General features: G+C 41.4%; 2 protein-coding genes and 1 long non-coding RNA gene across 6 annotated transcripts; 2 read left to right on the top strand and 1 right to left on the bottom strand.

The window, feature by feature from the left end:
- Positions 1–3756: 3756 nt before the first annotated feature.
- LOC136108958 (uncharacterized) lies at positions 3757–8356 on the bottom strand. Its single transcript, XR_010652440.2, has 2 exons — positions 8165–8356; positions 3757–6315 (listed from the first exon to the last, which is right to left on the bottom strand). It is a non-coding gene; the product is annotated as an uncharacterized lncRNA (long non-coding RNA).
- A 249-nt stretch (positions 8357–8605) lies between these two features.
- Positions 8606–74512, top strand: SPECC1L (sperm antigen with calponin homology and coiled-coil domains 1 like). 3 transcript variants are annotated; one of them, XM_065851893.2, is made up of 16 exons: positions 8606–8757; positions 22402–22591; positions 28039–28198; positions 28495–30128; positions 31946–32153; positions 39056–39129; positions 39630–39805; positions 41584–41747; positions 43426–43517; positions 47435–47525; positions 49357–49440; positions 51034–51190; positions 54680–54782; positions 65051–65167; positions 65478–65537; positions 67538–74512. In XM_065851893.2, exons 2-16 carry the CDS (start codon positions 22439–22441, stop codon positions 67625–67627), a joined length of 3363 nt encoding a protein of 1120 aa, XP_065707965.1. In that variant the 5' UTR covers positions 8606–8757; positions 22402–22438; the 3' UTR covers positions 67628–74512. The 3 variants fall into 3 exon arrangements, with proteins under 3 accessions (XP_065707965.1, XP_071672262.1, XP_065707964.1); XM_071816161.1 differs by lacking the exon at positions 8606–8757 and adding an exon at positions 14945–14961; XM_065851892.2 differs by lacking the exon at positions 8606–8757 and adding an exon at positions 18623–18703.
- Positions 74513–82530: 8018 nt separating this feature from the next.
- On the top strand, positions 82531–112417 carry ADORA2A (adenosine A2a receptor). Of its 2 annotated transcripts, none has more exons than XM_065851439.2 (3): positions 82531–82679; positions 98301–99160; positions 106391–112417. In XM_065851439.2, the coding sequence occupies exons 2-3, from the start codon at positions 98811–98813 to the stop codon at positions 107349–107351; spliced, it is 1311 nt and encodes a 436-aa protein (XP_065707511.1). In that variant the 5' UTR covers positions 82531–82679; positions 98301–98810; the 3' UTR covers positions 107352–112417. The 2 variants fall into 2 exon arrangements, with proteins under 2 accessions (XP_065707511.1, XP_071671967.1); XM_071815866.1 differs by lacking the exon at positions 82531–82679 and adding an exon at positions 85205–86439.
- Positions 112418–113646: the final 1229 nt, after the last annotated feature.

The raw sequence follows: 113646 nt of genomic DNA, 5'->3' as shown, positions 1-113646 counted from the left end.
AGGAGGTGCTTTTTGAGGGGAGGGAGGGAATGAAGGCAAAGAAACTTGAAGGCTTAAGATTTTTTCAATTAGTTTTATTTTTTTGCCTTTTTGAAGGTAAAAATTAGTCACAATCCTGAAAAACACTGACTTAAGGAAAGTCATGCAGACCAGTAAACCACATTCTATGGTTTTGTTTTGATGTATTTGTTCTCATTTTCCGTAGCGGTTCTATAGCAATCCTTTGACTGCAAGCTGCACGCCTCCCCTTGCCAAGCGGTGGTTGGTGTATCTGAGGCAGTAGCGCTGCTGATGGCGTCATTTAAAAGGTCACAAACCCCAGCCAAACCTCCCCAGGTGGTTGGGTGACAGCCTTTTCCTTTTGGTGTTTGGAATCTGTGGCTGCTCTTTGCAGTGTTGAAACTGGAAAGCAATACCATAATGACTGTGCCAATTTACTTTTGCCCGACTTTTTTATTTTTATTTATAGAGGAAGTTAATTTTAATATTAAATTACTGATCTATAGTATGTAACCATGAGACAATTGCTTTTGCTTTGGTTACTGTTACAGGTTGTTGCTTTTAGTCTCTCATTACAATGCTCAGTTCTAATGTAACGTTATCTAACATGCAGGCATGTGGATCAGGGAAAGAAGTTAATTTAACTTAACCCGTTAATTATTTCTGTTAAGTATGAATATGTTTTCCCCAAAGCTGGTAATTTTGGGCTGGAAAAGATACCGCATCTTATTGCTGATGATGAAATCATGGACTGATTTGAAATACAAGAATTGATTTCTTGAATTTCCTTTAATTCTGCAATTAAGTTTTTTTCAAATAGTCTTATGTTTTCAGAAATTAAGTATTTCTAAAAGGCTTTTATGGTTTTGCCTTTTTTTTATTAACCTTGATATTTTTTAATAAGCCTTATCATACTTAAACAAAAAGGGACTTGCAAAACTTGGCTTTAAGAGAAGGCCTTCTGATCTCTACTCTCACATATTCCTTTGCAAGTTGTGTCAGAAAACTGAACTCTTCCATTTTCTGTATTAAAAAGTACAATATAAACAACATAAGAGCAAACTAGCAACAAGTTACTCTTTACATGTGTGCTGGAAGTTTAAGCCCTTTCATTTTGAGTCACCTTTCTAAAAATGTAGCTTTCAGTAAACAGGAATCTGAAATGTTAAAACTTCCAACTAAAGATTTCAGGTTAGGATAGTCTGTATCTGCAGTTTAAGGAAAGGAATAAGCATCAGTTTCCTGGCATTTAGAAATTATTTTAAATTTTTCATGAATTTTTTTTAATACTGAAAAGGTTTCTAACTAAAATTTTAAAACGTTAGGTAATGCAAACTATGGGAAAAGTTTTCAAAGATGGACAAGAAATAACAGTTACGAGATCAGTTTCAGCTTTGTGTTTGTGTGTGCTTCGTACTCTGAAACCAAATTGAAACACATCCGTTAAAATGCTGCTGGTGTTCTTTAGTCTTGCACAAGTTTAACAAGTTGAGGTAGTAGCTGAGCTATTTCAGGCTGTATTTTAGTGCTGCTGGTGTTCAGTGTTATCAGCTAAGGGCAAAATCCAGCCGCGGGGTGACTGTTTGCTGATGCCTCACACGAGACAAGCGGCACGCACTGTCTGAAGCAGATCTGCAACTTTCCTTGTTAGCCACAAGGTGGTGGAACCACAGAGTATGTTTATGGGACATGCAGTATTTTTACAGTTTACTCATTTTATCTGTTTAAAAAACCCTGTTGTTCTGGTTGTTATGGTTGTTTATGTTAGTTTTCTACGAGTTTATTTAAACAAATGTACTGTTCTTTAAGGGATACTTGGATCTCCCAATCTGTTTGTCACCCTTGTAACACTGGAAGGTATCACAATGTGTTCATTTATCTTAACATGCCGTTACTTCAAGGATGTATAAAATGTAAATTGACCAACATGGCTTTTAATAATGTTTAAAATCTGTTGGCAAAAAACAACCCTCTCTGATTCCTTACTGGTTAATCCTTTTGTTTCAGTGCTTAGTCAGCTACTGGGATAACAGTATCAGACCTGGAATTCTTATTATGGAAATTTTAGTAAGAAATGGGAAATATTTTAAGAGAAACTCCCACCCTTTCTCTCTTTACTTTAATTCAAGAAGACGGCGATGTGTAACAACAGCAGACCAGTACACCCACACTAGATTTAAGGGCTTCTGTTCCTTGAAGAATAAACATCTGAAAGGGCAATTCCTAAGTAGATATGATCAAATTAATCAAATTCCTGGTATAGTTAGTAAGTCACTTGTTTATTTCCTCTTCCATTTGTAGTCCAGGTATATTTTCTTTATAAACTTTGCTAACCTTGTCATAGTACTGTTATTGGAAAAATAAGTCTGATGCCATTCGATTCCTTTAATATATGGCACGTGCAACTGAGATACTGGAGCCTTAGATGAATGATAGCTGTTCTCCGTTCTCAACTAGAATGAAATGAAATGAATGTTGATAGGTACTCTATGAAATTTCTCATTGGATGGAATTAGATACATGGATGCCCTTACAACCCAGAGAAGATCTAAAGAAAGCACTTACAGTTAATGATTATTCATTAACAAGGTTTTAGGGAGGAAAAGTAACACAAATGGAAAAGGGAAGCATAATGAGGAATCACTTGGATCATATGGTTTGGAACTAGAAAGTAGTTCTCATTTCAAACTACAGCAAAAGGCTCATGCCCTTGATAACTGTGAGCAAAGACTGTATTGCTGGTGAAAAAACCCCAAACATTATTATAGGGACACCAGGGATTCAGCTACTGTGGCCTCCCAGTTCTGATGTGCTGCAACTCCTCTTCCTCGCTACTGAAAATTCACAGTTCAGTGCGTATCACTTGCTCTTTATTTCCGCTCCCCCCTCCGCCATGTGGCATCATTACATAGGGGCAAGAGTCTATATATAACTGTAGTTGAAACCCCACTGCAAAGAAGGAAAATGCTCACAGAACTAGGAAGTTAGACTGTGATCTAAGCTCAAAGAGTCTGTTTCTGGGCTGCAAGGATAAAATGCCACAACGTGCTATAAGGATTAAATGGTTGAAAGAGTAGGACCGCAGCAAGCTTGAGTATACGTGTTACCTTGATTTTCCTCCTTCCATGACCATATAGCTAGAGTTAAGCCTTCCAGGTCAAGTGAATACATAAATTGTGTTGCCAAGAATTAGAAAATTATTAACTGACTTAGTTTGCCTCCACTTCTGATTCTCTTTGTGTTACCTTGTCATAGTGGATTTGTGGGAGACGATTGTAAAACATGCAGGTGGACCATGCAAATATTTCCCATGTCATTTATTTCCTAGTCATGTTTGACCTTGCAGTAAGACAGACCCCTTCTTTTCCAACAGAAACCACTTAATGTCACTCTGTACTGTAGAAACCACCCCACTGGGAGGTTCAGATTGTAGCAGAGCTATGCCTGGAGAGAACGACAGTATTTCCAGTCTTCTGGTGCAGAATGGACCAGGTACTGGTAAAGTTCTGGGCTCATGTAGGCCTGTTTTGTGAGTTAAGTAAGAGTCTATTTACATCTGTTCAAGCATATTTGGGAGTTAATATGCTTATGGAGTCCCCAAGCCTAGCAGAAGTGTTTGCTCCACTGCTTTGGCTTAATTGCAGTCATGTTCAAATTCTCTTGACAAAAGTGGTTCATCAGAATGGAAGAAACTTTCGGTTTATTTTCCAGTAGGGCTTTTGTTTGTGTAACTGTTGCAGACTTTTTCCCCGGTGGTGCGATGTTCTGAGAACCCAAGACATTCCACAGAGGAACCATATCTCTGATCTGCAGAATTGTTTTTATGACCAGGCCACGTTAGATCCCTGGGGATGTTTGGAAGGGCAGCCTTGTGTACAAAACTGCTTCCTGGCTGGAAGGAGAACACAGCAGCTTTCTGCAGGTCACCCCAAAGAGGGATCACAACGAGCAGAGCTCACTAGTGAGCAGATGGCCTGGTGCTTGGATGCTCACATCTCCCCTGGGGCAGCGTGAGCGAGGCCCATGGGGCAGTTACAGGAAGAGACTCATCCAGTTCCTTCTCATTGTGCCTAACTGAAAAGTGTGCCAGTCTGCACAGAATAGCTCAAATTTCCTCCATTTTAGTCCCATTTTGGGAGAAATTTGGACTATGCTAACCCTAGGTATTACACAAATAGTCAGCTGAAAACTGATCCATATCTGAAAACCATTTCAGCTATAGTAGGTGTTAATGTAAAACCTGCCATAGCAAAAGTACACATCTTCTCAACAGCCTCTTCTAATCTCTTCCTTACTGCTGCTCGCAGCCTAAGAGAAATCTTGGTTTGGGCTTCACAGTTACCTATGAAAACTTGCAGAAGCCACTCAAGAATGGTAAAGGGGTTCCTTTGGGTTCCTGGATAAAACGTACCGACACAGGGAGAGATGTTTCCAGAGTTGAGGTATCAGTACTAACCAAGGCAGCAGAAAGAGGGTAAAGAATTGTGTTGGGTGACTGAGAAGCACCACAATGAAACGGTGAATTTAAATATGATCTCACAGCAGGACACTGTGGAATCTTCTTCCTTCTGTGTCTGTCCAGCAAAAAAATAAAAGTAAGCCTTCTCTTGCCTATGTAAGTTGTGTAGTTTGTTCTTATCTCTAGTATTTCAAGTGTTTATAATCCACGAAGAATTCCAAGGAAGGGAGTTAAGACTATTTATTTAAATATAAATACAATTAAATTATATAATTAGTGCTAAATTATCAAACAACTTGTTACTGTTTGGATAATTTTGGGTTTCATCAGAGTTAATATTGTTGGAATTGTTTTAACACTACCGTGTTAGGGAGTCAGTTTCTGACATTTTATACTGCTGTTGCTAGTGCTTCAGTATCTCATAGTGCTCTGTTTTTGGAAAAGAAAATCTAATCCTAATAGTTCAATACTGAAGGGTGTTGAAACTGGACTGCTAAACACCTCTCAGTTCAGCCCCAAAGAGAGGGGAAAAGGAAAGGGAAAAAACATGGGAAAAATTGTTATTCTGGATTTTTTTTTTAAATTTTCTGAGAAAAGCGGTATGAAAAAGGGATCCAAAAACTGTATTGGGGGTGGGGGGAGGAGTCTAAGGCATTTGTAGCCTTTCTTTGTACACAATGTTAAATAAAATCTCCTGTATCTATGTTTGTCAGGTTCCTTTGGTCTTATTTAACTAAAAACTAGGCTTATATTAACTGAACGTGTGAATTGCATTAAACTGAGTTTGCTAGAGGTATAGAATTGAACACTAGTGTTTGGAAATAAAAGCTATTTCCTGTTTTACAAGGCAAAAGCAATATCACTTAAAAGCTAGAGGTTAGTACAGCATTATTGCTGAACTGTTTATTGTTTTAGTTTAAACAACTGTAACGTGTGGCAATAGTTTAGATGGAAGGCAGAGAGGCAGCTGGGAAAAATGGTCCATTTTCAGATCTGTGTTACTCCTTTTGTAGGAGCGCTGCCTCCAAATGCAGCCAGCCTCAGACCTCGGAACCTCTACGCCGCTCTGCAGAGCACTTGAGCTGTAGTTACATATTTGATAAGAAATAAGCTCTGGCCTCTAGTCCTTCAAACATTGCATGAAATTAGTGCCTTCTAGCAGGAACCAATGTAGAATCTGAACCAGTTATTTAAATTAAGTTCTCTTGGTGCTTTAAATCAAATATTAAATTATTAATGTAATTAATGTGGTTTTGTTTTAATATAGTCCAAATTTAAAATAAAATATAAACCTCTCTATAATAAAAAGATACTGGCTTGAAAGCTCTCTAACCGATTTTCATTCAGTGTGGATCACAAAGATGATGCTTAACGGCAATATCCAAAGTAGAGAAAAAAATAACCTCCATCGCCTGGCTGGCGATGCTGTGCTTGGTGCAGCCCAGGACACAGTTAGCCCTTTGGGCTGCTAGGGCACACTAGTGACTCCTTTTCAACTTGCCACCAACACAAACCCCTAGATCTTTCTGTGGGGCTGCTCTCTAGCCTCTCATTCCCCGGTTTGTGCCTATAACTTGGATTACGCTGTCCCAGGTGGAGAATCCTGCACTTGCTCTTGTTAAATTTCATAGGGTTGGTCACGTCATACCCCAGGTAAGAGTTCTACCCGGAGCTCTGCTCACACAGCCACGCTCCTACCGTGTCAAGTTCTTCACCGGACTGGCACTTCTCAGGTGCTTCTCCCAGACACTTCCCCCACTTGAAGACCCTGGGTGAGCAACTGTGCCACTGCGGTGACAAGAATCGCAGAGGACAAGCTTGTGCAAATCCAGCCAGTATGTGCTTACACTACTTCCCTGTAACGAGAGAGAACAAACAAAACTTAAGGCTGGAGCAGGATGAGAAAGAACATGTGAGTGCATAATAACCATGATGTTCTGTGCAAACTGCTGCACAGTCCCCTACTGAGCAGATGTTTCTTCATTTTCCAGACAACCCTCGCGCTGCTTCCTGGGGCTGGGAGCAGACTGCCCTGGGGGAGCTGCTCCCCGGAACCCGCAGGATCCACCCGCCAGGCTGGGGCAGGATTAGCTGTACCTGCCCTGCTCCCTAGGACACTGTTTTGCTCTTTGTTAGAAGTGTCCAATTACGGAGACTCTGTAATCCTTCTGGGCAATCTAATCCAGAATATAACCACAATGAGACAGTTGTCCTAGTGGACAGATGAACCACTCTTGCACACATTACAGGATATAATGCTGAAATATTATGCAGTTTTTTTCAGTGACCTTTTAAGTTCCTGAGCTAGGATACCAGCCATATGCACTGTCAGCTGGTTCATTAATTCACTGAGCTGAACGAACCCTGTTCTGTTTCCTGCTAGAAAACAGAAAGTAGAGACCCTTGGTGAGCTATCAAGAGAAATATATTGTATAAAACACAGAAAATTTTCACATCCCTAATACGGAAGTCATGCTGCTGATTGTCACTGAAATGCCATTTTTTTTACTGATAAATAACTCTTAAACCAGTCCAAAGGTAGAAACACAGAACATTACTTTGTTGAACATACAATGGATCACACAGTGGAGTGACATTGGTGAGATCGTTGCAAAACAAATATAAAAAATATTACTTAATTATTAAGGAGCCTTTCAATGTCAAACAAGTACAACCATGTCTGTGCGTCAGCCTTCCAGGGGAATCCCTGCCAGCTCAGAACAGGCAGACGGACAGAGAAATGGATGGGGAAGGACATCTAAACAAAATTACTGACTTCATGGGACATGTAAACAGGAAATTTTTCCCACGATGTAAATCAAACTATGTTGTAACATCTGGAAGCATACGTCCTCTCACTTTTAAAGGGAATTCTGATGAAATATAGGTGTCACTTACTGTGATTTACAATTTTAAAAATTAAATTTTACCCCAGATAAGGAGGGGACTGTAAATCATAGTTTCTCTCACCAGTCAGCAGTCCTGTGAATTCTAGGAAGGAACGTACCTCAAGGGAGAGGCTGCAATGCAATCTTTTACTGAAGCATTTCTTTTGATAAAACAGCTGAATTGCTGTTGGGAGAGAGGCTTTAACCCGGGGTCTGAACTAAACAGAAACTCTGATGGGGAAACTTTCACAGGGATCAGCACATTTTCTTAGCTACTGCATTCATAGCACTTTCCAGCCAATGCCTGTAAATACAGACTCTGCTATACCTCCCACTAAAGCACCAACACTGTAATTTGGGTTTATTAACTGCAGTTGCTTGATATTCATGACAACAGTCATATATCCTGCATAACAACGAGCTACAAAACTCAGTGCAGTCTTTCAGGAGCCAGAAGTCTCAAGGCTCGTGTTCACACAGAGTTCTTGTAACCTGAGAAGTCAAAGCTACTCTCCACAACCTTTTAAACTGTATTTACTCCTCGCTCAAATGAAAAGCTATAATTAATCTAATAGTGTACTATGAGGCACAGGGCCAGGTGCAGGAGTCTCGCAGGCCCTCACCGCCCGGGCTGGGCTGCGGTCCGTGCCGCTCGGGCTGCGGCCACAGCGGCTCCGCGGCCCCCGCCACACGGTCACACTCGAGCCTCGCCTCACACCCCCGGCTCCCCTCCTCCAGGTTTCTCTGAAGATCAAAATTGGTTTATTTCAAAAAATAAATAAACAAATAAATAAATAAATAGAACTTTTTTTTTTACCAGAGCAAGACCCAGGCTTTGGGCCGGGGCCGTGGCCAACGCCCCGCCTCACAGTCCTGCCTCAGCCGAGGGGCAGCGCAGCCCCCTCAACCCCGGGCCACCAGGGCGGGCCGCGCACCCGCGCCACCTCGGCGGAGGCTTCCCGGGCCTCGCCCCCGCAGGCAGCGCCCGGCGCCGGGGAAGCCCCGACCGCCTGCCGCTGCCGCTGCCGCCCCCTCCCCTCGGGCAAAACCCCGGGCCCCACCGCCCTCTGGCCCTCAGGTGAGCTTCGGCGCGAGGCGCGTCGCCCGGCCACGCCCCCTCCGCGAGGCGGGACGCTCGAGAGCGCATGCGCCGCCCGTGGCCGCGCGCACACCCCCGCCCGTTCGGCGCGGGGTGGACTCGGCTGGGGGTTGGCGCCTGCGCAGTGCGGTGGCACCGCCCGCGAGGGGCGGGGCGGAGGCGGGCGGAGGGGTCCCTGCCATCCCCGCGCGCCCCTCCGCGCCCCCTCCCCCTCCCGCCGGCGGCGCTTGTGGCCCGGCCCGACCCGGCCCGGCGCGGCTCCCCGGGACTCGGGCCGCGCCGCGAAGAAGTGGGAAGGAGGCGGCTGCCCGGTAAGCGCCGAGCGCCGGCGAGCTTAGCCTAGCCCCGACCCCCGCCCGCCCGCTGGGGGGTCGCCCGCGGCCGCGTAGGCCCCAGCAGGGCCTGTGTCCCGGGCTCCTGCCGCTCGCCTCTATCCTGCCGGCCGCAGTGCTTCACCGCCGCCGGGAGCCGCTTCCCGCGCCGCCCGCCCCTGGGCTCGGTCTCCTGTGCCCCCCGGGGCTGCCCGCCGCGCTGTCACCCGCGCCGCTCGCCCTCTCAGCCGGCCGCGGCGGTGACAGCCGCCCCGCTGCCGCCCCAGCCCCGCTCCCGCCTCAGCGGCCCCGCGCGCCCGGCGGCGGCATCTTCCTCCCTTCCCGCGCGGGCTGAGCGCGCGGCGTCGTCCCTGTCACCCATTTTGTGACTGACCCTTCGCGGCGCTGCCGGTACGAGCCGCCCCGAGGTGCCCGGGGGAGGCCGGCCCGCCCGCCCGGCGCTGCGGTACCGGAGGGCTTCGCGGTTCCCGGCTGGCGGGGCGAGCTCGGGTTTGCACCCCGCGGGGAAATCGTTTGTTTCACGCTACTGGCTCGAGTCTGTGGAGAAGGATGGTGGCGGTTCGTGTGGGAGCTTTCTAAGGAGAAAGGTGCAGTGCCTGCACTTGGGCACCTTTGTAGCTGGGTTTTGGTGTGGTGAGGAGGACCTTTGTGTAGGTTCGGGTCTCATGCTTGTCTGGAGTGCCAGTTTTCTGCATTTTTATAGCTGAAAGATCCCACAAGTTCCAGTTTTGTGGTTCCTGTCTCTCTTCCTGCGCTCACAGTATTTGTTCTTGCAAAAACCTTACATGACCTGGTAGCGCCAGGGATGGAGGAAAGGAAGGTCCCGTAGCTGGGCCAAAATCAGAGAGTCAGCAGCCTGTTCAGAGAATCCTCTATAGTCTGTGTCCTCAGGGAGAAAAACAATGCAGTGCTGATGCTCAGCAAACTGCACGGTTCTCCACAACAGCATCTCACGCCTGCGGTTGCATGAGGTGTCTGTCTGTGCGAGGATCTGGCAAACAGCTTTTTTGTAGCAGAAAATTGGTCTTGTCAATGTTTCTGCTGGGTGAAAGGTGTTCTGAAGAGCTGTAGGTTCTCTCGAAGGACATATTGTGTGCAGGCTCTGCTCACCCCAAAAGCAAACACAAACCTTCTGTTGCTGCTTCCTGCTTAATTAATGGCATGGACTTTGGCTGCTGAAATGTAGGCAAAGTAAAGCCAGTGGCTGCTTTTAACACTCTGTGGATCATAATATAGTTCTGTAGTAGCTCAGAAGTACAATTTCTCTTCCCCATCTCCAGTCTAATTGATTGTTGTTAGGTAGTAGCTAACAAAAATGAGAAGAGCAGTTCATTGTGAAGGGTCTGAGACTAAAATTGAGAAACTGTGACAGTAGTAGTCTCTTGTTTCTTGTAACACTGCCACTTTATTTTCAGTTAATAGAAAAATCAGATTCTAGGCTGGTAGATGGTGCAAAATAAGGGAAAAGAATACGGAATTGTGAGGAGCAAAACATCTCAGATATTTTTAACTTACTGTACCATTTCTGTCAAATACAGTGCCATCTAGATAAACACTGCAGTCCACATCTTCCAGTTCTTTTATCTGCTCAAGTCAAAGAGCCTTTTGTTCACATACATTTTGGTGTGATTATTAATAAAGATCTATGTTCTCTCTTTAGTAGGATAAAGGACTGTTTTATTAACATTTGATAATGGTGGAACATCACAGGGGGCAAACCTCTAAGCAGGGCTTTCCAGTTATCATGGACTGTACTTTTTATTGTGTTTTGCAGTTTACCAGCTCTGCGTTATTTCCCCTTTCCCTCCATGTTCTAAGGCAGTGTGATATCTGTGCCCTTCCAGGCATCCTAACAAACGTGTCTTCTGCATCATGCTTGAGCAGAGGCTCGAGTAAAGGTTTCACTTAAGGGAGAGTGTGTCCATAGTAGCAAAAAACCCCCAAAAAACTTGGATGTTAGGCTGAGGTTTGGCGTGGTCACTCGCATGGCTTAGCTGGGGCCACCTGGCATCTTCCTTAGCCACACCTGGGCATCCTTCAGAGGTAGAAGATGCCAGGACTTCTCTATGACCACCCTTTTCTGGATGGGGGAGACAGGGGGAAGTGATTTTGTCTCTACAGTCACAAATCAAGCAGAGCAAATTTGCCTCTGGACTGGAGAAAAGTCTCTGGCCTGCGTTAGCTGCTGGTGTGAGGAGTTGCCAGTGAGTTTTAGAAGTTTCTAAGTGTGTGTTGAAACAGTTATTTTTGTGGTGCAAAGGTTTCATTTTACAGAGTAGATGAGGTGATGCACTGCTAACGTTTTTGGTGTGAATAAGTAGATACTTACAAGTAACATGGTGAAGGGAAATAAGTTTGTGCCATTTTTGCTTTACTGTTGGTATGAAAGAGGAAAATATATTCTCAGAAAGTGCAGGCATGCGATGGAAACTCCTGAAGAGATCTTTTACTAGCATACTTCAGAAGTTCTTTTTCTTTTTTGTCTTTTTGCCTTGATCTTGCAACACTGGAGCCTGTCTTGCCAACTAGGATCCAGTTCTAGAAGTGTATAATGCTATTAATGTGACTGAATCTGTGTTGCTCAGTTGGAAAAACAGCATAAGAAATGTTATGCTTGTACTTCCTGGCTTCAAAAATCACCCCATTTGGTCTTATTTTTAGTCTTCATACTGAAAAAGGGAGAGAAAACGGGTGTTAGAAGCTGAGTTGTATACTTAATCCTTAAGTGACTAGTCACAAGGAACATATTAGTTGTTTCTTTTGAGCTTATTCCAACTGAAATGATCAGAGGAGCCACCATTTGGAGCATTTAACAGTTCAATGTAGCCTGCACGTAATCATAGGATACTATCTTTTAGCATATAAATAATTAATCATTAGAGTTTTCACACACACATGCATGATTTTCTTTGGAAAAGAGGATTTTACGGTAGAGGCCCTGCTACTTTTGATCTTTGTGAGTAAAGGTCACAGGATACTTTAATTTTCGAAAGAACTGACACTGGTGCAAATAAGTAGCAGAACTACTAGCTTCCCAAATTAAAAAAAAGTAATACAACAATAAATTATGAAGTTAGGTAAAAGGAGACTTTTCAAAAGGGATCAATCTGCAACGTTTCAGTACAAAAAAAACCCCTCATAATTTATATCCAACCATTTGTTACATATTAAAGGGTTATAAAGACACTTATGCAAAATTTCAAGAGAGAAAATGACTCATTTTTACTTACTTCAGGACTTGGTTTGACATTTATGGAAGGTAAGACTTGCCTGATCCTCAGTTAATATTATTTTCCAAGACTATTTGCCTGAATGAAGCTAATGATTGCCTGCATCTAGTTAGTACATATGCAGTTTTATTCAGGAAAATAAACCGAGTATCTAACATCTAGTATTTAAATAGTATTAAAAAAAGAATAAAAGTAATCAAGTACTTGGGTGATGTATTTGATGACATCAGCCTGAAGGTATTGGTATTTTTCTGGTGCTAAAAACATTTCCTTGGCTTTGGTCATTTAGCCAGTGTAGGGTAAGTGTTCTGCACAGGTACATGCAGTGAATAATGATTTCCTGTGGGATATGCAGTTGGAGGAGTGGGTGGAAAGCTTGACCAAGAGGCTGGCATTCTTAAGACTCTTTGAAACTTTGTGTTCTTAATACATTTCTATAAATGTTCTTAATTAAAAGCACAGAATGATTTTAGCAGATGGAGCCTTTTTAAAACAGTTCTGTTTTTCTGTGAGGGTTGGTGCTGGAGAGGCTCATTCAACATATTTCACTGTTCATTGCTAAGATGTTGGCAGTCTTCATATTGACAAATCTTAACTGACGTCAACAAGTTTATCTGGTAGAGTTATCTATTAGAGCTTGACTTTCTCTGCTTAGCCATACAATTTTGTTTGTTTATTTGTGGTTTTTTTTTTTACTTTTTACTGATTTGCTGAGTTGTACTGTGCTTAAAGTTTCTTTTATTCAGCAAGTTAAGTGATGCTGAGACTTGCCAATAGGTATGCATTTAAAGTAGCATCTGTTGTGGAGTTAAACATCTTTCCTTCTTTGCAAAAAAAAGTCTTCTCTGTTTTGATTTGCTTTTCCTTAAGAAGCAGCCAGCATTGTAAATAGTTAAGGGCAAATACTTCCTTATCCAAATATGTATTGTGAGAACGCCTTGACATTTTTCTGAAAGTGTTTCTGATATATACCTGTAAAAAATAAATAGTATCCATCAAAGAAGAAAATTCCATTAAGTCTATAACTTATGGATGTTAATGTTGTAAGTAAAGGATACCTGGAGGCAGAAATAACTATGAAGACTTTAGTATAGCTTTTTTTTTAGTAGCAAGTCTACATTTTTCTGGAGGGAATGGGAAAGCTAGTCTGAGGCCTTCAGCCAAACATCAAAGGCTTACCATGAAACCTGGAGGTATAGGAGCTTATCAAAGAAATACCATAGGAGCGTTTCACAAAGGAAAGTGCCGAAGCATTGGGCACTTGGCACCCCAGGGTGATACCAGCACATCAGCAGGCTCGCTGGGCAGGGATGCTGTGCTGGTCCTGGGCTTTCAGTGCTTTCCCAGGCTCTGGCCCCAGGTAAAGTCCTGCATTGCTCCAGCAACCAAACTGTCCAAGGAGACAGGGACTCTGTAAACTGGTCAGTGATTCACCCTTTTCCAGAAAGCTTGGAATAAAAATGTGGAAAAGAAACAGTATCTTATCCTTTTCCCTGGGGAGAAAAAAACAAATAGTGGCTGCAGACAGGAGCCTCTCCATCCTGTCCCAAAGACTCTTCTTTATGACTCAAATGAATGTCTTTGGGCTTCCACACTGGGGTGGGTAAATGCTCCTCCCCTAGTGATGCCAGGGTATTTAGGAAAGATCTGCATATGGTTCTGTCTGACAAGCCTGAAGGATTTTAAACTGAGTAATGAGTGTGCTGTTGACAGCTCTCAGAGGTGAAGGAAGATGTGGGTTGGAGCACAGGATTCAAACCAACAGACAGCCAATCTTCAGACTCTGCAGTGGCCTGAGTGCCCTGTTTTGTCCTGTGTTGATTGCATAACTGTGTTATTTTTAAGCTATTCCTCATCTAGCTTACCACATGGCTCCACAAAGTAGTGTGGCTTGGAAAGTGGTGGTGTCTGGGCAGCAATAAGAGGTTCATTTAAATCAGGGCTGTTGTTGAGCGTCCAATAGCCTGAGACTGAATTAAAACAAGTTTGGGGCTATACTGGCCCTGAGAGGACGAGCCTTCCTTCTTGTTCCCAGTTCCCAGTCCTACTGCTTCCTTTGCATAGTATCTAGCAATTATAAGGTGAGTCAGATCAGTCCTGATCTGACTGAAAGACCAGCTCATAAAAAATGAGCTATGATCTCTAGAATTGGAAGGAGAGGACTGACGAAGGAGTGGAACAGCCTCTTTTGGTGGCAGGGTACAATTAGATTATTTTCATGACTATCTTAAGCAATCTCCAGCAGGCAGTTTCCTCCTCCAGCCTTAGCAAGGCTGGCATGTGGATGGGCCATTCCCATCCAGGCCATTCCACTGGTCCAGCTGAGACCAGCTGGGGCTGGGAGTCCCAGAGCTGTAAGCACCCGGGGGCTGGGAGGGTCCTCAGGGTCCTCTGTGTGCTTCTGTTCTGTTTTTTTGGTGCAGTGCCTTCAGGAATGTTGCCAGGTCAGTGGTGAAGTGGACATGGTGAGCACCCAGTTACCTCCCAGTTCCAGAAATCCAGGCAATTGAAAGTCCTCAGGTTGAGAATACATTAGTCAACAGCTGGTGAGAGCAGATTTGTTATCTTAACCATGCTGGAAACATGATTTGGACTTCTTGGGTTTTGTACCAACTGACAATCTGATGGAGTGTTTTGGATGAACATAGGACCTGGTTGAAGTTATTCACTTCTCTTACAGGTTTTACCTGTAGCCTACTTGTGCTGGGAGCTGCTGGTCCAGCTCCTGCAATAAATAACACGTTGCATATCCTTTCTCTGTCCCACTTTTTCTGACAGGAGCTAGGCTGCTGCCGCCTTTCTTCTCCCTGTGAACCTCAGCCTGCAGAAGCCTTTGCTGCAATTGTTGATACAAGAATTCAGCTGACAACATTTTGAATGGACAAAAGGGAAAGGGCACAACCGGTCACCTATTATCCCTGGCACTTTTGGGAACAGCTGTGCTAGAGACAGAGTATGTTTCAATGAATGTTATCTACTGACCTAGACAGCTGGAAACCAAAGGAAGATGTTGTGTTAATCATGTACCTTTCATTGTAGTGTTCTGCCAAATTCAGTGCTCTTAAAAGAATATATTACTGTTTTTTAAAGTACTTCCCTGGCAGTGCAGGGAAAATTTCCGTGTGTGCAGGGGAATCTGATTTTTGATTAAAGAGTACAGTATATACTTAGGGTTATATGACACTAAATACACCTTTGTAACTGGAAGGTTATTGATTTCCATAAAAACAGTTACTTTAGAACATGGCTTGTAATTATGATAGGTTACAATGCTTTTAGTTAATGTTGTTAGCTTTTTAAGACTAACTGCTTTTATCGTTAAAGCTGGCCAGTCCTTTGGCTAGGAAATTCATTGTGTTAATTTTTTTTTTGTCCAGAAACACTACAGTGCCAAAATAAGAGCTGGTTTTACCCAGAAGGTTGATATTTCTGCTAAGTTGGTTTAAGCCTTAAAAATACGACATAGAGGTGTAGTTACTGTCCAGGAAATAAGTATACATGTATATATAGATGCCTATATTGCATCACCTGTTAGTGCATGGCTTAAATTTCACAGTTGCATCCAAATTTTATCAAAAGGAATGAAAAATGACAAGGTAGCCAAAACCAGGTTTTACTCTCACTCCATGTTTATTGTACTAATATTTTACATAGTATGTTTCCTCTTCTGTTTCCTTTATCATGTTCTGCTGGTTGGCGTTTATTTCAGCCTGCACTGTAAGCGACACACAGACTGCCTTCAGATATAAGGATATTTTTCATTATGTGTATTAACAACACCAATGAAACAAAACCTGTGTAATTGTAATCTGGGTGGTATTCTCATCTATAGTGTGAACAGCCCTAATTAATGGGCATGCTACAAGGTACTAAGTACACTTAGAATATTTTTTAATCAACTCGAGTATGAATACCAAAAAAGTATAGATTTAGCTGGTCTTCTGTTCTGATTTCCAAAACTGTGATTCAAAAATAAAAGCTTCTGAAGGTGCAGTTAATGTTGGTGTTTGTGCTGAAATAGAGTTACGGACAGTGCTCCCCTTCCTTGTGGAACAGAATCCCCACAGTAGGAAGAATCAGTTTGATTTAGTTGATGAACAGTTGTTTTTTCTTTCCTTAGCAGTGGTTTGAAATAGCGGTTGTTTAAAGTAGAAACTTGAAAACAAGACTACATTATTTAAATTTGTTATGAAAAGGCTTTTAGAGCACAGTTTGTAAGTTTAGGAGTTCTTCTGTAAATGTTCCTGTCACTTGTCTGGAATGTTAAGTATTGCAACGGTTCCACATTGCTCACAGCAGTTACAGCTCTGAAGTTTTCTCCAAAGAAGGAGTAGAGAAATTTAGGTGTATAACAGCCGATTCTTAGCCAAAGCTCTGGTCTTTGTTCTGTTTAAAAGAGAAGCGGCAATAGCAAATGTGGCCTGAAAACAGTGGATAGATAACATAGCTTAAAGGTAGAATTCCTGTTTTTGTAATTCTGCAACTTGTAATGGAAAACTGAAAAGGCCCTTCTGAATTTTTAAGATAGAAAGTAGCAGGAAAGTCTTTCCTCTCTAGATAACTACCTGCAACAGTTGTTCCAAGATTGCAGCACCCGTAAATCATTGACATCTGCATATTTTCCTCTCGGTATAAGAAGGTAGCAGACATTGCCCTGGCTATGGCAGGGATCCGTCCCACCTGGTGCTCTGGGTCCAGCTGTGACTGTGAGCAGATGCCTCAGGAAAAAAAACGAAACCACACACACAAAAAAACAAAACACACAAACAAACAAAAACCTGAAGTCTTTCCTCATACCCCAATTGCTTTCCCACCCTGCAATTATTTTTGGCTCAGAGGGATTTCTGAACCCTTTGTGCTCAGCCATTTAGCATCCATTAGGGAATTTCTCTACCTTGTGCATGTCCGGTCTCCCCCTCCACTTGCTCTTCGCACAGCCACAGTGTTCTTTCAATCTGCATTAAAAATATAGCTCATTTTTCTTGTTTTGAACCTGGCTCTAGCTTCATTTGTTGGTCCTTAGTTTTAATACTGAAGGGATGATTAACAACTAGTCCCAGTCTGCCTTCTCCTTGCCATTCAAGATTTAGTAGGCTTTTGTCGTATTCCCTGTGAGATGTCTCATGGGAGCTATTACATACCTTTGATTTCATTTTTGCATGTTGCTGAACCTTTTTCAGGTGCATAAGAAATCCTCTTTTTGAGGTTGAGAAACCACAACTGCACGTACTAATTAAGTGTGGGTAGGTGTCCAAACTATTGATTTGTTGAGTGCCATATTTGTGTTTTGTGGTTTGTTCTCTGTTTCTTTATTTCATAATTCCTGGAATTGCATTGGGTTTTTTACCTTATTCCAAACACTGTACCGGTAGTCTAATGAAGTTGTGAATCGAAACACTGAAAATCTTGAGAGCACATTTATATATGAAGCTGAGGTTGCTTTTCCCCAGGAGACAGATTTACGTTGTGTTTACCTACATTTAATTTTATTTGCTGTTCTTGTTGCCCGGTCAGTCTTCTGTGATTTTGTGCTGTTTCCTGTTATCCTTGATATCTTAAATAACCCTCTAGCATCAGCAGCCTTTCAAGTCACTAAAACTGTTGTCTTAAGCAATAACACAAATGCACTGCTCACTCTTGGCTTCTGGAATCCAGTGGTTAATGGATTATGTTTTTGGAATTATTGAGCAAGAGATGTCGTTTGGGAGTGCTTGTGCAGCTTGCAGGCTGAAAGTTTGAGCTGTGGAGGTTATAAATGCAGAGAACTCTGTCTCTTCATATGTAGCTTATTTCATACCCCAGACATTAAGTTGTTGGCAACTACACTGTCTTGTCTGCAGAGACTTGGGGAAGTTCTGAGTCTGTTTTTATTTCATAATCTTTTCTTTACAGTTCTGCCTTTTGGGACTGTGTAAGTGACCTAAAAATGTCATTCCCTAATTATTTGGGCGAAAGTTGTCAGCCTAAATATATCAAAACCAAGTAACTTGTACAAATAGAGAGTGAAAGTGTACTGACTCCATTGCTCCTAGATGTGAATATTTCTATTTTCCTCTGTAATTTGAGTATTTGATTTTTCAGAAATGGTCAGTATCTTCAGATCAGTTGTTTCTGTTTTTCTGGAACCCTTAAAAGATAATTCTAAGATAATTTATGATTTTCTTAATAATTCACTTTTTTTTTTCCTATATAAAACTACTTAATACCTCTTGATACCTTCAGCCGAAGGCAAAAGTTTAATACCTTCTTTGGGTCTTAACCCTTTTTCACCTTACAGGCACAGGAAACCTTTTTTTTACTCTTGTGCTTGAGTCTTACTTTTGTGACAGCAATATTAGCATAAATGAGCAATTAGGTAATGGATGAGATTAAAATAATCACAGCAAGAAATCAAATCCTCCCCGTCTGCTTCAGTTTTCAGGTTTCTACAGAGTACATAAGAGTAACCCTGAAAGCATTTTGTGTTGCTTGCTTGGATGTATCATATCAGTTTGCAGTAAAAAGCAGAGCAATGCTATTGGGCAAAACACTTTTAAATTATTATTTATGGAGTTGTCTTTGCAGTTGGTATAAAATGCAGGACTGGTTTCACATGCCTGCACCAGAGCAAGGAGAGCACGCTCCCGAACAAGATCCCCTTTTGTTTCCAGGGCTATGTGTGCTGTGGAAAGAGAGGTGTCTGCGAAGGGATACAGGTTGGAGTGAATAGTTACATTCGAGTTTAGGAATGCAGTCTTTCTATCTGATATTTTGGGCTTGTTTTGGCTTTTTTCCATACTGATTAATTTTATAATTGATACTGTAGTGCTAGCATTAATCAAATGTTTTCCAGTGATGTCTTCTGTCTGCTGATAGATGAGTGTTTTGTTTAGTAATGTGAGGGACCTCCCAAAGTCTCTCTTGACTGCCTCATGGAGTTACAGCTTTTAATTCCACTGCAGCTTTTTAGTGTTAAGCTTCTACTTTACCCTTCTCTTTTTTCCTTCTTCTTTTTTTTTTTTTAGGTGGGAGGAAGTGTGTGTAAAGGGAAAGGAAGTCTTCAGTGATTCTTTCTTTCTCCCTAGGGCAAAATATAAGCTACAGTTTTACATGCAGTGTTTGCTTTTTAAAACAGTAGTGAAATAGTATTTTAGGTGTCATTTGAATTATTAGAGTTTTTCAGAAAGCTTATTTGGCTAGTGAGCATTTTGTTTCTTGCTTTAAAATTCAATGTTGGGCACAAACAAGTTTATTGCTACTTATTGTTATTACTGTGGGTTCCTAAGGAACGTGGTGTTCTTTAGAAACATAAAGGTAGCCTTTATCTGTGGTATCTGCCTTTTGAGAAACTGGGTGAAGTAGGGCTTTTTCTGCTTACAGTCCAAGAATATTGATGCTGAAACCCCATCCTCTTTTTCCTTCCCAAAGAAGGTGGGAGGGGCGAAACTGGCACTGAGAGGTCATAAATTCACTTTAGAAGCTTGAGTGAGCGGCTTCTTTTAGAACCTGTAATGCTAATTCATGTCTTGTCCTTACTTTAAGTTGGACTCATTTGTATCTTTTTCTCCGTTTTTAAAATATAACTACATTATCTTATTTCAGTAAGAAAGTAACTACTAAAGCTTAGTGTCTCTGAAATTAAAACAGGAACAGCGGTACCTTACCTCCCTGTCCTCTAAATATCTTTGAAGTTTCTACCTTTGAGTTTCAGTAAATCACAAATAGTCTTTTTTCAGTGTCATATTTATGGATATTTTAAAGTAGTGCTGTGATGAAACACGAGGATTGTACTTTGTTACTTTGTTTAGTTTCATTTATTTACATCACTTTGCTCTGCAGTTGTTATTCTTGAAGCAAATACTGTTGCATGTTTTCAGGAACACTTCTAAACCATGCGCTGTAAAAACGTCCATTATGGATGAGGAGCATTTGACTTCACACAGTCTCCTGTCACTGACCTCTGCGATATATTCTTAAGTGTATAAATGATTTGTACTGTAAAAGCTAATGTTAGCCTCTATTTCTTTTTGAGATTATACATCCAGTGGGTTATGTTACCATATTACTTGCTATAATACGCGGATCCCAAATGTATTCATCTTTTACAGTGCATGCAAAGATGATGTGTGTGATGTGTATCTGGCATGTTGGAGCCTGTGTCAGATGTGATCAATGTGCTCTGTAGCCTTGACAAATGTGTGCTGCAAGTGGCCACTGCTGGATGTCCGCACACCAGCTGCAGCTATGGCTCTGTCCAGGTTGCCAGATGAGGTTGTCAAGCTCTGCCCAAATGTATGATAGTCCTATTGTTGCCAGTGCCCTAACCTTCATTACAGCACTGATTTACTAGCTCTATGCACTGTCAAAAAGGTCTGGTTCTGATTTACTGGATTTGTTGTGAGAGTATAGTTTTTCTTCTTTGAATTATTTTTTTTTAAATGCAGTCAGCTTCACAACAAGCTGTGCGCTGAAAATTCATTCAATGATTTCTCAAGCATGCTATGGGCAACGTTTTTCTTGTATTCTGTAGAAGAGAAAAAGTATAATTCAGTAGTAATGATGCCAGTTTTACTAAACAACTCTATCCTCTCTGGTCTTTTCAGTTTTAGTTTTCAGTTGAATAAGATCAAAAGATCACAAGTAAGTGTTCATAGACATGAAAAAGGCAAGAAATATAAGTGTGGCAACTTGGTCCTACCTGTAAATATTAGCATCTACTTCTGGAATCTAGTAGGCAGTTGTACCACTTAAAATTATATGTGTATAGCAAACATACTACCTTTGTGGGGCTTTTCTGGTTTGCGTTTTGGTTTTCTTAGGAGTGTCTCATTTCAAATTATCTCTGTTATTTAACCATCTGTGAAGGCGTTCTGATTACTAGTAGCCGTGTGGCAGGACTGGTGCATTTTTGACATTCTGATGATGAAACTGCAACAGCAAACAAAGTTTTCTGTGTCTATTCATGCCAGCTTTCAGAGCTAAAGGGAGTCTGGAAGCCATAAACAAATATTTTCACTGTCTTAAAATGGAACTTCCTGTTGCTTCTGTTAACAGGACTTAAGGGTCTGAGGAGGCAAAACTTCTGGAGTTTTACTGACTTTTGTCAAAGTCAGACTTGAAAAATATGTGTGTGCAGCTGAGGTGGTGATGGGGAGGAAGGAATGTGTGTGTAGGGTATTAATTTTGTTAGCTGAAATGAATTAGTACTGCTGATCACTGTGTTTTTGTCATGTCTGCCACACTCAATCATCAATCTGCTTTTCGTGCCTTTGAAATGCTTCATTTCTTAATCAATAGAAACAACTCGATGAGTTTTGTGTTTCTAATCAGCCACAGGATATTGGGCTCAGATAAACCTCATCACTTCCACCCAGGATCTGTGAGCCTGAGAGGGGAGTGGACCATTTCCTCTTCTTAATCTTGCATCCTATGCCTTCTGACTCAGGGGAGATGAAGAAAACAGCTGCCAGCTATTCCACTCTTGCAAAAGGGAAGAAGATCCCAATTGTGTTCAGTCTTTCTTGCAGTTCATGCTTCAAATCATGGCTGTTGGCTAGTCTGCCCTTTCTTAGGTTGTCTTCCAGAATGAGCAGTTCTTATGATAACTGCAGTGTTCGGGTCTGCTGCAGCTGCTCCTGCTTTGAGCAAAGTCAGCTTTGTTTTCTGGGGTTTTGGTTATTTGCTTATGGTTGGAAAGACAGTATTGACAGCTGTCTGTTGTTTGAGAAAATGTGAAGGCAAGGGAAAGATGCTGAAGTGTCCTGACTGCAGACTGTGCAACGTGCTGGGTTACTTCTGGTTTCTTCTTGGAGATAATGCTCATAGTCTGACTAGTATTACATTTTGTAAAATCCTATGTGTTTCTTTTACTAGTAAATAGTTTCAAGGAATCTGATTTTTTTTTTTCCTACTTATTTTAATTTTTATAAAATACTTCTTTTCTCTGCAGCTGCTGTTGCCCTCTCAGTACGTTGGTTACCAAGCTGGCAGTGATCTTTTCTCAGATCCAGTGTTGTTGGTAGTCAGGCTGTTGCCTGAATACTCCCACGGTATTTTACTTCCCACAGTCAGAAATAAAGAGCATTGCTGCCCTAATAAGCCTTTCTTTTGCTAGCTAACGAGTGAACCTGGCGACATGGGTCATTTATAAAATATCCTCGGTTCAGTGCCATTTGTGGAAAGAGAACTGAAAAAAAATAATAATTTGGAGTGGAGCTGTAGGAAGTGCTTAGTTCTTGGTAAAAATGCCTTTTTAAAAGCAAAAACCATTGGTCAGTCACATGCATTCTGGTTGCCTCTAATTTGTGGTCTTTACTTCGCTTCCAGACTTCTGGTCTTAAATAGAGCATGACAGAAAAAGACATTGCTTTTCATTTGTATTTTATGTTTAAAATTTCTTTCTTTCTGCTTGTAGATTTGTTTGTAAATGCATCATAAACAGACAGCCCAGAATGAAGAAAGCAAGCCGGAGTGTTGGCTCAGTGCCCAAAGTGCCTGGAGTAAATAAAACTCAAACAACTGAAAAAGCCAAACCAGAAAACGGCTCCTCAGTGTCTGCAGTAACAAAACTCTCCAAAACTGGGACATCAGCATCTCTTTTGAAGGTAATAACCAATAGAACATTCTGATTATTTGTATTTTTTATAATAAAGCTTTGAAAATAGTAGAATTTCTAAGCATGTCTTTAATGCAACTTATACTAAAGGTGTGTTTTAGGGGTAACTGAAGGGCATTTGGATAGTTACACAGCACTGGCCAGAATAATAGGACCTTGTGTGGCATTCCTCTGTTATTTTTCATATTACAATGTGTGATGTGATGGAAAGCAATATGCGTTGCAGAACTTGGCTATTCTGTGAAAGGAATGAAGTGGAAGTTGCATCCTCATGAATGTTATTAGTAGTGTCGTGTGTTATGGTTGAATGGTGTGTCAGTGACTAATGGGATTTGATAAGACCTATTTACAAATTCTGAAAAAAGAACTAATGACAAGCGAACATGAGGAGCTTTTTTTATATCAGTGATCTGTGTCTGGTCAGCACAGCTGCGTTCTTCTTGCTTTTTTGGCCTTTGCTTTGTGTGAAGTATTGCTTGTGCTGTATTTTCACAAGTTGATTCTTGCTCCTAGAACAAGTTCAAAGGTAGAGGTTTTCTCTTATATTAGCAAAACAGGGCAGTAGGTTTAGGAGCATGTGGTTTTCAACAGCCAAGAAAAATAAGACATGCCGAGTTGTGCTGGCGTGGAGTTTTCACCTGGGAGCGAACGCATCTGTGTTGGATGGATGGTATGAACCTGCCTGGTCTGCTTCCCTCTCCTGGCATGGACCCATGGCCGGACCCACCTCTGTTTGTCCTTCTCCAGCCCAGTGTGCAGAGCTGTGGTCCTGCTGCTGCCCTGCAGCGAGTGCACAGAGCAAGGAAAGGGGCTGGTGTGTGCAGCTGGACCTGAACCACCCTCACCTGCAGGAGACCAGACAGGCCATTTAAATTACTGACAAATAAAGCACTAAAATGGAAGAAGTAGTAAGGGCTGAGCTCTCTGTAATAGCTATGCGGGATTACTGAAATCTTTCTCTTTTCTTCTTGCTTTGCTTTTATGGAAGAATGGTTGACACTTTTGCTGATGAACTTGCGAGCTAGGTTTCAGCTAGATTTTTCTCCTTGCACCCCCTGCTCTGCCACACAACATATCTTGCAGTTTTCTTAACTTTATAATCTTTTGATGCTTGTTGACACTACTTATTTTGTGTTTATGAAACCTCTCAAAGAATACAGAAATAAAAAGTCCTTTGTAGTTTACTTGTCGAGCTTATTATGTCATACCTCTCAGTGAAAAGGAGGAGGGTGATCTAACACTAAAGAAAGCTGACCCAGTATGCTTTCACAATTTGACTTATATTAGTAACACTTCTGGCTATGTTTGGGTGTAGGATTAGAATTTCTGACAATTGTATGTTTGAGACACAATGAAAATTTTTCTCTTAATTACTAAGACTGATCTCGGCTTTATGTTACAGCCAGGTTACTCATACAGTTGGATGTCTTTTACTTCTTACGTAGTTGCTATTGTGCCAACTATGTGACTTAAATAATGACTTTTATCTTCTTTGAGTGTTCCATGCTTATTCAACAGAGTTAGTTTGTATTTTTTTGATTACTGACACTGGTGAATCGCATTTAGATTTCCTAGCTTGAAAGAAGTATCAGTAACTAGTTGTGTTATTTTTAAAATATTTTTTTTCGTACAGTTTTACATTTGAACTTGTCGATGAGGCATTTGTGACATTGTTTTCCTCATAGTGGTTGTGGGATCTCTTAGACTTGATGAATTGGTGGGTGTATTATGAATTTAGCTTAATATTCCTTGACCAAAAAAAAAAACCCTGGCATTAAATAACTTTAATTGCAACAGCTCACTAATTTATTCATTGCTCAAGGTAAGTATACATATGGATAGGGAAAAATTTGAGTTTAATATTGAATGAAAGGCCTCTATTAAGCAGTAGAAATACATACAGTACTCTACCCATCTCAATCCTGTTATTAATAATGTTGCAAAACTGAAAATTACTTTGTAATTATAGTCTGGCTTTTTTCCCCTGTCCCCTTCATTACATAACCAGAGGCCGGTGTTCAGCTTTGAGTGAGCTTCTTTCACTATGCATTGTTGTATAGATTTGTCCTTTTTTGTGGGGTTTTCAAAGTGTGTGGACAATGAGCACAGGAAGAAACTGAGAGACCCACCCATCTGTACAGCTGAGCGCTGTTCCAGAGCTCGATCTGTCTGTCTGTCTGCCTCTCAATGCCTTTTTGCTGGTTGCTTTTTTGTAGGTTTTTGTGTCCCACTTTGCCCAGAACTTTTGTAAATGTTCAGCACCCCCTCACACACACACACATTATTACAGCAGGAGTTTACCTGCCAGCCACTTCTAGCTTGTAATCTGTCAAAATACTCTGCAAATAACAGTGTATTCTTATTTTTAAGATAGTGGTGTGGTTTTTTTTTTTTTTCTTTTTACTTTTTTGGCTAATGAGCTTGTGATCATGCTAACACAACTGTGGTTAGGCTATGGCTATACTTCATACAAATGAACTGCAAAATCCAGGGTTCCTGAAAAGCCAGAACTTGGACACCAGCATTTGAATATTAAAAATTAGAAAGTGTTTTCAGTATTTATGTGTCTAGTCTTCAGTATTCTGCTTGCAAAATGCAATAACTTAATTACAGATTGTTGTGAAGTTTGATGTCTGAAGCACTCAAATGCAGCAACAGCAAGCATCAAAGAAAATCCGGGGCAGGAATAATTAGATATATATGTAAAGGGATTTGAATCATGTGCAGTAAATAGTATATACGTGTTGAGAAACTAAGATGAAATTAATTGTAGAGGTGATCATTCAAGTTTCATTGCACTGAAAGAAAGATGTGAAGGAAAACAGAATGTGAATTGTATAATTATAAAATGGTTTTTTATCTTGAAAATCAAAATCACAATATTATAATATTTTCTAATTTTTTATATTTCAATGTAGGCTTTTTAATGCTAAGCAGGATTGCACTTCTTCAGTAAATGGGAGAAACTGTTCTTCCTTGAGGAAAAAGCTGTTTAGTAAACATTCAATGTTGATTTTGCTTCCATTAAAAATATATGCCACAAAAATACTTTGATTCTCAAAGTAGAGAATGATTGCCATTATGGAGCCTTAAGAAAAGGGAGCTGCTGGTTTGTCATTTTTCCAAAGCTTTGCTAAATAGTTTTGTTTGCCAAGGGTATAGTGTTACAGTTTTGAGAAACTGTTTACTAATTGGCTGCAGAGGAGGCAATGCCTTCCAACCCAGCCTAGAAATAGCTCCTGGGTCAGTCAGAGAAGAATGGCTGTCTTAAATTCCTTTGTTCAGCAAGGACTGGAGATGACTAATGTCAGAAACCGTGTCTTTTTTTTTCTTTTTCTTCAAGCTGAATCACATCTTGACCTATTTGGCTTGATAACATGTACTATAAGTGTCTAAAAGCTTGATCTAATTTCCCCACTCTTTTGATAGGGTAAAAATGCTGACAGCTCAGAGTCCGTTTGAACTGTCACATTTGCCAACTGATTGGCAGATGCAGTAGCAGAATAGAAAAGCCCTGTTCTATGCATTTTGTAATGCCTTGGTTTAGGTGACAGTTGTATCACAAGGTTGTTTCCCTCCTCCTCTGCCCCCATGCCCACAAAATTAGTTTAGATTAGCTATGAATTCTGGGGAGCTTACAGGTTCACAGAGGATTGTCAGATGGTAGTAGTTTGTGCTCAGCTCTTCCCTCCTGCACAAGTAGTGTGGGCTTTTTCAATTTTGTAGCCTTCCAACCTTTTTATTTCCCCGTTGGTACTTAGATGGTGTCTGCTGTTTTGCATGACTGCCCGAGGAACTGATGGGGCTCCGGGGAGCAAGGAGCCCTTTGAAAAGGCTTCAGTTTACACAGCACAGTCTGTAAGCACGAGGAGAAGAGCAAGATAGAACAACAGTGGCTTTTTTATAGCAGAAAAGCCAGCTTAGGTGCACATCAAACTAGAGCATCAGAGTAATGTGTTTTCTTTCAGCCTTTTATAAACCTTTTTAGAAAGCTATACTATTTCCTACGATTCGGTAAAAATGTTCTTGCCCTAGAGGATTTTACCCTTTCAAATACCTGTTTGTATCTGTAAATTATTTGTATTTCTAGCAACTGCATGCAGAACAAATATATTCTCTTCCCAAGCTCCCTTTTGATTTGCAGCTGCTCGTCTTTGTAAATGGCACAAATCTCATCCATGCCCTTTCCACAATATTGTGATCGTTGTTCATAACTGCAATGATCACAACTGCGTTGTTTGCACTTGGAAAAGAAACTGTGTAGAATGAAGTGAGATACAACTTTTTTTTTCAATTAAGCAAGTGTACCTTCATTCTTAATGTATGCAATTGTAGCGTCTGGCGTACAGTTTTTAACATGAATATGTATGGGAGCTAAAAGTTCTAAACCTGCAGAATTTGAAAGTCAGGATGTAAAGCAAGTGGTTGAGTCCCAAGCACTACCTTGTAGCTGGGATGCTGGTTGAGACTTCAAATGTGTTATCCAGCTGAATAACGCAGTTACTCAAGGAATGCTGCTAACACAGCTGTTTTCTTTTAATTTTTCTTGGCCTTATGGGAAGAATGCTTAGCATATTTTGTTTGTTTCACCCTTTGAAAAATTGCATTTTAAAGAGTTGTGAAGCTTGCCAATTAATGCTTAAGAACTTAGTATTTTTAGAGTTCGCTTTGTTCTGAAAGTTGTATTCTCCATTTGGGAATCCAGTTATTGAGACTCCTGTGCTTACTGCCTTGTCACATTCCAGGCAGCTTTTGTGGCTAAGGGTAGTTTCAGGAATGATTGTATGAGTCCATCAAAGGAATATCCCGTCTCTGAGAGTGCCTGGTAAAGAGCATGGAAACCAGGCAAGGATATATGGTGAGGGTGGCTGTCCCAGCCCTAAATGCTGTCCTAGTCTCTAGTGATTTGTGGCTTAGTATTTTGAGCTGGTGGGGGTATTTTATTAATTTTGGATTGATTGTTGTTGTTTGGTTTGATCTTCTTGTTGTGAACTTGTCCATCAGAAACTACTTGATCGTGTTCTGCTGAAGAACAGTATAATAACTTCCTAGTGTTTGATGGTTTAATTATCTAAGAATTGTCTTCGTTTTTATGCTTAAGCAAGCTTTCAGTCTAAATTGAGAAGTGTTATTCTGTGTTGTGTTGCTGTGCTCTTTTTTTTTTTTCCTCAGTATTGGTATTGAAACATGCATCATTTTGTCTGGGAGAGAGAAGACTTAGTTCCTCTGGTCAATCATACGTAAGGAATTGAAGTTCAGTTTCAACTTACCAACTCTGCACAGTGAAGTGCAATTTTACTTTTCAGCATTCCTGAATAGATATATGGCTAGTCAAATATGTACTTTTAAAACTGATGAAATCTTTAACAGAAGAAATATTGGCTATGGAAACTTCTCAGCCAGCTGTCTTAAAGCTGCTTCTTCCCTTTCTTTCAGACAAAGAGTAACGATGACCTCTTAGCGGGGATGGCCGGTGGCGGAGCAGTGACAATGACCAATGGTGTCAAGGCGAAGAAGAACACTTGTGTATCAACAGCATCTTCAGCTTCAGGGCCGGCCATGAACAGTCTGGAAAATAAACCCAAAACTATTGCAGGTAAATTGATATATTGATCATTAAAGACAGTAGTTGGGTGGCTTTTTATTTTCCTGCTATGTATTGAGGATCCAGGCTGCATAATGAAGTGGTCAATAAGGCCATGGTCAGATCAACTCCTGTGCTGCTCTTTTCCTGTTTTTCAGTAATAGAATTGCATTTTTGGAGGGTGTTCCTTCTAATTTTTTCAGTGCTGATTATGCAAGTACCATATAAAACTAGATCATGTAATTAATCTAGAGAATCATAGATGTGTCTAAAATAATTAATTTTCCTGACTTTCAAAAAACATATAGGTACAAGTTCCACAACTAAGCGTAGCACTTCATCTGGAAATAAAGAGTCAAGCTCTTCTAGAGAAAGAATACGCGATCGTTCTCGTTTAAGCCAGAGCAAAAAGCTCCCTTTGACTGGACAGGGGACCAGTGATACGGTACTGGCAAAACGCTCCCGTAGTCGCACCAATCCAGAATCGGACATTCGAATGAGCAAGTCCAAATCGGACAATCAAATCAGTGACAAAGCTGCGTTGGAAGCAAAGGTGAACGATCTTTTGACATTAGCAAAAACTAAAGATGTGGAAATCTTGCATCTGCGGAATGAACTAAGGGATATGCGTGCTCAGCTGGGACTTAACGAAGATCAGCTTGAAGGTGATGAAAAATCTGAAGAAAAAGAGGCCACTGTTGTCCATCAGCCAACTGATGTAGAGTCTACGTTGCTACAGCTACAGGAGCAAAACACCGCCATCCGAGAAGAGCTCAACCAGCTGAAGAATGAGAATCGAATGTTAAAAGACAGACTAAATGCATTAGGGTTTTCTTTGGAGCAAAGGCTGGACAACTCTGAAAAACTCTTTGGCTATCAGTCTTTGAGTCCAGAGATTACAGCTGGCAACCACAGTGATGGTGGTGGTACTCTGACATCTTCGGTGGAAGGTTCTGCTCCTGGATCAATGGAAGACTTGTTAAGTCAGGATGAAAACACTTTGATGGACAATCAACATAGTAATTCCATGGATAATTTAGACAGTGAGTGCAGTGAAGTTTATCAGCCACTGACATCAAGCGATGATGCCTTAGATGCTCCGTCATCTTCGGAATCTGAAGGTGTACCGAGTATAGAGAGATCTAGGAAGGGAAGCAGTGGCAATGCGAGTGAAGTGTCCGTAGCTTGTCTGACAGAACGGATACATCAGATGGAAGAGAATCAACACAGCACAGCTGAGGAACTCCAAGCCACGCTTCAAGAGCTTGCGGATTTGCAACAAATAACACAAGAGCTAAACAGTGAGAATGAAAGACTTGGAGAAGAAAAGGTAATCCTTATGGAATCTTTGTGCCAGCAAAGTGACAAGTTAGAACACTTCAGCCGTCAGATTGAGTATTTTCGGTCCCTTTTAGATGAACACCATATTTCATATGTCATTGATGAAGATATGAAAAGTGGTCGCTACATGGAGTTAGAGCAACGTTACATGGACCTTGCAGAGAACGCTCGGTTTGAGCGAGAGCAGCTGTTAGGTGTTCAGCAGCACTTGAGTAACACTTTGAAGATGGCAGAACAAGACAACAAGGAGGCCCAAGAAATGATAGGGGCATTAAAAGAAAGAAATCACCACATGGAACGGATTATTGAGTCAGAGCAGAAGAGCAAAACGGCGATAGCATCTACTTTAGAGGAGTACAAAGCCACGGTGGCCAGTGACCAGATTGAGATGAACAGGCTGAAAGCTCAGTTAGAGCATGAAAAGCAGAAAGTGGCTGAGTTGTATTCTATACACAACTCTGGAGACAAGTCAGATATACAAGATTTGCTGGAGAACGTCAGGCTGGATAAAGAAAAAGCAGAGACTTTGTGCAGTAGTCTGCAAGAAGAGCTGGCACACGCCCGCAATGATGTCAATCGATTGCAAGATGCCATTGCTAAGGTAGTATTTAAACCAAACTGTTCTATTTTAACATCCCATATGCACTATGACTCACTGTTGGTCACTGTGGCTCTTTTAGAAGTAAAGGATTAATAATGAGGTTAATCGGATTGCAGTAGTGTTAGGACTGATTACTTTCTCTTAACCTTTGTTATGAAAATGACAGAAGCCTTTTTAAAAATTATATAAATACATTCAGCCACAGGGTAACTGTTGGGTTACTTTTTTACAATACTGGTATTTAAATTCTGCAACTTATTTCAAAGGCTAAAACTTAAACAATATTTAAGATATTATATGAATTTTGTACCTAAATTGCATGCCTTCAAGGAGCTGGTGCCAGACTGGTGGGAGAGGGATGTCCCTGAGAAAGTACTAGGAGTCCAAGTTTGAGATACAAGCCAGCTGTCGATGACTTGTAGGACTTTTCCCAGGTGTCGAAATAGTATTTTTCAAGTTTCAGCTTATTCAGGTTGGTTGAGTTAACTTGCAATAAACTAATGCTAAAGAAAGCAGAAAAGTGTCTTCTTTCTCCAGTCAAGAAATGAGTAATTTTTAGGTATAAAAAGACTTTACTCAGTTTAATTTAATTTACTGAACGCATATTTTAGTTTTAAGGGGGAAAAAAAAAAGTGCTTTTAAACAGTTAGTATTAAATATGGCAAATTCACAGTTTTTTTTTTACTAATGATCCATCAAGGAGCAGTGTGCTGATTGGGTTTTGGATCAACATGTGTGTTTCGAATTCTGGAACAGCTCTTTTGACTCAAATAGAACTAATTTATCTAGTAAATATGTCTAGTAAAAGCATTTACCATAATTTAATATAAAAATAAGGATCATAAAATTTATTGAATAACTTTATGCATTTAAAGGTGTATCTTCCTGCTAAGACAATTTATGCTAAATCTAATGTCTGAACTTTGTATTAGTTACAAATCAATGTTAGTCATGCTCACTAGCCAGTGAGAATCAACCTTCATTTGGAAGGAAAAAAAAATATAATTTTAATAATTAAAGATGGGTAGTGCTATTAAAATAAAAAATACTGAAACAGATGATTTAGAGCAGGGCATTTTGTGGATTAAAATTGGTACCTGAGTGTTTTGACCCACCATGAAGCCATGACCTAATTTCTCTTGTTTTTCTGACACCCTGTTTTTGCTTTTGGGTACAGGGGTTAATGTTACTGTGCCTCTGATCCCAGCTTGTTGCTTACATTGCAGTTTCATGAGGCAGGATAAAATAGTCTCACTGCTCCTGAAAGGGAGAGCTCTACCTCTTCCTTTCCCTGTTCCTTTTAATTCAGTTCAATAGCTTGTAAGACTCCTCTGGGAACTGTAATACTTCAACTCACCAACACATTTCACACACAAATGTGAATCCTGCTACTTGGTTAAGGAAATGAATCATCTCACAGGCCCAGCAAGCAGTACAATCAATGTACAAAAGAGAGTAGGCTTTTTTTTTGGGCAAGAGAAAGAAAGAGTAACAAGTTTCCCCTACCACTCTTTTGCAGGTAGATGTTAAGTCAGATCAGCTGCTCATGAAACCACAGCCTTGGTGCTCTAGTTTTGTAGTTTCACCTGAATACAGGATACTGCTGTTAGAGGAGCTGGAGAATGCTCATATATTCAACTTGGGAATAAAAGAGCTCTGGAAAATACTTGCACCCAAACAGTACTTTTTTTAAAGGCTTACACTTCTTGTCCCATACATTTTTATGGTTGGAGAAATATATTGTAAATATGGGAATTAAAAAACTAAAAGTGTGTTTTAAAATGCAGCCTATTTGGTTATGATATGTTCTTTTTCAGGTTGAAGATGAATACAGAGCATTCCAAGAAGAAGCCAAGAAACAAATTGAAGATCTCAATGTGACTCTAGAAAAACTTCGAACAGAACTAGATGAAAAAGAGACTGAGAGAAGTGACATGAAAGAAACTATCTTTGAGCTGGAGGATGAAGTAGAGCAGCACCGTGCTGTGAAGCTTCATGACAATCTCATCATATCTGATTTGGAGAGTAAGTGTTACGAGTTCCTCTTGTGAGAGAAATGGTAAATCAAGAACAGCTGAAGTAGAATGCTGTAATAGTGAAGATCTTTTCACTTGGCTTTCATATGTCTGAATTCAAGTCAGACCAGGCTTTGCAGAGCCCTTACACACTGGGGAAAAAAATCAAGTTAGCTTTGCTTTTCCTGTACTGGGAGTAGTTGGTGTTGGAATGAAAACCTGTAAATTGAGCATAAATATGAAATCTGATAATGCTGTTTTCAAGTTGTTTTTCAAAGCAGAACGACGTGTAATTACAGACTTAATAATAGTGTGCTCCTTGGGCATTGTGGAGACTGGGTGATTGATTTAGTGTTTTGTTGCCTTTTGTTTTTTTTTTCCAGAATGCTCTCTGAGTGCCCAGATATTAGGAGTTACCAGGTAGCTTGAGAATGTGTATAACTAGTGATTTCTTCCACCTGAAGAAAGGTGTTTTTAGTGGAGAAATGGGTGATGGAGGCCCTGAAAGATACAAATGTCAGAGCTGACTTGGCAATGCCAATATATCATATATCTCTTTCTGTGTGGTTTTGCTCAAGTCATGAAACTGATCCGTGAACCTAAATACGAATCTCACAACCTTATCTGTTGACTCTTGCCGCTGCACAAGAAGCGGTCGGGGCTTATAATGAAATTCATGTTTATTGTATGGGTGTCTAGCTGTCTGTGCATTAGTTTTCTCTCTGATCTTCAAGACCTGCTCAGACATTCCTACCACAGGCTGGTATTCTGCAATTAGTCTCAGTCTAAATAAGAACTTGGGCAGCTGTATCCTGGGGGCTGTATTTGCACAGTGCTACTTACTGAATTCAAGCATCTGCTATTCTTCCATGGTATATAAAGACTAAACAAGATTGCAAAAAAACCCAAAGCATAACCCCTTTTGACAGCAAGGGAAATATTAATAGAAAGGGTTTTAAATTAGTCTGCTTTCCAGGTAGTGTCTTAAGCAAAAAAATTTGGTCATTCAACTGAAGCTCACTGTCTTCAGACATGCAGCTGTCAGCTTGGTTTCCCTAAGTAACCCGTCTGTATCTTGAAATGCAATCCCTGTTTCTTTTTACAAATTGCTTTAGGTTTTTATTCCATGTTTGGTTTTGTGGTGGATTGGTTTTGTTTGGTTTTTCTCTTTCTGTTCCAAATCCCAAGACAGACCTTTACTTGGGAGCAGGAGCTCAGGCACCTGGTTAGTGGCTCTGACTTTGTTCCTGAAGTCATTTTGTAGTAAAGTCTTAAAAAGGTTGAACGCTTTTCTACTTGCGTTGTTTTGTCTATTAACAGAAATACACCGCACCACGGTCAAGTAAACATTTATGTATCTGCTTAGTAATACCTCATTACAAGGTACGTCTGATTTTTAGATGCTTTCGGAGTACAAAGTAGCTGCCAGATATTTCACTTAAAAACACTGCAGCAGTCTTTGTTACTTATCACTTGGAATAGTTAGGAAAATGCAGCTGCACTAGCTGATGGCCTTGTGTGAACTTCAGCGAAGAAATCTGTGCTTTAGTTACAGGCAGGAAGGAGAGTGGCATCTAGTGGCAGTAAGAAAGGATGGCACCCGAAGAATAGTATAAACTTAAAATCAGTCTTTCTCTGACCACTTTAAAACACTGTTCATTATTAAACCTTGTGCAGGAGTTTCTCGGTGGTAGCCTCTAAGCAGTGACGGCAGAGAACAGCATCTCAGAAAGTCTGGGACTTGGAGGTAGCACATACAACATGTAAAAGACAGAATTTTCATCATTTGTGTTGAAGTGACAGAAAAGCATATCCTAGTAGTAGTAAGTTATCTTATGCTGATCAGACTTTTGGTCTGTTCCGTACTCTCACAGCCAAATGTACAATACCTGTGCTTTTAAATGTGGAGAATTTGGTGTAGGTTTAGGTGTTATAAAGCATTAGTTAGTAGAACAGTGTTTTTGCAACCTGAATAACAAAGTGTAATAAAGAACCATAAGGATTTTCTTTAGGAAACTTTTATTTTAGATTTTAAAGTATGAGGGAGTCTAGCCTACCCTTTAAGGAGCGAATTTGCCTAATAACAAAGTTACTGAGTGAATGAAGGCGATGGGAAGACAACTGGCAGATGAAAAGTGATAGAAAATTATCACTTAAAGAATTCACAAAAGACAGACTTTACATTTAGGAGAAAGGTGTTTCATAAATGAGGTGGTGAGTATTTATTCCATTTAATGGTTAATCAACACTGATAGTAATGTAGGAATGTGAAATGTTCTAGTGCTAGTACTTAGAGCAGACTTTACTATGGGGTTTCCTAACACCAAAAAGAATCATAACAAACATACAACCAAACATTTTTCACAGTAATCTAAATATTGAACTGTCACATTTTAGCTGTTAATGTGTCTACCTGCAGGATCTGGGATCTCTTTGATGTGAGCAGTAGGATGTAAATTGCATTGATTAAAAACATAGTGTGATCCTGGTGTCCGTCCAGATGCGGCAGGAACTGGTGGAAACAGGAGTTTTAAGTGTAGTGCTTCTGTATTGTATCTAAAAAGTCTAAGAAATATTAAAATAACCTGTAGGGTTTATATCCTCACTGGCAGGATGGGCTGGCAATTGATGGTTGTTGCACTAGATGGCGTGTTTCCTCTGCTTTTCATTTCTGGCTTCAATAAAACATTCAGCAGTCAGCCAAGCTGTCGCATCAGTCATCCTTGATGACTAAGAAAAACAGGTTTCTTTTTTCCTCTTCGAAGCAGTTAATAAGAGTTTGTGAAGAAATTTTTCAGAGAACTTCACCTCCTGATTTTGCAGAACATTGTTATTTGTAGGTTATGTTAGCTCATCAGTTGTCTGATGTTTCTTCTGAAGCCTGAAAATACTCCTTGTGTGCTCACTTAACACAAGGTGCATGTGCTAGACATAGCAGTTCTCTTGACCTTTAACGATTTAAGTCAGTAAACTTTTTGGGCAAGGGTTGGTGAGCAAGGAGGTTGATAAATTCAATGTTCAGTGAATAACTAGTTCTTATAGAGCTGACGGTATTAGTTTGTAATTTAGGTATATCTCAAGCTTTGGTATATTTGTAGTCAGTGTCTCTTACTTATATAAGGAAGCTGTAATTCTTAAAATATCTGTAATGCTGACACTACCCTGTGTAGATGTGATTATACTGGGATAGCCATTTCTATGCTAAAAAATCAAAGCGCTATCTTAGTATAAGGCAAACCAATGTAACTAGTATAGAAAGTGCAAGAATGTCCATTGTGGATTTACCTGTTTCCGGATTACTTGATTTAGCATTGCTTAGCAGGGATTGTAATGTAATTTCTTGAAACTACAATGCATATTGTAAGGTTTTAGTCTTTCTCCCCACCCCCCAGCCCGAGACTATTGAAGTTAAACAACTGAATGTTGATACTAATTTTTATTTCATAGTGATAAATTCTAACTGCTAATTAATAGAGTTACAGATATAGAATATAGTGATAGTTTTTTCTCTGGCAGCCTCACAAAGTTCAGATGATATCATAGTTTCTTCGTCAAACCTCCAGTCGTAGTTGTAATGTTTTTCTTTACCGTTTGTAGTCTGCATTTCTCATAATTCAGTTTACTACCTTTTAAAAAGTAAAGACTTGTCAAACTGTCGTTTAAATCAATACAATTTTGTAAAATGTAGACATGATTTAATCCTGCAGTAAAACTCGAGCAGCTTACTGATGTGCTATCTTTCGTTCTCCTGTTCATTCATCAGAATGGTCTCCTTGTTCTTCATTTATCCTCAACAAGAGTTACTTTTCCTTTTATCTTAATCCTCTTTCTTGTCTGTGCTCCTTAAAAGGAGGAGTCTGGATAATGGTAGAAGTACCTGTCCTACTGTGCTGAAAATTGCAGTGCGTGCAGGAGGAAGGGGGTTGTGCAGGTTGTGAGGGTGCAGAAGGGAAGGATCCCACAAGGCGGGTGTCCACAGAATTGCTGCCTTTGTGCCTATTTTGGCTACTTGAATTTTCAGGTTGTAACTGGTGGCACAGTGTGAAGAATGGAGTCCAGGCTGTAGATGTGAAATCACTTACCTAAGTCTGAATTTCTCACCAGGCTTTAAATTCAGTTGCCATTTGTTAGTACTTTTCACATCTCTTTGTTTTTTTAAATCTCTTCAATTGATTGGGAGAAGAGGATATTTCCAACAACTTCTGTCAAACGCTCTTTATTGTTTATAGTAACTGCAGAATATTCAGACCATTGTGTTTTACTTCAAAGTATAAATATACTAAAACTTAATGGTGCGTTTCGTATCTCACAAAAGCTCAAAACAATGGCATTACACAAGCTTTAACGCTGAGTGCATTTATAGTTTCTGGTTTGTGGTTATTTTGAGATGGACTATAGCTTGCTTTTAGTAGTAGAAGAAATTTTATTTTCAAAACCACATTTTCTTGGCACTGTCTTTGAAAGAGAAAACGGTCATGCACTAGATTTGGTTTCAAAATGCTACTGGAAGCTTTTTAGGGCATATTGACTTGCTGTCACTCTTGAAAGTGATCTAATCTGCGGTGCCTTTTTTAGCATGTATTTAAAGGAAAAAAGCATGGGGAGGGGGAGCGACTTCTGTAACTTTGACCTAAACCTGGCATCTTGGTGCTGACTTTAGCTCAAACAAGTTACCTATACAGAGACAAGCTAAAAATTGGAGGGCTTTGCTTAAATATCATGGTAGCATGAGATTTGATTGGCATGCTGTGTTAAGCTTATCTTCAAAGCTTGAAAATCAGTTGGATGCATCTTGAAAGGCAAAGTCTTGCAAGGAGGAGATAAATACAGAAATATCTGTCAAATATCAGTGTTTCAACTTTTCCAAGCCTAAAGAGTTATCATGTTTTCAAGCTAACTGAGGTTTATATCATTCTTGCAAAGAAATCAGCTGTGACATTAAGAGCTCTGTACTAGGGATTGTTGAGGCAAAATGCAAGGATTTCTTCTGATGAAGAAATAAAAAGTAATTCCATGGCTGAAAAATTGAAATGTTCTTATGAGCACAGCTGGGGCTCCTGAATGTACACAACAGCATCAGTCAGCTTAATTCTGTCCTTAGTCTTTGTTGCATCTGATTTAAATATTTTGAAATGGTTACTGTTTTCCATGTAGTCTGCTCTAGCCTCATTTTTATTGTTAATAAAAACTCATTGACAAAAGGAGTACTGAAGGTACAGGCTTACTTGGGAAGACATTGGTAGGTCTTGGCAGAACAAGTAACTGTGAATAAACCCTGGTTTACTGGGTTTCCTGAGACCTGATACCCAAATAAAAGCACTGGAGAGTTTTTCATGTCAGAAAATGAGAGCCACAAAACTCACTGTATCAATCTGCTTGTACGAACATGTATACCTATATCTTTTGACTGTTCAAACATTTATTATGCATTTCCATAGATTTTTGCCAAGGTTGTTTGTTTGTATGTTTGTTCATTCTCTTTTTTTGTAGCAAGAGCATTGCTAATAATCAGGAAAAATATTTGTTTCCAGCAAGTCTTGCCCCTCAGTTCCAGAAGGACAGGGAACTGCTGGAGAGAGTCCAGCACAGGGCAACAAAGATGCTGAAGGGAGTGGAGCATCTCCCGTGTGAGGAAAGGCTGAGGGAGCTGGGGCTCTTTAGCTTGGAGGAGACTGAGGGGCGACCTCATTAATGTTTACAGATATATAAAGGGTGAGTGTCAGGAGGACGGAGCCAGGCTCTTCTTGGTGACAACCAATGATAGGACAAGGGGTAATGGGTTCAAACTGGAACACAAGAGGTTCCACTTAAATTTGAGAAGGAACTCCTTCTCAGTGAGGATGACAGAGCCTGGCCCAAGCTGCCCAGGGGGGTTGTGGAATCTCCTACTCTGGAGACATTCAAACCTGCCTGGACACCTTCCTGTGTAACCTCATCTAGGTGTTCTTGCTCCAGCAGGGGGATTGGACTGGATGATCTTTTGAGGTCCTTTCTAATCCCTGACATTCTGTGATTCTGTGAATGAACCTGCACAAAAAAATGCGTTCAGTCAGTTGGCCCATCATTTTTATAGTTTGGAAATAACTACATGATGCTATAGAAATAAAATCATCCTAGAACTCAAAGATCAGTGAAGTGACACATTAATTAGAAATTTATGCTGTGTACTTATTCATTAGTTGCTTAATTATAAGAATGGTCAATCACATTGTCCTTGTGTATTGAATAAAGTAGCAAATGAATAATAATTGCAACAGCCAGTCTGTCAGACGCCACATGAGCTGGTGGTGACCACGTTGCGTTCCCTTTTGTGTAGCTGCTGACAGATTTAAGGAACCATCTCCTTTATAACTTGATCTCATAGACTGTTTGTCCCTTTGCTGTAAATATAGCTTATTTCAACTTCAAACGGTAGCTTGATAGACAAGAATGTAAGATTCTTGAGGACATGAGTAGAGTTTTCTCTCTGTTGAAGGCATGGCTGTGAGTGTTATGTCAGCTGCTTTGTGACAGGGAGTAAATTGTGAATCAAAGGGTTCATGTAGCTGCAGTTTATGTTTGAAGAGGGAAAACCCCCAGACATCCATGTTTTTAGGTTCCTTCCATGTTAAATTCCCTACTTTGTTTATTGCTTTGTTATTTTAATATTGTGAAGGGTAGAGAAGAGACTTGGATTTGCATAAGAGCCAAGTTTGCTTATGCTGTTCCCCTCACCAGTCACAGAGTATGTGCCTATTGTCATTTTCTGTCAAAGTATTTCTGCTCATACTATTTTTCTGCAGCTGGTTTTGGTTATAAACATGGATACTCTGAGTAAATTTGTAAAAACATTTGCACATTGTTGCAGTTGGTCTTTTTTAAGTGAATAGATCCGGGATTAAGATTTTACAGCTAATTTTACTTTATTTCCAGATACAGTTAAAAAACTTCAGGACCAAAAGCATGACATGGAAAGAGAGATAAAGAATCTTCACCGGAGACTCCGGGTAGGTTAAAACCTAAAAACTCAATAAATTGTAAACTGAGACTGTCGTAAGACCTGCATGTGAAATTGTGAAAAGGTAATATGATGAGATCTAATACCATTAAAATAATTATGTCTGAGAGACAGGCATGATAGGGATATATGTTTACTAACCTACATAAGCTAAAGAATTAACTTCTGAAAAATTCTCAGTGTCTCAAAGATATGGCATTGGGCTTGGGAGAAAATGTTTCTGTGCCTTCTGATGCATAGCTTAATGTTATTTTTTCCCCTCTACTTTAAACATTTTGATTCTAGAAGAAAATTTGTGACCCTGAAAGTCTAGTTGCTTCCAGCAAAATTTCTTTAATTTAGCTTCTAACTTAGGTTGTGCCTAATGCCAGAGATGAGGGCCTTTATCATTCCTGTAAATTGTTTCCTGTAATATCATAGGGAAATATTAATAATAAGGCTAACTTTTATTTTTATGCCCTATATATTTACAATGCTATTTACTTACAGGAGGAGTCAGCAGAATGGCGTCAGTTCCAAGCAGATCTACAGACTGCGGTGGTTATAGCAAATGATATAAAGTCTGAGGCCCAGGAGGAGATAGGAGACCTGAAGCGTAGGTTACATGAAGCTCAGGAGAAAAATGAGAAGCTCACTAAAGAGTTGGAGGAAATAAAGTCACGCAAGTATGCAAAAAACAACAGTGATATTGTCTCTTTTGTACGGTGTAGTACAATTTTGGAAACCCAGTATCCTGACTGTTATTGAAACTCTAGAAGTTCATAAATGCTCTCACTATGCGGATCTAAATTTCAACAAGCTGCTTTACGGAGGCTTTCAGGGGTCAAAGCAGGGAAACTTCTAAGAACAATATTTGGTTTTGTATATGGTGTACTTAATCCATTCAAGAATATTCAGTCTGGCGCTTTTGCAAAACCAGGTTGAAGTGAAGGATTTTTGCTGTTTTAACAGCTGAATATGAGTTAGCTTACCTCCGTGTGAAAAACAAGCAGTGTTGGCTTTTCTGTACCATCATTGACACTTTGTATTAGCAGCCAAGGCTTTTGGTATGGTTGGAAATACAGCTGGATTTTTTTACCTCAGAAGAAACCTTTCTCTAATTCTGCATATACCTTGTACTCTTTTCCTTCCACTGATAATTGTTTCTGGAAATAATTAGAGATGCTCTGCGTATGTTTTTAAGAAAAACAATTCCAATTGTGATGCATTGGGGTTTGAATTAGGTGCTACAGTTATTTAGAAATAGAGTTATAGTTCTTTCAAAAGTATGAAAGTCCTCAAATCCACAGAAAAGGAACATTTTGGACAGCACCATTTGAATCCTGATTACATTGCCTCTAGGGATTGAATACATGTATAGCTTACAATTACAGTAATAATGTTTGCAATTTGTATATATTTTCCACATTGATGGGCATTTTATAGGATACATGGCACTCAACCCAGTATCCGGTAGGATATGAGATAGGGCAGACTGTGGAACTTGCTGAAAAGGTGATGGTAGGAAGAGCAGACTGGTTACACTGAAAAAGGAAAATTACCTGGATGAATGAGTCATGAGTTTAAGGCATCTTGTCTCAAGTAAGGTCACCAAGCTAAGTAATATGACCAATTCGTACTAATACATTTCAGCCAGAATTGTAATTGTTCAATTACCGCTTGCAAGTGAACTTTTGAGGTCACAGCTGCACTTTTGAAAGCAGAATAGTCTTGCTTATTCTGGTCAGTGTACTCATTATTATCTATAAACAAGCATCTTTTGACATTTATTTCACTGCAGACAAAGAGGCAACTGAATCAGATTCCTTGGAGGTGGTATAGCTCCTATATTGGAGGGAAGGTGGTAGGAAAGTCTATTATAGTGTCTGGAGCAAAAATCAGCCAATGTTGAATTATTGCAGACTGTAGAAAATAGATTTCTTTAAATCATTCTTGTCTTGTGACACTGAATACAATAACCACCATAAATATTCTGCACTAAAAATATAATTTTTTTCCAAAATTGTTTCATATGCTGCCTAAAGGTGTATACCAGAAATGGGTTCTTACCTCCTTAGTGTTCGTTTAAATCGCTTTCTGTTTATGCAGTAGAAAAAAATTCTCCCCTCTGATCTGATATTTTCATGTGAAATACTCATGGCTCATTTTTTTTCCATCCATGTGTACATGTGTTTGTGTTTGAGAAAGGAGCCGCAATTAAGCCTTAAACCAAGTATTGATTTGATAGAATTTTCACCTGGTGCTTAAGCTCTATTGATAACAAATAGCAAGAATTTAGGTTGATAACGTATTTCTAAATTAAAGCAGAAAGAAAATTAGGTTAATGTAATGATGTATTCGGACCATAGATTTTAATTTGGCTTCAAATTTGTGTTGATTTTTTTAAGCGTTTACGTGTTAAAATGTTTTTTAAATGCTTAAATGGGCTGCATATTGATTTCAGGCAGGAAGAGGAACGTGGTCGAGTGTACAATTACATGAATGCTGTAGAGAGAGATTTGGCAGCTCTGAGACAAGGAATGGGCCTGAGTCGCAGATCATCCACCTCCTCGGAGCCAACTCCTACTGTGAAAACACTCATCAAGTCATTTGACAGTGCCTCCCAAGGTAATTACTTAAAACCAGTGTAGCAGCTGTGCCAAGTTACGGTTTTGCATCTGTTGACATGGACACTTCTAATGGCCTAGCTAATTCAAATATAAGTTGTTTTATTGCACTGTCGTGACCTATAAGTGATGGCTCAAACAAACCAACCTACGCTAGATTGCACAACAGATCATTCACTGCCAGGAAGTGCAAGCGTCCTTTTTCTGTCTTGTCTTTATTTTTTTCTTCAGTGTTGCATTGCCAATGACTCATATGCGGGAGGCTTTGATTCAGTGCTCCTGTATATTAGAAATACATAAACACATATTATGCACATAATTGTAGCTGGAAGCACAGCCGATTTCCGTCTGACTATTAAAACATGAACTTAATGTGCCAAATTAAGCATTCTAAAAGCCATGTAACAGCTAGAGCCAAGTTTATTTCTTTTAATAACTTACATTCTTATAGTCAAAGCACTTATGAAAGTTAAAAATAGGGTCCAGCCAATATCACCTATTAAAAGATACAGCGAATATTTTCTAAAATGAAAAGGGTCTCACTGTTGAGACAGTGGATTTCACTATAATTCTTTGACTGTGGAAACAGGTGGTGTCATTCTTTATAGATGCCCAGAATATGGAGGAATCCAATTAATTATACTGAAATGAGAAACACTTGAGTTTAAGCTTTGACTGCGTATGAGACTTTACATGCATTAAAGTATTTCCCTTACCAGGCCTTTTGGTTTTGGATTTCATTTACAATAAAGTCACTGTAAGTCTCTGATGTAAAAAGGCTTGGCTGGAACTAGACTATATTACCAGAGAGACTTAAAGTACTGTACTGTGCATGGCATATTATTTTTAATTGCTAATCACCTGAACTTTTTAAGGTACAGAAACATCTCCATATTATTTAGCAATTCTATAAATAGTTCTGTTTTCACACTTGTTCTCTTTGTTTATAGGTATCTACAAATGTTTACTTTTCTAGTGTTAATTGTGGAGGCTTTTTTTAATCTGTTACTGGATACAGGTACTTTCTTACCAGAGTTAGTTTGGTAAAATGATAAATCACCTCTCCCTACTTTTTAATCCTTTATTTCAAGCTTCTGTTTGTCTTCTTCCTCAGCATTTGTCTAATCATGCTGTTAAATAATCAGATGACTGATTCACCAACTCAGTATTTGTTTATTTGCATACATATCTAAATACATTATCTGTTTAATCCCAAAATTTCAGGGACTGTCTTATAATATGTAGTACCTGTGGACTTTGATTGGAAATGAGAAAGGAGGAGGAGGTGATACATGTTTTATCTGTCTTGTCTTACCAGCAGACCCAGGAGTCTGCTACTATCTCTTTGATTATCTGAAGATTAGAGAACTAGTAATGCCATCATTGACATCTGCCAGGGTAATAGTATCTTGCACGTTAGCCTTGTCCACCCCCAGTAAACAGTTTTTACCATGGATGACATATTCAAGACAAAATGTATGTAATTACAGAGGAGTGAATGTGTAGGCATACTTTCAAATGACTTTGCAGTCAGTTACTAATTGAAATTCTGACAGATGTGATCTGGTAATACCAGTAATGCAAAGCACAAGGCGAGAGTTTGCTGTAACAGCCAGTGTCCTATTTCTCTGCAAAGCAGTGCAATGATCACGATGGTTTCTTTTCTGTGTCTCTACTAGTTCCAAGCCCCGCTGCTGCCACGATTCCTCGCACTCCCCTGAGCCCAAGTCCCATGAAAACTCCCCCGGCTGCTGCTGTATCGCCTATGCAGGTAGGTGTTTTGTGACAGCACTTAATCCTTCTTTGTAAAGAAAACCCTGCAAAACTACAGGTGGTAATATACAAAAATTGGCTGACTTTGTGAGGATATAATGATAAAACATTGCCTCAAGTAAGCAATTACTAAAATGTTCAGTCTAACAAAAGAGTCTTTCACTGAGAACCATGCTGTAAATACAAGATTTGGCATAATTTGGAAGTTCTTGGTTAAATATTCCCAATCCTTGCTATTCCTGTGCTACTGAGAAGCATGGGAGGAAAGCTTTATCTTCATTCCTGCATTTTGGAGTTGCTCTTTGTCCGTTTTCAGTCCTGCGCCTGGCATGGAAACAGCAGTAATGGGCTGACATATGTGCAGAATCTGTCGGCAGTCATCAGTATAAATGTATTCCATGTTGCTTTCGATGGCAGACCTGAGTAAAGAGGAATGAAATCACTGGGAATTGATTATTTTAGTTCATTTTCTACTGACTGAGAGTTCAGCCAGTTGGTGATGGTTCTGTGTATTTTGTCCTGTTCCCTCTGAAGCTTTGTCCGTTTGTCCAGCTGCTATGGAACCCGGGTACACTGAGATTGCATCATCAATACCCCAACACTCAGCTCTATAGGTTGCTGCTAGTTTTATTATCTCACTGGCTGTGTGAAGTGAGATTTTTGGCAAAAGCCAACAAGTCTAAGGACAAAGCAGATGGGACCGGATTTGCAAAGAAATATCCAAGAATGTACTGTATGTTTTTCTCCTTTAATGTTAGTAATGCTTCTGTTGCCTTCAAGATATTACTAACTAACCAGAAGTACCAAAATGTAATTTTTACTGTAGGTCAACATAATGTTTTGGTAATAAATCCTCTCTGTGTGAACTGTAGAGTATATATCCATATTGGCCTTTAGTGCTCAAGGAACAATACCTGAAACAGACTGATTGGTTTTCTGTGACCAGGCTAGTGCAGCTTTTATTCATTTGAGTGAATTTAATGAAAGAAAGAGCCTCAAAACAAAGAGAAAGAATTAAATGCATTTTGTGAGAGCTTCTGCTACTTCATGTGGGTCAGCCACTCTTGACAGTGGTTTTCTGAAGTGCTTAAATGTGCCAGTTTCTCTGACAGATGCTTCTTTCTTACTGATCTGTCTTTATCTTTCTGTTTATTTCCGTGCTTATTTATTTACCTGTAAATTAACCATTGACCAAAGTAATCCCTTAAAATACTGCAGACCTTCCCAGATCTGCAGCTTGTGTTTGATGTTCTTGGTCTGCCAGAATTACTTGAATTTTGAATTCTAGGTCTGGCATAGGACCAAGTCATTAACAGCTGGATACTCGTTAGTGGGAAACATTGCCTGAAAAACAAAGGGGAGGGCGTGTAAAAAAAAACAAAACCAACAAACAAAACCCCAAACCAACCAGCTTCTATTGTCTTTTTGAAGATGGGTGGTTTTCTTGAACGTATTTGTAATTATCCAGAAGACAACTGTTTTTTTTGACCTAAACTATGTAAATAGTATTTAAATTATATTTTCTGCTCAAGAGAGGAGGGGGTTAGGTTCAAAAACAATTTTCATCGTCTTTTGTTCTTCTTTATTTTCATATTACTACCTTGTTTTCTACTGTTGTGTTCTGTGCAATTTTGAACATGTTTTTTTGTCAGTGGATTTTGTTCTCTTGGAATTGAAAAGCAAGATTTTAGTAAGTAGTCGCTGTGTGAATTGACCCGCCTATATAACTTCCGTAAGGCTGCAAATTAGGCAAAAGCATAGGCAAGCAGAAAAAAATTCTAACACTTGTAAATTTTTTTAGGAAAAATTATTCTCCAAGAGACTATTACTACTATATAGATACTGCCAAGTGGAACTAGACAAACATTAGTTGATTCCTTTTCCTGTAATTTGGTGTGAATTAGTCGCTGTGTTACTATGGCAGTTGTAAGAGATGTGATAAGGAACCAGCAACAGCGAAGGTGAGTCCTGTCTGCAGTGTCAACAGGAGCAACAAGACAACAGTTCCTTTTATAACAAGGAGACAAGACCTGTACACAGCAGGTTATCAGGTCAGTAATACGACCGCTTTCTGACAATATCCATAAAGGATGTTTGGTTTTTAAGTGATATCCAGAAGCTGAGAAAGGATATACAGCTCCGTGCCTGCTCTGTACATACCTCTGTTTCCGAGTTCTGCACTACGCTGTCTTGGCAATGATGATCCCAAAGCCAGACAACATGACAAAATGAAATGTTTCTCTTTCAACCTCATTATTTAATTATCTTGGTGGTTTTCTTTATTTTTCTTTCATCTGCATGTTTAAAGGAATGATCTCTGTAGTCTACATGCAGGGCTTCTGATACATAAAATGATTAAATTCTTCATGCTGTATTTTTGAGTCATATTCTTAAATGGTTGGAAGTTGTTTTCTCCATTTGATTTCTAGCACAAAAGCGTTGGACTCTAAATGGACTCTAAATGATTAATAAGTAGCCTTGCAATCCTGCCTATGCTACAGGATGCTGTGAAGTATATACAGTTCAATTTTTTTAAATACAATTTTGGATTTGTCTGTCTTGCCTATATGATTTGGCATGAGAAGCATCTGACCTGTATTATCTTATGGAAATAAGGCTCGTTTAACCGTCCCATCTAATCTTGGGCCAGATGGAGAGCTGAAAGAGGTCTCAGGATAAACACATTACTAGATTGATTGTGACTAGATGTAGGAATCTAATAGAAAGGATAAAGTGAGTAAAGAATCTACTATAATTTGCAATAGACTCTTTGAAATTATTAGTTGAAAACCACCTACAATTTTTTTTTCCTGAATCTTCAGCCACTGAATATGAGTTTCAGTAAGTGTAAGGGTAGTTATTGCATTGTACATTCATTTGTGTGATACTAAAATGCCTATTTCAGTCCTAGTCAGTGGTTGTTGTGTGCAAGACTTAACACATCTGTGAACATGTGTTTACACTTTAAGCTGCTACAAGCCACGCATTGCTAAATATTTTACACAAAACTGGCAGAAATTCATTTCGTAGCCAGTTCAGAGCAGAACAGAATTTAAAGTGACCTTAGAAAAAAAAAATTGTCAAATTTGTAAAGAAATACTTAATAAAATGCTTATTTTCAGTTGCTCACAAAGCATCTCAGTTAAATAGGTGGTAACAAAAACTATTGACAGTGAATAAAAACATATTTATTTTAGAAGGGTTTTTTTTGCATTTTAGTTCGTGTCATAACACCCAATCCACCATTATCCTGTTCTACCAGGAATAGCCACAAAGCTGTAGAGGCATAGGTTAATAACGCAAACCAAGCACTAAAATGTTGGCTACATATAAGAGGTTGGATTAATTTAAATAAACACATCAAGTTTAACCAGAACAGGTTTGTACAAACAAAATTTAAATTAAAGTGAAAGTTAATATAAAAACTGCAAGAGAATTCACAACCTCAGTTTGCAGCACTGGTTTCACAGAATCCCAGAATGTCAGGGATTGGAAGGGACCTCAAAAGCTCATCCAGTGCAATCCCCCCGCCAGAGCACGAACACCCAGATGAGGTTACGCAGGAAGGTGTCCAGGCAGGTTTTGAATGCTTTCCTCCAGTCCTCAGACACCTCTCCCATTTCCCAAGACTTGGCGAAGATGATGGAGAGCGGTCCAGTTTGAGAAACAGGTTTAAGTTTAAAGAAGTAAATGTTCCACTTTCAATGCGTAGTGTGTGTTATTACATTGATTGACAAAAGTAACAGATAAAGAGGACACACCCTTTTTCATTAAGTATTTTTCAAGGGTTTTTTTTTTTTTAGTTATTTGAAATCAATAATAATGTCACATTTGAGTTTTTAAAACTGATTCTTTAATTCCATATTTGTTTTTTACCTTCAGGCTATGTTTGACACAAGTGTTTTTCCGTTTCAGAGGCATTCAATAAGTGGACCAATCTCAGCTTCCAAACCCCTTGCTACACTGACAGACAAAAGACCGAGCTACGCTGAAATCCCTGTGCAAGGTATTGATTCAAGTTCATTTAGACTTCATTTTCAGCAACGCTGCTAGTGTTCTTTTTTGTATTTTAGATTGCTTACTGTTGGAAGTATTATCATATTATATACTTTCTATTACCGTAATATTTTCACAGAATCATAGAATATTTTGAGTTCAGTTTTTTTACTTGTGTTTCATCACACATGGTGGCACATCATAAAGATATTTTTTTGCATTTTTAGCAAAACCGTGATTGCATCCTGATAATTCAGCATTATTCTGTCAGTTTTAATGTGTGCATCAACTGGGATCACTTGCAAAATGAAGACAAGCTGATTTCAGGGTCATGTCTTGCAGCTGTCTTACAGATCTTAAAAAGACACACCTGTGGGGTTACATTATGTATTGTGTGGGGTTTTTGTTTGTTTTTTCCCCCCAAATGAAACAAGGATGATGGTTGGTATTACATTGCATGCGAATAACAAAATATAAACTTACTAATATTACATCTTCAGGAGCCAGATGAAAAAATTGAATGGAATTGAGTGTTGATTTATCTGTTTCCCAAGATTTCTCTGTCCTGCAAACTTTGTTTTGTCTCTGAAAACACTATTCACAACGTCCTCTTCCTGTGAGAATGAATGGCTATCACGCATTGGGTGTAGCTCTCTGATTTATGCCTGCTTTAGGGTTTGGTCTCTTTTTGGTAGATGTTTCTCAAGATAATCTCCATATGACTCCAGGCTGAATATTTCCTCTCAATTTGGTATTCCTGAGGTCTGATGCTTTCTAAAGGGTTGTTGATTTTAATAATAGTCTGTATGTGCCAGATTTCCTTCTTGCTTTTGTTGAATGCGTATTGAGGTTATTAGGACAATGCAGCTGGAGTTTTAATTTTAGAAACTTTGATATTTTTAGGAATATTTAAATGCCTTTCCAAGAAGATAGTTCAGGATTCTTTAATTGTTATGTAGCTCATGGGTAGACGTAAGCTCAAACACAAAATCAATGCTGTGCTTTATATAGTTCTGTTTTCATTGTAGTCTGTTAATGCAGGAGCAAGACGGCATTCCAGTAGAGAATACACCAGACAGAATTCCTGTTTACAGCTGCATATATTTTTTAAGTATTTTTGTAGCAATGTATGTTTCTTAGGTCATGTTTTCAACTAATGAATGAGGTTTCACTTTTTTTTTAATCCTCATTCTTAATTTTAGTGAGTTTTTTGTATTCAAATTACTGCCCTCTAAGTATTTCTACATAGGAGTAGGTAAACTTTTTGTTGGCGGTCTAAAGGTTTTATTTGAAGGAAGATTTTAACAGTAGTTTTCATTTGATGCTACAGAAAATGAATTTTGTTGTAGTTTGATTTTGCTGATTGACAGTAGGCAGAACTGTCATTCTCTATAATATGGAAAGGCACCTTTTTGACCCCACTGTGTGTGGGGGGCAAAAAAAAGGGCATGTTTTTATTTAAAAAGCAACAAAAAAACCCAACCCAACAAACCAAAGGAAAAAAAAGTTAAACGAGGGACAAAGCAGTGTGCTTTACCAATCCTCATTGTGAGTGGCATGTTGAATATTTTTGGCCATGTACTAAATGAGGATTCCTTGCTCAGCCTTTTGGTTTAACTATTCAAGTGGATTAGTAAGAGGGTTAAGTGAAAAAGGATTAAGAAGGTCATGAACTTTATTGGTAATGAGCAAATTTAGGCCTTCTCTTTCATACAGATAAAATTCGCTGCACTCTAAACCAGTCAAACTCAGGCACTGGTAGACAATATTCATGACTCATACCTGTCTTACACTTGACTGGAATCATCATTAATTATGTTCTCTCCTTTTTCTTTGTCCAGAACATTTGTTGAGAACATCTTCTACCAGCAGGCCAGCATCTTTGCCAAGAGTACCTGCTATGGAAAGTGCCAAATCTATTTCTGGTAATGTCATGGTTTTTAGATCACTAGTAAAATTAGGAACTCCCATTTCATCACTGTACTTACAGATCTACTTTACCTTTTCAAGAGAGAAGGACCTTCAGACCTTTAAGCTCTTGTCAAAAAAAACCCTATTTGGATATTTGGAATAGCTTATTTTTCAGTGTTCAAGTTTTCTATTGAAGTATTTGGGGAAAGTCCCGTGGTAAAATAATATTCCATTGTATTGCATTAAGTGGAACTGAAGAGTTTTTTTAATTGTTCATCTAGTCTCCTTATTGTTATATATACAGACTTGCACCAACATACAAGATGGATATGTATGAATCACGCATATAACTTGCAATGTCTATGTCATTATTCCTGTGTTGCAAATAATATTGGTGTGCAAGGTATATGTGAGAAAAGAAACTGTTCCTGGCTGTTACTTCTTTCGTCCTCCACGTGAGCAGTAAGGTTTCCAGTGAATCATTTAAAAATAGTCCATTTTGTGACTGGCATAACCTACAAATATTTTTCAGCATTACCTCATAGTGGTTGCTGCACATTTGATGTTCACTTTGGATTTTTAGAAAATAGAGTTACTGAAGAGAAGTTTACTGTCAAGCTGACGTCTCAGTGTCAGCAGGGGCTTCTGACAACAAATCTTTAAGATCTATAGCACAAATAGTGTGATACTGTGAAAATGATACTTTCTATAAACTAGGCAGAAATAATTTGAGATAAATATTTTTTGAAAACACCTGTATTTGAGTGATTGGTTTCAAGAAGAAAATGTGGTTTAGATCACTTTGATTTGCCCTGAAAAGAACCCCAAACATATCCACCCAGAAGTGTGGTGGTGGTGTTTTCCCAACTTCTTGTGTCTATTATTTATAAAATACTGTAGTTGCCCCAAGTAATTGTAAAATAAGTCTCTGATATATGTGGAAAGTTATATCTTTGATTTGCACGAACAAAAACAATGGTGATGATTTACGTGTAAAAGGTAAACTTCATACTTGTAACTGGAAGCTCTCCTGTGTAGAGGAAACATAACCACTCCAAATTTGGTTTTACGGAGCATAACGATTGTGCTTTGTCCTTTGATAAAATGAAGCAAGCTCTGTGGAATGTGGCTGAATGGTCTCAGGTCAATCTTTGATTTGCCTGCTGATGGTATTTAATTAATGTCCAGAGCGTCACATAGATGCCAATTCTTGATGCAAATTAAGTGGCAATAAAGCAGCTGTCATCTCTAAGTTGGTTTTGTTTTGTTTTTCACTTGTCTTAACAACTCAAAGCTTAGCAACTGCATGGACTAGAGAAAAATTAAATTGTTTGGTGTTAAAATTCCTTCTCATTCATAAAATCCTTCAAATGGAAGCAGTGGTATTCCATTAAGATACGTTCATCAAGTTTTGTTTGCTTCAAGGTACAGGCCTGATAATAAATGTTAGGAGTGCTCTCTAAATCCTAAGTGGAATATATCAAGAAAAATGTTGAAGCCTAGTGTTATATATGGGTTTCCATGCTAATGCTTGCCAGAAAGCAAGAATGTGTTTGAAAGGTTTTATGTTTGAAAATTATAAATATATGGGCATTTTTTCTACTTAGTGTCTCGAAGAAGTAGTGAGGAAATCAAACGGGATATCACTGCACCTGATGGAGCATCTCCAGCATCTCTCATGGCAATGGGTACCACCTCACCACAGCTGTCACTCTCATCTTCTCCAACGGCATCAGTCACCCCTACAACCAGAAGTCGAATAAGGTAAAAACCCTATTTTGTGGTGCACTGAAATGTGTTAATTTCATAGGTATCTGCCTGCAGATATCTAGTATACAGTGTTGCACTAAGACCGGAGATTCTACTGCTACCAATACAGTATTAATCTTCAATAATCTTTGAGAGCTTCAGAAAGTGTTTTCTGCAGCTCAATGTGTTTTAAAACTTAGACCAGAAGTTAGGATTTCTACAGCTTAGGAGGTCAATAGCAAAACTTTATGCTCCACTTGAAAACCAAGCTAAGTTGTGTCACTAAATGATAGCATCATATCACTTCAAAACACCATGAAGCCAAATTCAAGAAATGAGCTTACGGCATGTTGAACAAATCTTTCAGAGTGGCTTGGACCTAAGGAGACACATGATAAACCTTAACTTTTGTAATCGGGACTGAAGACAAAAAGCAGCATGGCTAGGTTGTAATTCCACACTGTCAAGTCTTCTAAATAGCTGGGAGTGAATGGGCCTGGCTTATTTGTCCCACAGATGAAATCATAATGCAAGTCTAAGCAACAAATGGTCGGGTGACCCCTTTTCATTAGTAAGGTAAAAAGATAAGTCTGTGACAAATTTAAAACTTTTCCTGTCTGTAGCTTTATCAGTCAAAGGACTTCAAAGTATCTAAGCCTTATGTTATGCAAGTGAAGTACATACTTAGCCCTGCTTCATAGATTGGGAAACTGGCAGGCAAAGGTTAAATGACTTTCTCAAGACCATTTAACACTGAGCTTCCTGACAAAGCTTTTGTACAGCAAAAAGCTTAAACCCTTAATGTTCTGAGACATCTGCAATATGTAATAATTACATTATAAGATTGTGAAGTTACTTACAGCTGTACGTGCCATTGAAGATGATTTCTCTGAAATCAGCTGAGGCGTCTCAGTGCTGCTCTCTTTTCACCGTGCAGAAATTAAATTGAGTTTTGATCTATGAGTACTTTACCCACAACAATTAATATCGTGTGTGTTACACCTCAGTTGAGACTGAGTGCATCGGGAGGGCGGGGAAAGACAAAAACACCTGCATATGCACTTTGAACTGGTAGTGATGGCAGCCTGCATACTGTAGCAAATAGCGTGGCATTTCATCTACAAATTTCATTAAAAAAAATAACTTTCATGTAATTACACAGTTGTAATTATGGTATCATTACTCTGCCATCCGGCCATTGCCTGCAGTGCTAAGCATGACAAGAAGCCTCAGCAGTGGAACCCACAGCAGTGGCTGTGCGGTGATGAGCACACTCTTTGGAGCCGTCCTCAGCATGTCGCTGCGGGCCTTCGGTTTGTTGTCTCATCAGGTTTCTCTTTTATTCCCCTGCCCTTTTCTGAAAGTTGTTGTAAAATAAACAGTTACTGCTGTAGTTCACTACAACAAATACTTGCAGTTTACTGTTTCCTGTTCTAGTTGAAACTTCATTGGCTCTTTGATTTGGAATACAGTTGACCTAATTTACTAACTTGTAAGATTTATATGTCAAACCATTTCTCATTGTCTCCATACAACTTACACTAATTTAGTTTCTTCAGCAGTGTTTTCATAACTGTGAGAACCTGATATAAACCATGTGCTCTTACTGGAATTTGAGAACAGTCTGTACAGCACCCTCATGGCTAAACAGTATGTTTAGCGTAAAGAGAGGGAGCTTTTAATTTGAGTTGTTGTATATTGTCCCAAATCTTTGTTATCAAGTTCTCATAGTGTTGCGTAATCTTTGTTGTAGATTAAATACGCTATTTCGTTGTTATTTATTTCAATCACCGGTTTGGTTTGTTGAAATATGTGCCGAACTGTAAGAACTGAAGTACAGAATTTCTTGAAGCGTCATTCTGGTGGTGTGGTACCTGTGATCTTTTGGGCATAGTTTAGATCCAGTAACCTATTTGGATAGTTTATTTCATATTTAAAATACACAATTAGCAACTTCCTTCTGTTAAATCTCTGAGATTAGCGGTTAGGTTTGAAGGCTCATACTGCTGTCTTCATGTTGAAAAGCACTTACTGTTTCCTGTTCATTGTTCTGCTGTCCATATATTTTCATGGATGTTTCAAATATTGTCTTTCTAAGCAATTCTGAGATGTTGCCATCTGTATTTCAGTGAAGACTGGCCAAGCAAATTGCAGCACGTGTACTTGAGATTAGTGCCTTAGAACATTTCATTGTATGTTGGCACATGTTCTTTGATGTGTTGAATGACAGATGGTGATACGTGGAACAGTCTCTGGTGTTCTGTTGGTAGCACACATGCCTGAAGAAATCCACATTCTCTGAATGCTTTCTTTTCCCCTAGCAGGACCTGCAGAATTGCTACCTGTAAATCAGCAGAGAATCCCCTGAAAACACTACGTATTTCCGCATTCCAGCCCTCTTTTCAGTCACCACATGGGTTATAAAGAACAAAGAGTTAAGATTTGAGAGTGAATGTATACAATCTCTGTGTCTTTTCGGATATATCCAAAAGGAGTATCTTAGGATATATAACGTCTTTGTGGATGTTATGAGAATCTTGCTTACATCTGCTTAGAGCTCTTTTAAAAATGGCAAATGTGGAAAGCTTTGCAGTATGGATTCACTGATAGCTTACCTTCATTTTCCAAACATAAATTATTTAAAATAAGAACAACTGCTGGCACACTTTACTTCCAGTAATTAAGCTCCATAATGATGTAATAACCAGTCTTTTTGTTAAAGACTGTTCAGTGGAGTATCTATAGAAATACCGAATGATGTAACTAGGCCAGTACAGGAGTATTAACCTCTATAATATATATATTTTTAGTCTAAACACTCATTTCTGAAGCCTGGTAAAGAGATGCTTGTAATATAAGACTTGTGAAAAAATGGCCAACTTGGTTATGATCATTCTTTTCTTCCCCAATCTTTCTTTAAAGAAAAAAAAAAAAAACTTGACAGACTGGAAGTGAAATTCACTGATAGCTTTTATTGTGCCTGTATATCAAATGCCAGATCAGCTGAGATAGATCTCCACCTTCATTTTGGAGAACTCCACATCAGGTAAATGTTCGGTTAATAATGCCATGCTGCTAATACGAAAAGTTGTTGTTTCAAGGTGACATTTGTAATCAGCCATGAGATGCAAAAGAGATAACATCAGTTTATTCTCTTTCTAAATACAAAATAAAGTCACTTGAGTTAGCTTAATGGTTCAAGCTGGAACTTATGTTGTGAGTTTAAGTTTCTGAACTCTTAGAAAAAGTACCATTGAGGTTGAAAGACCTGGGGAAAAAAGTCTAAAGGACAAAGAAGAATGATTTGCTCATGAAAGAATTACTCCAAAATAACTCTTAAGTCTCTACAGGTATTTCCATGTATTCTGTTTTTTCAGTCAGTAGTGCTGTACCATACTGTTTCACCGTGACAATAATTTGTCCTTCTTTTTAGGCTTTTACAACATATTTCTGTTGCAAAAGATGTACTACAAGCTCTAAGTTGCACTTCTTTCTTGTTTCTAGGGAAGAGAGGAAAGATCCCTTGTCTGCCCTAGCAAGAGAATATGGAGGATCCAAGAGAAACGCCTTGCTGAAGTGGTGCCAGAAAAAAACAGAAGGCTATCAGGTAACTGTAGAGCTGGTTAACGTAGCGTACTTGGAGCTGCAACATGTTAGAATCTGCCAATGGCATAAACCTGCTCCACACTTGACTGCATAGATTGCAATGGCACTGGTATGTACTGTACTCTCTTCTTGGAACACATGCTACGAGTCCTAACCTAACTAACATTAATAGCGCTTTAGTCACTTTGCTCCATGTTGATAATAAGCTTTTTTTCTTAAGGGGGCAGCTGACCTCCTATTGAGGCACTTTAACACAGCCTTTTACAGATTGTGCTTTTGAAATTGTAACTGAAACTTTAGCAGCCTAAGTTTTAAAGTAATGTTTCACCAATGCAGGTAGAGAACAATTTCTCAGATTTCAGAGATTTTTTTTTTTTCTGATAGGTAATTACTGTAGGTTTTTTTGATCTTTCAGTTTGCTCCCATTTAGTCCCTATTTAGGGACAGTTCACTTTGTGAAGGTTGCATTGTCTTGCATTCTGAACTTGGCTTTCTACTGCAGTTCCAGACTGTTTTTTTCAGTTAGCCCAAATGCTATCAGAAGCCAAAAGAACTAACAAGATAACTATCCACAGTTCTGCTTACATTATTTTTTCAGAAGAATAGTGGCTTCAGCAAACTAAACCAGGATGTTAATAGTCTGACCATGATGTATTTGTTTGGTTAACTTGTATTGAAAGTGTTTGGAGTTCCCAACACAATCCTCAGTTTAAGAACTTTACTCTTTCCATGACTTGAGACTCACAATGCAGGAGGAAGTTGAGAGCCGCATAACAGGATGGTCACCCATCCATAGGAAAAGTCGTCTCTCAGTACAATGGACAGGCTTGTGATACAAGCCCTCCCCCTCTTCCTGTGGCACGTCTAGTATGCAACTGCTATTTCTGAGGATAAGCCGCTTTGTTGAAAGAACCTTTCTCCTTCCCCACATTTTTAAAAAAGGCAGGATGTTATATTTCTTTATAAATCCTCTAAAACTGAAGGCAAAAATATTTTCCCATATTGTCGTGAAATGAAGGGTGAATTTGACAGCTTCCTTATCTGGTTAGGAAAAGTAATGGAAAATATTCCAAACTTCTCATTCTATAGTTGTGTGCATATGTAAGAGCATGCTTTTGTTTATATAGATTGCTGCTTATAATTGCTTGAGTTTTAGAAGCACTAGTAGAAGAATAGGTTTTGAGACTTACTGTACTTGCTTCAACAACTGGACTGTGTTTCTCTTGTGCTGCTACTGAGAAACCACAGCATATAGCATCTGTAGAACCAATGCATGCCTTCTTTTGAAAGAGTAAGATAATATCAGGAGGTTATATGTAGTTTTTGGAGAAGAATGTCTTTTGCTTTAGGGACACTCATTTTTCATTTATTTGTTGTACAGAATTTGATTGTTTTCAGTATCCTTTGAAATTCAGTTCTAGTTGAACACTGTGCTGGCAGAGTTCTGATGTTTTAAACATACCTAGCATTGTATTCATTGGGCATCTCAACAATGTTATCCATACCAGATAAGGATCTCTTTTTTTAATTGAAGCTTCACTTAGGTTTAATATTACTTTAAAACTACATGGATTCAAACCTGACAAGCAGTAAGAATGCATCAGAATAATGAACATCTCCCTTCCTCAGTCAATCCTACTTAAGGTGCTCTAGCTCTCTTTACTTGTCACCCAAATATTGACAGGGTACCTTTTCTTACCTCCAGCTCCTCCTAGTGTTTTATACTCTGTCACATTCCCTTTTATCCCCAGCATTTCCCGTCATTATGACTTCTACAAATACATGGTTCCTCATAGCAGAATTTTTAAAGGTATCTTAAGGCTTGCTCTTTCGTGAATGGTTTTTGATAAACAAGCTAATACCTAACCCGGTTAAAAAATAATAAATTACTTCATTATGCAGTTTTTGTTATTCAATCAAATTTTAAAGGGAATAAAATAATAGATCTATTGAAATGTAGTTGTTAAATATTTTAACTGTTTCAAATCTAATATATTTTGAAGAGTACCTCAATAAAAATAAGGTTAAAATAGCCAATGAAAATAAGAGAAACTGCCTTTTTCTCTTATTATATTGTTGGTTTTAATATGCATGTTGCTGATGACACGAAGCTGGGAGGAGCGGCTGACACACCAGAGGCTGTGCTGCCATCCAGAGAGCTGGACAGGCTGGAGAGTTGGGCAGGGAAAAACTTAATGAAATATAACAAGGGCAAGTGTAGAGTCTTGCATCTGGGTAGGCATAACCCCAGGTTCCAGTATAAGTTGGGGAATGACCTATTAGAGAGCAGTGTAGGGGAAAGGGAGCTGGGGGTCCTGGTGGACAGCAGGATGACCATGAGCCAGCACTGGGCCCTTGTGGCCAGGAAGGGGTATATAAGAAGGGGATGGTCAGTAGGTCAGAGAGGTTCTCCTGCCCCTCTACTCTGCCCAGGTGAGACCACACCTGGAATATTGTGTCCAGTTGTGGCCCCTCAGTTCCAGAAGGACAGGGAACTGCTGGAGAGAGTCCAGCACAGGGCAACAAAGATGCTGAAGGGAGTGGAGCATCTCCCGTGTGAGGAAAGGCTGAGGGAGCTGGGGCTCTCTAGTTTGGAGGAGACTGAGGGGTCACCTCATTAATGTTTACAGCTATATAAAGGGTGAGTGTCAGGAGGATGGAGCCAGGCTCTTCTTGGTGACAACCAGTGATAGGACAAGGGGTAATGGGTTCAAACTGGAACACAAGAGATTCTGCTTACATTTGAGAAGAAACTTCTTCTCAGTGAGGGTACCAGAGCCTGACCCAGGCTGCCCAGGGAGGTTGTGGAGTCTCCTTCTCTGCAGACATTCAAACCCGCCTGGACACCTTCCTGTGGAACCTCAGCTGGGTGTTCCTGCTCTGGCGGGGAGATTGGACTGGATGAGCTTTTGAGGTCCCTTCCAATCCCTGACATTCTGGGATTCTGTGAATGTTGTTTGCAAGCAGAATTTCTCCTTGAAGCTTGGGTTTGGAGAACGGTGATCTGCAGAAGGTCATTGCAGAACTAACAACAGGCAGGTTCTCTATTAACTTTCATCTAGAGCCTGTTCAGTCTAGACAGTATTGCATTCACTAAGTTGCTGAGTTTAATTATATTCAAAGCTGAACAGATCCCTAAGCTATGAAAGAGGAGAGTTGCTCTCTTAAGATAAGGCTGGGTTTTTAAGCATTTAGATAAAGGAGGAGCAAAGCACCATTAGTTTTCAGATGAACAGGCACAAAAATACTTGAAATTTGTTCATGTGTTAGCTCTGCTTGGGTTCTGAAATAGTGATTCAAAGTACAGTGCCAAGTGCTGCGTTTTCCAGAGAGAAGAGAATCCTCCGGGCTCCTCTAAAATATGTGCAGTGTCATAAAACTGTCATAAATTCCAGATATCTTCAAAGCATAAAGTAATCCCATCCAGCTGTTATGGAGCATTTACCCTAGCTGGAGCACAGCTACTTTCATTTTGAGTACACAAGTAATAAAAGTCCAAAAAAGGATGTGAGCATGCATGTTTCGTGTTAAGAAGGGGACCAATAAACAGGATACACACATCCTTACCCTTTCTTATCTACAGAAATATTTCAATTTATTTTCCATTTTTGTCAGCATTATGAGAGATAATTCATTTCCAGAAGTCTGAAACCAAAAAAGCAATTGTCACAAGATAGCAGCAGGAACAGACTATTTTTTTTTTTAACCTTTCTTTAAGCTTTCCATGCTTCCTAATTACAGACACACTGGAAGGCCTCCTTAATGTGGCCTTGTAGTTCTTGTCCTCTAATTCATGCAATGCTGGTTTTTTTGTAAAGACCATCTAATTTTTACCTCCTATACAGATCAAAGCTACATATCTTACAAAAAAATGTAAAACTTAGCTGCATGGCAGCAATAAACAATACAGTTTTTTTTAGCGGATGAGCAGGGTGTTTGAAGATGAATTTGTGCATACTGAATGCACCTTGAAATCAAGCAATGCTTTCATTTTTACCTAAGTAATAAGTGTAGACTAACAATGGCAAAGGTAAAAGATGATTCAGGTTGTTTCTTTTCCACCTGTTCTTATATACACATCTTTTTCAACACTAAGCTAGTTCATATTCTACTCAAGGTATTATATTGATTTTATTTTAAAGAAAAAAGCACAAATGATGCCAAAATTGTGTGCTTATGCAAACCTGTGTTCGATAGTGATTCCAGGGTGTGGATGCGTTCCCTGATGCTGGCTGCTTGATTCGTCAGAGTAGTCAGGCTGCCAAGACATTGCTCTCCTTGGTTTAAGCTGTGATGCATTAGCCAAAAATTGTTAAGGAAGGACAAGCTTCCTTTTTCTGTTTGGATTGGATTCTGATACAAGAGAAATGTCAACTTGTTAGACTTAATTATGAAAAGAATTAGAATAAATTATGAAACTGTCTATATCTCTGTAAGCGCTTCAAATGTTAATGTCTGAAGCGATTATTGTTCTTTTTTTCAGAATGACTACTCCTTTTATGGTTTTTTTTGGTGCCAAAACTGAAAAGTAATATGTCTTTCATAGGGAAATAAACATTAACATACAATATTTAAGGGGTTTGGTAGTTTATATTTGCCATTTACTGCCTTTTTGGAAGCTGGGATTAAAGAGGCAGTAGTTGGGACTGCTGCTCAGTCTTTGCTGGAGCTACTTTTTCATTCTTGCCTACTGCCAGAAGGACCAATAGCCTCAGCTTTAATCCATGACTTGGGAATCTGTGAGTCCTGATTGAGTGGAGTATGGATAACAGTTTTTTTGTAGCTTGCCTTTCTGATTTTTTTAAATAGCTACTCCTGTGTGTGTGTGTTGTGTCTTTAAAAGCTTTTTATTAGTAGTTTTCTGCCATGGGAAGAAGCCTACCAAGGTCTGTACACTTAACCCTCAAATCTTGTTGTAATGGTTCAATATATTATAGTACAGAATCATATTAATGCATTTCCTTTCTCAGCCCACTTAGGTCATTAACTAATACATCAGAGACACAGACGCATGTTTTTATTTTCTCCATGTTCTCTCTCATTTCTGAGCCAAACTGAGTTAGGATGTGGGAACCTCTCCTCCTTGTGCAGAGCAAGGCATGGAGAAATAGCTGCTATGCATAACGTTCCTCTACGGCAACTGCGATATCCATAACTCAGGGAGATGGGAGACAGCTGTGGATATGTCCATGGGAGAGAGAGTTAGAATAACTCCCTTCATAGTTTGTAACTATAAATCAGAAAGCATTGTTTTCTATAGTGTTTTTGTGTGTGTGTTTGTGGCATTTTTTAGCTGTGAAGTTTTTGGGGTGGGAGGGGGGAGATAGTTGAATCACTGGGTTATAATAGTTAATATCTGTTTCTTGCTTTTTAAAAGAAGGTATTTTCACTGACTACAGAACACGCTCAGTTACTTTAGCATTATTGCAAAAAGTAGTAGGAGACAATTTCAAAATTAGCACTGCACTGGTTAAGAACACTTTAAAATGGTGAATTCTAGAAAAGTTTGGGAGAGACCTTACACTGATGTTTGCAGAGCCCTGTCAAGCAGCCCCGAATGTTTCTAGTGAGGGAGACTGCTCCACTTCTCTGGGCAACCTCTTCCAATGCTGAATTTTTTCATGGTTAAGACTTTTCTTCTTATATCCAGACAGAATTTCCCTGGAAGGAAATTATTCCTGTTGCATCTTGTCATGTCACCGTGTGTCCTTGTGAGGAAATTACCTCCATCTTCTCTGTAACCGCCTCTTCGGCATTGGAAGGCTCTGATTACATCTCTCCTGGAGCTTCTTTAGGCCGAAATAAATGAAATGCATTCAAATTTTCTTCATGTGTCAAGTTCTCTAAACATCTTGGGAACTCTGCTGGACCCTTTTTTATTCTTCAATGACTATTTTGAACTTGGGGGACCAAAGCTCTATACTGTGTTCCACGCGTAGACTGGCAAGGGCCCAGCAGGGTGCACGAATCATTCTGTTGGCTGCACCCCCAGGGATGCAGCTCCAGATACAGTTTGCCTTCTTTACTGCAAGGGTACCCCTCTGATTCATGTTCAAATCCAGTGCATTTACTGGTTAACTGCTATTATATTTCAGCCTAAGCTGATGGATCGTTATGTTCCTATTACATTTCAACCTTGTTTCAGGAAGAATCTTCTTACTCTTTTTTTTCTATGTGAGCGGCAAGGGAATACTTGTTTTGTGGTAACTGCTCCTGCTCTGCACTTTGCAGCTTAATAGGAGCTTGAGTCATGCTTGAAATGCTTTTGGGTTGTGGATCCACCAGGGTGTTCCCCTACCATCTTTTTTCCCCTCTTTGTCATGGCTGTAGAATGGACTATAGAATTTGGTCTGTTTGATTCTGTAGAATGTAACATTCTTATGCTCTGTCTCTAGAAAAGTCTTACCAATTTTTACCTTTTTTTTTTTAAATTATTATTCCTGGGTTGTTTTTTTGGGTTTTGATGACAGCAGCCTGTTGATTAACTCCTTTTGTTAGAATTGCCTTTCTTAAAAAAAAAATCTCTCCCAAATTGAGATGACTTCACTCCCATCCAAAGTATTGGACATCAGTAGGCAAGGACTGACAAATCTCCTCCTAGTTCACCTGTCTCTAGAAAGGCCCATTCTTCATTTGACAACTTATCTGAAAGTATGTCCTTCATTTACTTGGATACTTTGTGGTCTGAAATGGCTTGAAGAAAAAATTTGCATTAGATTCCAGCAGAATTCTCTTAATAGAGCCAATTACTTAATAAAAGCAGTAACAAAGAAGAAATAATGTCAGAGATTTTAGGCTCGTGTTCTGTTTACCGTCAGTTCTTTGAGAAATAAGAGCTTAATGCAAGATTGATTTCATTATACTGACCAAGCTTTTTCAAAAAACCACAAGTAGTTAAAAGCATTTGGGAAATAAAATTGTGCTGTATTTAAATGTGCCAGTTATGTGCTCAAAGCCCTACATAAAAAATTAAATTTTCAATTTAAATGACAATCCGTCCAGTTTCTAGATTTGTTTTTTATTGTCTGGCCGATATTATACTTTTGCAGTCTGAGAGGTAATAATAATTCATAATGATCAGAGCAATTGGAAACAGAAACCAGTCCCTTTTAATTGTTTCCTTCCGTTGTATTTAATTCAGCTTCTCCGAATACATTAAAATTCTTGGATGATGGGTTTGTTTTCTGTTTGTTGTCTTCATAATAAAAGTTGGACCCTGCAGGAAGATTTAGAATAATGGGGTATTCCAAGTTCTTTTTTGGAGCCAACCAAACTTGTAGGTGAACACTTAAAAGTGGCCCTTTTTTCCAATATTTGCATTCAAAATTCAACGTTCTGTGGATGCTACTAATATGTAAAGTGAAAATTTTAGTTTATACTAATGTTTCTTTTGGTTTAGTTTAATTTACCATTTTCAGCACAACTGTTTTTCTTGCTTACATGTTGGGGCGAGGGAATACACTTACAAAACTATGAAAAGTGTTCCTAGATTTTGGAGGCCAACACTTCTCCTGCCTTTCACCTCATGTAGAGAGTTCTGTCTTCAGCTCCACTTGTTCTGTCGGTCTGGTTTCTAGTGCATCCAGACTTTTGATACCTTGCAATTCCTTTCTTCATGTATTCTGGGCACAAGTCTTCCTTCTTCATCCACAGGATCAAGCCTCAGGTGTAGGTTCTGAGGATCTCATACACATCACTGCAGCATCCTATTTTCCGGTTTTGATGGGTGCATTCTTGCTTGCTGTCCATCCTGACTGTTTTAAAGACCATTATTCCAGCTCATTGCTTTATAAGTATTCCATTGTTTGCTTCTCATTTCTCTGTGCTCCCCCATTTCGAACATATGCTACTGTTCTCACTCTGAAGGCTGCTCCAGCACTGAGATTTCATCTGTGCTTCAGCAATGCTGGTATTTAGGCTCAAACTCTTGAAAATTTAAGTATTGCTGTGCTTCCTATGAAATTTGTAGAGCAATGTGGGAGAGAAAAAAGACATTTTAAGCTCTGTGAAGCAAGGTACTATCAAACTTTGTTATTTGTACAGTGACGGGCTTTAGCGGACTCCTATGGTAAATAGAGTATATTTTGCAATAATACAAATTCAGTAGGTACTTGTTGAAATTACATCCAGCATTAAGTCACTAGGTTGGACACTGATGTGTTAGAAACCATTCATCAGGTTCAGAAATGTGTCGGCATTCATCCTTACTTTAATAAAGGATGCCATATCTATCCTTAAAAATTTGCTACTGCTCTTTAGTAGCTTTAACTAGTATGATTTTTCTTTTTAATAGTTTGTCTTGGTGCACACATGTATGTCCGAGCAGACCCGTGTTTAACTGAACTGTGACAACGCCAATGTACGGCTTCTCTCCTCCCTTTCCCACATCACTCAGCCATCCTGGGGAAGGGGGAGAATATTTCAGCCAAGGTGTGAAAACCAGGACAGAGTTTTCCTCCCTCCGTAGATTGTGTAACAAAGCAAAAATGATCATTCACATTTGGTTTTTATAACTAGCTTGCTACAGATGACTGTGGCAATAAAAAGCCCCTTAGTCTGTCTTTATCCATCTTCTTGATACAGATGTGATCTGAGACATTAGTGGTTACAGGATAGGGGGAAAGAGCTTTTCAAAATGTAACTTTGTAAACAGACACAAGTAGGAATTTATTTCCTTTAACAATCTGATATTTTTTTCTTTAAAGCCTTGTCCTGTGTGTTGCATTTGTTTGCCTGATTTAAGTAACATTGGAAAAGTTTTAACCAAGCATTAATTTAAATCCAATTTCCTGTCTCTTGAGGAGAAAGGAGGGAGAGCTTCTTTCTTTTTTTTTCCTTTCAACTTTTCCCACCCTGTGGCTCGAGGAAGCCGTGTGAGGAGCACGTTCCCACAGACTGGGGTCTCCAACAATGCCGTTTCCGTCTGGGAGGCTCAGCCCACTGCCCAGGCACTGTGAGCCGCAGCACGTACGCTTACGTCACCCCAGCTTGAACCTGCTTTTGGTGGACTTTGTGTAAAAAGTGCTAAAGCTGAGCAGGAAATGGAGATTTCCCTCACATTCTTCTAGAAATTGCCTTTAGTTTTGTTTGGGGGTTTTTTGTTTGGTTTTTTTTTTTTTATCGTCTGTTGGAAGGAATTGCAGTTGTTTTCCATTTGTAAACCAAATAATTTCTTTGACAAGAAATACGACTGCCTTTGTGCTCAGATTGTTGGGCACAGTAACAGTGATTCCTGGTGGAGTTTTAGTGTCTTGTCAGAGACAGGTGATGACTGTTCCATTGCTGTCAGGTGAAAGTTTGGCTTGTGTGATTGTGTTTCTGCAACTCTGTGTCTGGAGCTTACAGTTCCTGCTACATTAAAATTTGAAAAGCTAAGTAGGGAAGCTGGTTAACTTCTGTTTAAGCCCAGTTAAGCGAGTTAGATATTAAAGCATATTTGTATTTCTCTGTAAAGGTCTAGAAGATAAACTGCGAGTTGTTGTTACTGGTTGTTTCTTAATTAAAGTTTAAACTGACTGCTATCCACTTAGCTGCTTTACCATTGTTTGACTGCCAACAGCCGAGGATACAGTCATTTAGAAGGTCACTGAGGCGTCTTGTTCATCACCCTTTTGGACTGGGCTGACTCTTTTTACAGTCTCAGGAGATGCGTTTACCAGTGCCACTGTGTTTCCCACTGGAACTAAAAGATCAAGAGCACAAGACTGCATTCTTCAGTTTCAGTTCCAATTCCAAAGATGATGATTCTCTGCCACTGTCAGTGTTACATCTGTTGGAACCTCTTTATTTCCAACTGAAACTTAATTTTTCTTTCTGATCTTCTGCACATAAGTTTCTGCATAGAAATGGTTTGTTTAGAAGAGTAGATATCTGTCCTTACCTGTCCGAAATTTTATCTGGATATTAATGTGGTAGAAACAGAAAAGTAAAATCTTAAATTAACAGAGATACTACCAGATAGTCTGCTTCAAGGATTTTAGGCATACATCTCTAACTTGTTTGCTACACACAGATTTTGCACTTGGTGGGGCGAACAGCTTGATATTACCTAGAATTAATATACAAGATAACTTTCTTATCACTAATTTTTTTGGTTGTTCTCTGCAGTAGTGGGTTTTGGTTTCTTACTACAGGACTTTAGTATTAGGCTGTTTGCTTTCTCTGCGGATTTCTTCAAAGGTATTAACAAAACCATGAGTATTGGTGGATTGGTAGAACCAATACTTGTTAGATTGATTTTAATGTTGTTTATATTTTTTTCCCTTCAAGAATATCGACATAACAAACTTCAGCAGTAGCTGGAATGATGGCTTGGCTTTCTGCGCAGTCCTCCATACTTACCTCCCAGCACATATTCCCTATCAAGAACTAAACAGCCAGGACAAGGTACGACATTAAAAATCCCATTACTGGGACTGTGAGACTATATAGTTAATATGGGTTAATAAAGAAGCATGAACAAATTGGAGTTCTAAAAATCCCAGTATTAGTAGGAATCATAATTGGAACACTTCAGACTATTTAGATGATAACAGAACATGTTCATTCCTATGGCTCTTTTTAAATTACCATGGTTAAATTATAGACTCCATCTGAAGCAAAAGTAGCAGCATTACTACGAACTTTCTTAACACCATTTTATTATGTTTGAAGTAGTATTTCCTTGGATTCTAACATGTTTTTATATCTCATACAGAGAAGAAACTTCACTTTGGCTTTTCAGGCAGCTGAAAGTGTCGGCATCAAATCTACTCTGGTGAGTTTCAAATGCATACTGAATGAATTATGTCCCATTTATAAAAATCAAATTATTCTTTTTTGTACTTTTGGAAGGTTTTGATGCTTTGTACTTCAAAATAGCAGTAGATGAGCTCAGCTAGAGGTTATTGCCCCTGAATCATACTTGACTGAAAAGCAGAAATGATACTCCTTACCTCAGTGCTGTGTTTAATAAACCCACTGTTGTTGTCAACTTAAGCTTGCATATTTTTTGCATTAAATAGTGACTGAGATAGAGACCTGTACTCCAGCTGCTGCAGCAAAGGCAACAGCGTGATAGCCTAGAGCAGGTAAACTCTTCAGCCATAAAACCAAGATTCACCAAAACTGCCTCTCAATACCATAAGAAATAATAGTAAAGGCAATCGATTTGAGAATAACTAGAGAAGTAGTTATGTGGTAAAATCTTGAAGAATTTATTCATTCTTTCCTGTCTCTGACCTACTTATGAATTATTTGTTTGTTGTTTGTTTTTAATTCTAGGGGTACAAATCAGGGTATGTAATTTTTTCTTTTGCTTAGTGTAACATGAGAGTCAAGATTTTAACTCTTAAGTTTAGACTTTTAATTTGTCATCATTGTAAATAATTGAAAGGTTTTTTTTTAAATTCTTGTTTATAATAAGCTTTCTTATACAAATTTTAATTTGAAAGAATTAGTTTTCAATTGTATAGTATTTCACAGAACCACAGAATGTTAGGGATTGGAAGGGACCTCGAAAAGGGTCCCCTTTGCCCCCCGTCCCAGCATTGTATTTGCTGACAATGGCAGTTGGGCTTTAGTACCCTGACTTTGTCAGTGATTTGAAACATGAAGTTTCTTACCAAGTGCTCATGTAGGAACTGGATTCGGGAAAATAACTACAGGAATTCTTACATAATTCAGCTTTAATCTAAATGCTTGCTGCTTGTCCTTTCTTTATTCCAGATACTCTAAAAAGACAAATTGAATGGAATTAAACCTTCTAAATGCAATTTGTATCCTCTTAAGGATTTAGTATCTATTTACACACCTGCATACACAGTGTGTATGATGTGTGTGTTTGTGGATTTTTTTCTTTGTCTATATTTCATAGGCGGAGGGTGAAAAGGGTGTGAAAACTAGTGTATGTAAAAAGTAGTGGTAAGGTAAGGGGAAGCTATTTGTTTCCTGAATCAGAATGTGTTTGGCTACTTTCACGTGGAGAATTTAAAAAATTACTTTCTCGTTTTTTGAGCTCTGGAGTTTCCTGGACCCAAAGCTTACAAAATAGACCCTTGCAGTAAACAAAAGCTATTAGAAACTCCATCACTATGTTTTCTTTTGTACATGTGCTGAAAAGGGTAGATTAGGCTTTGTTTACCCTGCTTATTCACAGCCAATCTGGCATAGTGTTACCGTGAAATACATGAGAGCCAGCCTTTCAATTAGACACAAACCGATTGCTTTGTCTCCTGGATGTACTCAAACTGGCAGTAAACTTGCCTCTTCCTTGCCTCTTTACACGAAAATATGTAGAAATAATCTAAAGTTCAGTAGTCTGCTGAAATGTAAAATGACATTCAGTTATTTATTGATGCTGACTCTCACCCTGATAGGAATTTTTAACTTGAGCTTCAGTTGCTGTCTGAACCTTGATGCTGTTACTCAGTACCAGGGTAGATGGCGTTGACTTGCAAGGCTGTTGTAGGGGAATGTGAACACTCAAGTCTTGACTACTACGGTAGTTGTACTGAGTGGGGGACAACGCAAGTATGCACAGCATTATGCTTTGCCATCTTAAGTCAACAAAATACCTATCTACAGATATGCTTTTCATAGCTGTTTACATTTTGTAAGTAATATAAAGATGTATGGAAGAAAACAGAGCATTCTTCATCAATACTTTAAGTTGTGGAAGCTCTACAGATTTACTATTCCCAGGAATTTTTAGAAACTCTACCACATTACTCACAAGGTTATCATTCCTGATTTTGACCAATCTGTTTTCTGTGACAGGACATCAATGAAATGGTGCGAACTGAGCGTCCAGACTGGCAGAATGTCATGCTGTATGTTACAGCCATTTACAAATACTTTGAAACCTGAAACCCTAATAATTCAACAGATCCGTGGGCTACCAGATGGAAATCTTACTGAAATGCTAATCCCCATTTCACTGAAAACTGGCAACATTTGAGTCCCCTCAAACTTCAGTGACACCATCCTGGATTGCCTCAGATTGCTTCAGCTACTAAGCCTGGAAACAACTGTTTAAAAGCAAGAACTTGTTACTACAGTGCTTGGAATAACCCAAGTTATTAAGCTATTCACGTTAATTATGTAGCCTAAAGAGCCTGGACTACTTACGTGCTGCCTTTCTGGCCAGACTTCCTGAAGCTTTCTTTCCTAGGAGAGTGAGATGAATGGATCCTCTAGCATGTAAGAGACTGAATGTATAGCTTAAGCTTTGAGAAGGAAAAGGATAACATGGCATCGTATTACTGAACTTTCTCTAGCGTTCTGATACCACAGAGTCTGAATATTCTACCCACAGCATATGACCCCGATACAGCAGAGTTCTTAATGGTAATTTAGTTACTGCCTTTCCCTTCTTTAAAATATGCACAATATTCTAGGAAAACAAGCTTTTGTTCCATAATGACAAATTGAGTGAAAAAAGTGCTCTTGATACCTCGAAAACTTTGGCACAGAAGAACTCGTCATTCTAAAGCTTCGTTATAAGCCTACCTCTGTCACAGTGATGTGGCTTCCAACTTTATCTTATGGATTGTAAAGACTAGAACATACAGCTCCTGGTTTTCAGGGTACGCTATACTTCAAGGAATCTGTCCAAACTCCTTGTGCTTCCATTATAACAGAAATGAATCAATAATCAACCCTTGTACAGCTTGTTCTTCCTCCTCTTCCTCCCTTGCCTGTATAGCACGCACAGCTACCCCAGGCTTTACTCTACAGCAATACGAGCAAACATCATGGATTTCTGTGGTAGAATTTTGGAACTGGGATAGCATTTGCTCTGCAGAGAAGATATGTTCAGTGAGATGTAGTAATTAAGTGGTTTGTCTGAAAATCCAGCTTTGCCATGTTTTCTGTGCTTTTTTCGTTGATCTTGCACATCCTCATCTGACTGACAGAAGGTGAGGCGTTCTCTAACAAGAGCTATGGAGGAACTGATGTCATGTGTATACACCCCGTAGTCTTGAGTATTGCGTGGAAGTGACTCACTGTCACAAGGAATTGAGAAACTTTAGTCTGCTCAACTTCTATTTTCCTAAAATGTACCTGAATTCATGTAACGGTTCTCTGGCAAAACAGTTCAAGTAAGTGCCTTAGCGATCATTGAATCGATACATCCTGGCACTTCAGGGCCTCGTGCAGAATGTTAATGGCTCAGAACAATTTCATATATCCATTTGTCATAAGCTGTTTGTTCTAATCTTCTTTGTCAAATCAAGGGAAGACTTCATTCTATCATTGCTTCTGCCTCTTATTTTTCCGAATACTTAGCAGCAGTTAAGCCACAGTTGAACGTCTCTCATTAATATTAAGCAGAAACCTACTTTAGAAGTGAGTTCTATAGCAACTGCTATTTATAAGCACATGCTCTTTCAACACAGTAACCCTGTTATAAAGAAAATTAATCTGCCATTCCTATGATGCTCTTATGACTGTTAAGGACAGTTTGAATGTCATAGATGTTAACCCGGTGAATGCAACTATGCTTGGCATCTCTGAAACTTTGTCACTGTATAAAAGCACAGATTTAACTCAACGTGATTGTCAAATGCAAAAACCTGTCATCTGAAGAACATAACCCATGTGAAGAGTAATAATTCAGCATGTCTCTAGCAGCTAGCATTGTCTAAAAATATACACTTCCATTGATATGTGCCTGGGAGAATTACAAAAGTTTGCAAAATTGTTTCTTAATACATGCGGAGGGCCTTTGGAGAAGTTTTCAGAGCAGTGGTGTCTTGTACATTCTCACAGTTTAGAACCCTAAAAGTAGATAGATACTTCCTCTTAATTGGTGCATTTAAAGAGCCAACATAATCTAAAGACAGTTGTCACAAGAGAGGCTTCAAGTGAAAAATCTTCATTAACAGATTTTAATAAAAGCCTGAAATACAATTTTCTCTCCTGCATATTTCTTAAAAAAATGTTCTTTACTTCATTTCTTCAAATAAGTTTCAGTAAGAATAGTCTCATTAGCAATAAAGGAATATCAGGCTCCATGAAGAAGTTTTTTGTATAATGATATATCTGAGCATTTACATGTAAGATGCTGCACAGCTGTCCGAGTGGCAGAAATGAAGCAATGGAAGAGCTAAACCAAACATAATGCCCTGCTGCACTCTACAACATGGGTTTTGTCTGAAGTTTCAAATAGCATTACATTTTTCAAGAGGAAGAATAGTCGTAGCCCTTCCAGACGTGGATGATACTGTTCTGTTTGGTTCCTACTCATAGTTCATCCTGAAACAGCCTGGTTTTTGTACATATGAAGTGCAAGCTTATGCTGATTTACTTTCCTTTTTAATCTAGACAATATTTCTGAATGTAGTACAGAAAGGACAAATATTTTATCATCAATTTATATTATTGCATTTTAATATGTGCCTTGCAAATGCCTGTGCTGTAGGGGTGGGGTGGGCAGCCAAGTGGACCTGTTGAACATATTGCTGCAGATAGAGCTGTATCATCTGCTGGGGCTTCTTTCCCAGAACGCTTCATGGATCAGAGAGGTCCCTTTAGAACCAGAGGTGTATTTGGTTTGTCTAGTTGTCATCCTGATGCAAGATCATCAGCAATGAACTGAATGAACTGGGGTTTTCTTTACCACAAAAAGAAGGGATGGGAGGGAGAGTTCCATTTTTAGTTAGTCAAGAAAACTCTGTGGGAGAAGTTTTGATACAGAGTATCTAACAGTAACAGAACCGAGGGGACTTCAGAATGGATCACTCTTGATTTGGTTTACAGCTGGTTTTAATTGATCCTGTTTGATTTGGTTGTCTTGTATATTTAAATAGAAACACTAATTTAGGATCTCTGGTGTGAATGGCAGTGGCCCTCACAGAAATCTCTCATTCTCACACCTCTGAAAAATTGTGAGTGAAATTTTTCCTTTTAAGTTTGTGTTTGTGGATAGGTTATCCAGAATATAGTATTTAATTACAGCATATTCTGATTTAAAAGGTTTTTTTTCTCTTTTGCATGAAATATATTCCTCAAGTTAAATGTAGCATTTCTGATTTATTTTTGTCTGCAATATTGTAAAATATTTCCACTGATTATGTGTTTCTGTCAAGTCTATATAATCATGCTTTAGGGTCCCTTTAATTTGCCAGAACTAAATGAACTTGGCTTTGACGCGCTGGTGTTAACTCATATTAATACCGCTGGCAGCAGTCCTACTCTGGTTTTCCATGCGTGAGGAGAGGTAATTTTGCCCCTTGCTCTAATGATGCTCACAGTACAGTGCTTGAAACTGCTGAGGATCTGCCTTAAGAATGTTGTAGCCATGATTAAAAATTCTCATTAGCATCTCATTTCTGTTAATGATCTCAATGTTTAATTTTCATCAGTTTTTTCACTTCCTGCATTCAACACTTCAGACATTTGGATTCTGCATCTTTTGCATCGACAAAAATTACTCAATTATCTCTATTTCTGTACAGTTTTGGTCCAGGGTACAAATGTTATTATAGCTTAGTTTTAAACAAGATTATTTAGGAAGCTGAAGATACGAAGAACTTGGGGGGTGTTTTTCTTACTTTCTGTGTTCTGCTTGGGACTGGTTTGGGAACGCTGTCTGTTTTTCAGTTGCAATGTGACAATATCTTCCAAAGCTGCCCTCTTTGGAGGGCTGGCATCAAGCTATGCATAGGCTGGAGTTAAGCCTTTAAAACTCTATTCAACTCAAGACTTTACTTCTTATTTGCCTCTTGCAACTAATACAATCCCAGCTTAACTGCATCGAGAGTGAGCTATTAAGGGGCAGAATTCTTCTGGGAAGGAATCCAGTTGAACACCTTGACACTATTTTTTGCCTGTTGTAATACTCTTGCTGAGGTCGTCTAAGAAAGAGGATCTTTAAATAGTGGTGTTCATGTACAGACTCATTTAACTGTATAGTTTGTCTGTGATCCTTCCCTTAACTTGTTAAATATTTCTGGTTTATTTTCACGTTCCGCCAAGCTCTATTTCCGCAACTTCTTTCTTTAAGCTAGCATTACTGTATGAATACTCAGTAACCAGTTTGAGAAATGATTTGGTGAAAAGTGGTATTAAAGTGTAGCTGTTATCCACGGGTGCTGGACCTGGCTCTGGGCTTTACCAACGTCGTGTGTGCTGGTTGGTACATGTGTTAGAGCCGCTTTGCCCTCCCATACAGCTGCATCACCTCATGGTATCCATCAGGTGTGCTTGCCCCCAAATTATCAACTCCTTAAATGAGTTAAGGGCTTGTAGACATCTCTTAATATATTTAATTGTCCCTAGTTAGAAAGATATCTCTAGTAGTATTTCTGCTTTCAAAGGACAGTGGTTGGATGGGTTTTAAATTACTGTCTGGCTTGCTGAGCATTCCCAGTCCTTCATTCCTCTGAGTTTTTTCTCTTGTATTCCCTATGGTTTCAGTAGTAGTTGTAATATGCTTTCTGGTTGTCAAAGCCAAGAGGTTAAGCATCTGGAATATGTAGCAAGTATGCTTTTGATAATTAATTCTAAATAACTTTAAAAAAACACAAAGTTTGTACAGTTCTGACTTCTGTTAAAGTGTCTTTTTTTCCATATGTATTTGTGCTTACCACTTTTGGGGATTCAAGAGCCCTTGAACTGAGTTTGACAAGGCTGCTATCCTAACCCCCATAAATGAATTCATTCTGCGCTAATACGATTATTTCCTCACACTGAAACTTCAGTAAAACCTGTGAATACCAGATGACTTCCTTCCAACGGACATTTATCTTTTACTTGCAGTATTCCTTACCCATAGGCCCCTGTCTGCCACAGAGTTGCACATAAAGTTCCCATCAGTTCCAGCAGGACTTGTGGATGCAAAGCAATAGGGTCAGCTTTTGGCAAAGGTTGGCAGCCTGATGTGATTTAGCTGGTTTCATTTTAATCCCCTATTTTCAGGGGGTTTCAGTTTAGCCAAAATCACTTACTCAAAGCTGAAATGTGGTGCGTTTGTTCTCCCCTGGGAAGTATGCTTCTGTTTAATAATATTTTTTATGAGATTGTATTTATGGAAACTGAAAGAAAAATGTCATGAAGCTAGTTTGTTGCACTTTTCTAAGGCTTTTGTATTTTGCATAGAGTTCTAGAATATGAACAAGTTGTTTGGGCAAGTCAAGGCTTTAAACTTACTGTGCCCCAGCATAACAACGTATTACGTGCATTTTCATTCTAGTGATGTATGTCTTATTTTAGTGGCATGTAACTAGTGTATTTATATGGTAGTTCGGAAAGCCAGTGGACGTTCCTGCTGCAGAGGAGCCGTTGGCAGTGCTGGTTCCACAGTTTGTGAACTGACCAGTTTTGACAGCACACTGCATTTGCAATAATGGAGCAGTTGATTTTTGGGCTTTTCTTTTGTTCCATTGTTGAAATTTCTCTGGATACTTTTACTGGTTTCCAATTATTGCTTGTGCTCAATTAGGATGATTACTTGGGAATCAGTTCACTAAAGAGGATACAAGCCCATGTAATGTGCTCAAGTAATTCATCCCCGTGGCTTATAACATTTCAGTTTGTTAGAAACTTTTGGTTTTACGTATATTGTAAGATTGATTTTACTATTTTTAAGTAGCACTTTTATGCATATCTGAAGGCTTTTTTGGGGCAGAAATGTTATTTCTGTATGTTATCTAGTGGAAAGAAAGTATAACACTACTAAACAAAGCATAGACTAGCTAGCCTCCAGACTGTAAGTTCACTTTAGGTCAGTAATGATCAGGAGTTGTTCGATGGGTATGAAATGAATCAGTGATCCCTTTTACTATTGGACAAGTCTCCAGATCAAAGTCAGAAGGGCATTAATTGGTACCCTCCAGCCCTTGGGTGAGGGTCCTTTCAGTTCAGGTGTGAGGCAGAACTGACAGAACAAAGTGATGAATTTTGGACTCTGTGAAAGAACAGAATGTTGTCGATGTCTCAGCAGCATATTGGATAAGGACTAACCCTGTTTGAGATGACACTGCAGCCAGTACTAATATCTCCTACATAGCTAATTCTCCATGGTCTTTAAAGATGATGTAAAAAACAGTGATTCTTAAAAGCTCTTCTCATCTGTCTGGCTTTTCTGCTTTGTATTGGTTCTATACTCCCTCGGAACAGCTGTTAGACTGACCTAACAATATGTGTATGGGGTTAGTAATTCTTGTTCTAGACAACAAGCATTTTGCTTTTTTTCCAGAACTCTTTGAAAAGGTTTACACACACATTGACATATATAGACATGTTACATATACAGAGACATTTTACAAAAATGTGTATATGTACACACGCATATATACATGTGTGTATACATATATTGATATATGCAGGTTCTTAATAAAAGTGAACATGTTTCAAGGAGTGCTTGTGTCTTGAATGCTTAGTGCTGTATTAGCCTATGTGTTTAAAAGGCATGGAGGAAAAACAACATTTTGTTTTCTTCTGGTTAGAACTGAGAAATACAGGTTTAAGGAAAACTTGGAAGTGTGTTCAAATTGTATTTCACCTTGTTTCTGTTTTGAAAGGCACAAGCTGTTAATCATTGGAACTTAGAAGGTCAGCAAGCATATTTTAAGCTAAACCTTTTGGAGGACCAATATGCTTTTAGTTTGCAAGGACCACTAAAGATCTGGGCATTTACTTTCTCCATAATGTATCTGTATGAGTATTTAGTATGTATGCCTTCCATTTGCCAATGTTGCCATGTTTTCTTCTTAATTATTCATGAAATAAAGCTTGCAAATAGCAAAATGTGTGTTTATGTTTTCTTGAGTGAAGCTGCTACAAAAGGGAATATAGGAATGCTATTTCTAGCACTGTGATTTTTCAGGAGTAAACGTTACAGGTAGTAGTTTGTGGAGGTTTATACGCTATGGATGAGAAGTGCATGAGAATGATTTGCATGCACATAACCTCATTTTTTGGGAGTCATGTCTCTTCTGGCTTACCAGCAGATACTTGATGGTATCTAGCCCCAAAGGGTTTTAAATGATAAGATTGTGAATACCCTAGATAAGAGGTACATATTTAAGGCATCTGCTTAGCCTGCATTGCCCTAATCTTGAATACGAGTAACAGAGAAAGAACTGCAGAGAATACGTTCATTTTAAGCAACTTCTGTAATACATTGCAGGGTTAGAATTATGCAAGTGTTACTTAACCCAACCCAAGTAAGACAATGTGTGAATGTGTACTGGCTTGCTCCCTCTCCTCTAAAGGAACTGGGCTGGGGAGGGATTGGGAACAGTTCAGAGTATTTTTAGGATGCCTAAAAGTAAGATTTCCAGGTGGAAATAAAGACTAGAACACCTTAAATCTGATTTGGTCTCAATCATCCTGGATGGTAACTGTTTTCAAATGCTGGTTTAGAGCTTTAATTTCAGGTGCTCTGGAATAAATTGCATCCAGAGGTTTGGATTTGAGCTCCCATTAATTTCAAATGCTGTTCTTAAATGCACTATTATAGGCATTTCAATTCTATTTCTTACATAATTTCTTTTTATATTTTTGTGTGTTATTTTCTGACTCTTCAGCAATCCAGAAGTGTCTTTGTCTCAGTAATACTATTCTGCAAGAAAATGTCTCACTTCTCCTTTCTTAAGGTGAAATATTCTCCCTGAATGTGAGTGGTTTAAGGAAACTCTTCTTAGTTGTCAAAACGGTTGTATATACTGGTTTTAAGCATTGATCTTCAGTTTTAATACTTGTTTTTTAAGTTTAGTGCAGTAAACTCATGTCAGAAAACAGATATTTTTCTTTTCTGTAGCAAGTGCAGGACAGCATTGTAGAAGTGGCTTGTACGCCTGCAATTAGCAGCCTGGAGGTTGAGAAAGGAGCAGCGAGTGGGACACAGGCCAGGCCTAAGGTACGATAAACCAGTGGTGCCTGCACAGTCTGTACGGCTGCAACTTTGCTTTCCCATATCCACTGAAATCATATCCCCCAACCAAAGCTTTTTTCATGGGTTGTCTTCCCAGCTCTCACTAGAGAATTTTGTTTAAAACGTGAAACTAGTTCCGTAAGTGTGATTTCAGTTGAATATAATAAGTTAAATATTTATATAGGTCTTACTGTAATGAAAAACAGCAGCTATATGGAACAGTAAAATAAAAACCTCAGAAGCAACAGCAATATAATACTCCACTGTATTAAATCACAAAACCTTATGTTGGAGTTCTGATTGTTCTGCAGTTAAATTCTGTGTAGGAACTACGTTAGCATTACAGAACATTCAGGTAATTCTTATCATAAAGGTTTCACAATCGCTTTGATCAATGGAAGAGAGTTGGCTTATGTCATGTATGTTGCCAACAGCTGTGTGTAATTCCACAAAGTGCACAGACAAGAGGGACTCAGGAAGATGTAAGTTTTTCCCACACAAAATTCTTTTGAAACAGAGACGCTAACTTATCATAAAAAGTTAACTCCCTTCTCCAGATGGGGAGTTATTAATAGCCAGTAGCCACTCTTAAGACCTTAAAAAACCCATAGCTCTGAATTCTGTGCCTTTTGCATTGTTCACCCTCTCTCAGCTCCCTCACTTAGTGATTTGTCTAGTTGGTTGTTGGTTTTGGTTTTTCCCAGCATTACCTTTCCTTGGCTTCAGCATTTGTGTTCTCCTGGCTTCTTAAACTGGTATCTTTTCTTTTTTGTCCTCAATACTAAAGACTGAGTGAGGTACAGATTTCTTTGAATTGGTTGAAAAGTAGTGATGGTGTTGTGGAAAGCTTCAATACCTTCCATATAATTACTGCTTGATGCTGCAAAACACCTTGAATGGAGAAATGAACTAATCAGTGTCTCTCTTCCTGGCAGCTCAAGATTAGATGATCATTTATGTTTAATTAAGTGGTTTTTATTAGATTCACTTATGTTAGTAAAGTTGCTTTGAAACATCTCCCATGCATCATTGTTTAGGAAAAAAATTGTCTATGGATTTAAAAATAAAAGTAGATAAGGCACTGATGCCATCAATCCTAATCCAAGGCAAGGCTTTTACTAGTCTTTGCCATTGCCCTCTGGATCACCATGGTTTAACTCAACACTTCTGTGTATTAAATGCTCTGTTTGAAAAATATTATGTTGATTTTTCTTACATGTTCTTTGCCCCTCAGGTTTTTCAGTTCTTTGGAACCTCCTTAATACCATCATGAAAATAGGGTTGAACACAGTAGTGCATTATCACAGTATTTTTACTCCTAGACATTTACATTGATTCTAATAGTGTGAGGAAATATTTGTGCTTCTCTCCAGTGCTGTGTGTGGCTCACTCCCTTGTTTATGCTTCCTTTTCTTAAACCATTTTAGGTTCTTTCCTCATGCCAGAAGCCCAAAAGTTAAGCTCTTAAAAATGAAAGAAACTTGAGAAGGAGACATAACAGTCTGGAGACAACTTCACTGCGCTGTTGACAGGATCATATTTTTCAAAAATAAATATCCCACAGAGCACCAAAATGCCAGCGTGTTGAGTTAACGCTGTGTGTCTCTGTGGGGCCACATTCAGAGCCCATCAGCTGCAATGGAGTCACGTCTGCAGTACACACAACCAGTGCTGCCTCTTGAAAACCACAAACCTGGAGGGAGTGATCCTGAGGGGTGCTGAGCATCAGCAGCTTAGCAATTCAGGAGCTGTTAGGTGTTCAGTCCATCCAAAAAATCTTTCCTGAAAATGGCTGTTCTAACAATAATACAGGCAGACTATCATCCCAACAGAGAACAAACGTAAAGGGAAGACATGCTGCAGTCTTCCTCTTGGCCAGAGGTACAAATGTTACACAGGCACTGGAACAGGGTGCTGAAACACTAAGTTCATTTTATAAACCTATGAAGTTCCATCATTTTGCACCAACATTTCCAGCACACGTTATTCCTTAGCAGGGGGTGGTGGGGAGCAAGGTGGGTACGTACTTTTTGTCTCCAGTTTGTGTTGTGACAGAGGCTGGTTATACACAATGTGGATTTTGTCAAGTTAAATAAGGGTTGCCCTCTCATTGCTCCTTAGAATAAAATGAGAATAGTGTAAGTGAAGAAGAATCATCTGACTGCTTCTGGGCCTTGCAACTCAACAGTTCATTTATTGTATAAAGGTAACTTCTATATATTACTGTTATAGAAAATAAATAGCTGTTGCTCAGCAGCTCCCACATGATGATTCATACTACCAGTTTTTCTGCTATTAATAGTAGACAAAGAATGCTTAAATTTAGATTGAACTCCATCTCCTAGCTTGTCATGCTGAATAGCATTTAGAGAACTGAAGCCACAGTCTGTTTGGGCAGCGCTTTTAGCAGAGACCAGTCTGAATCTCGACTTGAAATTACTGAAAATCCTTTTGTTCCTCCGTCAGTGCAAATGGCAGGATTTAAACAGCGGTGTGGGTATGGGTTGTGTTTCCTTGTGAGCACAAATCTTACCTTGACTTCAGCTTGTTTTCCTCCAGCCTGGATAAAAGTTGAATTTCTATGCTGGAATTGAACAGTTAGTGAGAAGGCTTTGGTATTTGACACAGAGAAATGTTCTTCGTTAAGGTGTTAGCGATGGGCATTTCTAGCAAAAATTTTGCATGTGTAACTTTGTTAAAAGACTCTTCACAAAATCTAGCGCTTTTTTTCAGTGTTGATTTAAAAATTGCTAATAAATATTTAATGTTGAACAATGTGAGAGAAATAATTGTGCACATATATATATATATATATACACACATATGGATTTTTATTTATATATGTCTTTAATGTTGAGGGATTTGCTAGTGTTTTCAAAAGACCTCAAGTAACTCCGCCTCTATCCCTTCTCCTGGTCTAACACAAGTGCCTTTCCCTGCTTTGAGGAGATTCAGGCAGTATTTGTGGGAATGGGATTACACACAAGTCAGAACCCATCATTTTACTTGTCCTGTTTAACAACACTGCATACGTGTACTAATGCAATACTCAGTTTGATGCTTCTTTGCAAAATATGCATTCCTTTAATGTAACTTTGCCTATGTCAGACATTTCACTCTGGTTAGAAAAAATGTCATTACAGAGAAGAGTTCCAAAACTAGTAAAGAGTAGTTTCTTTCTTAGAGAAAGAAATATTGTTTCTATATAAGAAAACATTAATTCTTCCAGATTCTGTTCTAGACAAACCGATGATCATGGAAGCCTCAATACGTAAGTATGATTTTCCTGCTATCTTGCTACTTATGAGGGTGGCAGGCTGGTTTTGATTACAGTCACTATGAATGAGTCTGGTTTGTGTTTACAGAGGCATCCCTGGTGCCCCAGGCAGACTGTAATTCATGCGGTACCAGCAAAGAGAAGGGTGAGTTTCATCAGAGGTGTCAAGTTTTTATTTACTTTGCTCTCATCTTGAAGGAAGCATTTCAAGGTTCATTCTGTACAGACTCTCTAGAGCTTGCTACTTCAGCTCAGTTGCTAAGTCTGAGAGGTGCAAATAATCTCATATCACTGCTTTTCACCTGCCTAATATTCAGGAGTTTGGCTTATTCAGTTGGGAGATCATGTCCAACGTGTTACTGCAGCTCTGCTTTTCACGAATGAAAATGCCCTTCTTGGCTGTACAGAGGAGAACTGGAAAACTTAATTTCTTTCCTTGCAGTACTGGACTTTGTCAGCTCCCAGCCTGAGCCCCAGCCAGCTCCGGGCATGTGGCAGAACCGTCCCCACGGCTGCTGGAAGCTGCTCTGTTTCATGTAGTCCCTTCTCAAAGCTTATCTGGCCACAGCAGTAGTAGTGATGCTGGTTTTTCCTTCATGAGTGACTAAGAAAGGAAAGGAAGTTAGCTCTCTCTTGTACTGCCTCCCCACCTTTATATAATAAAAACAAAGACAAAATATACATGTTGATTGTATTGTACTGTCACTTCACTGTCATTGTTGGCCCCGGTAAGGGGGGGGCATAAGTGGAAATATTTACAGGTAAGGACAATACACATTGAATATGTACAAGAAGAAATATGAGTTGAAGAACAGTGCAGTTCTGATACTTGAAAAGCATAGAAAACCAATTAATTTCTTAATTCAAAAGAAAGGCAACAGAGCTATTCAGATCTTACTGTAGTAATGAAAGCTATCCTATCCAACTGCTCAATAGGACATAAACCAGCAGCTGCTCATTATAAACACATTTACTTCTGCAGAAGTGAGAAATGAGCATGCAAACGTAACAGAGGAACTGGCTCCGTTTCTCTGGGAGGTGTTAATACTAATTTTTAACATCTTGAAACACCGCAAAACTCCCAGCTGCAGAGAGCAAATCAGTAGGTGACAATGGGGACCTGATAGGCTATCCAAAGCAGAATGGCCTGTAAGGGAAGGAACCAGCGGTTTGCTAGGGGTATCAGAATGCTTTTATGGACAAAAAGTAATTTCTAAGAAACATTAGAAGCTTGTCAGACTGCCATTTTCAGCCAGCCCTGTTAAAGCACTCAGACATTTGCTTTGGATCTCCTGTGACTTGCTGATTTAAAAGAAAATCAACATAGTCTACATCAAATAATCTTAAAACCGATCAGCTGCAAAAGTGAAAGAAGAATTAGAACTGGGAAAAGAAACATCCAATGAAGCATTTCTGTTGGTCAACATCTCTGTCTCAGGAAACTCGTAAGATGATATGTTGAGAATGGGACTGGTGGAAGAAACCCGCCTGACAGCATAATAAAGGGAGCTGACTGCAACAACTTTGTTTTTAATGTGCTCAGGAACAAAATCATATTTAGAAACTACAACCCTGCTCCTTGAAAGTATTTTGATTCCCAGCTTTCATTGATTTCAGTGGGAGAGTCACTGGGATGTCTTTGAGGAGCTGGGACGAAGATGAGAGGCAACCTCTGCAATACAAGAACCACTACACTGGAAGGGAGCAAAGCAGCAGATCTGGGCAGGCGGCTCATTTCTTCAGCATGAGGCTTGCTCCTCTGGTTCACATACACTTCCACAGCATAAAGTTTTGTGGAGTATCATCTAGGAGTGGGAAAATACCAGCTCTTGTACAGGGCAAAAGTGAGAGCGTTATACCAATAGTGCACAATTCTAGTATCAGCATTTTTCTAAAAGTTCTGGCAAACTTCATGTGGGCAGCCAGCATTTCTAAATTTATCAATATTGCAGCATGTTTTGATGAGGCTTCCAAATTTCTCAGTCTCCCGTCTTTGTTTTTCCTCTTGACTTGGCTAGTCAATATATGTGGTCCTTAAAATCATGATGCATTAGTGTGTGGCAGATTACTCCAGCCTTTTCTGTAACTCCCTGGGAAAAAATGTCTTGTTCTTTTCTCCCACGGGACTCTCATCGTGTTTGGAGCAGCACTCCAGTCTCCACTCGGCTCTGTAATTCACAGCTCATGGCCGAGGCAGCTGGTGTACCAGCCTGGCTTCCCATCCAGGATAAGAGTGAAGGGGAGAACAGCACAGGTGCCAGATGCTGCTGCCATTGCTGATTTTTTAATGCTTAGATGCTGATAGGTTTTGAGGTTGGTGCTGAAGTGGCTGGTGCCAGTTCTGCCATTCGTGCTCTTGCTGCCAGAGAAGGCTGGGTAAGCCTGTTGCCTGTGAGTCGAAGTAATGCGCACACACTTCTGGAACATGTAATGTGAGCAAAACATCTCTGGGTTTGGGAAGCCTGAAAAAACCACTTCTGTTGCATGGGACAAGCATTCAGGCTGTGGCAGTCCCTTGCACAGAGGGACCTCGGCTGGCTATCGTCATGAATGGGTTTGTCATAGGCCAGGGTCTGCCATGGAGTTGGTGAGAAGTGTGGAGTCATGCTCATGTTTTTTTCCTGCTTGTAATGTCCAACCAATAGGAATATGTAGATAAAATACTTGCTTGGATGTAAAGTTGAAAAATAGAAATAATAATTAAAAAAAAAACCTTAAAGGATATCCACAAAGAGCAGTGGGTTCAAATTCTTGCAGGGTTCTCTCCCTGCTTCAAAATTGCTGCGAGATGAGTCATGGCTGTTCCCCAAGTCTGTTCCTGCGGAGGAACGGGCAACGGCTGGGGACAGGCACAGCCCCAAGGGGCACAGCACCGCGGGAGGAAATGTGTGTGTGAGCACTGGTGGGATCCACAAAGACCTACTCGTTGGGAAATGTGAAACTTTTGTAAAAGATGTAATATATTTACTGAGAGCTCTTGGACACTTCCACAAGGTACTAACGCACAAGGTTTCCTTGTGTTGGTAGTAACGACCGTTAAGCACAGAAGAAAGTATAAGTTGCTCTGTGCCTGTGCAGCCTTTCAGGGTATCGCTGCACAGCACTGTGCCGCTTGGTATAGCTGTAGGATTAAACTTGCTGCATGAGTTTTCCAGCCTGCAAAGAAGTAGATGTTTAAACCAATGCATGGAGAAAGCCCTGCTTTCCTCCCCTTTCCTTCCCCGTTGTCATTGTATGCAGATCAGGCACAGTAAAGCCCGTTTCTGTCACTTGCAGGTCCCTCAATACCGGACTTGTAGGAGTAAGTGGCGATCTCTCCTTCCGCCGCTTTGCGAGATGCTGGTCCGGGTTGCCCTTGTTGGCGCGGAGCCCCCCGCTGCCCGCTTCCCGCCGGCCGGCAGGTAACGCCGCGGGGCTGCCCGGCTCCAGGCACCGGCTCCGCCGCCGCTCGCTCGGCCTGAGGGAGCTGCTCCGGCGGGGGCTCCGCCGCCTCCTTCCCGCCGGGGCCGGGGTCTCCGCACCGCCCCGCCGGGCCGGCCCCGCCGCCGCTCCCGCCCCGCGCCGCCCGCGCCGCCCTCCAGGGGGAGCCGCTCCCGCCGGCGGGCTGGCCGCGTGCTGCGGCGGAGGGCGCCGCGGGGCGGGAGCGGAGCGCGAGCGGGGCGCGCCGGGCGGGCCGGCACCGGCACCACCACACGCCTCCCGGGCGCGGCGGCGGAGGCGCGGCCGGAGCGGAGCGGAGCGGAGCGGCGCCCCCAGGGCAGGTGGGTGATGCCGGCGTCGCCGCGGCTGGGCTCCGCGGTGCGGGGCGGCGGGTGCCGGGGTGCAGCTCTCGGTGCGGAGCGGGACCTCCCGGCCGGGGCGGGCTGCGGGTCTCGCCCCGCTGCCTCCTCCCGCCTGGGCGGTGCGGGCGGCCCCAGCGCCTCGCTGGTGCATCCCGAGCCCGGCGGTCACCGGTCCGGGGAGCCGCTGTGGGCGGCTCAACTAACCTCGCGTCCTTCGCCGTGTCCGCGGCAGCCCGGGTCCCTCTGCCCTGTCTCCCGCGAGTTTTAAAAGTGTTTGCTTGCTGCCCTTTCGGTACCGCCTTATCCCCTGCCCCAAGACGGGGGAGATTTTTCTTTGCCACCACTTTCGCCTGTCCCGGTTTGGATGGGGTTTGTCACCCTGGAGCCGGTGCTCTTCACAGCGTGCTGGTTCCCAGCTGTCAGTTCCCCAGCACACCCCCACACGCTGAGGTGTTTGCTCCACGGATCTTCCTTCAAACATCAAGCGCTGGACTTTGTCCCCCTGCACTCAGCCAGCCATCTAGCCCTTCAGCTGCTATTTGTGCTTCTGCTTTATCGTAAAATAGTGATTCCATAGGAACACCATGCATCCTGTAAACTTCTCTGTAGTGTTTAACAAATGAGACGAACTTCCCTACAGCGACTTCCATGCACTTTGCCATCACACTAAGGGAAAAGGGCAGGGACTGAATTGATGGCATTGAACCCATGCGCAATCTTATCCCATTCCTTGCCCCCAAAAGCCCTGACCCTGCCTCACCTGTGCCAAGCGACTAAAACAGATTTTTGGTGGTGTCTCTTCTGCTGTGCTTGGGGAGCCCTCTGAGCCGTGGTACCCAGCGACTCTGTTAGTGGAGCTGCCAGTCACAGAGGGACCCAGTGCCTCTGTGCTGGGGGGAGAGGGCAGATGAAGGAAAGGGGAACAGGCTGAAAGGTGCCACTTGTCCCCAGAGCTGTTGGAGGATGCGTGAGAGGCCTTTCAGCCCTGGCGGACGGGACTCCGGGGCTTGGTCGGGGTGACCTGCCCCCCAGGAGGTGCAGACAGCCCATCCTGGACAGTGCATTAGGCTGCAGGCGTGTTACCATCACCGCTGCGGGTGTGCTGCCGGGTGGTGCCCTCACAGGGGATGCTCCTGGGTGGAGTATTTTCTGCGTGATCATTTGCGTGGTCTAAGCGTCACCGCAGTTGTTTTAATGCTCTTTTATGTTGTGGTGCGGCACGAGCTTAGGCTAAGTTTTGAGCACAGAGGCATTCCAGGCTTTGCTGTAGCTTCAAAGTAGTAAAAGTGGTCGAGCACCCTCTTCAAAACTGCCTTGGGCAGAGGGCCCACAGAGGAGATGGGAAGGGTTAACTTAAAGAGAACATGAGTCACTTAGTAAATAGCAGTTAATAGTATTGCCATAACTACTTAAAATTATTTTCTGAAGCAGATGGTCAGCTACAAGATAACTCAGTCTTTGGATGTGTTTGTTTCCAGGTTTCTTATCAGGCTCGTAAGTCTCAGACCTGTGTAACTCAAGAACTGTAGTAATTGATAAATTCAGGCTTCTGTAAGAGAGAAACTAAGAGGGCGAAAGCAAGTGTGGCCAGCTCCTGCTGTGAGAGGGACAGCCCCCAGAGCACAGTGCGCAAGTGAAGTACACGAAAAGACTGGGTAAAATGAGCAGCGGAGGTGTGAGAAATATTTCAATTGGATTAGATCTGTGGAAGAAATACCTTATTTCGAATGTCAATAAAAAAGTCAATATAAATGTAATCACATATCATAAAAATACTATGAAAATGAAATCTTGTCTAATGTGCTAAATGGATTAAATTCTGAATTAACCAGGAAAGCTATGAGCCTCTGAGTTTGTAGGGAAAACACGTGGGTACAAACTGCAAACATGTATGTGTGTATATAAAATAAAAGTGACCTGGTCCAGGGTGCGAAAAAAGAAAAAAGGCAAGCAGGTCTCCTTTTCGGTGCTGTTCATCTGGTAAGTTTGTAATTTACATATGTACACAATCTGTATCCCTTTCCATATATATTTTTATACATAAGAAATAGCATCAGCATCATCCTGTGCCAGGTCAGGAGATGTCAGGCCTGTAATGATGTTTTTAGCCTCTGTCCTTCTGTCGGTGCAAAAAGCACAGGAGATCTGAGCTGAAAAGCCTTCTGCCAGGTCTGCTATGTTTGCATTTCTATTTTTGAGGATATTTTAATAGGATGTTTCCATAAAGGCTGCTGGCACTATTGCATTTGGATGTAATCAACCTTTGAAAGCTGTTCATATTTTTTGTTTAATCTTCAATAACGGATTTTGTGTAGAGCCGTGTCGCTCAGCCCTCTTAAGGGCTACTGGGAAGAGCTCAGTCCAGGAGGAGACTGGGAGGGACTGTTCTGAAGCTTCACTCTTCCTTTCAGTTGCGTTTCTCTGGAGGGTCAGGGCTGGCTGGCCGAGGACGTCCCCTTTGGGCTGGAGCCTGGTGGCTTTTCGTCTGGTGTGGAGGGAAAACCACCCCCTGTGCCACTTCCTTTCAGCCGGGGTGACTGATGGCTGTATGATTTCTCGTCTATACAGGATGTTTAAGGCTTCGCAGATTTTCCACCAAAACACTTATTTTCACTATGCTTCAGCTCTTCGCTTTGGTTTGACATTTCCACCCACGTTTTTACACGTGAGACGGGGCAAGGCACGGTGTGGTTGAGCTCTCGCCGAGTTCTGCGCAGCTGTGAGTGAGGTGTTTTCCATCCTAAGGCTGGTATCTGCATCTCTCTTGGTGTCCTGCAAAGTTTGTCCTTGTCTTCAGCTGCAACAGATTTCAGCTCTTCTTGTTCATTCTCTCCATCTGATCTGGATGGTGAAATACCTCTGTGTCCTTCATTGTGTGCTTTTCCTCTGAAAACAGAGATGGACTATTAAAGCTTTCCTTTCTGTTGGACTCTAAACTAAGAACCAAGAGATCTTGAGCTGTGTGTTAAGGAATCAGGGAGGATTCTCACAAGTCAATGGAGAGTTAACCTCTTTCATCGCATTCTGGTGTTTCGGACTGGAAAACTCAGTTTCCTCATGGATCACCTTCAGGTTTTGCATCAGTGCAAAACATCGCAAGCCTTAGCAAAGCAACTCACGCACAACAGCGCCAGTTCTTTGCCTGTCTTCTCATTTTAAAAAGGCAGGGAAGGCTGTGTATTTAATGAGGTGCTCATGTAGCTGAGTATTGAGGTTTGGTCTGTTAGGGGTAAGGAACCAACAGCATTCTGCCTTGGGAGGGCAAGAGGATCTGCACAGATACAAGGAAGGTGGTTTAACCTCTGAAGGCTTCAGTTTCCTCTATAGAAGTAGAAGATTCTCCCCTCACAAAAGTTGTGTCTGTGTCAGGAATAGTTATTGGTTCTATTGCACTTCTTTTTTTTTTTTTTTTTCTGAAGTAAATCTCTGTAGATCAGAGTGGACAGATGGCAAATACAACTCTCAATTATGGAAAATATCCTCAGGAGGCACTTCGAGGTCATCTAATCCATGCCTCTGCCCAAAGGCAGGATCAGCTATGCTTTTGCCATTCCTGACAGCTATTTCTCCATCCTAAAGACCAACAGTGGAGCGTCCTTGCTTCCCTGGCATGCAGGAAACACCCCAATGTCCAGCTGAAACTTCTGCTCTACCTCATTCCTCATCCTGGCCGCAGTGAGCAACCCACAGAGGATCAGCAGAGAGTATTTAGAAGCGCTTCAGGACGTATTTGGTAAATGTGAGTGAATAAAGATGTGATCTCTTTAACTCCTCAACCTGAGTTCTGTAAGGAGCAAATCAGACAAAACCTGGCCGCCTCATGCCTGCTATTGCTGGAGATCTGCAGTAGCGCGGGGGGACAAGGTGGGCAGGCTGCGCTGCAGCTCCGTGCCGTGATGCAGTTGCGAAGTTAGGACCAAGCTGTTGGGTAAATGCACAGCCATGAGGTTATGAAAAGAGCCGATGAGCCACTAAGTGCTTAGAAGAGTTCAGAGAAAAGCCAAATGCAACAAGATGGCTTCTGTGAAAATTACGTGTTCAGGTTGATCGCTGCTGTTAGGCAAAAGCATTAAGAGTGCTGCAGCGTGTGTCTGAGTGCAGGTTTTGTCCCTTCCTGCTCACGGCGCCTGGGGCTTGATATGGGAGCTATAAACAGACATCTAGTGCTATGTGAGACATCCTGGTGGGGCTGGCGGAGATAGGATAGGACCTGAGGGAGGTGCGTGCCTTTCTAAAGTGACAGCAGGGGCTCAGGCGATAGCTTGGAGCACTTTAGACCTCACTTTGGACTTACATTCAAGCAACTAACTCAGACCTTATCAGTTTCGTTTGTGGCTTGTTTTGGAGAAGGATGCTTTTCATCACTGGTCCTGTTGGGTGATTATTACTAAAATTACCAAGTATCATAAAATACAGCATCTCTTATGTAAAATATATGCAAATGCCACTGTAGAAAATACACAAGAGCGGGACTACTGGAGTCCACAAAGCAGCAGTAAAACTAGTGCCAGGAAGGCCGCACTTGACATTTTATGTATGTTTTGGGGCTTTTGTTGATGTTTTTTTTGCTTTTTTATTTTTTGAAAAGTTACACATTTCAGGCCCAAATAAAATAAGTAATTTGTTACAACTGCAAGTGCAGCGGTGGAGGGCAAGGTTTGAAAAGTAACGGCAGCTCCAAGAGAGATCGTATTTAGCTTGGATGGTAAGTCAGGGGTTCCGTGCAGTAGGTTTATCACTATCTGACAGGTAACAAGATAAACCCCAGGTGCTACACAGGGATGTGGAAAGACCTGAAACAGGAACAAAGAATACTTTACATAGCATTTTTAGGGAACATTTGCAAACAATGCATCTGAGACAATGGAGAAGTTGGCAGGGAGTGAAACTTCTTGCAGGGATGTTTAGAGCCAGGGATGGAGGAGGACAGGCATATAGGGGATGAGGGAATCTTCCTGTCCCTCTCTGATAGAAGGAGAGGAAAGGGGGTTTTCCTGAAGCTTTGGGGACGTGAGGAGTGACATGCTGGGCTCCTGCGTGTGTGTTGATTAGCATTTGTGATTGCACTCAAATCCAGGGTGGAAGTTCTCAAGAGGCCTCTAGTACTTGCCGATTGGGGCTGTTTTATCTGCCGGCTGGCTGAGATACGGTGTTCTCTGTCTCCCCGTCCCCCCGTGTTTCTCCCAGGTGACCCTCATGGTGACAGTTGTGGCTCCTTGTTTGGCAGCTCTTCAAGGAGGGCCAGGAGAGGGATCATTTGCTGGTGGAGCCATTCAAAGCTCAGCTGAACCTGAGCCACCATCAGCTGGGGGTCACGTCTGCGTATGTCCCTGGGCAGAGTCCCTTCTGCGTTTGACTGAGTAATGCTGTTCAACAGAAGGAAGTGTGGTTTGGTTTCATTCTGCTCTTTTAACACGTCCCCTTGGGAGTGGTGAGGTTTGCACTACTTTCCCTGTTAGAAGTTTCTTTCCTCATTTAGTATTCAGACCTCAGTGTCCCTCCCATTTTTCTCCTGGTTTTGCTTCTTTGGGGCGATTTTGTTCTCCTCTCACACTATCGTATCCTCTTCTTTATTCTTGTCTCCCCTTCCCCTCCTCCTACTAGAGCAGCATAAACGTTTCTGCTCTCTTTGCCTATTCTGTGATGCTGGCCTGTTACCCACATCTCCCTTCTTGTACTGGGAAAGTCCTTTACAAACTGACCTAGTGTTTTGGTTATTGAGATTTCCACAGAACAGGATTATTAGATCCTGGTGTGAATCAGTTGTTGAGGTTAAAGAGTTAAAGGAAGTAGTCTGTTAAATATCATATTCTGTGGTGATAACAACTTTGGTTTCAGTATGGGATCCATATAATTGGGCACAGGCTGGGATTTTCCATAGGAAACATTCCTCGGGATAAAAGACAGCGAAGAGGTATGTGGCTCTTTAATACGATCTTCAGAGGAGAGGCACGTGGTTGAAATTTATTTGAATAATTACAGTTTCCACATACGTCCGATCCACAGATCAGTGCCCAGGTTCAATGGGACGATGGAAAATCACATCAGACTGACTTGGGCTGGCACCAGCACCGCTGCAGTTCCTGGAGCATGAGTGGGGAAGCACGTTGGCTTTTTAAAAGTTTCTCAAATGTCCAGCAGCCTGGATTTTTGGCAAAAAATGACCTGAGCTAATGGCTACGTAATCAGGGATTCCTCAATATAACCTGACGCATCCCTCCCAGAAGTCAGCCCTCTTTAGCTGACTTGTTAAAATCGAGGCACCTAACTTTGCCAAACACGTAAAAAACCGTTGATCTTTTGGTTTATGTCATCCTCTGCCTTGTTAAACGCTGATGCAAAGTCTGCTTGACTATTATCATTCATTTAGGGTTATAACATGGGTAGACATAGAGGATTCTGGCAGGTTTGATGCAGTTATGTGATTGTTTTTCTCTGGTAGAACTGTACAGTGGCAGCTCTCGCAGGATATAGAAAGGTAAGAAGCTGTATTCACGGGCTGAAGACTGGAAAGAGGATTCACTGACAGATTTTCTTTGCTTTCGTACCCTGTTCCTAAAGGGAAATCTTCCTTTTCCTCCATGTAGCTGCAGTACAGCCTAGCTGTATCATTACAGCAGGCAAGAGGTGGACACAGTCCACTTGGGAGAAGCCACCCTAAAGGCTTGGGGTCTGTTCTGGGCACATCGCTGGGATCCATCTCTGCTTGACTAACATCTTGTGTGGCTGGAGTCAAATGCCACAGTTCCTAAGGAATTTTCCTTAGGAGTCTTTTTTGGTTTATCCTTCTTCAGCAAGGTGTGAGGATCGTGGTTGTCATGCATTTGAGAAATGATTGCAGGTTTCTTTACAGCTGGAGCTCTTTATGATCTCTTATTGTTCAGAAACTGGAAGATTTCTTCAGTTCTCATAGAAATGTGGTAGAGGTGACCGTATTGTAGCAGGGTACTCGCTGCTTCTCTCCTTGCCTTTCTGCTTCCTCTAGACAAGTACACTGACTCATAAACAACAAGTCTGGTAAAATGTCTTCTAAAGTTGTTTATGAGTAGCTCCTGGTTCTCCAGTGCAATGATTTGGTGCAGAAGGAGAAAACCCAGTGAGTAGTAATGTCTTTTTCAGCAGCAGTTGCACACTCTCCGCTCCAGGACATCGATGTCCCTGGCCTGAGCAGGCAGAGGAGGAGGCAGGCAGAGGCAGCAGGCTGTTACTCGTCAGCGGATGTGCTTTTACCGCAGCACAAGGACTTAGGAAATGAAGGAAGGACTTTGTTAGAGTCCTCAGAACACCGAGAATTTGCGATCAGTAAGCAGTGACACCAGAGAGATCTTAATAGATCAAATTATAATCAGGGACTTGAAGAAAAAAAATAAATGTCACTTGGAGTACCTCTGGAAAGGTTTGGCTGACCGCGATAGTCAAAATGCAAGTCACTTTGCAAGAGTGACAGAAGTATGGTGCAAGTCATTGCAAAGAGAAGAGGGAGAGACGAAGTAAGGGCATGTGGCCTCAAGACATCAGCAGAGCATCAACTCCTCCTTATCCACAGAGGGTGGCAGAGTCCTAAAAACGTCTTAAATAGCTTTGAGGCTGAGACAGAAACACTGACAGGATGAGGAGGCATGACACAGAGCAAATAAGTATTAGCAAGTCAAAGTATGTACCTTAAAAAATGCAAGAGGGAAGGTTGCTGGAAATAAACCAAGGCATACAATTTGTTGTTGTGGGTTTTGCCTGCTTTTGGGATTAACACACACCACCAGCATTGTCTCTCTGAATGCTTTTTCATTGGTAGCTGGTTGACGAACCGAGGTGGAATAAGTTGGATGAAACATACGGATGCAGAGCCTGGGGGTGTAAGGGGCCAGGACACACCCTGGGGCATGGGAGGAAATGGGGCTTATTGCGTTGGCTGAAAATCAGTGGGTATTGCAAGGCACAGGGAGCACGTAGTTGATCTGTGTGACCGAGCCAGCAGGGACCAGCCCATGTGGAGCAGACGTCAGTCGGTGAGGTTGGGCTGTGCAGGGCAGAGGGTGGGGGAGCTCTGGGGGGGTCCGGATGGGGGCTCCGGCTGAGCACTGCCGCTGTGTCACTGCTTCAACTGCTAAGAGAAGGGAACAGCTTGGGGAGGAAGGATGTGATGAGCTGTGTTAGCAACCCAATGGAGGCTCAACTGCTTTTCGTACCGGCAGTGGCTGTGAGTCAAACCACTTGGGCGGTAATGGGAGCTTCGTGGTGAGTCCTCAGTAATAACCCTTGCTCGGAGGGGTCAGCATGTGAGCCGTGGATGAGCTCATGCGGTGACACAGCTTTGCTTTGGCTCAGAGGCATGTAGAATTTGCTCATCTCTGTTCAAGCTGGACGGTGCCTTCATCAGGATAGGGAAGGACAGCTGGGGAATCATTTTGAGTTACACGGAAAGAGATGGAAAGAGTTCTGTTCCTTCTGCTGCAGAAGACAGGCGGTTGGGTGACCTGGTACAACAGTGCTCCCTGCGCTGCGCTAGGGCCAGGTTTTGTTTCACTGGCAGAGCTTATGCAAACGGCACTTGCAACCGGCAGGAGGGCAGTGCTTGGAGGAAAGGGAGCAGGGGTCGCAAGGCCTGGTGGAGAACAAGCCTGTAGTTAGAGAAGGCAAATAGGATTTGGGAACAACTGGATAAAAATGCAGGAAAATGAGCAGATGTACCCAATTCTCAGCTGCATGTCTGGAAACTTCGTATAGAAATGAGAGCTGAAGTCACATCTGGAGAGAAGTCTACTCCATTATTTTAAAATATACCAGAATGGATGCATTAGCAATATGATAAATATTTTCAGAGCAAATTCCTCCCTGGCCTGTATTCCTCAGTGGGTCACCTCTTCTTGATATCCTGTTTCCTCATTGTTCTTATTTTGTTCTTGAAGGAAATGCTCCTTATGTATGAACACAGCTGGCTTTAGTGGGGCTGTGGGGAGGCAGAGTTTGCTTTTGAGTTCCTCCCTCACACAGAAAAGGAAAACCTGGCTCCTCAGAGACATCGTACATATTATTGGCAGTATTAACTTGTTTCTGGCCAAGGTACATGGTTTTAATTATACTTTTTTTATATGTCTGCCTTATGAAAGCTTATCCAAACACACTATTTTTTTATTTTTGGAAATGTCACTATAGGTAAATCAACATCATCAATCCTGGATACAAATGGTTTGCTCAAAAATCCAACATGTTTCTGCACCTTTTGGCAATATATTGTGATACCTGCTGCCCAGTGAGGCTTTACTGGCTGCAGGGGAACCTTTTTGCTGGTGTTTGATCTGGCTTATTTAACTGCTGGTCATTCAGCCTTACTTAGTTTTGCCCTCCCTGGCTTTTTGTGACCATTAGAATGAGAATAATTACTGTGAGTTGTTTTTTTTTTCTTGCTTTTAAACATTTATAACAGCCACTTAGGAGAAAAGAAATGGTCAAATGCATTCTGTTCTAGTCTTCTCTTCCGCTACTGCAATAAAAATTAATCCACTTCTAGCACTTGGAGGACAAGAGGCAAAGCTGAAATATTGGTTTTGGATTAGCCATTCCTATTAGCCAACCCATCTATGTTATGACCTTTGCTTGTTGTCCGGTGGGGTTTCAGTTTTGGGGGCATTTTTGGTTTGGGATTTTTGTATAGGGTATAAAGAGGAAGAGAAGAGAAACACGGCACAGGTTTGAAGGGTATGGTTTTACTGTGCTATTCGTTGCTGTATTGCTGCAGCAGTGTGGGTGTCTCTGGTAATCCCCTAGTCACTAAAGCCTTACACCCAGATTCGTCATGCTTGTTCTTGCTGGGAGCACAGCCTCCCTTTTCGGCCTGGACTGCAGCAGAGGTGGAAGCATACAGCAGCAATATTGTCCTTCTTCTCCATTTCTGAACTGATGGACAAAGATCAGGATCAATACAGATCTCTGAAGAGCCATTTCTTTTGCCTTTCGCAGGTACATGGAGTGAAGGTTTTAAGTCTTGGAGGGCTGCTGCTTTCCTGTAAAAGGGATTAGGCCAAGTTTAGCAAAGCTGTAGCCCTCATTTTTTATTTGGTATTTCTGGAGAATTTGCAAAGCCAATCCAGAAACCTTGTTACCCCACTGTAGGGTTTACACTGGAGGAAGAATTCGCTCCCGGGTGAGACAAGCTCTGTGCTTCAAAAGATCCTTGGTGCTACACTGGCTTAGGGGGCAGGTGGTGTTTTGAGTAAAGTCTGAAACGGTCCTCTGGAAGGGTCAGACTGCCGTGTGGGGCCCCTTGATAGAACAGGGATTTCCAGACATCACCACATTCTGCACTTTCAGGGGAGTCAGCACAGGCAGGTGTGCAGGACATTGGGCATCTGTACCTCCAGGGAAGGCTGAGAGAAACTGCAGGTGCTGCAGGTACCTGAAAACCAAGAGCACGGCGTGCTGATAACTTTGCCTGCTTTGTTTCACTTGTATCCTTTGTTAACAAAGAGCACACTAGAGGGAAATAGTCTATTATTAATATTTAATTTCCTCCTATTACTGTAAGCAGATGACCTAAAAGATCATTTACCCAGCAGCCAATAAGAAAGCAAAGAGGGGAACCAGAAAAGGTATGTCTTGGTGAGCTGGGTGATGCCTCCTTCCTCCTCTCTTTCCTGCCCCACCCAGCCGCATCTCTTCATGTTCAACAGGAGGCAGGAGCGAGGATGCTCAAACTTTAGAAAGGAAACTGTTGAGCAACTCAGAAAAGCGCTGTTGCTGCCTTTCCTATCCTTCTCCCCAAAAGGACAGCTGTTTTCATTATGTTTTACAGCCTGAGTTGTTTTGCAAATTTGTGTACTGCCTGTGAGCACATTGACTCATTTATTGTGACTCGATCTTCTAAAGAAATGGGGAGAGTCAAGATTTCTTAGAGTCTTTGATTTAAAAGATAGGCAGATTCTCTTTGAGTTGAAGGGATTTCAAAGACAAGATAAAAACTGACAAGCATCTTCCCCTCTGGGCTTTGGAAAGTAGGAAACAAATAATTTAGCAGCACCAATTTTTCTGCTTACAGCCGTGTGTGAATTCAAGGGTTTCCCTGAGGGACTTAGGCAATGTGTACGTGGCCAGTACCTGGGAAGGGTCATGTTGTCAAAAGGAGATGCTAGATTGTGATCTGTGGCATGAGCCTTGATGGAGCCTCCCCCCGTGGCCTCGTGTGCTGCCTGCTGCCTCGCTTACCCTCAGCAGAGCAGGAGCAACCAAACCCCTGTGCAGCTGGGGGATGCTGCAACCTGTCACCTACGTGCCCAGAGACCGTCCTGGGTGCCCTGAGGGCTGCTGATCCCCATCTGAGAGTGGCTGTCAAACTGAAGTGTCACAGACGTTGTCATCCGTGTCAGCCTGGCACGCAGAGCAGATGGCGCGTCTTCTCTGTGCCAGTGTGACAGAGCACAGGCGTCCAAAACTGGGAGGCCTGAAGGGGCCAAGAGCAGGAAATCCGGTTATTCGAGGTGGGTGATTTGAACCAAGCAGTGGCCAAGGGCTCGCCTCGATGCTTTTGGTGCTCAGGAGAGAGAAGGGGTAACACCTTAGTCCAAAGCCAACTGGAGATGCCAAACGAAAGCTTGCCCAGGCTCCAGTGGTGAATTGCTTCATGGGAACGTGCTGTTCGGATGCTTTATTGAATTTTTCAAGGAGCAGTTTTTCATTGGGGCTGAAATAGGAGAGAGAACAGAGTGTTCCAAGTCACTAAAAATGAACAGAGCAACAGCTTTACAGGTTTGTGAGTGGCAAAAAAAGTTTATTTAATAATGGGGAAAAGGCCGGAACATAGCCCAGGGTGTCAAGAAAGAATTAATCCAATTAACAAAATAAAACACAGGCTTAAGAAACAATACTAATTGTAACTGTCCAGCAGGTTGTGTGATACAGGTAATTTTTCTTAAGCTTCAAGAAGCTTGCAATATTGATCCCTCAAGGGCTTGAGATATTAAATATACGCTTCCCCGGTGAGCGAAGCAGATTGTTAATTAATTTTGTCTTGTCAGGCCTGGTTGCTGAGCCTTTGGGTCTTGCACGACATAGATGATGCTGTAATAAATTTTGTATTGCCTTTGGGTATATATCTTCCTCCCCACGTGGCCAGTATTTTTGTCCCTATGCAGTAAATTTCTAGCAGTATGAGCAGAAAGACAGAACCTGTTCCTGTTTTAAAGCAAGTTGTAAATAGTTCTACAATTAAAGACTTGTTGTGATGTTGGGTGAAAGCTCTAGCAGGCTGGCACTGAGAGAGATTGACCGAGGTAAGATGGCTGCGTTCGGGTCGCACGTGGGAACCTCCCAGGTTGTGGCAGGTTCTGTCGGTAGCAGGTGAGGCCTCTGATGTACTGGTGTTGTGTGGCTAATAATTGCTTTTTCTAAGTCAGTGGCTAATGCAGAAGCACTGGCGCTGAAGCAGACACAAAATGTTGTTTTGTCACGGCTGGGACACCTGCTCAGCTCCAGACATTTCTCTCTGAGATGTGCTGGCTTTGCAGAACTTCCAGCCCTTCTGAGAGCAGGGGGTGGAAGGACACGTTGTCCTCTTTGGACATACCATCTCACGGATGACTTCGGAATAAATGGCTGGGGCTTGGGTTGAAGAATCAGGCCACTGTTTGTGAAGGGGGCTGGGAAACAAGGGACTAAACAAACTCAGAGATTAAAAAAAATCAGATTTAACATCGGACCATGAAACAAACAGTTGAAGTAGAAGGTTGAAAGCTCTGTTGTGTCAGAAAACAGTAGGTGACATGGTCATTAAACTTCAGATTCCAGCATCGTGCTTCTTCAGGATACATGCAGAGCTGTAGGCAATTCCAGCTTTGTCTTTGTGCTGAAGGACCAGCATGTGGGAGACCTCCGCAGCGTAGGTTTGTTACTTCCCTTTGTGTCCTGTTGGAAAATGAGTTTGAGATGTCAGGTTAAACAAAATGTATCTGGGATTAATATGGATTCATAATCCTACTAAGGGAAGCTCCTAAATGGGGAAGACTATCCCAGTCATTTCACTTTGATCCTCCTCACTGAGGTGTGTGTGGAATGAATATGAGGTGCAAGAACAACACAGCAGGACTGTAAGGAAATCCTCTCGGCATCAGGATTAACATGACCCGTTCTCAGGCTGGCTCCTTTCCAAAAGTGGTTTCTTGGGTTCTTGAGGAGCTTGTGGGGGTGTTTGTGGCCCAGGTATGTCTCAGTGATGTGTTAATTTTTTCTGACGCTGGAGTTTGGCCATGAGCTAGACCTGCACGGAAATGCGTGAGGATGTGAGGAAGCGGAGAGGTGCGCGTCCCTGCTCCATGGCTGAGTGTTCCCCTGTTCCTGTCTCTGCTTCCACGATGCCGTGGGAAATGGGAGCTTGTACCCACTTCAGAGCCTCCCGGCACAGCCTCCTGTCCCACCTGTGGCAGGGACACGCTCCGTCTTTCTCTTACAGGCCTGTTTTGCCCACAGCTTCCTTTCTTTGGTTGTGGGGTTTTTTTATTCCTACTAGCTTCTTCCTGTCTTTTCTCTCTCTTTTTTTGCTCACAGCATTGTTTGTTTTTCACTTTACCCTCTCTGTTTTCTCCACCTCCAGATTTTCTTTATTTCTGTCTTCTATTCCTTCTAATCCCTTTCCCTGGACGTCAGGCTGGGGTTGTTAGTTTTCAGTATCACTGCTTTGAAACAAACCTATTGGGATTTGTAATGGACAATCAGATGCTAGCAGAGCGAGGTAGGAGCGTATCACTGACATCGCTGAAACACAAGAAAGTGGAAGCAATCTTTAGGAGGTCAGTGGCAAACCAGAGTTTTTGCCAAAGGAAGACAGGCAATATAGAGACTTCTTGGGGTTTCTTTATTCTTTAGAAAAGGTTAAATGTATGATCTTTATCTTCCTCTTAGGAGCTAGATTGCAAACTAATCTCTTCTGTCGATTTCTTCCACACAAACCAAACAAAACACATAAGATTGCTGAGGGTGGAGAAAACGCTAGGGTTTTGAAGCACATCCAAACCACCAAGAATCATTCACTTTCATTTCAAATGCAGCATTAGCAATAGAGCTCTAAATCAATGAAAGGTCTAAAATTAGATTATATTCCTGAGATCAGATGTGAATCACAAGTTAATCATATTTTCTTTTATTATCACTGTCTTTACCCTTTTATTTTATCCTGAGAAATTAGGTTTCTTACTTGGAAACAGAGTCAACTGTGAAGGCATGAAACCTGCTGGGTCACCTGTGGATGTGGTCCCCAAAATCTTCTGTTCTGGAGGTTCCTGTTGCATGTAAAACTAAGCTCAAATATAATAATTCAGCAGTTAGTGCTGTGTCTCTCCCCCAGCCCTCTGTTTCAAGTAGCTGTTTTCTTAAGAAGAAAATCTTACTGCTAAAGCTTGTAAATAAGGTTTAAAACCCACTCTGGAAGTGACAGGGTAGGACACCAATTATCTCTTGACTGTGGAACAAAGCTCAGGGAACTTTATTGTCCACTGCTATATTTTTAACTGAAACTGTGATGAAATGCACACATATCTGAAAGCAGAGGTACGAGGTGACCTGCAAGATTAATGTGCGAATGAGGCACGCAAGCATGTGGGTGGTGTGTGTCTGTTCATACGAAATGGCAGCTGTAGGGACTATGTTTCCTTGCAATGGCACCAACTTTAGTCCCAGATTTCATGCACGATACTGCAGGAACATGAGTGTGTACCTGGGAGATGACGCTGGCGTTGTGCCTGTGTGTGTCTTGCTGGGGGAGGCGTAGCTTGGTTGGATGCGTTTTTAGCTGGTTGTAGTTGAAGAATGATGCTGACCTGAATCTGTGGGTGCAACAACCACTACGGACAATACAGGTATAACAAATAAATGGTTTGCTTATAGGATAAATATTTACATGAATAAAAATGATGGTGTTGCAGGAGGGAAAGCTGCAGAGACCGTTACTGGGGATGTGCATAATCAGCAGGAAAGTCCTCAAAGATGTCACTGCCTGACGTACCTCAAACTGTCCTTCCTGCTGATCACGTTCCAGTATCTGTGCACTTGAAAGGAAGAGTGGGGATGGCAGTAGAGTGGTGACCGCATGTGCCGGCAACATAAACCCCCTTCCGAATGAAGGTTTGTGTCGTCGCAGAGCAGCACATTGGCGCAGCACGCTTTTGTGGCAAAGTACGTGAGGGCAGGCAGCATGTGATGGCTCAAGTCTGGTGTTTGTGATCAGAGGGAGACAGGTGTATGTGGAAAGGCTCCTCCACCTTTCCTCTGTGCAGCCGCAGCAATTGCCAAGGTGTAATTAGTGGGGCTCTCGTGTTTCAGGGCAGACTATTGAGCAGCTGCTGAAGTGCCAGCTCAGTTGGTAGCCTTGAAAACAAAACATGCCTTGTTTCTCATCACCACGGTGAAATACTGCCTTCCTGAACTTTTGGTTTGGCCCTGCAGCTTTCAGGATAGACAAAATGTGAGATTTTTTGCCAATGATGTATTCTTCTAGGTCTGTTTAATGTCCGTTATCAATTTAATGTGCCACTTTAATGAGATTTTGCTTTTTCCATCTCCTCTGTAGAGCTGATTACTTAGTGTATGTGGTTGGTGTTTGTTTTTTTTTCTTTAAAGGAAATTACAAGTGAAGAAGTTGGATGTCTCCTTCAGCTGAGAATGTTTCCCAAGTCCTAGCGGGAAAAGGTGAAAAAGAGAACTGGAGGATGTTGCTAGTAGGTATGTACATGACAGGAAGCCATGGCTAGCAGTGTGATTGTCAACAGGAAACAAGAAGTCACAGCCAATGCGACACTGCCATACAATACACTTTGGGGAGCAATATATGTCTACGTGAGATATTCTCCTGTCCATTCGTCTGCTGGAGTATGAATTATTCTGCATCTGGTTAATCCACTTGGCTGGAGTTGGCAAGCCCCATTTTTTATTTTTCTTGACACCTGCTACTGTAGAGATCTTGAAGAGATATGGGGAGAAAAGGGTGCGTGTGAGCAACCTTCACCGACGGGCAGCTGAGTGCTCTTCGGACCCCAGGCAGCTTTGAAGTGTCTTGGCTGTTCAGTGCTCTGCAGATATGAACGCTGAGCTTTTCTGGCACGTTCTCACATTGGCCTGGTCGTTCTCACCATGCTAGTACATGGGAAAGAAGACTTCCTCTCAGACATAGCTTACATCATCCTGGAACTGGTCATTGCAGTGCTGGCCATCCTGGGGAACATCCTTGTCTGCTGGGCAGTCTATTTGAACAGCAACTTGCAGAACGTCACCAACTATTTTGTGGTGTCCCTGGCTGCTGCTGACATCGCCGTGGGCGTGCTGGCAATCCCCTTTGCCATCACCATCAGCACTGGCTTCTGTGCCTTCTTCTATGGCTGCCTTTTCATTGCCTGCTTCGTCCTGGTCTTGACTCAGAGTTCGATCTTCAGCCTCCTCGCTATTGCCATTGACAGAATCATTGCGATCCGCATACCCCTCAGGTAAGCAGGGCTCGGGCTGCGGGGCGGAGGGTTGTGAGGGATGAACAGCAGTAAAAACAGCAGGTCTGGAGATGAATCAAGGAAGGAAAAGTTTAAATGAGGATCAGCACTTCTTCTCTTGTAATTTGGAAAAACCTTTTCTATGTCTTGAAAGCTGCCTTGGCTGCTGGATATTGGTGGTTGGTTCTTTTTCCAGTTTTCTCTGTCCTTGTGTGGTTTATGCCCACGGCATCGCGACGGCGCTGCCTAGGAGCCACCATTCTGTATTTAGACAGGGTGGACCGGTAACCTCAGTAACGTGTGCTCTGAGCTGCAGCCAATGGCACCAGAAGGATCCCTGTGGGAAAGTGGAGCTTGTAGCTGTGAGGTCAAGGCAGAGGCTTGTCCCAACCCAGACCTGCAGATGGTTACTCTGGGGTCTCTACTCCAGAGTATGAAGGAAGAAAAGAACATTTTCACCATTAGAGTCTGAAAGCTGAATATGAGCAGCTGCTGCTTTGTGTGCAACCAGGGAGGCTGACGTGGGACAAGGGGAAGTTTTACCAGATGCGCAAGGGCTGATACTCAGTTCAGACTTCCAGAAGCACATTGTTGTCACAGGATATACCTGACCGTGGGTGTGAAACGGCGTAGCATGCCGTGGGCTGGGTCTGAATGCTGTGACAATGCCTTCAGTGAGCTCCAAAGATGCAGAGGAAGCCCCAGGAGAGGCCGGTGGAGGCGAAGTGTAGGAGTCTCCTTCCTTCCCGTCTTGTCCTTAGGAGGATGCAGCATGCTCTCAGGAATGGAGAGACTTGCTTCCTATCCTGAACAAGAAATGTGGCTGCAAAAATGGAACAAATTTCTGATTGTTATGCTCTCAAGTTTGGGGTTTTGGACATCCTAACTTCTTTTGAGCCTAAATCACTCGTGTTGACCTGTGCAATTTAGTTTTGTCTCTTGTGGATGCTTTGGTCATCCAGCACTCATGTTGGTTAACACAAACCTCCCATTTAAAAATAGAAAGCATTCTTTTCCCTAGGGCCATGGAGATTACCTTTCCATGTGGGCCAGTGCGGCACAGTCTTTCCTGAAGCCTGGCCTCAGCACGGTTGTGCTGCTGTAACATTACCGTTAATTGTTGGTTTCCAAACCTACAGTCGTACCTGTTAAAGCCTCTATTTTTGATGTAGTTGTGAGGAATAACTATTCCACTCCATTGCAGAGAAAACTCGATATTTGTTACCTATAAGTTGAACTGTCTGCATTTTTCCACAGTTCTAAATACAGATGGTTTCAGTTTATAAACCAAAATAATGACAGATGCTACAAAGAAACATACGTAGAGTAGCCCTTGGGAGTTTGCCTCTGAAATGATTTTGAGAAGGGCTAATGTCTTTAATTCATCTCTCATGAGCTAACTCTGAAGACGTCTGCTGATGGTTTAAGCGCTCTTATTGCTAGAGGGTGAGTTGACAGGAAAACGATCTTAAAAATCTGCATTTCTGCCCATTTTTGAGGATATCACTGTAAGTATATTGTCTTGAAAATTTAATTTCCTGGAGTAGCTCAGGTAGTCTTTTAGGGAAATCAGGCTTCATCAGTGCTGGGCATGGTACTGGTTTTGCTATTTTGTTTTTGAACAAACAGTGCACACCCTCTGCTGCCCCAGAAATGCTGGAGTTGATTGGGTGCAGAAAGCCACAGGTAGATCCATGGGTTCCTCCCCCTCCTTGTCCTCTGCTGGTTTGTCCTTTCACAGTAGAAGTGAAGAACTTGTCAGTCGTGTTTCCCCTTAGGAATTTATGGGTGAATAAGCATTAGATTTATAGCCTCAGACATGCTGAGAAAGTGAAAGCTGATTAGCTGCAGAGGGCAATGTGATACGCTTCAGACAGTTCATATCCACAGTTTTTTCTTTTTCTAATACCTGGTTGTCTCAAAAATGTGTCAAATCATTGGAAGGAAAGTTCTACCACTAAAGACGCAACGTTTTCACCCCATCCTTTAATACCTGGGAAAGCCTCTTCTCTCCTCAGAGGACAAGAAAGGTAACATCAGGCATTCCTAATATTCATTAGGTGGGTGCTCATAAAAAATAATAATAAATCAGACTTCCTTCACTGCAGTGAAACCAAAAAGGGCCAAACCTATTTTTATTTCTTCTTTTTCATTTTGACTGTTTCATGTCTGATTTGTCCTATGGAAGGTAACCACATATATCAGGGGATACACATGTGGATGTGTATTCCCACACAGATAAATTGTCAGTATAAAGGAGGCAGAAGAGTGCAGTTGCTGATACTGCTTGGTTTTGCACACCTTGTTACATAATTAGAGTTACCTTTGGAATGATTTTTCTGTGGATAAAAGATGCTCGCTCCCCCAATTATACTGAGGAAAGACATCCATATGTATTATTTTTAAATACATTAAAACTAATTTGTGAATGTCTTATGGATTCTATCTTTCAAATGATTAATGCACTGTGTAGAATTTGAATAAAGCACTCCCAGGGCAGTGAGTCCGAGCTGTAGTTTGCTCTAGGGTAAAATCCAAGCTGTGTCTCTAACAGGGTAGATACCTGAGAACCTGCACTTGCTGATATAAAACCCCTGAGAGTTCTAAACAAAACTGGCGGCAAGTCCGAGCTCCAGGCTGAAGTCATGAGCCAAGAACAATTGCCGCTTTCCAGGCTCTTTGGTGCCAGCAAACGCCGCGCGGGCGCAGTGCCCAGCCACGTGTGCTGGGCAGGCTCTGCTGGTAGAGATACCCGTGGTGAAGGGCAGGGAGCTCCCATGCTCTGCAAAGACAGGAGACATTTTTCTTCCTGTAGCCAAACGGAAAAGTTTTCTCAGGTTACTGCGTGCTCTGTGTGCTGGATTCAGGTGTTCACCTGTGGCACGAATACTTATGCAGGTCACACTGTGCCAACTACAGTTACCTGCTGACGTGCAGACCTTTTCCTCTGATGAACGTTGCTTTGGAGATGACTGCCTGAGCTGCTGGGATGCTTCTCTGGGAAAGCATTACTAAGGTGCCACTCCCTGACTTTTGAAATGTATGTATCTCACGTAGTTGTGATTGAAACTGCAGCTCTGAGGTGGCATTGGGATACTTTTCTGCAAGCGGCTGAGAGGAGCTGGGCATAAAGAAGTGGCTTCTCAAAGTCTGGGGTAGGAAGAATAGGGGAGATAAACACAAACCCTGAATAAGGGATAGGACATGGAAGGGACCTTTGTTCTGAGAACAGTCTGTTTCAGCAGTTGCTTTTATTCTCTAGGGTTGCCTTCTCCAGTGCTCATATATGAGCACCTGAATCGGTGAATCAGGGATTTGATGTTTTATTGTCACTTTGAGCCATACTGAATTTATTTCTTTCCTTGCTCACCATAAACCTTTTGACTTTATGACAAGGATTTCCTACATGCACTCATGTTTGTGTCGAATAGGTTATGGGCAGATTCACCCTAATATGAAAGACGAATAATGCAGTTCATCCTTTGAACAAGCAGGAGCATGGCTTTGAAAGCAGTGCCCCTTGTCTATGGCTTCATGGGTCAAGGTGGAACTTGCCAGTACCAAAGTTTTAGTCTGAAAGCCAATCATGCCATGAGAAAAAGAACAGAGCCTGCCCACCGTTATTACTTCTGCTCTTCAGAGCCCTGTGCCTACCCGTGGGATCCCACCCTGCCCTGTCTCCATAGCACAAACAAGCACTGGCATCTGTCAGCACCTGGTGATAGGGGAGGAAGTTTCTTGACTGAGAGTTTTGGGAGCGGGTTGTTTCGGTGTTACATGAGAAGGTCTGAGTTTGGTTTCTTGCTCTGCCACAAGATTTCCTGGATCATCCAGGACTGTCAGTGTCTCTCATGTGACAGGGGTAGAATATCCTCCCTTTGTCTTGCCCTCTATCGCTGCAGCTGCCCGAGGTGTGGGGCTGTGGAGTGGCGGTGTTCAGTGAACAGTATTTTGTAGGGATTTGCTAAAAAACGTCGAGCACTGGTGGAATTCAGATCAAAGCCTAGTGGCCTCAATACCAGTGATGCAGTAAGGGCGCTGAAATGTGCTCCATGCATGGCAGAGCCATCTGCCCAAGATGTGCCGTGCTGCCAGCCAGAGGTGGGTTTGGAAGATGAGCACCAGGCTGGTGGGATGCTGTGACAGTAAGTTAGGCCAGTTCCATATCGTACAATGTATGGAAAGATTTTAATGTCTAGATGAGGACCCTGTGGTTCTTATATCAGACATTTCTTCCACCTGGCTTCATAGTTCGTGAATCAGACTGGTGAGGTACTGCGCTTCCTGCAGGAATTATTTGTCTTGATGACATAAAGAGGAGGGCAAGGACCCAGAAGCATCACACCCTCAGCCAGGTTACTTTAGGGAGCACAGCAGAGCCGTACGTTCACCAGGGGCAGTGTTCCGGAGTCAGTTTGCCAATCTGATGGTTGGGAGAGCAGCAGGGCAGGTTAAAATATTTTAGGGAAAACATTCAAATTTTCATGTGTTTGCAAAAGTGGGTTTTCTTCTCTAGAGGAGTCAGGTGACCCTGTCCCCACACACAACTCCACCGTGAGTGTCCCTGTGCTCTGCACTAAGGTTCTCTGTGTCTGGAATTTCTTGAGTAGAAGTTGTTGTTGGTGTAGCAAGTCCAGTATTTCCAGGAAGCACAAAAACTGCTTGTGCACCGACAATCCAGTGCTGTCTGGACACATCAGACATGCTACAAAGTCACCTGCCAACTATGCAGAACATGGGCTGTAGGTGTGACCAGCTCCTTTCAGCTGGCTGTGTCCCTGCACAGATGCCAGCAACTCACAATATGATAGAATCATAGAATGTGACGACTTATTAATCACAGTACATGTGATGCTTCCTGGAAGTCCTGAACTTAGAATGCAGAGCTGTGGGATACCAAGAGTAGCTTTGACCTGGTGCTGTGAGCTTAGAAAGATGCACAGACAGGTGCACAAGCTCTTCAATGCCAGCCTGGTGACATCTCTAAGTGGACAAAAGGAGTGAGTCTGGGAAAGTCCATCTGGACAATAACCCTACCCCAGCCAAGTCAGCCTGTGATGTCTCCAGTGTGTCCCAGAAATCAAGCTCTCCCAAGTGAGCGGACACTTCTCAGTGGGTACCTGGCAGACATAGTGCCACACAGGATGTGACAAGATGCTGTGAGCTTGCTCTTAAGCCTTGGGGATACTGAGTAAGGCGTCATGGAAATGCACTCGCTGGTAGGCTGGTAGTTGCCACTGCCAGCACAACACACTGCAGCTGGAAGGCAGGAGGCTGCTTGGCCTGAGTGCTGTTCCAAAGCCTTGTGAAGTTTGTTGCATGGGAATCCCCAGGGGGTAAGAGGGAGGGAGAATTAGGGGGGGTGTTTGCCTGGAGCAGTAATGAATGTATTTTTAGTGGAAGGGAAGGGACATCTCTAGTCGTGGGATAACAGCTGCACAATTTCCAAATTCCTCTGACAAGATGTGGCCAATTCCAGGACTACAGGGTTTTGAAGGGTTTGTTTTGTTTTTTGTTTTTCCAAGCTCCAAGTGCTTTCAGCCAGTCTCTTGCTCCCTGAGTGTACTTTTCAAAGCACAGATGCTGTCTTGATGAGGTCTGAATGCAAGCAGTTCTCTGCTACCATCCATGCTGTGCTCTTAGCATCCGCTAAGCGTTGAGTAGGGGAGAAACCTTGCTGGAGAAACCTTTTTATCTCTCAGAATCATCTGAATCCCTCCCTCATTTCTGGAAGAAGGATTTCAGTGTATTTTGGGTACTGGAAATTATGTGGTTAGCTCCCTCACCCAGTTCCTCTTTCCTGATTTTGAAATACAGCTGAGGAAGGGAGACTCGAGCCTGCTGGGTCTCAACTGGAGCCAGGTTTTTCGAAGGCCCATCAGGAGGGATTTAAAGCACATGCAGGATCTCCATTCTGTACTGTGCCCAGCAAAAGCAGCCTCTCTGCTCCCCTGTCTAGAACTTACATCAGGATAGGAGCATGAACCTATGGGAGTAACTATTTCATTGAGAGATGGAAATATTTCTGTGGCTTGTTGGATTATTTGTTTTTTTCATGTTTATTTGCTGAGAGAATTCTGGGGACAGAGGGAGAAGGAGCACTGGGTAAACACTGGGAGCCCAGCGCTACTGTTGTCCCATCGCAGACACACAGGGTCAAATACAGTGTGGGACCCACGCTGGACAATGTGGGAATCCAGCCATCTACTTTCCATGCTGAGCATTACCAAGGGAAGGAAATTGCATTGAAATGTTAAACGGTTGCCCTGATTTACATTTTTAGAGAGGAGAACTAGTGGAGTCAGCACAGGACTTGCAGTAACCTGTGAGGCTCAGGAATTGACCGAAATTTCAAACAAGCCAAGGTCCCCTGGCTGCACTGTCAGATTCTTACCATGTTGTTTATTGTCTTTTCCAACAGATCTTGGAGAATTTACTACTAAGAGCACTGGCTTCAGCCAGACATGACATGTCAATACCTCCACCACTGAAGTCCCCTTTGGGGTGTGCAGTGCAGCCCACAGCACACCTGTAATCAGAGCACTGTCCTCAGCCTAATTCTTCCTTTCTGAAAGGACATGGGCTCAGCTTAGCTGGGCTGGTGAGGAAAACTGCTGACTTGTCTCAGTTATTTAAGGAATGTTGGTGGTGCTTATTCAAAGTGCCATTGTGGAGCGGAGTGAGGTGCTGTGCAAGACAATGCCAGCCTGGCTTCTGCAACTCAGCAGAATTCTCCTGGAGCACACCTGAACGTGAACACGGGGCTGATGGCACTGTGCCTGAGTTCTTTTGTGTCATTTGGCTTATAGATCTACTGCAAGACAGACCTAGCAATTCTGTGCCACAAGGCTGCTCCTTTGCCAGAAAGGAAGAACTACCTTAACCTTCGGCAAGAAAGCTACGGTGGTCTTCATTGTCAAGGGTCAGAGCAGTGCTGTTAATTGTCCAGGTGGACAGATCTATGTGCTTGACCAAGTGGGCTGGTGGAGTGAAGGAACTCAGATGAAAACCATATTAATTTCCCTGCTTTTCTGTCACTTCTTCACTGCCTAAAGGAAAGGGGAGGCAAATAAGTGGCATACAATGTCACCATGGAGTCCTTGCTGTGCTGTGTGGGTTCTGCAGAAGCACGTGCCTTTCTTGCTGTCTTCTGGGTCATTGGGAAGTTGCTTGGGTGTCAGGGGCTCATTGACTGATACTGACGTAATTCCTGTTTCCTCTGCTTTATAGGTACAATGGCTTGGTGACTGGCTCTCGAGCTAAAGGTATCATTGCCATCTGCTGGGTATTATCTTTCATCATCGGCTTGACACCAATGCTAGGGTGGCACAAGCGCTCCCAGGTCGAAGAGCTGGGTTCCAATAAGTCCTCTCCCATCAACTGCAGCAACAGTATGGTGGTATGTCTCTTTGAGGCTGTGGTCACCATGGAGTACATGGTCTACTACAACTTCTTTGCCTGCGTGCTCCTGCCGCTCCTTCTCATGTTTGGTATCTACTTGAAAATCTTCATGGCAGCCCGACGACAGCTCAAGCAGATGGAGAACAAGATGGTACACGGGGAACGTTCTCGCTCCACTTTGCAGAAGGAAGTCCATGCAGCAAAGTCTTTAGCCATCATTGTTGGGTTGTTTGCGATCTGCTGGCTTCCACTACATATTATTAACTGCTTTACCCTTTTCTGCCCAAATTGTGCCCATGCTCCCCTCTGGCTGATGTATCTGGCTATTATCCTGTCTCATGCTAACTCAGTTGTAAATCCTCTAATTTATGCCTACCGAATCAGGGAGTTCCGATACACCTTCCGTAAAATCATCAGCCAGCACATCCTGGGCCGGAAGGAGCCATTCAAGGCAGGAACAGCCAGCTCTAGGACTTCCACTCACGGTGGGGACGCAGAGAACGCCAGCATACGAATCAGTGAGTATGCACTAGAGGTGTACACCAATGGAGAGATCCACAGGGATCCTGAAAAGCAGGACTTAACCAAATGCAAAGCTGCCTTGGAATGGCACCAGAATGGAAATGCTCTGGATGTGGAGACAAATGGGCATCTCCCACATTCCTGCAAAAATGGGATTCTCTCAGATGCTTGCATGAACAGGGAGCTTCACAGTGAAGAGCTAATCGATGCCCAGGTGTCTTACTCGGACCTGGAAAGAGCAGCCTTTGCAGCAGCTGACGTTTCCTGATGAGACTTTTGAAGTCTTCCTGGTAGAATTATTTTTTTTCCATTGGTGACCTCTGCCATGGCAGAAGGGGAGGCTGGGGGGCGGGGGGAGAGGTGTGTATTCAGATCGCTGTGGAGAAAGGGGTCCCTACCCAGGACTGTTGGGATGATCCTAAATACTCGACTGGAGAAAAGCCAAGAGACCATTGAAACAGACTAAGGAAGGATGGACACGTTGCCATCAATGACCTGTCACCAAGAGCAGTGCCAAGGTCAAAGATGGCATTCCAAGTTCAGCACTGGGAGACTCTGCTGATGCAGGGCACATCATGACATTACGCTATACTGTGTATCTGTGGTTGTATGTTGGTTTTGCTGTCTTTGCCAACAGAAATAAAAGCATGGCTGGAAGTATGCGCTGAATTGCAAAGAGCACCAAGGAAGGGGCCTTTTAGTACTTTGGCCTGCAACAAACAGAAGGGGGATAGCAACATCTATTGGTCAGGTAGGATGGCAGCAACTGCTTGTACCTGATGGGAACATTGGATACCTTCAACCATGGCGTTTTATCTTTCAGTTCATGTTTTTGAAGCTTATACTGCAACAGGTTGCTCCAGTGTGTTTTTTTTCTTGTCTTGGTAAGATTACTTTATGTTAAGTTATAAAAGATGGGCACAAACTCACATCTGTTCCCCGAGTGCTCAATGTTCCAGTTGCACAAGGCAAATATAACCTCATAGCTCTCCACTTTGTCTAACAAATAATGAAAACAGAGTCTGTAATATGGATTTCCCTTAGTGAAAGGGCTGTTAGCAGGCCTTGTGCTGCAGATAGCAGACAAACAGGCCAGGCTGTGCTGTGTGTCACCAGGGCGGTTGTGCCCTGAGCTAGCGTGAAGAGCTGTTGGGTGCGTGAGCTCTCTGTAGGCTGGTGGCCACTGTCTGCTTTTTTCCCCTTGTCTCTGTGCTTCTCCTCCTAATCTCCTGCAATGCAACTTCTTTCCATGGCCCCAAATATGTGTGAGGAGAACTAATTTTCCATATGTTGCTCATTTCTGTCCTCACTCAAAAGGCTGTAGGATTCTTTTTCTTGGGGTAGGGAGGAACACACATGCATACCTAACACTTATTTTTGGAATTCCGGTGAGCTCTATTTAAACACCTTTCCTCATGTGATTTTAGATTTTCCCTGATGTGCTTTACTCTGAAGCCTCATGTGTCCGTGTGGTGCAGAGCCCAGCAGAGCTGGGTCTGTCTGGTTAGAAGATGCTCCTACTCTGAGAAGCTGACAGGCACCCATAGTATTGGAAATCAGCTTAGAAACTGCAGTAGTCTGTCTGTACAAGAGAAGAGGCAAATCTGTGCTGCACCAAGTGTATGCACTGGTGTGGTTTGTTGCAGAGGTGTTTCACAGCAGCTTGATAATCTTCTATGTCACTTACGATGCTTGGTAGCTCAAGGACAGTAGAATGCCACATCCACTTGAATTCTACCTAAAGATGGCCTGGTTTTTGTTTTTCAGACAAATAATCCATTTTCTAATACGACCAGCCTTCTGTAGAGACAGGTCCTACTTGAAAACTGAAGTCTGGTAATTGCAGGAATCTGAAGCTTATTCCCTAGCTGAAAGCATCAGAAATATCATCCTTCAAACCTGGCTTCTCCTTGTGTCTGTCCACTAACATTTCAGAAGTGAAATAATCTCATTTTCAGAAAGGAAGGGGGAACTGGATTTTGATATTTAAGGAAAAGCAGGTTAGGTTTGTGTGTTCTTGTTCCATGTTCATTTTAAATATTGTGAACTATTGAAATGAAAAGTCAGTTTTATTTGAGGAGGATTTTCTTTTTGCCAGTCTCTCTACGTGAAGGTAGGGAGTAGTTGTAATGCTGAACGTGTTCAAATATGTAACTGCTTGAGGTTAGCACAAAGCTTACTGTGGGATGGATAAAATGATGTGATTGCCACCACAATCCTTAGCAGAAAGACAAGCAACATTGTAGAACAATAGACTTCACAGTTTAATTGAATTGCTGATTTCTTGGCAGGTCTCTTCCGTATAGTCTAGCGTCAGAGGAGTGGATTATCACTCCAGCACCATTAGCAAACACTAAGCCGTTTCCCTGGGACTGACGTTGTAGGTAGTTCCTCTGTAGGATGACTTGGGATCTTGTTACTCTTGATCTATCGTGATGGAATATTTCTGTAGGGGGTCTGTGGGATGGCTCCTCTGACCTTCTGTAACAGTGGCACAGGAACTCAGGAAAATGGGGGTCTGATCTCTTCAGACCTCAGTTGGGAGCTGAAATGTTTCTAAGAATAACACGAGATTACATCCGGTATTCATGTCAATAACAATTAGGTCCACAAAGAAGCAGAACAGGGAAGGAAGTGTGGGAAAATACCAGCATCGCTCATGTGCTGGAACACATGCAAGTGCACAAGTGTCTCCTATTGAGCTTTAGTTGCCATTGTAAAGGGACGGTTTATGCCACATTGCATCAGGCTTTCAACAGCTGATGTGGGTTGGTTACTTTCTATTGTTTCCTGAGCTTCTTCACACTTAATTATGGCAACCTCTTGCTTGGTTGCCACAAGAATCAAGTTGATCTGTGTTGGTGAGACAAACAGGATTGTCCCTCTGGAAAACTTGCCTGCCCAACCAGATCACCATGTGAGCTTACTGAGTTTCCAGATGTCTTGAAATTAGTTTTTCTCTTGCTGTTTGAGGTGCCCCCAGAGTGTGTCCAGTCCCTTTCAATATTAGTGATCCAGATTTGAAAGGAAAAGTCTATTCAGGGGCTGGGGTATGTGTGCAGGAGGAAGCGCAGTGAGGGTAAGGAGGCAGCGTGTTTTATGTAGAACTGGCAGTCTGTAGTCACAGGAAGGAAAGGATGGCAATTGCACCACATGCTGTGTGCCTTCTGGCTAACATGTGTCGGAGCTGGACCTTCAGAAGATGTTTCTGAAGCAGTCATTGGGGGAAGCGTGAGCCTTTAGAACAAAATTTTGGACTTTAATTTCTTGTTTCCTAGGATCACGATTTCAAGGCTTGCTTTGAAAATAAAAATAAATAAAAGGTGTAGGGTCCCATCAATGAAGCGTGTTCTTTCCTGCTGCTGGCAGCACTCTCCACTCTTTAGAAATGTATCTGTCTTCCAAACTGCATAGGGCAGAGATCATTAGAAAAGTGAAATTTAAATGATTTTTGCCTAACTTCCCCACTCATATCCCCATTTTCCTTCCAGCTGGAGGATGTTTAGCTGATGGAATATAGCTATTCTGGATAAACAAAGATGGTACCAAGACAAAGGGAAGAATGAGTTGATCATCAGGAGAGGCTGGAGAAGACTTCCTTGGGAATCCAAGGTGCAGTGGGTCCAGAGAGTAAGAGCTGGGGTAAGAAGAGACTAATTTCATTGAACTGGAGCATCTTACTAAAAATGTCTGAAGACCCATAGAGAGATGTGGTACCTCATTTGGCATGAGGCCGTTCCATGAATTTCGCCATTCTCTGAGGCTCCAGGGTTTATTTGATTTATAGGGTTTTGGAGAAAGTAAAGTTTGATCAGTGGCCAAGACCACTCAACAAGGCACTGCTTTTTGTGTGTGCAAATAAATGCACTTACAGCTTTGTCCTGCAGGGTTTCTTTTGGATCAGCGATATTTCAAAGCTCTGTGTGAGCTTGAACTGCAGCTCTTGAACAGAGAAGCGATTTGACGTGGTGGGACAGCTGGGGTTACTGCAAACAGAAAGGGTTTGCCACTGACCCCAGTTGATGCTTGGAAGCTGTTTGTGCAGATGGACTTGGGAGTTACATGAAGCAGTCTGAATCTTTGGTTGTTCTTTGAAAAGAGGCTCCAGGGGATGCTGGTGGATGTAGAGAAGTCTTTAAGGTGTGGGAGCAGAGTGGAGGGCTAGGGTTAGATGGGAAATCTTGGTGGTGAGGGAAGATTAGTCAGGTATTTGTTTTGGGAGGATTTCAGGGGAGCAGGAATGTGGTGGGAAGTGCTGGGGATTGCACAGATGGTGCTGGCGTGAGACCAAGGTGTGACTTGCTGCGGAAGGACTCTGGAAAGGATGTCCAGCCTCACAGCTCTCCCGGGGTCACTGCGCAGGGTCAGCCCTGCCTGGTGCGTGCGGAGGGTTGGCTTCATACGGTCTACATGTGACTGAGGTAGTGATGGTTCTCGTGGATTACTTCCTGTTCAAATGCATTGTCTCAATTCATCAGCGTGTCCAGGTGTAACAAAAGCCTTTCTGCTTCTTGAACATGAGCCCTGCCTAAAATCAAATCTGTCCGTGTTCGGAGGGAAGGATGAGTGTGCTGTAACAGTGCTGCGGTGCATTAAAGCTGTAAAATACTCTCTAGTGGTGTTTGCTAAGTTTAGCTGCCTAATAGCCAGTTCTCTCCCAATTTGTTTTGGGCATCAAATTGCACTGAGTCATACCAGAGTGTTTTTTCTTTCTAGCCCTGAGCTTTTGGCCTTCATTACAGTAAAACACATCAAAAGTAACTAAAATCACACTAGTTCCTCATTTGCATGAGAGGTTACTAACCCCGACAGACTGAGAATCCCAGAACTGGGGCGGTGTTGTGTGTAACTCCCTGTCCTATTTGTCTGCTGGGACTGTTCACACAAGGATGTGTTAAAATCAAGACTGGAACCTGTTGATCTGAGAACATCTGTTGCTTCCCCACCACTGTCTCAGGAGCTGGTGTTCCTGCCCCCTGCCCTGTGGAGCACTTGTCTCTGTGGTCTGCAAACCAAGACACTACGAACACCCTGCTGCACACGCTGTCACTAGACAACAATTATTCTTTTAATTTAAATGTTTTATGAATAAAGTTGTTGTTTTGCCTCTGTTTGTCAGTTGCCAGTGGGAGGGGAGGGATGGGGGTGGGAGAATCTGTGCATGCAAATATATTTAAAGAAGTGCGTTGACCAAAGTTTTTTTTTTGAATCTGTGAAGTTTTCATATCTGTGAAGTCATCAGACTGCTGGGCAGTGAGGAGCCGCTGGTGCTGCTGAGTCTGTCTTGGTTACATTTCTTAATAAGCATTAAAATAATAAAATATATTTGTAAAAGAGAGTGTGAGTGCCTTTGTCGCAGGAAGATCCGGCTGGCTGGCCCTTTTTTTGTGCAAGTGTTTTCTTATTATTTTATTAGCTTTTTCCGTAGATCGATCCTTCCGGAGAGCTCTCTCCCTGGCACTGCAGGAATACTAGCACAGACTGAGGTGACAGACAGACTAGGAGATCCCTCACATCTCTGACATCCTTGGATCTGTCATCTTGGCAGTAAGAACAAATGCTTATAGCTGCAGGGTCCATGCCTGGACCACGAAAGAACTTTGCTAGCTGTGAGCAGAGCATCCCAGGCTGCTGGCTCTCCTTCCACATGGCTCTGCCGGAGCATCTCAAACCTCTTGTGTGAGACTGTCACAATTTCAGACCTCAGTCCTGTTCTGCCAGTGCCACTCAGGCTGAGCTAACACCAGCCTGAGGTCAGCCAAAGCAGTCTGGAGAAGCAGGCAGTGAAGCTAGATTGCTACTGGGGTGCCTCTCCAGCCAGTTCTGAACAATGCTGACAGGATGAAGCAGGAATAATTTCCAGCTTTTTTCAGCTGGCAGCTATTAAAGGAGTGTGTGAGGAGTTTAGTCAAAGTCTGTACAATCCGGGAGCATTTGGAATTGGGAAGTGACAAAATCAAAGTGCACCGGATAACCATCAGCCACTGGTCATTCCCTCTTTTGTTTCACTTTGCAGCTGGACTAGAGACCTGGGGAGGCTCCGGTTTGTGGAGAGGTGCCGGCACCCTGGTGCTGGGTGGCCAGCTGTGCCGGAGCTGTTCAACCAACTGTGTAATTGAAAAGCTTTTTGATTTTTCCCTCCTTTCACAAACACTGTGCGTTTTGTTCTGCAGCATCAAAGGCCAGGAGCTCAGAGGAACAATGGGCATCTGCCAGAGCCCAAAGGGAACAATGGTCTTACCTGGCCCTGGGAAGAAAGCAAGTACTTGAAAGAACAGAGAGCTCCCAGTAACCACACAATTCGCCTGAGCTGGAAATCTCTGCTGAGAGATTCACACCTTGGCTTAGTCTACAGCAAAAAAAAAAGCCCTGCACAGTCCGCTTTCTCTGGGTGACTAAGAGCTGTCTGAGGATAAGGTAGCTCAATAGTGTAATATTTACTGCAGCAGTGGGAGATCGATGGCATTTCTGAATGGTGGAGTAGGATGGGGCCATGGAGAATGGTGTTTTCCCTACTAATGTTTTTGGCTAAAAAGCTTTTCACTGTATTTAAAGCAGCAGGA

The sequence above is a fragment of the Patagioenas fasciata genome, chromosome 17 (assembly GCF_037038585.1).
Source record: "Patagioenas fasciata isolate bPatFas1 chromosome 17, bPatFas1.hap1, whole genome shotgun sequence".
Taxonomy (NCBI): domain Eukaryota; kingdom Metazoa; phylum Chordata; class Aves; order Columbiformes; family Columbidae; genus Patagioenas; species Patagioenas fasciata.
Note: the sequence above shows the minus strand (reverse complement) of the source record. Positions and strands in the feature narration are given on the sequence as shown.

Bases quoted from the DNA above. Each gene is read 5' to 3' on its own strand.
- SPECC1L (XM_065851892.2), top strand. From the start codon at position 18,663: ATGTGTGCTGTGGAAAGAGAGGTGTCTGCGAAGGGATACAG. The intron at 47,526-49,356 runs GTATTGATTCAA...TTCTTTGTCCAG, and splicing joins CGCTGAAATCCCTGTGCAAG to AACATTTGTTGAGAACATCT. The intron at 65,538-67,537 runs GTGAGTTTCAAA...TTTCTGTGACAG, and splicing joins TCGGCATCAAATCTACTCTG to GACATCAATGAAATGGTGCG.
- ADORA2A (XM_065851439.2), top strand. From the start codon at position 98,811: ATGCTAGTACATGGGAAAGAAGACTTCCTCTCAGACATAGCTTACATC. The intron at 99,161-106,390 runs GTAAGCAGGGCT...TCTGCTTTATAG, and splicing joins GCGATCCGCATACCCCTCAG to GTACAATGGCTTGGTGACTG.